At 40.9% G+C, this 144,179-nt stretch overlaps 2 protein-coding genes across 4 annotated transcripts in view; both read left to right on the forward strand.

Moving 5' to 3' along the window:
- The first annotated feature begins 4,655 nt into the window (after positions 1-4,655).
- On the forward strand, positions 4,656-114,361 carry LOC146984210 (copine-9-like). Of its 2 annotated transcripts, none has more exons than XM_085781154.1 (20): positions 4,656-5,048; positions 7,153-7,193; positions 40,091-40,137; positions 44,689-44,792; positions 46,871-46,910; positions 48,350-48,429; positions 79,841-79,904; positions 82,874-82,977; positions 84,659-84,763; positions 85,295-85,336; positions 85,608-85,683; positions 88,784-88,837; positions 89,086-89,147; positions 89,581-89,627; positions 93,309-93,490; positions 95,187-95,314; positions 99,067-99,169; positions 103,754-103,811; positions 105,481-105,554; positions 111,459-114,361. In XM_085781154.1, the coding sequence occupies exons 1-20, from the start codon at positions 4,969-4,971 to the stop codon at positions 111,639-111,641; spliced, it is 1,674 nt and encodes a 557-aa protein (XP_085637280.1). In that variant the 5' UTR covers positions 4,656-4,968; the 3' UTR covers positions 111,642-114,361. The 2 variants fall into 2 exon arrangements, with proteins under 2 accessions (XP_085637280.1, XP_085637281.1); XM_085781155.1 differs by having other exon boundaries at positions 48,353-48,429.
- A 17,407-nt stretch (positions 114,362-131,768) lies between these two features.
- Positions 131,769-144,179, forward strand: part of LOC146984211 (Krueppel-like factor 15) — a 14,165-nt gene continuing 1,754 nt past the window's right edge. Inside the window, exons 1-3 of one of the 2 annotated variants that reach the window (XM_085781158.1) lie at positions 131,769-131,851; positions 133,621-135,218; positions 142,957-144,179. The exon at positions 142,957-144,179 is cut by the window's right edge and continues 1,754 nt beyond it. In XM_085781158.1, coding sequence (XP_085637284.1) covers positions 133,687-135,218; positions 142,957-143,125 — 1,701 coding nt within the window. In that variant the 5' untranslated portion in view covers positions 131,769-131,851; positions 133,621-133,686 and the 3' untranslated portion in view covers positions 143,126-144,179. Of the gene's footprint in view, positions 131,852-133,606; positions 135,219-142,956 lie in introns of both variants that reach the window. The other variant, XM_085781156.1, reaches the window with a different exon arrangement.

The following is a 144,179-nucleotide window of genomic DNA, read 5'->3' on the forward strand; positions in this document are numbered from 1 at the left end:
GGTGGGTGGATACTGTTATAAGGAGAAGGCAGAAATATCAGAGGAGAATCAACACATAAGGAAAATATCTTTATTTACTGTTGACTGGAGAATGCAGGAGGCTCTTACTGTGTCAGGTACCTGCTTTGCTCTGCAGCGAAATGGAAAATAAACCGGATTTTGCCTTTTTGGTTAATTAGCTGCCACTCCACACACACGCACACACATGTACACTATATACACACACTCTATAAGCCTCTGTCCGCTTTGTCATCTGAACACACATCCTCTTATACTGTAGATCATCTACAGACAGGAGAGTGGAAATTGGGTAAATAACCACTTTTTCTTCTGTCTCTCACTCTACACTTTCATTTATTTCTTTTTCACCCCCCTGGCTCACATGTTTTTCCTCTTTCTTCTTTTCCCTCCATTTCTGACTCACTCCCAATTTCACTCGCTGGCCATGAAAAATTTCAATTTCTGCCTGATCAGCTGCAAAACTGAGTGGATCCACACACACATACACAGAGCAAGAGAGAGGAAAAGACATAGCTCGTAATAACATCTATTTGTCATTATTGGTGTGTGACAAGGCCAAAGGAGAACTGATCCAGTCACGCTCACTGTCCATTACCCCTGAACCAGCCCACAGATGGGTCTATTTCAGTCACATAATGATTCAACCTGTGTGTTTTACAGGAGATCAAGCTCCCCTGGTCTCTTCGGTGTTTTCCTCTCAAAGCTTTTTTCGTTGGACGTCTTCCATCACCCTTTAATCTCTGACTAAAACATTTAACATGACCTTTGTATTTTTTCTTTCTTTCTTTCTACCACTTTTCCTCCTGTCTTTGCCGCGTACGTACCCACTCCTCTTCCCTTTGTCTGATTCTCAGACCTTTTGTAGCTCAGTTCCAAAAAAACCCAAAATGCAGCACTTCAAAAACACAGCTATTTCTCACAGACTCTCAGAGATGTGATGCGGGTGATGAGGTCTCAGTGGGAGGCTTTACAGAATGTGTCATGATGCTCTCAGGAGAGACGATTTATAGAAAATTACTGAGTGGTCCTTCTTCCAGATTTAGAAGCGTAGATGTCTCATTAGAAGATGACAGCTTGTTTCTTTTGTTAAGCTAATTGACCATGGGTGTGCCAGCCCTGACTGTTTGATTACCTGCTCCACTGAATATGTGCAGTCCATGATGTAACTGTCCCTTTTCTTGTCAGAAGGTGAGCAGTAAGTATTTGAGCTGCCGCTTGAGTGTTAAAAAGCAAAGCTTAAATTAAAATATGATGGTGTTTTCCATTTACGGTTTCCTCACATCAACCTTTCAGCCACAGCCCATTTCGTTTTCATTCATACCCCTTCACCTATCCATACCCATATCCAAATATGCAAACTGGGACATCACTACTACACTATAATACTGTCATCATCTGCATCAGAATTTATTGATATCAGACAACCAGTAAGAAAGTTCAACTCATTCACTGCTGCTACACTCAAGTTAAATTTCACACATCATCTGCTGCATCAGACACGTTAAAGGTGGGAATGCCGTGTAAATTGGTAATACAATGTACAGTAACGCTAGCAAACGTAACAAACAGCATATTATCAATTTTTTTAAAGACTTATTTTATTATTATTATTATTTAATTTCTGTTGCTGACCACAAATTTCAGTCTCCTACGTATATGAAAGTCAGATGTGATCAATGACCCTGAACGACCTTTACTTTGAGATACATGAAAGGCATTCTCCTTCCTGTTATGGCCCAGAACATTGGCATCAGGCATAAATCATGAGGTGTAGAATTCCCAGATGTAACTCCTTTTACGGCTAACCTCCAACCTGACCCCTTCCCTACAAAAACCTACCCCACATTGACAACACATCCAACCAGATTCAAGGACATTTAAGTGTAGGACTAACAGCCAGTCAGTGTAACGCGTCATACGCTGAACATGTTTTCTGTGAATGAACCTCAGTCATCATGGTTTGGTAGAAGTTAGTGTGCAGCTCCAGAAACCAAACGACCTTTTGGTGAAACTGAAAGAAAATGTCACCAGAGTGCATGATGGACACAGAGCAGTCATACCAATCTGTCACCATTACAGAACAGTACCAGACTTTGGGAGGTTTCCTGGGGGGAATAAAAAATATAACATATTAGTTCATGGGGAGTCATTTCATTTATTTTTCCTCCAGCTTTCTTATCAATCATCCATCATTTTATGTACAAAAAAACTAAACTAAACAAAAAAAAGTAAGAAGAAATGCACCTGCAATTTCTAGGGGTTTGGGAGACTCTTTGATTGCTGATCTAACATGAGAAATATTTGGACTACCGATCAGTCATTTATTTCAATTCTATAGATTTCCTATAGCATTCAACATGGTTTTTGATGAATCATTTATATTTTAAATTAAAATTGGTTAGCCAAGTCAGTTTGTCAGCCGTATTTGGGAATAAGTGCAATATTATCTAATTCATGTCCAGCATCAATGTACAAATTTCCCGTATGCAATTCAGGAAGACCCCTCCCTAATCTAAACCCAGAGCTGTTAATGCCAATGCCAATCCCAGGTGACATGGCAGGGTACATACTGTTCAGAGTTACAATAGCTTCACAATAAAAAAACAAAAAGAAAACACATACTTCTTAAAATTAGTCATCCATAAAATCTGTATAGGGAGACTCGCTCACAATGCATTAATAGCAGTGGGCGTAGTAACACCTATATTGTTCTTCTCTAGTCCTACTCAAGGTGATTTACACCACAATCCACATTCTCACAAAGTCACACATTGATGATAAATCAGGGTGCAGTTTTAAGGGAGCCGGGAATCGAACCACTGACCTTCTGATAAGTGGAAAGACCTGCTCCAGCCACTGTCACCGTGCAAAACATAATATATAAATCATTTTTAAGTGATAGATGACTCATTATGAGTCTGATAATGAAATAAATTATGAATTCATGTTGCTTCAAGTTTTTTAAAATCTTTTTTCAAGTAATAATGGACACCACATGTGTCTTAGTCTTGGGCACTCCACATCAGCACTAAACTTCTTTCAGCAATTACAAGCAATTATACCATGCTGTTGTATTAAGTAGCAACACAATGTTTGCTTCTGACATAAACACAGAAACACATCAGTCAAAGTAAATGTTTTAAAAGTGGCGCAGCAGTTATACATTAATTAATAACATGGAGCAGCTGTGAATTAATGTTCCTGAACTGATGATCTTTTAATCACATGAAGTCCCTGGGTCTTTATCATTCGTTACTAGTAAATAAATGTACACATCTGCGCATGTGTAGATGCATTAAAGCAGTGACTCAAGCACATAGGTTAAGTTTACATCCTGCTCCCTTATTATAAAGTGTCACTGCATCTGCTTTTCATTTCATTACCAGTGAACTTTGAAGACACCATACAATTAACTTAAATATTCAGTGACACAGTCACAAATAAACCAGCTGATTGTTGCACAGTGTTTAAACAGATTAACCCTGTAGCAGCCTTTGGACCAGAAAGTGGATGCCCACTGACCCACACTATGTACTGTAATGTCAGTTTCATTATTTCTTCTCCAGGCAGCAGAAACCATACAGTGATGTAGACCTGAAATGATCAAATGATTAAAAATGGGTTGATTAACAGAAAAAAAACAAAAGGAAAAAAAAAATCCAGTATTTCATCCCTTCTCAAATGTACTTGCTGGTTGGGGTAGATACCCCCTCTCTATCAGGCGAGATCACCACTCTCTTTACAAAGGACTAGTCCGCATCAACCTCCCTCATCCCTCACCTTCAAGACATTATCCTTTTACCACACACTCTCAGGACAGGCTGGCATCATGTGTTCCTGCAGTAAATACCACATTTATAGGGCACTAAAAATAATCATAATCCACAATTTTCAGAGCAGACTGAACATACTGATACTGACAGGTCTATATTTTAAAAAATGGTCTTGGTGTGTGACTCTTTTACATTAGCTCTTACACTCTTTTTTAACTCGTCTTTACAGCTCTTATCATCTATCTGGTTGTGTCTCAATAAATGCACACTCTTATAAATGACTGTAATATGTATCTTGGATTTTAATATTTCGTTTTGCTATAGCTATTTTGTTTTATTTTATGGACTGGGGTTTCACTTTTGATCTCAATGCGACTTTTTGATTAAATGTTGTTGGCTATAAATAAAGGTAGGAAGGGTCAAATCGTGTGGACAGAACCTGGCGTGCCTGGGCAGCTGCCAACTATAGTAATCCAGCCCTGTCTTTAAAAGAAACATTGGGGTTAAAATACCCTATAAAAATACTTTAACAACTTTGATATAAAACACAAGAAACGTATTGTTGCCGCAGAATAGAAAATGTGAACAGGCCACGTTTTGAGCAAGGAGGGGAGAAAGGGTTTGAGGAGGTCCAGGTTATAAGTGAAATACAGGCTTCATCGTCGTTGCGCGTTCAAGCCTATAGTAAAATCCTCCATGCAGCACGTCGTTACCAGCCTAGGTAACAGGTGACTACATGTAAATGAATACATGACACACAGAGAGAGGCACAGGGAGAGGGAGCCCCGTGCTGTTGTCGGTGCCTCCGGTTGGCTGCGCTCTCCTCCTCTTCCTCCTCCTCCTCCTCCACCCCGGCGCCGGACAGACACGGGGAGCGCACCGTGAACGCATGAAGGATGGATGAACTTTAAATCTGCCTCACAACTTTCACCGCCTCTCACTCACTCACTCACTCTCTCCCTCTCTTTCTCTCTCTTCCTCTGTCTGTCCGCCTCTTTCTCTCAGTCTCTTTCCTCCGCTCTCCTGCTCCACAAGCGGAACAAACCAGGGGGGGCTTGGGGGGGCGCAGATCTCGACAATGGATTTACCGCTATCACGATCCCGCTGTGAATGATCCGACCTGTTCTTGTTTCTCTTCTTTCTTCGCGGAGGCTCACCGGCGTCTTGAGTCGAGATGATGGCATCAATCGGGGAATTCGACCCTCTCAACACCAGAGTCCCTGCAACTAAAATAGAAGTTACCGTGTCGTGCAGGTGAGGTCCAACTCTCCTTTCTATACATGGAGATCAGAAAAATCAGATGGAAAGTCTCTCATTTCACCTGCATCTCGTCAAATAGTGTGGATTTTAAATGTATATCTACCACGCAAGTCATTTCAATTAAATCTATCTATCTATCTATCTATCTATCTATCTATCTATCTATCTATCTATCTATCTATCTATCTATCTATCTATCTATCTATCTATCTATCTATCTATCTATCTGAGTGCAGTAGAGCCTTTAGTGTGTTTAAGTGCTTTCTCGCTCATGCATAACCTTTTACTTTCTGCTGCCCTCTACTCTCAGGTAAATGGTTAATCCCATCACCAATATGCATGAAAGCCACAAAAAAAAAGAAAAAAAAATCCTTCAGCCTCTGGTGCTTTCAGTCCCGCCAGTGGCCCAGTGGACCACCACTGATATTCATAGGCGTTCACAGGTGGACTGCTGGTGCTTATACGTGAAGGGTTCTACACAGAAATGCAGCCAGTAAAATGTGGCTTTGTTATTAAAACTGAATTTATAACACTGACATGGAGCTTACATACATGTAGCTGCCTTAGCTGAATGGTTGGCTGCTCTGCTCACCAGTAAAAATCCAGTCAGGTTTTTTCTGCAGACTGTCACTCTGCCTGCCTGGTCGTGCGCTGGCTGTCTTTCTAAACCACTCTTGAATAATGAATAAGTGTTGGTCCTGGATGGTCCCTCCTGAGATCAGACACTGGCTTGAAATGGCCAGACACCTGGGTTAGACAGCCACCCCTAAAACCTGGGACTGGGGTGTGGGGCGGGGAGTGGAGGAGAAGAAGATTTATGATCTTGTGCTTCCACTGTGAAATCACATTTCATACATCTTTAAGTTATTGATCAAGTCTACATCCTGTTTCTGCCTTGAATTAAGATCTTTGGTTACATCACAGCAGATACTGGTCATCATATGGACTCAGGGGACTAAAGGAAGGAGTTAGCCTGATTCTGTCAGCAGGTAACAAAATCCACCTACCCGCAGCTTCACAGCAGCAGGGATTAACATGTTTTTATCTGATTTAATTTGTGTGATAAAAAACTGAGTATGGCCAGTTTGGGTTTTATATGTGGGTCCAATAATTCACCCTCTGTAATGAGCTGTAGAGTTGTTGGTAAGCAGCCTATTATTGTATTTTTGTTTTTTGTTTTTACCTGTTGACAGAGCAAGGCTGTTTCTACTTATTCCAGTCTTTATGCTAAGGTAACGAGTTGCTGACTGGTTTGGACACATGATAAATCTCAAGATCTTATTTGTGGATCTCAGAAAACACTTGAAGCAACACTTGTCGTCTGATGTCCATCTCAGCTGACCACATGGTGGAGCTACAGCAGTCACATTCACATCATGACCAATAACTTTGAACTCTGTACCACAGAAACCAAATCATGTTGTCCTACAATCCCACTGGAGGTCCCCTCTCTTTCCTTGGTCCACCCATTTGAAATTTGGTTCAAAATAGTGATTGCTCAGTGAGGCTGAATGGCAAAATATCAGCTTACATTCTGATGTGTTGTTGTAATGAATCAACTAAGACATGAGAGTAAAAACAAACAAACAGACAAAACAACTCGTCTGCTGTAAGGTATCATAACCTAACATCTCAATAACCTCCACTTAAGTCATACATCCACATGTGTCTGTCTGTTCACTCACCTTGATAATATTCTTAGAGTTGTTTTATTGACCAAAGCCACATCCATAATACGACTAATACTAGTTACAGGAAGTGGTTCAATCAGAAACATCAAGGCTTGTTTATCTTCTTCCTCCTGAAGGTCATCTTCATCAGCCTTTGATCAGTAACCCACCGTCCACTGGGCTTAACTGCTGTTTGCATTTCGGGGCGGAGGTTGGCAGCACAATATTTTCGGATGGTTTCACACAATTATCTGGGGAGCAATTTAAATCTACCCATTAACTACTCTCGGGCTTAGCTGAGAGTTTTAGAAACACTCAGGAGAGCAAAGAACAAAATATAGAAATGTTAACAGAGGAATTTCGTGCCTCAGAATAATGAAAAGGGCTGAAAGAATCTATTCAGACCTGCACTTTGTCTGTCTCCACAGGAGTCTTCTGGATGTGGACACGTTCTCCAAGTCAGATCCTGGTATGTAGGAACTCTTTATTGTCTCTGAATAAGCACCCAAATGCTGGTAATAAAAGAAAATTGTCTATTTTGTAGCTCGATATTGCTTCAGGGAATAAATAATTTAACAGGCAATTTCATATTGAACTGTGAATGAACTGAAGATTTATTTATTGCATTTTATCCAAGGAAGATTCTCTGTTGTATTTTTTAAAATTCATTATAGCATTGGTTATTTATTTATACACCAGAATTAGTTGTGCTTCTTCACAGGAAAAATTAGACATAATGAGTGATGTTCTGTTCTCCGGTGGTACTGTTTTGAAAAAAAAAAAGGTCAGAGCTATCAGTGAGTGACAACACTGCTGATAAAATACAAGAAAGGCAAAGGACAATAAAGAACAAGGACAAGATTAAGGAGGGAGTGAAAAGTGAAGGTTGAAGAATGGTCAGGATGTAGGGTTGGCAGAAAAATCACAGGGGGAGGAATTAGGAGGATGAGGAGGATTGGCAGAGCGGGAGGACAATGGGTTAAAAAAAAAAAAAACCTGGTTCTGAACCTGCATGTGCCCGTTCTATCACTGGGATGAATCCCACAGCGTCCCATGGCCTTTCACCCCTCATGTACTGTCTCAGTGAAGACACAGGGATGCTTTTATCTTCTGGATGGAATCAAATTCCCCTTCTCAAACCTAATAATCAGTAATTGTATCATCTGAGAACTTTGCAACGCCAACAGTGTCAACAATTGAGGAATCTGTTATCCTTGCTTCCTGCTTATACCACAGTCAGGTGCTGATAAAATTACATAACAGAACATACAGTACGTTCAGTGACAAAGATATTGATTAAGATATATATCTTGGGCCCTATGGATTAAACAGGAAACAGAAAATACTATATTTCCCAAGGCTGAGGCAGGAGTTTGAGAATCCTGAACACCTTTCCCTGATTAGTTTCAGCATTTATAGGTCCAATATTTTACACTGTGTTTTATTTAAAGTGTTGATCCATAAGAAGATATATATGTTGTTTCAAAATACCAAAACTCATCTCAACCTAGTTTCTCTCAGGCCTCTCTCTGGAGCTGTAGTAACGACAGGTTGGTGTAAAAACCAAAAAAACAAAATAAAAAAAAACCACATCTGGTCTGTGTCTGCCAATCAGAAGAGAGAAAACTCTGAGCCTCTATTTTAATTGACCAACTGACCCAATAACAGTACAGCTTTTGTTAAATTAATGTTAACACTCAGAGAATCCAGATATTGCAAGTTTGGATGGTGGGTCCAGATGGGCAGGGCTTGGGGTATCTGAGAACAGTGACTTGTGACATCACAAAGTTACAGAATTCCTGTCAGTTGGTTTTGAGGCTCACCTTCTAAATACAGGTGTGCATTTTTCTGTGGACTGGGACTATAATGCTTACAGTATCAATATACCTGTAGGACATAGAGCTGCTTGATAATCAAGAAACACACAGAAACCCACCTTTATTACAGACCTTTATGGGAACATATTCAGCAAACAACAACAAAGCCCCTCCCGCTACACACTATTATTAAAACTGTCGGTTTCTCTCTCCTTCTCACTCTGTTATGTGAGACTTTTCCTCATCTCATTTTCCTCTCTTCTCTCCGCTGTAGCTCCCTCAAACCCACAGGCCACAGCTTCACTGTGGCTAATGTAGCCAAATTTCAAAGTCTCTTTCTTTCCTGTGCCGACCTTTGGTTGATATTAACTTTCAGTTCCATGCAAATATTAAAATGTGTTTGAAGTTTAATATGCTTGGTCTGTACGGACAAGCTATTTCTGGTATTTTATTGGTTATTTAGGCTACTTTGGTCGCCTGATGTTAAACAACAACAACCAGACAATCACAGTCAAAGTGTTCTGTAGGTGCAGGTTCAGTCATATTGTCAGTAAGATGCAGATGCACAGCTGGTGTAGAAAACATACAAAATTACTGAGAGCTTGGATAAATGGTAGATTAACATGTTTTTTTTGCCTAAAAGTGCACAAATCACAGATGTAATGGGTGGAAAATGTTCAGTATCTGGAGATGGATACCTCTCGGTTCGCTGTAAGTGCAGATTTAGTTATTAGTTCCAGTGATTTTGTCAGAACCTGGATTTAAAATGATGCAATGTACTGAAGGGGATGGATGTGTCTGCACAGACGCTGGAGAGTTTTGAGTGAGAGCAGCTCCCACTCTTACTGTGTGTTCATGGCTCTTAAAAGAATTGTGTCCGTCTGTCAGACGCGATAATCAATACTTTGCTGATCAGTTTGACGTGTGAGTGGAGTTTGGTGTGTGTGAGTGTCAGACTGATGGCTTCAGATGGAAAGAGCATAGCTGGATCTTTTTTTTTTATGATCCTGCAGATGATAAATAATATTTATAATGTTGTGTCTTGACAGTTTGTTATGAGTGAAGCCTTGCCTGTCTACACAGCAGTCAACAGATATTTGTTTCCACTGATGTAACAAATAGCACAGGATCTACTTTGACACAACAGTAGGGTTATAATCATACTGTATCATTATAATGCTTCCGCACCGGTTATGGCCAGGCCCCACCCAACCCACTTTCATGAACATAATATCTCAGTAACACTCAGATTTGGCACAAAATGTTAAAGGACAATTACGGGCCAGGGGCTGTAGTTTCCTAATATTTTAGGCCTAAAAGAAGGATTCTGAAGTTTTTCCTTTTAATTGCACCTGTTTTGTAGTAGTTCTGTCTCTGCATCGCCACGACAGCAATGAATGGGAGTAGACTGTTCTTACGCTTAAGCTGCTTACATCCCTCAAAACCACATTCCACAGACAGCATCAGATGGCTATTAAAACACACAGCGAGGGAATTGTTTACTTCAAGCAAGCGGACATGTTTGTAAACAGAGCTGTACAGTAATACGAAGTCTTGCGAAGTCTTGTGCGAACTTGCAAAGTCTTGCCTGAGAGTCAAGTTGACGGATAACTATGTTTACAGGCCGTCTGAAGCTCTCCGGTTTGTTTTATCAACAAAGGAATATCAACTCAGAGCCACACAACGTCTTTGTAACAGTAAGAGTAAGTCTGAATATTGTTTATTCTGGTTGTAAACATACTGAGTGTGTCAACTTGTTCACTAGACTTTGTATTACAGCTCCGTTGGCTTTCTTCAAGTAATGAGGTAATGGGAACAAACAGAACTAACAGAACTACCACAAAACAGGAGCAATTAAAAATAAAATCTTCAGAATCCTTCTTTTAGACCTAAAATATTATTATTTAACTTGGATTGCGTGTGTGAGCTCACAAAACACATTTTTTGCCTCTTGAATGTGACATCTCAAGACCACCTTCATCCATGTGTTTACATTAGGCAATAAACATTTAAATAAAGATGAACAAACATGAGTTTTGTGGACAACTTGTTCTGCCTAAACACCTCTGGCCAATATTCAACACGTTAACTCAGGAAAATGAGACTGTGACCATATCTCCCTAAAGTGCAGGCCTGAGGTGGTAATTCCAATTAATATGCCATATAAGGCTGACTGGTGTGTAGCTTCAGTTAGCATTGCCAATGCCGCTACCCTCCATTTTTCAGTGGAGTTTGCTATCTAATAGAGCCAGCACTAACAAAACCTGTATGAGCCCTTTAACAGTATTTTGATTGGTTGCTCTCAATTAATATTTACTACTACTACATCCATAATTATGATGTTGTGGCACTACAGTGTTTTCTGTGCACAGTCTGAATGTTTGTCTATAAATTTAGGTAATGACTGGAGAACCATCACTTTATTTATTTATTTTTGAAGGCTAAATTCTATGTAGATGGCCAAACATGCCTCCACTGGAATTAGTCTGGCTCTGATGAGGCAGTTAAAAGTGCTGGAAAGAGACAAAAATGTACAATCTTGAGAGTGACAGGACTATTGTTAGTCGGCGAGTGAACACGGTACAAAAGATGTTAGCGTTTATTTCATTTGATGCTGTAAAACATTAATCAAACTTAGGTGACTTTTACAAGGGACTGACACTGACATACTTTCCTCCAGCCACAGCTGTGTTTAATCCAGAATAAACAAGAAGCATTTTTATCGGCGCTGATGTTGACGCGCTGTCACCGAACAATCATCAGAGCAAAAACTGTGGCAGAGGGAAACACAAAGGAGATGTTGCAGTTGGGAACAAATCTGAGTGTGTTTGCGGCTGTGAGGAGACTACACAAAGAGGCATGTGAACATAATCACAGGGAGTCAATTGTCCCTGCACCTGATGAACCACAAGTTTTAGTAGTGCATCCCCGTTATGCCCTGATGACAGGAGAGCTTTCTACCTTTTACCATTTGCTTGTGGAGTCAAGAGCAGTGTGGCATATTTGGGAGCCACTAGGGCGCCGCTTTCTCACACAGATGTTATAATTAATCAGTCAGATAGACGGGCGGTAAATGAATTACACAAATCACAGCTGGAGAGCACAGCTGTCTAACTCCTTACCCAGGCTGGTCTTGAGGTCCTGGTGATAATGTCTGTGACTGGCTACAGATGTGCAGGGCAGCCTGAGGAGCCACCGGGCTCCAAGCAGTAGAGACGGGGAGAGGTGGTGCATGAGCTTCTTCCTCAGTCAGTCCAACACAAACAGATGTGATGAACAGTAGCATGTGCTGCCTGTTGCCGTGTGCACCACAGCTGGAAGATTTAATTAACAAAGAAGCTATTAGCAATTGTAAAGGAAGGAGCACAGACAGCAAGGAAAGGTAGAGATTTAAAAGATTTTTTTTTTCTTTCTTTCTTTTTTTTTTTTTTTTTTTTACCAAAGTACGAGTTGTGAGATTACAATGTGTCTACCTGGTCCACTGTAAAAAAAAAAAAAAAAAAAAAAAAAATATATATATATATATATATATATATTGTGTGGAAATTTGCTGACATTAGTATTCTCCTTATAATAAATAGTAACATAGTCTTTGAAGTAGTTGTAGTTAAACCTTGTAGTAATCATGTTGACTCCATCAGAGGAGACATCTGTGTCCTGACTACAATAAACCTGGGGCAAGAGGAAGGACATAGGGTGACCTACGTATAACCTTGTTTACTAACACATCCAGGTTGTAAATACCTACAGTATAGGTAAAACAATAACTGGGGGTGGCTACAACACTATTAGGGGTGGGCATCTGTTATGCCTAGGAAAGCTAAAAGTAATGAACCAGAGTTATAAATTGGGATATAAGAAGGGACTGCAATCTCTGTTCTGGGGGCACTACTCTGAACTGCTGTCTGCTGTGTAGTTTTGTGTTCTCTTCCCTTCTTTGACTCTCCACAGGCAGAACCAAATTTTCTACAACAATATGTTGTAAACGTTGTAAGAATATATGAATAGAAACAGAGGAACGTAGGAATAGAATTAGATGGAGATGGAAATTAATGCAAATAGCACAATGATGTGCATCAATCCCCCATACATACATGTAAATGTCCCTATATTCAGAGTGATGTTGGTGCATGTTACTTAAAAGGGGAATATTATCCCCAACGTCAGTCTCCAACCATGCATGGATAATCAGTATGGCTATGGGTGAATAGATGGATGGATGGATAGATGGATATGTCTTTAGGGTATACAAGTGGATCACATTGTAAATGTACATAAAAAACATAAGAATGTTTTGTTGCAAACATGGTTGTGATATGTTTAATTTAGAAATGCAAACTTATTAAAATAACATGCATAGTGATTCTGTATAATTTAATATGATTAATGTTATTAATATTCAATTGGAGGGTAAGGATAACTATTCATTTATCCAATTTGAAACATATCTACAGTATCTATGTTCTTAGACTTTGGGAACCCACTGACAGGCTTTTGGATGGATAAATATTTCAATAACATGTGCACAATGTAAGCATAAATAAAGACAAATTTGTTTGGGCAAGGCATATTTTCACTTTAAAATAGGTTTTATTACTTTTTCTTATATACATACAGGGCGTTTTTTATGTTATGGTGATTATGGAAATCCTATATTACATTTGCATATGGCACAGAATTTGCAAATTAGGTTGAGGTGAAACATTTGCATAAATCTGAATCTCAGGACTGAAACAGGAGGATGGTATTTGAACAATACATTTGGATGTGCAGTAGATGCTGTACGTTGGAAGAGTAATTTTCAAAGTAGGAGTAGAGCAATAAATTGATCTGGACCGTTTCAACCTGTCTCTGTCTGTTCCTATATTAAAGCTCCTTGGGGTCTTGACAGTCCTCCTTTTAAGCTTTGATCATTCTGAGGTTTCATGCACATATATAATGATATAAAGTGGGTCATTCTGTGAGCTGCTGCCACCTGACCTGTTGCCTTTAATAAATGTATAATAACAGGAACTGAGGTAGGTACTGAAGTATATCACATCCATTTGCTTCCATTTACAAGACCTTTTAGATACGTTTTTAATAAAAGGTAAAGTTCCCCTTTGGCACCAAAGCATCCAGGACTGCTGCTGTGCACCATGTCTCCAGAGCTGTCTGAGGTAGGCTATATTTATACTGTTATGAGATTTTACACCATAATTCTCAGAGTCTCTGTCACTCATAATACCTTTTTATGCCTGGCATATGTATACAGGTCATCTGTCCATCTGACTGACTGACTGTCTGTCTGTCTGTCTGACTGACCTTGAGGGAATGTCCTCAAATTTGGCAAAACAGGGTGAATTAATCAGATCTTGGTGGTCAAATATAAAGATTTCAGCTCATGCCAACCTCACAAAACAGTATTTTGGCCTTGTAAACTCTTTTTTGTGAATTGTTTTATATACTTTAAATAGGATTTTTTTTAAAAATGATTTTGGAAATGTTGGTCTCTTGACTAGTGATGATGATGTTATTGCAATTATAATCATTTTTGCAAGTTTTGTAATGGCATTGTCATATTGTGGCTTATTATCTTCTCTCACTTTGATCATTTTTGTCCTTGCAAAATGGGATTGTCAAGCAGACAGACTGACAGACATTAAAAATGACTCTAGTATTCCAACACTAAAACCTTTAATTCATATCTGCAATTTGCATGATAAAAGCGTGTTACCTGGTGTCCATTTATCAATCTAATATTTCCACTAAAACAAATTATGATACTATGCTGTAAAAATCCTGGTTTTCTGGTTAAAGGTCAAGGTGACCGTGCTTTCACAAAACATGTTTTTTTGGCCATAAATGATGAATTCATACTCTAATTATAACACAGTATAACTCAAATGCCAAAGAGGATAGAAATGATTTTATATCCAGATGGTCGAAGGTCAACTTACCCTCGACATAATAATATACAGAAACATTTATCCCCATTAATTAACAGTGTGGCTCCGGAAGGGGAGATTGTGACCATGTAACCTGCAACTTGGCTGGTTGGTCAAGATATATGACCATGAGGAGTAGTTCTGGATGTAATTAATGCCAGTGTGAGCATTCCTGGTGGTTTTTTATTATATTTTGTGAGGTATCATGCTGTGTTTTGTCTGAGATAGAAGAGTTTGGGCATGATTCAGTTGGCTTCTCCAGCATGAACCAGTTTTCAGTGCTGTCAGGAGCCCCTCCCCAGAAAGCAATCATTTCAGTGGCACTGTCACACATTGTCTTGGACAATGACAGGGAAATGCATCCCACTGGATATTATTTTGTAATGTGAAAGATGTTGATTGTTAAGTGGGAGGATAAAGTAATTGTCACCATGATGAGTTAGATGTTAACCCCCGTCCTCACGGTGTTATAGCAGTGTGTTGGAATCAGATCAGCCTTCAATCTCATGGATGTGCAGTATTACTCGAACCAATCTTCCTGGATAGTTGCAAACTGCCACTTATCTAACCATGTAGAGAAAAACCTGCCAATCAACTCAGCCTGGAACAGACTACTGTCACAGGAAGCCGAAATGACTGACAGCCTTAACAACCACTTATCTGACGATGCGTTCACTGCTGTCCAGGAAATTGCAGTGACTGAGCTGCAACAGCCCGTTGATCCCGAACACGCGAGCTGACATTTCTGACCGCCGCAATCATTGTAATGTAACTGTAACTGAACTATATCGCTTTCAATTGGTTAAAAAAAAAGGTTGAGAGCTGTTGTATCCACTTGCCAGAGTATTATTGGTACAAGTATTGGAATATACTTGTCCACAGGTGGACCCCTGATTTGTTCACTCTCACAGCTGCTCCCTGCGTTCAGCCTTGGAGACAGTCGAGTCTCAGCTGTTGTATATTTTCCAAATTTACATGGGACCGAATGCCATGGCAGCTACGTAACTGTGGTGTATGACTGGAAAAATGTATAGTAATTGACAGTGTGGGTGCCATGCAGGAGAGAGGAGATTGGCCGACTCATTTAGCCGAACGTTCCTTTTCCACTTCTTATGTAAATGATTTAATCAAATTAGACAAGCTTAATCAGGGCTACACGTATAGCAGGACTGCTCATTGTGTTTGTACTAAATATAGCAAGTCCAGAATACACTGAGAAGATACACAACATTATACACAATCAGGTCAGAAAGAGTTTGTTAGCTTCAGAGATGAAGGTGAGTTAATCACTCTACTATCATTCAGATTTAATAGGTATAGCAATCAGTAAGTGGGTCAGCGGCATCGCAGGCTCAAGAGGAAGCTGTGGTTTGGTTAACGAGGTGAAGGAGAGAAGGGAAGTGTAGGAATATGAAAGAAAAGATAAACTAAAAAGAAAAATGGCACACACATCAGAGGCTCTAGTGTGCACCATAACCAACGCAATTAAAACGCCTTAGTCACTATTTGAATGATTGTGGATGATATGATACGTTTTCATTATGTGATCACGTTCATTAACTATAGTCATTACTCCCTACTTACTGTCAATGGCATTATACTGTATGTAAAGGACTAAACCCATTGTGCATTTCATTAGGAAGACCTGTGCACCTGCTAAGACCTGCAGATACAGGTCAGGAGTTTCAGAGGGGGGTGACCTCAGTGAGCCGATTGTTGGCAGGCTAGTTTTTCTCAAAAAGGCTGCAGTTTTTTTTTTTTTTCACACAACAGTCTCAAGAGTATTTTTACTCTGAGTGGAGCCAAAGGATAAAAACATCCAGTGAGCAGCAGTGGTTCTGTGGATGGAAGCACCTTGTTGATGAGAAGTGTCTGAAGATGTTTGGGATTTAAGGCTCAAACGGCATGGGGTCATGGGGTTGTAATCAATTATTTAGCTTATTGGTTGGGAACACTGATCTGCGGGATACTTGCCATGGCTCTAAACAACGGAGGAAATTGTTACAGCATCTTGCCCCAACAAATTCAATATCAGAATAGAAAAATAGAAGCAAACAACTTTTTTTATCATGATAATATACTGAGTAGGGGAATAATGACATTTAGAGCAGTGATATTCATTGCTGTTACATAAATAAATCATCACGGAGCAGCACTGACAGAAAATATACTATGATTCATATGATTTATATAATAATAATAATCCTTTTTCACTGTTTTTCTTATGAAATCTGTTATTTTTGTGCCACCACTAGTGGATATGAAATCCAGACAATCACTGCTTAAAAGTACTGGTATCTTTATTTCTTTTAAAAGAGAGCGAGAGAGAGAGAAAAACTCATCTCAAGAGCTCAGTGGAAATGCCTCTCGAGCTCTGTTTTCCTGTGTTCTTTATCACAATTGCTCATATTTTTGAGGAGCAAAAGAAGTAGGGTAATTGCTAGACTGAGACCACTGAGACATGCCTGCCTCTGCTGCACTAGCTGCAATCATTTCACAATTCCCAGATGTGAACTATTTACTCATATACAATGTCAGACTACTTCTCTGCTGGGAATTCTGTTGTCACACAGCATCAGTTTTATGGTCTTTCTTTTTGGCATTAACACGGCGGATCTCTCTGGACATGATACCAGTCTATCACGTAGCTGATATAAAGAAACAAACAACCATTTAGTCCGACTGGCAGTTTTATTAATTCACTTGCATGTCTTTGGACTGGACTAATCATTATGCAACAGTTTAAATCATTGTGTGACACTTTTCTTTTCTTTTACTGCTCTTGTGTGTGTTTTCTGGCTGTGCACGTAGATGCTTTCTACTAATGCTCCTCTTCTGCTGTTTTTTATTTTTTTAAATGCCGCTTATTCTGGTGCTCTCTGTTGGCACACATCCCACTTTGAGTATACCCAATCATCACCGAGTAAACCTCAAGCCCCACCCAGGAGTTTTTCAGGCCCGCTTGGAGTACCTACTTCAAGGCAGGGACTTGTTTAGCCCCCGTCAAATTTCTGGGAGATTGTTCTTTGGGGGCAGTTCCTGCTATGGAGACACGTGCCAACAGCCCTGGGCCTGTGAAATTACCCCAAAGTTCCTACAGTGGAAATGTGAACTCACACAGAAAGGCCTCTTTAAGCCGGCAGCTTCTTGCTGAGATTAAACTTTGATAACCACTAGAGCGTTATATAATAGGAAATTGTTTTACTCAATGGAAACATGTGCATTCTGTGATTTCTAGTGCCAGTTTCCTGACAGTTGTTAGTATCTCAGTCTAATCCACCGTTCTGAGAAAAAAACAAAAAAACAGCTTTTTCACAAACTGGAAGCCTTCCCTGTTGTTCAGGATAGCACATGTCCCTGTGTTGTGTGTCACATCCCATCACAGACTTAAAATCACAGCTTCAACACACAAAAGCCCATTGTGTTGTGTGTACAGTAGTGTAGCGATATAACAGGCCTTTGTGGTGGTTTTTCCACATTTTTCAAGGCACTGGAGGTGCACCCAGCTTTAGCAATGAAGGTCATTGCTCATTGTGCCATTTTGCACAACTTCTGCTTTAGAGATAGAGATACACTTGAGCCTGTGGAAGAGCCACTTGGGCCAGATGATGGAGGTGGTGAGCATCAGCCAGACTTGCAGTGTGGGGAGGAGCTGTGTGGGCACATCGCTACGGCTCAGCACCAAACAACACTTCTCTTCATGACCATGACTGTTACTAAAGAGACACATTAAAGTTAGAACTCATTAGTACAACTTTTCTTTTCATAGTTTCACACAGCAGTGTTGAGTCATTAAAGTAAATAATTCAAATTACCAAGGCAACAACATCAACAACAACATCCAGTGTATTAATAAGATCAGACAGCAATCAAAGCACTAGATGTGATCAAAAAGCCAGTTAATACAGTACTGTATATGATCAGCCACCTGTCACTCAAAGCAACCATGTCCTCAACTGTGTATAGCTTTAACCCTTCAATTTTAACATGGTAAACTGACTTCACTTTTAGAGACAACCTCAAGTGGTCTTTTGAGGAACAACTTTTATCCCCAGAGGTTATCACACAGCTGTTAAGTGTGTGATGTGTCTGTGATGAAATTCACAATTTATGTTTATTATCGAAACATTTCATTAAAAACAAAAAAAACAAAAAAAATTTGCAATTTGCACTTGGCCATGTTCCAGTTTCAGTTATACCTGGATGAATATTTCTTTAGTCAAAAGTCAAATTGAAAATACATTCAGTAGTTTTCCTGTTTGTCTATTTCCTCTTGTTCTGTAGCACAAACCAGTGCAGTAGCAGCTGAATGACTAAAGGTTGACGAAAGGTTGTAATCAAACTGAGTCTTGTCTCAAAATGACCAAACTACCAACCTAATTGGAGATAGGAGATGGAGGCCAACCCTTAGGCTTGACAGCATGGGCTCTAGTTTCGTAGACCAGGCGCAATCCAGGCGTATAGCAGGAGTGCCGCACCAACGGGTGTATCCAGGTGCACTGTGCACACCCCGGCACAGGTACTCCTCCCATCCCTACTACCGGCGCAAGAGGGAAAGAGGGAGGGGAGAAGGTGTGAGTGGTATTACCACAGCCGACTCAGATTTACACCAATCAATTGAGCTCCTCTCCTCAACTTTAAATGCGGTGAGGCACACTGCAATTTTTGTCATTTTATATTTCGACATGGACAAGGGAGACAGCGACGCCAGACGGCCAAACATTACCCCCAAATTACACTGGATGCTGAACGGCTCCCAAACTGCTCCGCCACGGCGCATCAATTCAGCACAGAGCAGGTTGTGCGGGACAGGAAATCGGGTACAAAATAAAATACTAATTTTTGGCACAAAACTGTCACTGCGCCAAGCTGAACCTGTGACACCACACCCATCTCGGTGCACCTCGGTCTACCAAACTACCAAACTGACCATGCGCCCTGTTGCGCTGCACAAAACTTGCACTGCGCCACCATGTGCCACTGTAATGGATGTGCACTCACTCACCCATAAAAGACATGCTAACCCAACTGCCAAGCGGTTGTCAACCTCTTGGTGAAACGGTTTGCATTGTCGCCTGCCGTGCAGGAGACCAGGCTTCGAACCCCACCTAGGGCAGGCCGTGAGAAACACAACGCAGAGGGCCTGATATGACATCGGCTACACCACCATGTGCCACCTTGCACCGCACCATAAAACTAGAGCCCCATGGCTCATGGTCTTATGGTGTTGACTGTTGTTGAAGCTTCTTCTGAACCAGTCGTGAGTTCAGCTGCCTCGGGTGCCATCCAGTGTGAAATCACTGTCAGCAGCCCGGCAGGACGGCACAGTGCACTATAGGATTTTATAACTGTGCTGTGACTGGGACCGACACAGTAACTTTTTCTCTGACTGTTTTGGAATCTGTTGTTTCCACATCACAGATGATGAACAAAGATATTCAAATGTGTGCGTTAGTATTCAGCTCCGCTCTGGCGCGGTTTCTTTTCCTGTCGTCAGTCTCACTGTGATGCTGATGGAGATCATCTGCTTAATCAGTGACAAGAAGGCAGGTGTATATCATTAGGTCCTCTAATCACTTCATGAGTTGGCAGTGGCCATGGTTGTATGATGTTTTTTAATTCGGAATTAAAAATATTCTCCTTCGGGTTTACATGGAAATAGTAATTCCGAATTGAGGTTTACATGGAAAACACGTTCAATAGCCTTTATTTAATTCTGCTTAACGTCTGGGGGTCGGGAGGGGTTCAGATTGGACAGGGTGCTCACGTGTTTACATATTTACGTCTACCAGAAGAAAACAAACTCCATTCTCAGTGTGTGAGTGTGTGTGAAGTGAGCACAGCTGCAGCCGTGCGCCACTCCGCTGCTCCGAAACAAAGGCCTTGTACTGGCCGAAACGTTGTCAAATAAATTTCTTGCACTTGGAATTGAGTGTGCGGCATTTATCCTTTCTTCCTAAACTTAACAACAACAACTTAGTAGAAGCAGAAAGTTTATCCTCTTAACTGCCAGAATTGCCTTCCCCACCGGGGCAGCAGCGGTGGCGGCCATGGGCACCGGGGTCTGTGGAACGGTTTCATGAAGCCTGGTTGTGCCAACATGACTTACTCACGACACCGTGGCTATAACAAAGAAAAAAAACAACAAAAAAAACAACTACGTCGATCATCCTCCGGGCACAAGCCTACTCACAGACACTAAGTAATAGGGCGTTTGAGCCTAGTTTGTCCGCTTTCGCGTATACCGTATTCAAAGATGGCGTTATTCAAAGATGGCGTTGCAACATGACAGCCTCCGGTGGGTGTACCGCCACCTATGTATTTGTAAACAACTTATTCTAAGCTATGAGACAGCTTTCATTTGTATGCGGTTGTGATTAGACTTCAGTAAATACGTATGAAAGCAATATTAGATTTTTGCTAATAAAAAGCCAAGTAAGCTACATACTGTCCCTTTAAAGTGAAATTAATTTTTTATTAGGAATTAAGTTATTTTTATTCGGAATTAAAGCTCTCATGTAAACGTAGCCACGGAGGGAAGAAGATACATCTGTACTGTGATGAGTAATGTTCTGTGTTGTTCAGTTGGTGCACTCGTGAATGTGCAGATGGAGAAATCCAAAGGCTGTAACATAAACATCTTACAAAATGCTTTGTGTGTTACACACTTAGGCTATTTGTTCTCTCTCACACTTGGTTCATTGCTTGCTGTTGCTAGGTTCCACTTAGCTGAGGCTGAGGAGGTAAAAGGCCTGTCTTTAGTCTCTTTTTGTTATTTTTTTCAGTTTGTGTCAATTGTCCAGAGTTTCCAAAGGTTAATTACGCCTCCTTTCATTCATATTCTTGCTAGAGCACAGATCCCTGCCAACAGATCTGCTAGTTCAACACCCTCCACTTTTGTCTGCTGGTGTAATAAAACCAGCCATCTGAGCCTTAGAAATGTTATGAACATTTTTCATCATTTACTGTATCGACCAAAAAAAATAAAGAAAAGAGAATCCTGGACGATTTCCACGATTTCATATATTTATTCCAAAATTAATTTCTACATTCAGTGCAAGTTTTTGTGTATTCAGTTTCATTAAGATTTTCTTTTAATTAGCTTAGTTTGCACAAAGATTCCTTTTTACAGATCTGCCTCCTCATCATTGTCCAATTATTGCCCTCAAAGGAGCCATTTGCACATTTTGCCATCGCTAGTTATCATTAGCATTAGCATGTTCAGTGTGGAAGACATGTGAATTCAGCATCAAACCTCATCCCTTTTTTCATCAGGACCTCCCCTCACCAGAGACTGCCTTCATCAACTCCTGCTAACATTTCGCACATTCTGTGACGAACTGTAAACTGTTTTCTTGTCTGTAACAACATCTATTGCACGTCTGCCCGTCCTGGGTGAGGGATCCCTCCTCTGTTGCTCACCTTGAGGTTTCTCCGATTTTTCCCTGTTAAAAGGGTTTCCATGGAGTTTTTCCTCAGTCGATGTGAGGGTCTAAGGACAGAGGATGTTGTTACGATGCCATGTAAAGCCCTTTGAGACAAACTGTTTGTAAAAACGGGCTATACAAATAAAATTGCCTTGCCTTGCCTTGCCTCCAATAGTGGAAAGCAACACCAAAGTGACATTTCCTTCTTCTGAAGTTAACTAGCTAACACTTTCCGATAGCAACTCAATGTAGCCTTCAATCTGCCCTGAAGACATAGCCCTGCGTAGAGGGCCTATATATTTTTTTTACTTCAATCTTTATTGAAATTCATCATCAATGACAAACAAATAACATTGAATTGAACATGGGGTACAAACATTCGATTCAATAAGAGGATTTAAAGGCTTTGTGGAAAAAATAAATAAATAAAAGTGATGAATAAATAATTAAAAAAGTCACAATGCAAAAAAAACATACATAAGCATCCAGAGCATGGGGTACAAAACACTTATAGTCCAGGCAATTTAGCTCATTTTGGACCCCAAAATAGAACTAATTGTCACAGAAGGTTTTTCACCATACATAATTTCTATGAGGTGTCTAGAACAACATACTAAAAGTCCTAAGAAATCCTAGTTGGGGAAATGTGTTTAATTTGCATCATTATTTACTGTATAAAGTCTATGGTGCCGACAACAATACACCCCAATGGGGCTGTTTTTTTCCTTTACTCCTATCACAATGAAACTTTACACAATGAGAGTATCCATGAAATGTAACATTTTTTGTATTACAAGTTTCTTTGAAAATGAATTTTAATATGCAAATGAGCCTTACACTAATCAAATATGCCCAAAATACACCCGAATAGGCTTCTTTTTTTCCTTTACTCCTACCACAATGAAACTTTACACAATGAAAGTAGACATTAAAAGTAAAATTGTTTGTATTACAAGTTTTTTGGAAAAGGAATTTGAATATGCAAATGAGCAATACACTAATGGAATATGCCCAAAATACCTCCCGAATAGGCTTATTTTCTTCCTTTACTCCTACCACAACCACACTTATAAAACTTACTCACACAATAAAAGTATACATGAAAAGTAACATTTCTGTATTTCAAGTTTCTTGGAAAATTAATTTTAAATATGTAAATGAGCTCAACACTAATTGACTTATGGACAAGAAGCCATAAAGCCGCAAGCAGCAAAAACAGGGGCCAAATAACTTAGTTCTTAGTCCCGCTCATATGTTGTTGAACATAGTTCAGCATATTTAATATAACATCACACACAGTCGTTGAAATGACTTTGATGAATTCTGACTTTCTTCTGATGTTCTCTGCAAACTGGGAGGAAAGTCGTTAGGTAAGGCTTGTTCGCTAATAATAAAAAAAAGAATTTAGAAAGCAACTGGAGACAAGACTGTGCAATTAATTCTTAAGGTCAATATAGGTCTTTTAAGTGTGGCAAGTGACATGTGTGTATGCATAAGTCAAGTGTGGCAAGTGACAGCACTCAGTGCATAGGTTAACTTATTGAATGGACATGAATGTATTAGTTATTTGGCCCCTGTTGCAGCTTGTGGCTTTATGGCTTCTTGACCATAAGTCAATTAGTGTTGAGCTCATTTACATATTTAAAATTAATTTTCCAAGAAACTTGAAATACAGAAACGTTACTTTTCATGTATACTTTTATTGTGTGAAGTGTGGTTGTGGTAGGAGTAAAGGAAGAAAATAAGCCTATTCAGGTGTATTTTGGGCATATTCCATTAGTGTATTGCTCATTTGCATATTCAAATTCATTTTCCAAGAAACTTGTAATACAAAATATGTTACTTTTAACGTCTATTTTCATTGTGTAAAGTTTCATTGTGGTAGGAGTAAAGGAAAAAAAGAAGCCTATTCGGGTGTATTTTGGGCATATTTGATTAGTGTAAGGCTCATTTGCATATTCAAATTCATTTTCAAAGGAACTTGTAATACAAAAAATGTTACATTTCATGGATACTTTCATTGTGTAAAGTTTCATTGTGATAGGAGTAAAGGGAAAAAATAGCCCCATTGGGGTGTATTGTTGTCGGCACCATAGACTTTATACAGTAAATAATGATGCAGATTAAACATATTTCCCCAACTAGGATTTCTTAGGACTTTTAGTATGTTGTTCTAGACACCTCATAGAAATGATGTATGGTGAAAAACCTTCTGTGACAATTAGTCTGTCGTAAAACGCTATTTTGCCTGGACTATTACTTCACAGAGAGGATTTTAAGGTTTTGTAGAGAGTCACAGTCCGCATGGCTTTCTTGTTCGTCAGTCCTGTTAGTGTTTCAAAGTACATTCTCATTTCATTTTTAAATTGGTGGATGCGTAGAGGGCCTATTGTGATGATGGCCAAAGCTCTTGTGAAGTGTCAATCACCACCCCCTGCTCCCAGCAAGAAAGCATGTTCAACAGTGGAGGAAGTGCACAAATAGCAAGGTCACTTAGGGGAGAGTGGGGTAATTCGTGCCATGGGGCAAGTAGTTCCACCCCTGTTATCTAGAAAACCATAGAAGAAGTTGGTCATGTGACCACATATTTTTGAAGGGGCATCCATTTCACTCATCCTATCAAGAAGGGAGACACATGGCTTGAGAGGAAAGCACATTTATGTTCAAAAAACAAGTTTTTGCCCTCCAAAGTAAAATTTCTATGATCAAGGTTTTTTGATTGCCGTGTTTGAACAATTATAGATAACTTTGAAAGTTAGTGCTTTATTAAGCTACACCATGAGTCAATAGAGTTAGCATGATGCCAGCTCAAAACAGCTGGGGAATCCTTTTTTCTCAAATTGCTGGGCTTGGGGTAATTTGTGCCAAAGGGCCTGGGTTAAAGCAGATATCAGTGGAATGTTTTTGTTAATATAAGTCCTAAATAGTCCTATTTTCCGTCAGCAATCACTTACATGAAGTATTTCAGCCTAAACACGAGTCTCTCCGTCACTCTGCTCTGCTGTAACCCGAGGAGAAAATTTTCCTTGTGGGATACAAGTGTTATCCAATGAGGGGAGAGAACGGCATGAAGGGCTGTGTGTGCAGCCAAGGGATGCGCGTGAATGTGGTGACGTAGCACGAGGACCAATTGATGCCTGACAAGGGCGGGGGCTGCTAACTCATGGTGCGTTCAAGGAAACTCGTACTTTGTGTTTTTCCTTCCTGTGAAGTCATACCAGTTCGATCTGGTACGAGTTCACGGGTCGGAAGTTACGAGTGGCCGTTATAGGGAACTTTCACAGACAACAGGACGGTAAAAACACGAGCTACGGGTTACCTGGAACGCTACCAAGTCGTAGTTGTGACTTGAAGCTGTAACTTACGGTTTCAAAAGCCTGCCTTGAACACAGCATTAGCCGAAACGGCCGTGCCACTGATATCTGCTTTAAGTTGTGCCAGTGGCAGTGCTGTCTGTGTATAGGAGAAACATGGCAGTGGGCACGGGTTTGCTTGAAACTTAACATGTGTGATGAGGGACCGCCCCTGAACACACCTGCCCAGTCTGGTTGTGCTCGTAGCCTGGTGGATGAACAAAACATTGCGTTTCTTTGCACCACAGCCCCCAGCGTGCCTCAGGCCCCCGCGACTGCATGGGGACAAGCGAGGGGCCCGATCATCGCCGCTTCCGGCTTTAATTTTGTATTGAATGTCTTGCTTTTATATAGCATTATCATTTGTGAGATTAAAATGATCTGTTTTACTTCAATTATCAATAGCACAATTTACCCCAGTGTATTTTCTCTAATGGCACAACTTACCCCACACCGGGGGCAAGTTGTGCCACAAAACCACTTTTTTTTCTAAAGCTATATTTCTGAAACAGTTAATTTAAGATTCAAAGTGATTGTTCCTAGGGATGCACAACATCCTAAACTATATGTACATATTTTAGTTGGGGGCATTATTATAATCCCCTTGCTTTAAAGGCAATTTAAGTAAAAATTGGCACTACTTACCCCGCTCTCCCCTATGTCTGTTTGATGTAAGACTAATTATAATAGAGTAAATACAATCTCTTTAAAGGGATATTCCGGCGTAAGTTTAACCCATGGTCCAACGCACCATGACACCAAGTTAGACCCCCCCTCAAGAGATCAAGTTTGCTAACAGCTAGCTTCTCTAGTTGTAGCAATTTTAGCAATGACCACACCATAACAAACAGCGCAGTCTATTTATCCACGCGCAAACGATCAAAAAAGCCACTCATAGCCACAAATAATGCTCAGAACAGCACCAAACGTCATCAACAGTACAAACAGGGTCCCCGCACATAATACGAGGCATCAAACATCTGTTTGCTTTGCCTGGTTTCTATTGAAAAGAGACGAAAACAACTCACCTCCAGTAATATGTTATCCTTTCCGCGTCCAGTATAGCGTCCAGGCACTGACAAAACACGTCCGAGTCCGACTGGCAGCACAAACATAATTTCGGTTACTAAAAGGTAAAGGTAAAGGTACTTTATTTGTCACATATACAGCTAGTACAGTGAAATTCTTTCTCTGCATTTAACCCATCCCTGAGGAGCAGTGGGCCCGGGGACCAACTCCAGATTATGAGCCAGTGCCTTTGGTCAGGGGCGCTGACTGGAGGATCAGGCTAGCTGGCATGTTTTTAGTGGTGGGGGAAACCGGAGCACCCGGAGGAAACCCACGCAGACACAGGGAGAACATGCAAACTCCACACAGAAAGGACCTGGGCGGCCGGGGATTCGAACCCAGGACCTTCTTGCTGTGAGGCAACAGTGCTAACCACTGTGCCACCGTGCCGCCACTAGTACTACTACTACTAGCAGGCAGTGACCACACCACTGGCCCCCAGGCCCAGCACATAGACTCCACCGGCAGCTCTCCCTCTTTCACTTGTCTCCTCCATTTCCTTCAGCTCGTGTTCGGTAAATTCGGTCTCAAACTGATAGTGGCGCTCATCGAAATGAAACCAGTCACCATTGTTCTCAAACTGCATAAACTCAGCCGTGTTGTCCCGTCTGTGATGTCTGCTTCACTATGTTACAGGCAGTCTCTTCCGGCAACGTTGTCCTGATCTCGCGTGACGTCGTCGCGTCTAATCTCGCACTTGTTTACGTGATTCTCTCCCTCAAATATATAAAGTTAGAAATGCCCAATTCCGTTCATTTCCCTGTGAACACTCGATAATAACTTTTATAAACTGATAGGCAAGATAGATAGGAACTTTGGCTGCATTGTAATCACACATTTTCATCCTTGAGCTGCGGGACTCTAGCCTAGAAATCTAGACGCACCCTAGCGGCAGCAAATATATTTGCTCCGTAGGTGGGTCTAGAAACGAGCCATAGGAACTTTTTGAGTCTCGAACACCGTTTGTGTTCACCAATCACAGCGCTCTATCTGTTTAGAGAGTCGTTGGGCGGGCTTAAAGTGATGACGACATACATTTTAATTGGCTTGTCAGGCTAACGTCATCCTGTTCTTTGCTCTGATTAGTCGTAGCGCTACCCTATTGCGTGCAGAGGCAGTTTGAAAGACAGCCTTCATCCCGCCCCCTGGATTGAGCCGAGGTCTACTGGTCGTTGCCAGACTAGACATTTTAATGATATAGTCTGGCTTGTCAGGCTAGCGGGACTCTACTTCACTCGGTAATCGCCTCCACGCCAGCCGACTACCTGTAACCATGACTGTAACAAGCAGACATCACAGAAGGGACAACACGGCTGAGTTTATGGCGTTTGAGAATGACGACTGGTTTCATTTCGATGGGCGTCCCTATCAGTTTGAGACCGAGTTTACTCAAGACAAGCTGACGGAAATGGAGGAGAAAAGTGAAAGTGGGAGAGCTGCTGGTGGAGTCTATGTGCTGGACCTGGGGGAATCAAGTGGTCAGTGTGGTCACTGCCTGTCAGTGGCCGCTGAAACCGAATGTTTGTGCTGCCAGTCGGACTCGGACGTGTTTTGTCAGTGCCTGGACACGGAAAGTTGCTGCATAACGTATTACTGGAGGAGAGTGGGTGAGTTGTTTTCGTCTCTTTTCAATAGAAACCAAGCAAAGCTAATGGATGTTTGATGCCTCGTATTATGTCCTGAGACCCTGTTTGTACTGTTGATGAAGTATGGTGCTGTTCTGAGCATTATTTGTGGCTATGAGTGGCTTTTTGATCGTGGTTTGTGCGTGGATAAATAGACTGCACTGTTTGTTATGGTGCGGTCATTGCTAAAGTTGCTACAACTAGAGAAGCTAGCGGTTAGCAGACTTCATCTATCGAGGGGGGTCTAACTCGGTGTCACAGTGCGTTGGACATGGGGTTGAATTTACGCCAGAATATCCCTTTAAGATTTTTTAAAATCAATTTCTTATTTATGTATTTATTTATTCATTTATTCATTCATTCATTTCTTTATCTTTTATTAAAAAAAATAAATACAGTCTTTAAAGGCTGGATAAAACAATACTAAACCTTACCACCATTGTTAAGCAGAAACATCTGTTCCCAAAGTCAAGCCTGGAAGTTTCATGGTCGGAGAAGATTGTACAAAATAAAAATCTTGGATATGTGGAAGCTGAGAGAGAGAGAAACAGCTGCTGAGAAGTACAAGTGAAGCAAGATCGAGTCAAAAAGCCTGTGAGAGACTTTGAGGCTGTGATGATGAGAGTGCATATTATTATGTGAGGTTTTTTCAGGGATCAAAGCCAGTGATCAATGCCACATCTACAGTAGGCACAGGCGCCACAAGAGAGATAACAACACAGCCATGGAGCGTGGCAGCACATGACTGCACATTTGGGATACATACAAAAATAGAAAGAAAGAGCAAATTAGAAGCAGAGCTCAGAAGCTTCTGCTCTTCATTTGAGATGGTACTTTATGATGCTCAGATATTCACTCTCATTCCAGCACAATATTGAATCACATGTTTGGTTTGTTCCACCTGAGGTAGTCAGAGCCTCTGCCCCGATTCGATTTTCCTCAAGAATATAATATGGAAAAATTATGTAAATTATATATTTTTTCTCCTGTGAACAACCTTTGGCAACAGTTTTGAGCTAGAAGTTTGTGTGTCATGTGTTTGTGTGCCGCAGCCTTGTAAAAGAATGTACCAAAGATACCCAGGCAAGGCTCTTGAGGCACTTCTCCTTATCTAATTTATTGATGACTCAGAGTTTGTCCTTGAGGATGTTGTATCATGTTGCCTGGTCATTGGGTAAATTAAATTTGAGCTTCTGTTACTCCACCATCAAATTATCTGATGCCTCTGTGCATCTGCCCACACGTGGAGGATGTATAACTTTGCGATCAATGTGTGTTTCTGGCTTAAGTAAAGAAGCAGAACGCTGGATTGCAAGGTAGTGGTTGTGTTATTGATGTTTTTGATGGATAAGAATAAATAGAGGCACTGAGAGCAGAAGGCAAACGTATGAGAGACAACATATTTCCAGTTCAGTGCTCTTCCTCTCCACACGCTAGAAAGTCTCTCTTCACTGTTTCTGATTCTTTCGACTTTTACTTTTATGCCAGGATGCATTGCAGGTCTTTTTTTTTCCTTCACTGTTGACACTGAGACCTCTCTTTTTAGTTTGAATCCAGGGTGCTTTAAGGAGATCATGTGCTCCAGACATGCACTATTCAGGTTTATGGCCTCAAATCCCTTCTTTGTCTCAGACTTGTCTCGTTCTTGACCATCGGTCTCGCCTCTCACAAAATGGGATGTTTGCCGAGTCCAGTTCTTTAGTCTAGTCTCACACTCTCTCTCAACTCTTGCTGTCCAATCAGTTGTCAGTTTTTTCAGAAGAACATGAAGCTTAAATTACAAACATGATAATGTCAAAGGGTTTTCACACATTTAAAATGCCACAGAGATTCATCACTGACTCTGCAGCTCAGCTCCGTGGAGAATTAGAACATCCATCTCTTCATTGTTTTTGCTTTACTTCACAGAGCTTTAATGTTTTGTTTCACTGCTCTCATCAGGCAGTGGTGTCACTTCCACTGAGGACTGGAGGGACAATATACAATACTCACATCCTACTTTCCACATATCATCTTCACAATGTATGGACAGAGCATTTCAATCAGGACATGCATTTTAATTGTCAAGAAGGGGGGGAAAGTGTGGAATGTGAGACTATTTGGTGATTAGACCTTATCATAATGGTGTCATGTTGGACGTGTAGTGTAACATATTTACTTGAAGCATCCCAAGCCAGTTTCTAGGAGACTGTCCTGTAAAAAATGGCTGTACAGGTCATCTGTGCAGCAGCTTATCATCATCCATAATTACATTTTGTTTATTGCGACATCTAGTGGTAGGAACAAGAAGTCTGCAGACAGTGTATAAAGATAAAGTCCACATCATGAAGGGTTTGGGATGGCTGAATAGGTCATGGATGGCTTGGACATAGGTGAGTTGTTTTTTTGTCCAGGGGCCTTCACCAGATAAGAAAAAAATTACATGGTTAGAATTTTTTCTAAATCTAACGAGGAACTTCAGGAGCTGCACAATGAGAACACGAGGCAGCCAAAATATTACCTCAAATCTTAAACTTTCTAACTTTTAATGATCTAATGTCATCTACAAGCTGACCCGAGGGACGGGGGAAGCACAAAATGTGGCTCTCTACAAACAAGGAAACAAAAACGGGAGGAATTACTAAACTTCACTGGCAAAAACTGCCAAGAAACTTTTTACTGACGACGGGCCGTGGTGCACTACTACATGGAATCTGGCCTGGTGCGCTGGTGGAGGGGTCTTTCTGGAGGAGCTTGATGGAGGTGGAATGAGATGCAGGTGTGCAACCTGAAAGTGGGTCACCTCCAATCCCCAGACACACACCTCAACTGAAAGAAGAAAAAAAAGAGAGAAGAACAAACACAAGCCAACACAAAAACCAAATCTAACCAAAACCATGGCACAGTGAACTGTAAGTATATGCATTCTTATGGTATATGTAAAGGCTTTAATGGTACGTTTGTGGTCAGTCTTGACAGCCGTGTAGTCATCATGTCACTCAATAATCAAACCAATCAACCAATCACAGCTGATTTTTCACTGACATTTTTTTGAGTTATGTAATCCCTTTATGGAAAGTATTCCTGCCTGCTTTGTACCAATCTATGCTGTCAGTCAGTGTTTTGCAGTAGGTGTCACTTTTTACGTGATGGATTTATAATTTTTTTTTTTTAATTTTGAAACAAAGATCCTGTCAAAACGCGACGCTCTACATCACCGTCAGTCAGCTGGATACACATTCTGACCGTTTGCACAGTCTACCACATCCAGCCATGGCAGGGCTTTCACATATTCCAGGCATGTGTGACCTCGACCACACTGCCCTTGGAGAGATGCAAACGCCTCTCATGCATTTCCTGAGCGAGTCAAATTCCTCCCTATTTGAACTGCAGCAGCTATAAGAACAATTGAAATCCCTAAAGAGATTATGGAGGAGGAGGAAAAAATGGGAAAAGTTCTGTCATTTGGTCGGAGCGACAAACGCATCTGTATGATACATACTTTTAGCTCAAGATAAAAAATAATGGGATTCATGAGATATTTTCCCTCTCATTCCCAGCCATGAGTGCACAGTTCTTCTGTCTGTTTTTTTTTTCAATGCTGCTTTTCTGTCTTTGACCTTTTTGCTCTTTGAAAAAGTGTAATTTCCTGCACCAAAAGCTTCTCAGATTTGCTATTAATCTGATATGATTTTACTTCTGAAGTATGAGGGAAATCACCGATGACATTAGATCATTAAAAGTTATAAAGTTTAAGGCTGTAAAAATTTGAGGTAATCTTTCGGCTGCCTCGTGTTCTCATTGTGCAGCTCCTGAAGCTACACACAAGATTTATCTGGCTCTTTTATTTCTATCCACCACCATCTAAAGCGCTATCAGGCTCACATATGAAACATCCCACTTGTCTTATGTAACATCATTTGCCGGTGGAGTACTGACAGTTTTCAACCACATGCACGGGTGTTTCACTCCATTAAAATCTGTGGGTGAGATGGCCTCCCCCACTCCCACCAGTCCAGCGGGATTTAAAAGTAAATACAATTATGTCTGTGTTGAATCAATTATGATGATTCTTCGCAGCCTCTCATTGCAAAGTTAGTGAGTCACGTTTATCAAATTTCACACACTACAGTACGCGATACTTCCTGTGCATTCATTTTGTTGTGTGTGCTTGAGAATTGTGACTCACAGGCAGCAGGTAGGAGGTAATGTTTTGTTATGGCACAGCAGGTGTGGTTTTGAGAGTTTGTTCCTTGTCCTGTTCTAAAAATTTCATGTCTGCTGTGGTTTTATAATGACTCATGTGGAAGATACAAACTACACAGTATGATTAAGGCTGTTTTTATGTAATTAAAACTCATGGTATTTTTGGCATTTTGTTACTTTTATAAAACTATATATCCATGCAGCCAGGAGGGGGGTTATATTATATATCAGTTTGTATGTATTTATTATTACTATTTTTATATAATTATAGGAACAGAATTCCAAGTTTTACTTGTAAAGGCAGGTTATAATTCAACATAGATCCATTTGTGAAGGTGAATAAAGGCAAGGCCTGAGTCATAGCATCTAAATAAAGGTCACTGGTCTCTAATTACCTCAGAGGACTCCTAATGAGATCAGAGGTAAGAGATAAGAGTGAACAGCCCCTCTTGATTCAGACATTCCTGGTCATCCATCTCACACCCACTGCCTATAATCAAGTGAAAAAAAAAAAAAATCTGAAACACTTATCCGTTTAAGGTCAGAGGACGTTCACACATGCTGCAGTTACATTTGCATTTAGCTTTAGATTCCATTGAGCATGGGTCGACAAATGACTTTGATGCATGGAATAAAATCAGCTGCTGTAATGTTGTTTTGTTTGAGCTATGTTGAAGTCTGCTCAGCTTAGCATAATGTATCAGCTGGTTTTGAGTCAAATTCTGACCAGTAAGGTCTTGATGTTGTGAAGTGATACAATACCCAAATATAGTTAGCCTCTGATGTGAATGGGAAAGTGGTCGCAGGGTTTAGGCCTGCACAGTATAGCAATGGTGAGGTTACACTTGTATCTTCATCTTGTGTACTTCCATACTCACTAATTGCGTTGGTGATAGTTTGAATCTGTGCACATTGACAAGTATGCCAACATGCTATCCACTATACCCAGGTGGACGATGGGCCCTTTTTACCCTCAGTGGTCGGCATATTTGCCTACTTAGCAGATGGCGAGGGATCACCGACATAAATTCAAACTTGCAAATCCACAACCGAAGAAGGAGGACATACTGTATCACTGGTGCAGATGGCGACCTAAATTCCATGTTTTGTGACACAGGGGTCACGCAGAGAAGTAGAATGTTCATTTGTTCACTGCAATCTTCAATTATTCAATTTGCAATCATCATTTTGACAGTGTTTGTTTTGAGACCACGCTCACTGTTGAAGGCCACAAGCTCAAAAACCCAGTCCAACAATGTTCTAGTATACAGTATCTCTTCAGTGCTCTTTAGAAATCCACACACTAGGCCCGGGGAGTATACACTGTGTCCACAGTGTACTACATCTCACTGTAGTAACTGATGTCTTCCATATGAGACACTCCAACTGTGAAAAAAAAAAAGAACGGTGTCACTGAAAGCACAACATATGGCTCTCTTGGTGAACATTTGCAGTCGAGCAACAGCTTACAGCTACAAAGAGCTATTTTTCATGGGAATTGGTGCAGAGTAAAATATGGCTAGAAGGAGGGTCTCTATTGGACTTTGATTCATCAGGTTGCCAAAGGCGTGACTACAAATGAGTGGTCATGTTGTTCTGTTTCTGCTCTACGTGTAAATAAGAAATGACTTTTGCAAAGGCCAGATTAAAGATTAAAGATGATAATGTGTATGTGATTGCTTTATTTTCAGCATCTTGTAGCCATAATGGGGCATTTCTTGAGTGATAAAACTCCCCAGACTACAAATTGATTGTGAGAACTGCGATGGGATGCTCTTTGTGCTGCTTTTTTCTGTATCTTTGTAAATTAGGCTTGTGAGAAAGCTGGATTCTCCCAGAAAACCCCTGGTGCTGGGGTGTCTCTCTTTATTGGCTCCCAGCAGGGCAGCTTTCTCATAGCTGTTCCACTGAGGCTCAGGAATTGCTCTCCAAAGATTCTGCGCTCCCTTTCCTTTATCCCTCTCTTGGCAGCAGAACAACAGATTAGCAGGGATGTGGCCCAACCTGCCTCACCTAAATTGCTGTGTGAGAGGTGTATCTGTGAGGGATTTCTGACAGCAAAGCCCTTAAAACCTGGCCCTTCTTCTACAGTACACCTAAAATCTGCTGCTGCCTGACTGTGTTAGATCCAGATTTAGACTCCACACCTATTTTCCTAACGGTGGTCTACATGTCTCATCTCCTTCATTCCCTCCTCTCCCATGCCCCCCTTTCTTCATCTATTTCCCTTTGCTCTCTATTAGTCTTCCCCCACCACCCCTCCCTGTCCTCTTTAATGTTCCATCTTGTCCTACCTACGTCCTCCCTTTCCAGCTCATCCCCCACCCTTACACCCCACGTTCCCGCCACCCGTATACCTCTCTGTTTCACCTCACAGCGAGCAGCGGGTGCCCTCAGCCTTTAAGTAAGCCAGTGGCATCCTGTCTACGCCAGCCCACTCTCTGATTATATTTTCCTGCGGTGAATATCCAGGCGGAAGCAGCAGAAAAATCGCCAGTCTAAAAAAAAAAAGAAAAAAAACCCTTTACACAGGTGACGGTTGCTGTCAGCTCACGTGGCGCGAGCTGGATGAGTCCAAAATTACACTCTGCCATTTTCAATTACGCTCAACACTGATGGGACAGAAAATTTAAATACTGAATGGATTCAAATGTCATACGTGCTGGAAATTGCATGTTCTTTACATCTCTTGGCAATCTGTGGAAAAGATAAATTAGAAATGAAGTGATTTTTTACAGACAGTGATTTGCACTGTTCCACCTTCATTATCTTCGGTTAAAGTGGCCCATATTCATATATATTTTGGCAAATGTTAATGATCCAACAATTATTCTCTTCGCTGCTTCCATTCTGATGTTTATTTCACCAAAACTGCTACACCATGTTAAAGGTTGAATATTGTATAAAGTGAGTTTTCCATGTGTTTGATGGTACATCAGGTCTAGTTTAACTGTGAGAGTATTGGAATGTCAATTTACAGAGAAATGCACACAGCCTGTATCCAGAGACTGGGCCTTAAAATGAGCTGTCAGGATTTCTGTAACTTTGTGATGTCACAATGAAACAATCACCACTTACCCTATTTAATGATTTTGTGTTTATTTATGGGTTGTAGTCATTTATTGTTGTAGCTGTGTATGTCGACCATTGAGGATGATGTCCACCACCCAGAGTCAGAGGTCTGAAAGGAAGGATAAGCCGCTTTATAGCTTTGTCTCGGCATAGCTGCTGCTCAGGCAAAGCAAATTTCCCCCATAATGCTCTCATATATGCAACCATCACACCACCACAGGTACAGGTTCCTCCCATGCGGCTTGCCTCAGCATCGCCACCAGTCTCTCATGTAAAGTATCTCAGAAGTATGTCACTGACTGTACCTTCCTGATCACCCCCTCCCTAGTGGTCTAGGATTCTGCAGCCATGCACAGTCCCCTCACAGGCCTTGTAGCAAGGAATTTGCTTTGTGGGGTTGATCCGGTGTGCTCAGGCGCTCCTACATTGGACCTCAAAGATGTGCTTTTGTAACTGTGTATATGTCCACACAAAATCCAGTTGGAGAATTTAATCCAGATTTGACCATCTCTTCAGTTCTTTCCGATATTGACTGACAATTACCTGAGCCATTACAGGTAATTGCTACAGTAGCTTGTTTAGATGTTTTTTAGAACTGAAATATATTTTATCTTTATATTGGTTTATTTTCCTCTTAAATGTCACAGAGTGGCTTGCCAATTTGCTTCTTCCAATAAACTCATGATTTCCTGTAGTCTAAGTTACAAGTGCGTAAGTCGTATCTCCTTGTGTGCATGTCTGCCTGACAGGAAAAATAGATTTGTACATCACACAATCTTTTCAGCGTCCCTGGGCAACCAAAAGGCTGCTGGTGGTCGTTTGCTTTAGTGGCCAAAGATGATTGAAAGATTGTCCAATCCTGGGTTTTAGATTGCTTGATTTGCCTGATTGCAGTTACTGTAGTTTGACTTTTGCCAGGTTTGATCTGTACTGCCTGCAAGAAATGTATATATGTGCCAAATGCTCTGAAAGCCAGCACTGTGTAGTGCTAGTAATGATTGACTGAGTCATGTTTTCTCAAAGGGACTAACCTTAGTTGACTCACCTTGACTTGGTCGTTGCTGAGCTCTGATAAGTGCCCGTCTTTGACTTGTTTTGAACATGCTGAACTGAAGCCTGTACACCCAAGAATACAGAAGATGTTGCCTGGGGGCCTTCAGCTCAGACAGTAGACGAGTTTACCTGTTATCCTGTGGATGTTATTCCTGCAGACTTTGGTGAGAGTTTGGTTTATGAAGGTTATAATGAAGGATGACTTGTTTTACTTCAGTATACTTGTGCCCTGAAAGGTCTGGAGAACAGAGGGCAAAAAATCCCACAGTATCCATCACTTCATCATTAATAAAATGGGTTTGTACTGTCCGGTTTTTGATCATACCTATCTGACACTGAGACTTTGGGGGTTGCAAGAACATTTTTTGAAGTTATAATCTTAAAGCAGAAGTAAGTGATATATTTGTGTTAATATAAGTCTTAAATAGTTATATCTATATATCTATATACAGCAATCACTTACATAGAGTGTTTGGTCTGAAACACGGGTCTGTCAGTCCCTCTGCTCTGCTCTGAGCCGAGGAGAAAACATTTATCGTATCCTACAGTTTTTATCCAATGAGGAGAGAGAACGGCATGCAGGGCTGTGTGTGCAGCCAAGGGACGCCGTGAATGTGGCGACGTAGGGACGAGGACTGTTATGGTGCGTTCAAGGAAACTCGTAGACTCGTGTTTTTCCGACCTGTGAAGTTGTATCAGTTTGATCTGGTACGAGTTCACGGGTCGGAAGTTACGAGTGGTCGTTATAGTGACTTTCACAGGTAAAACAGGTCGGAAACACACGAGTGGGTTGCCTGGAACGCTACAAAGTCGTAAGTTGTGACTTGAAGCTGTAATTTACGATTTCAAAAGCCTGCCTCGAACGCAGCATTAGCGAAAACGACCGGATCGCTTACTTCTGCTTTAAAGGTTTGTGTGGGAATATCAGTACTGTAAGATTTAAGGGAGAAAAAAATATGATATGAAAACTGGTGAGATACCTGTTGCCAACCACATGGTCAAACCGCATAGGTTAATCATGTTCTTCGACACTAACCCAGAGAAGGTGACAGAGACAGAAGAAAAAGCAAAGGTAGCAAAAGGATGATCAACTGGTGAATTACTAAAATATCTAATTCATCTGTTTTATGCACATACATACAATATCTTGTGTTTGGTTTATGGACAAGAGGTGCATTTAATTTGGTGCACACAGGCGTTGTGTGTTTGGGTTTTTCTACAACATATACAGGAACCAATACAGTGGTACACAGGTGCATCTTCTTTTAATTGAGTTGCTGCACCTTAGAAATATCTATACACGCCGCTATGTACTAGAAGAGATATGTCTACACCACTGCAGCGTTGTCGTACTGTATACTCTGCTAAGCTGGTGACTTAATGTGATTTGTGCTCAATTCCCATGCATTCATGTTCAGAGTCACCTGGGTACCCATCCTGCAGCCACAGGAGTTGTAGTTGGGAGTCAGCTTTGGAGTGACAACAAATTTCCTTGTATTTGGTTGCTCCATGGCTGACCAGATGGGCCCTTTCCTTTCCCAGTCACTTTCCATAAAGCAGGCAATCAGTCAGGTTCATCGGACATGGCCGACTCTGATGTAACCTCGACGTAGATTAGTCTTAGCCCACTGTTAAAGCTGCTGCAATGTTACTCTGCAACCTTGGGGAGACAACAAGGTCTCAGATACAGAGATACTCCCTGTCTCTTCAACATCATTATTTCTGTTGTTGGGGCACAGAGAGCATTGGAGTATGACTTTGATACAAACACATTAAGTCCCTGTTGTGCATTTGCCATGTGCATTTCTGTAATTTAATTGGAATCTAATAATTTATTCACCAGCTGATTAACTTGTAGTACTCAGACTCACAAAACCCTCCTAAGCAGCATTGTACGCTTTCCATATGATTAACAGTGTGACAAAGGAAAAGATTGTTTTCTTTCAAAGACATAATGCCCAAAAGCTTCTCTCCTGCTGCCCTATCTCTGTTATCTTCGCTCTGTTAATTGCTCATTAGGAGGGAAAATGTGGTTTTAATCGTCTGCCAGTCCAGACAGTCTGAAGTTCATTAGAGCTAATGTCCAAACTTCATGGAGGCATGAGGGGATGATGGTGCCCATCTAGACATAAATAACAAAACTCGGTTAATTATTAATATATCCCATGAGAGCTTTTAAGAAGTGTTGTTTGTTTGCTTATCCATGCACACGTGCATGTTTGATCGCCATCATGACAACATGGTAACTTTTTTGGTTATAATTGAGCTACCTTTGCTCCACTGCATATTATGTAATTGTCTCTCTAAACACAACTTCTCCACAGAAGACAAATGTAATGTTTGGTGAACAAACCACAGTAGGACTTTGTAAACAGTATTTTCAGATCACTGAGGCTGTAGCAGCTTTGTAAAGCCTGTAATGCTCAGTGTCAAGAAAACCAAACTGATACATCTCGATAAAAGTTTATCTTAAGGAGCCATTGTAATGGAATTGTGTGCTTAATGAATAGCAAGAATTTATCAATTTTCACCAGTCATCAAACAAAGTTCATAATCTGGGGAACACCATTATCTGTACCAAATTTAATCCAGTGCTTCTGAGATTTATTTTGTTGGATATAAACATTTTGACCTGCTGATGGAGCTAGATGGAAAGTTACTGTAGGGGCTCACTACCATTCATCTCTGTAATAAACATTATGACAGTAAATCCAACAGTTGTCCAAACTTTTCAGCCTTCATGGAAAAAGTCGACCTGATTGCACTGAAAAGAAACATAAGACCTCCTGGGGCCATGGTAGTATAATATACTGTAGTGTGAGCCAGTCAATAGTCATTGAGATATTTGAGTGGTATTTATCGTTGAGGGCAGACTAACATTACAGGAGTCATGCTAGCCTGGTTGAAATTAAACAAAAAATACATAATTTGTAATGTGAAAGCAGCTACTTATACATTTAGCTATTTCCTAGATAAATTCATGTTCAGCATCCTGCTTACCCAGAGCTGAGTATAGTGATGGAAAGCAACACCAGTGTTCATTCTTGCCCTTATCACATATTTTCTTCTTGTTAAGTTAGCATGCTAACCAGCTAGCCATGGCATGCTATTCCTTTCCAAAAGCGACCAGGCTTGAATCTAGTCTTAAGAAGGAGCACTATACTCAAAGGACTTAGTATATCCTTTGTTTGTTTTCTTTTAAATATTACAACCATGGCTTAAAGCTGACTTGGTCATTGAGTGAAAGACAATGTTTTAATTTAAAATTGCATTTTTGTATAAATAGGAAGAAATTGTAGTCATATATTGAGCATTAGTAGGAAAATAGAAATATGTTCAAATTTGATTATTCATTATTATGTTGCTCAGTGAGTCTCTTCACTCCCAACACAGCAGAGTCATAATTACCATGGTTTCTAGACAGGCTTGTCACTTGAACATGAACATGTGTTGGGGATATAACTGACGCTGTGGTTGTTCTTGTTTTGTGGTCTTTATAATAATGCCATGTATATATACACACAGCAATTCCACTTCTTTGTAATTACAGACATTGATGGGGGAGAGCGAAAGTAGCTCTCTAACTGTGGAGTTGTTATGTTTATTATTAAGGAATTACTGCCTTTGCTTCCAGCTATACCACGTCTAATGAAAACAGATGTGGGTCACATTGATTTTCTTACCTGAATCTTTTAATATAAGTCAGTTGCTGCAGGAGCCAACATGTAAAAAACCAACAGTCCAATCACAAAAATGTAATAGCTTTTCCTCTTTTCTTTTTCTTCTCCTTTTCCACATGCTTCCCCTTCGGCTTCATCTCCATCTCTTCCCCTTTCCAGTGGTGGTCCTCTATTTGCAGGGTGTGGGAACCAAAGAGTGGAGGGAGGTGAGTTAAGACACTTTTGGTTCTCCAATATCCAATATTTCTGTTCGCCTGTCAGTGTATAGCACAAGTATATTTTCTTAAGAAGGCTATATAATAAGTATTAACTTCAAGATAAAGTCCAAGAGGTGAATTCACTGCAAACCCCTGAGAACGGTGTTGTAGAGAAATTGAAACTGTCAGCCTCCTCACTTGCCCACAGGAGTGTAACCGCTGTGAAACTGACTGAGGGAGGAGAAGAAAATACAACCATATAACCGACCCCATTAACAACAGAGGTTAAAGAATGAATAAATAAAAAGGGTGTAATTATATCAGGCTACTGAAGTTGGGCAAAGGGAATTCACATCATGTCTCGGTGCTGAGAGAAAAGGAGGGCAATTCCTTTTCAGTTTCGTTCTATCCACCATCTGCTCCACCTGACTTCTTGCTGTCTCACCCTCTGTCACTCCTTTTCAAGGCGGGGTCGTGCAGCCCTCTATTCATTACTGCCTCTCTGAATTTCTTCCCTTTTTTCCTTTCGAATGTCTCTCCAACACACGGACACATTTCCATGACATCTCTCAGCTCTATTTTCCTTCATCTGTCTATTTTCCTGTGGCGTCCTGTCTTCAGCCAGCGTACTTCCTCATTTGCAAATTCAAAGTCAACACTGATGTGTCAGTGCTACTGCTGATCCGCTCACTTCAAGATGCCTCACACCTTTTTCATGCCATGTGACGGGGCTTAATCAAAAACACGGCATGAATTGCGCGGCAATCAGCAGAGTAAACAAGTCGCTGCCAGCCGCACAAGTATTGACACCATGAGCAGATAATTGTGCATGAATGGTAACCTCACCAATCCCTTGTTTACTTTTGACAGGTGTTTTTCATTTTGACAATACTCAATTAGGGCTGTCACAAAATCAGGTTTTCACTACACAATTATCATGGGAAAAAGAAACCATGACAATGATATTATTGTGATATCTAACATCTACAAGTCAAGTATTTCAGTAATTTTTAATTTTGTGTCTTTTAGTCCTTATATTACAAATGAATCCCACTCAAATACATGTGGGATTGCCTGATTGCAGTTCTATCCATGGGCTGTTGTTCTTCTACATTTTAAATTGTATTGGTGAGGCTCATTCACATGTCAAATAGCTAAGGAGCCTCCACACAAATGTATGAGCATTAAATCAAAGACAAAGCACACCATGGTGCCTTCAAGGGACTACGTCTTCATCAACAACACCGAAAAGTCAGCCACAGCACGTAAATAAGCATGCTACCAGCAAAAATAGGCCACACTGGCGATTAAGCCCTCAACATCCATCACATACAGTGTATGTATGTGTATGTATACAGTATATATATATATATAGTTTCACACCTCAGTTACCATGTCCGTGAATTTGAATTTGGTTGCATGATATCACACTGAGAAATTAGAGTGATCAGGTTCTGGATGTGGGTGAATTTGGTTGGTTGGATGGATCCAAATCACATCGGAACTCATCTAGCATCACTGGAGTACAGGAAGTTGAAGAGAGTCAGTTTCCATGACTGTATTTGCTTACAAAACAGTTTACACAGATACTCTGAATGGATAGTAAAAAGGCAACAAAATGAACTGGTTAACACAACATCAATATTTTCTTCTTTAAATATCAGTGGATCACAACCCCTTAACAATTTATGAACAGTGATTTGTGTTAGTGTTATTTTGTCATATCACTGCATCCTGAACGTCCAGTGTGAGTGTGTCCCCAGCTGGTCTATATCCCACCCTCCGTTTTGGGACTGTTTTTTGTTTTGGTTTGTGTTATATTGCTGAAATGTCGTGCTTCCTTTCTGTCCATTTACTGCTGCAGATGCATCAGGCTGTGCACCAAATTGTTTTCTGATCACAAGTGGTTCCATCTCTCCTGGCCAATGGATCTGATCCTCCACTCACAGGCTCCAACAAATCATCTATGGTGGCCGATGGAAGACCACAGATGGACCACACAGGCTCAGAAACCAGAATAAACACATTGTAGCACCAGCATTTTCAAATGTGAAATTCAGTGGTGAAATCATTGCATTTTAATGGTACTGGCCATGATGAGTCTATTCACTGACAGAGGTGAAGTAAAAAGTTCAACACTAGAGCTTTCTGAATCACAAATCTGTGAAGCTGAGCAAACTTTAACCCCGCAAGGTCAGACCTCTGTGGCTTTTCCCCTCTTTAAGAATTCTGTTCAATGAAACCGTTTACAATCCCCAGAGAAAGGAAACAACCCAGTACAGAGAAAACAAAGACAGGGAACTATTGTATCTGACTAGTGTTAGTCCCAGGTGAATTGTCATTAGTAGAGCAACTACACACAGTAAATTCTACAAATAGTGTCATTAAATTTCACCCTGCCACTCTCTGATAGATCATTTCCAGGTTATGTTGTTGGCATTAAATGATATAGATATATATGATGTCTTAATTATCTTCAAACTGTGAGTAGTGAGTATAATCCTTTCTCTTCCTCCACCCCCTTTCTCCTCTCAAATCCAATTGGTTGAGGCAGACAGACGTCCACCCATAGCCCAGTTCTGTTGGTGGTTTCTTCCAGTTAAAAGGGAGTTTTTCCTCCCCCCCTGTTGCCAAGTGATTGATCTTTGTGGAAACTATTGAGGTTTCTCTCCGTGTTAAAGTAAGGTACCCTCTGTTTTCAACATGTGGGGTAGTTCAATAGACTTCCAATGTTCACTGCAGCATCAAGAAGTCCGAAATCCACTGCCCTTTGATATATAGGGGCTGACATTGCATATTGGTTTTGGAGTCACAGTGAATATTTCCTGTATTAAACCAAAATTACGCTCATAGTCCAACCAAAGTGCTATTGTTGCTTAAATTGAACCACAGACATGGTCTCTAGTGTGACAGTCTGCCTGCCACCCATCTCCTTTGATAACTGTAGTGCTTCATTCATTCAAGTTGCCACTGCCCATTGAAAACTGCCACAAAAAGGGGAAGTGAATCTGTTAGAAAAGGACGTCAATGGGTCCTAACACAAGTTGTGAGTGAGAACACATTGATGTGTAATCGAGTTCAAGTACGCTACACAATTATCAGCCCAAGACTCGTTTTGTTTTTTTCACTAGAGATTTCTGCATTTCTGTTTTGTCTGGGCATTTCTTACTGCTCTGAAGTGGACTGGGCTCAGTTAGAATAAGTGCTCTCACATACTTCTAATGTGCCAATCAGAATTCTGCAATATTTTCGATAAAATTGGGTACTTTTCTTATATTGCCATCAACTTCAGATGAATTATTCTGAATAAAACTGCTAGTAGAAGAACTTCTCTAATGCTTCACTTTCACCACAATAAATCTAAATAATCTATTTCCTGGGCAACAAGATCCTTCAAAATCTCATCAAAACCTCAACAAAACCTTGGATCAAGAAGACTTTGGAGTCATTCAGCTATTGTACTATAATCTGTATGAACTTCATTCCATCTCCCCAAACACATTTGAATGCAAGCCTTGTGTAAATCAACACACAGCTGTACACGTAACAGACAAAGGAAACAGCTCTAAACAAAAATCCTTCTTTTGTGCACCACAGGTTAAATGTTATTTTGGCCTTGGATGGGTTTATCTGTAAACCAATGTGTTTCAGGATCCTTAATAAATGCTCCCTTTCAAAGTGAAGTAAATCAAAGGTATATTGAGGTGCCTTTAACAGCCCCATTCCTTAGTCACTATATGGCTGATGCTGAAACCAATCATTGCCATTCCATATGGTCTACATACCCCCCTAGGACAACCAATTACACTTCCCCTGGTAACAAGGAAATTCCCCAACCTTCACCCACAAGGCCGCACCACCTATTAACCAATCATGCCTGATTGAGATTATAAGATTATAAAGCCTCCAAAAATACAAAACACTACAAGGACATATCATGGAATTTTCCCTGTGGGTCGATGGGGCAGGTAGGTTCTAGGGTCCCCAGTCTTGGTAATGGATAGGCTGGGGACGCAGCTGATGGCGTGGATTATGTGCACTGGGCACTAAAGACATGAGTCGAGGTATTGAGGCTGCGGAGAGGCAGTGCCAAGATCAATAGCTCATTACATGCTGCTGTCGGGCCAGGCCGTGGAGGCGAAGCTGGCAGTCCACTGGGGGGATTACTGGTGTGATTGTCAGGGAGATGGAGAGACGGCCCGGCCCAGGAGGGAGGCTGAGACTGGGTCTTTGTGGGCTCGCATTGGTGGAGTGCTGGCTCTAATGTTGCTCTAATGTGGGAGTCTGATTTCTCTGGGGACACAAGCTTTAGCACATAGCACAGTGAGGCTCAGTGTGATACCGTGTGGTGGTGGTTTGCCAAGGAGTTGTGTATTTATGGATTCTAATCCTGTGTGAAATGTTACGGTGGTAATAAGGGTTTCTACTGAATCTCATAAATTTGATTCACTTCTTTCTCTGGTGTGTTGTCTCAATGTTAACTTAATGACAAATATTGACTCGGCAATCAATGTTGCGATTACAACTGATTATCACTCTCTTATTTATCTATTTCTTTAGTTCGGCAGGACAGAGGTAATCGATAACACTCGGAATCCAGATTTCGTCAGGAAGTTTGTCCTGGATTTCTTCTTTGAGGAGAAACAAAATCTAAGATTTGATGTGTAAGTACCCAGACATACTGACTTTTTCTGAATAAATGTGAATTGATGTAATTCTCAAGCTGGATACACACTGCTTTGTGAATACTCAAATGTGGATTCAGAGCAACAACCCCAAGGTAGCAATGCCTTTGATTACATTTGAATAATTTCTCTCTCTGCAGGTTTTCGGTTTGGTGAAAAGCTAATTTCTATTCATTAGAATAAATGAACAAACCAGTCTTTGCTAAAATTAGATGTCCAATCATGACAGGGGGTGTTTTCTTCTTCTATTTCTACTTTTTATTTTATAAAGGCCTCTTACAATCACTTGTCCACTCCACTGGTTTGAACTAGTGTCTGTCCACTTGGCTGTTTTGTATGCTTCACTAACCTGTTATCCTTAATCAATAGCAGAAAACGATCCCTTGCACGCCTCTGTGGTTTTAATAAAGGCTAATAAATTTGCTTTTTTCCCTCAGTGGGGTCTGTAGACTGTTACCAGTAACTTTTTGTGAAGCAGCACAGATGCCTAGTAGTATATACATACATATGTAGTATGTAGAGTATGTCAAGCTAAAATGAAAAATGTCGGCACTCATCTTTAAATTTTGGTTCATTTAAGTCACTTAGTTTTTGTAAAATAAAATGAAATAAAATAGAATAGGAGAGATGATATTCTACTGACCATGTAGGCTATGTAAGGGATAATGCCCGACGAGGTGTCCATTATCAGAAATTAATCGGACGGTTGCTTCCGCGAAGTCCATTAATCTCTGATAATCGGACACCTCGAAGGGCATTATCCCGCTTATACCATGGTCACTTACGAGATAAATACATATTAAATCAATTACTTGTACTTTAATGTTGTTTTTTACCGTTAAAATCATACGTCTTTAAGCGGCTGAGCGGACTATTTAATAACTCTCGTCAGCGATAAAAAAAAAAAAAAAAAGAGGGGCTGTGACCGCAGCATGTTGCCTCTGCCACAGCCTGGTAGTTGATCAGTGAAGAGTGAGGTGACGGCTTAAATGTTACGTGACACAAAGTTTTTCAGACGGCCAGTGCACTTCTTACCGCTTGTGTGTTTACAGACTCCAGTGCCGTGATGCGCTGAAAAAAAGTTGTTTTGGTCCGAGTGTCCGTTGCCGTGGTTACCAACAAGCGTTTGAGCCAGCGCAGTAATATTTAGAACGTAATCAGGCAATTTGACCGGAACATCTTTATGAGTGTCCATTATCACTTTTTAATGGATACCCCACAGCCAATCAGAATCGAGGATTCACCCAGACCATGGTATAATGGTGCGTTCCAGGCAACCCGTAACTCGTATTTTTCCGACCTGTTCCTATGGTTACCCGTTAGAACGTACAGTCAAACTCGTAACTTCCCACCTGTGAACTCGTACTAGATCGATCTACTCCCAGTTCCCAGTTCGTAACTCGTAACTTGCCTGGAACGCTACAAACTCGTAACTGGTGACTTGAAGTTGTGACTTACGGGTTAAAAAGCCTGCCTGGAACGCACCATAATACACATTAGGCTACATTCTGTTGTCAAACTAACCTCTGGACAACCCTGATGTTTAAAACCTACATTTCATATTATGTTTGTTTAGGAAATATATTGCCTGATAAGTAGCTTTGGGTTGAAACATAACCACCAGCGAGCTTAGCCCTGGTTGCTGCATAGCATATAGGCTACCACAAATCCAGACTTGTGCAGATTTTTTCGACATGTCCCTCAAAGTCTGAATAATGTAGCTTCCCTGAGGCTAGCTAGCTAATAACAACATAGGTTTAAAGATAAGTTTTTACTTCACTACATCTCCAACCCTTGAGTCATGTATGCACAGACAAAACTAACACTGAATAAGTTAACAATCATGCACATCCCCTAAATCAAACATATTACAAATGTGTTGCTCAGTAAGGTGCTACTGCAAATCTGTATGCTTAATAAGAAAAGAGCGAAAAGTGAAATAATGCTGAAGTTATTGGATCTGTATGTTGTTTTTCAAAGCCACTTTCAAATGCCGTCTTGCAAGTTCTTGCATCTTGTGACCTATTACTTATTGATGTATTTATTTATTTATGCAGGTACAATGTCGACTCCAGAAGCTGTAATATTTCCAAACACGTAAGTACAATGTAGCAAGTCAGCTGACAACTTCCATCAGACCTTAAATCTGTCACATCCCAGTACTCAGCATTACTGACAGTGCGAAGGCTGATTGTAAAACATGATGATGATTCAGAAAATGTTTGTATTTTATTCTGAAATTTTGTCTTTTTTTATGTCTTTCTTCAAAAAAATAAATCACATGGGAGAACAGAAGGTGAGTGGTTCAAGTGCAGATTGTGTTGTCTTCATAAGTAGCCTATTATACATTCACTTATCTTTTACGTTTTCATTTTCCACAGATGAGTCTTGTGCGTTTTAGGTGTTTCATTCACTTTGATTTTATTGTACTTCTCTCCCCATTCTTTCATCTCATTTCATCAAGGACAAACACCAGCAGCTCCCTCCTGGAAAGCTTCTGCCATAGTGTTGTTCCTCATTTTGTCTTTATCGTTCGCTCAGGTAAACCAACTTTCAGAGCCCGACGACTTCAAAGCTAAAGCAGCTGTTGTTGTTTGAGACAGCACACTGCAGCAGTTCGTGTATGCCAGGACATGTACAGGGGCTACACACAAACCCAGTTTTGTTGGACTCACACCTACACCTGCATACACCCACCCACACACACACATAGAGGAAACATGAGCAGGTAGTGCTCTGCCATCGATGTTGTGCGAGAGTTGTATTGTGTCGTGTCATCTCTTTGCTTTTTTATGTTACCGTATGTTTTTTTCTGTGATGTGTGGGCTGGTTGGAAAGTCCAAAGTCTGTTGTTCAATGAAAAGGTTGAGTGAAGGAAACAAACAAACAAAAACAAGAACAGCACTTTCTTTCCTACTATAAGGACATGTGCTTTATGCACAGCATGGCCCTTTAAATAATAATCAATCAACCAACAAGCATTTAAATAATATGGCCCAGGCCCACCAGGACTTCCTGGGCTTGACCTAATTGGGTTAATACAAAAGGTGAAATTAAACCCTAACTTTAATGTTTAATTTAAACTGACACTTCAATAATGTGAGATTAAACTTTAATGGAGTTTTAATAACTTTAATACCTCTCTTACAATCCCTATTGATTTCATAGTCTGTCATAATTGCTATTGAGCTCTGGTGTTAACCCTGTTTAATAACAGGAGGACCAGAAATGTAAAAAGTGATGTTTATATATTTTAATGAGCTGGTTCCCTTGTGCTAACTTATCAACTGTTGTGGAAAAGTTTAAAATCTAACTCTCAAATAAATGGGAATCTGCCAGCACTAAGGACACTGTGGTGTCTCAGAGATGTGAGAAATTAAGAATGGCACCGCGCCTGCATCACACAGAGCATTATTATTGAATCTGCAGGTTATATTTGTGGTTCTTTTCTGTTTCTTAGAGCCTGATTTGAAACCAGGCCTCGCTCCTGGCCCTGTCATGCAATTAATTCTCTCTTTTCGATCCTTTGTTCCCCTAAGGACTTCCTGGGCCAGACCTTCTGTACCCTTGGAGAAATCATCGGCTCCACAGGAGGAAGACTGGAGAGGACCCTCTCGTAAGTCCGTCGGCATCCTGTTCTCTTGTATAGGGAAGACATTACTGCAGCTTTTTGTTCTGGTTTTGAATCACATTCATAATAAGAAATATGCACATAAATAATTTCTGCAGTTGAGCGAAATGAAATGAGTCTTCCTCCATCTCTTGTTCCATATTTATTGATGGCTGGTGTGTGAAGCAACACTGTATGCGCTATCTCACTAATGCAGCGTGTATAGACTCACTCGGTTTAAATAGCCTCATCTATTATATGGTTTGATCACAGTCTGAGAGGCCAGATCAGGCTCTTGCATCACTGCATACCGAGCTCTTGTTGCTAAAGAAGTAGCTATTGAGTTTTTATTATTCTGGACAAAAAGAGACTGAAGACTGTGTCAGTATTCTGCAGCAAGTGACAGACTTATACAACTCATACTGCTCATATTTCCTTTTTTGTGATATTAAAATAGTTGAAATTGATGCTTTCCCCGTTATAATAAAAGGGAAAATAGTGAATTCTTTGTAAGTACAAACCATCTGTTTTTATTGCATCTTTGCAGTGTTGGATAACACGCTACATTCTGATGGGGGGGAAAGGAATGCTGGGAGACGGGGAGAGATGATAAGTCAGAGGGGTCACAAGACAGATTTGAACTCATTTTATTGCAAGGACAGAGTATGGCCATTTCACTGTGGAGCTCATCATGCGGGGTGCCGGGAGACAATTCTTCCATTTTCAAGTGATCACAGTAGCGCTGATTGTGGAACAGCATCTGAATCAGGAGCTGTGTACTGTGCAGCTGAACAAGGGAAACTTGAAGCTTTTTTTTCTTCTTTAGTCTGTGCCTCTGTTAGTGTAGCAAATGCAATCTGGTTACTTATTTTTGGAGGGAACAACTTCATCAAAAAAATTTCTTGGAGAAGAATTACAACAATAATGTTCCCTGATGACGTAATATTGATCGAGGATTTCAATTAACAGGGACAATGTCCAGTGGAAGGAATCAGATTTTGCGTTTGAGCTGTTTCTCATCGACAGGCACGAGTGGGCTACTCGTCTGTTTGTCTTGACAGCTTCAGCTGTAACTCTGCCCTCCTCTGAAGTGTCCCAGGTGGTGGTGAAATGTGCGGCGTCAGGTGGTCAGCACCACTTTGACACTCGTGGAAAGCGCTAAAGCTGAATCTGTAACCAAACAGCAAAGCCAGTCTGAGCTAGGAATACTGCAGGTCACGCAGTATGTGAGACAGACCTTTCCCCAACTGAGAATAAGGATTGTGCTGTCTTCTAGGGCTGCAGCTAGTGATTACTGTCATGATCATATTTTTACAGGTTATTTTCTGGATTTTTGTTTGTTTATATGACAGAAAATGTTCATCAGCTTCTAAAAATCCAAAGTGAGTGTTTTTCGTGTTCTTTGAACCAACAGTCCAAAACTCAAAAGCGCTCAGCTTGAATGAACAGATAGAAAATAGGGAACTGCACACATTATGGCAGCTGGTAGAAGCAAATGTTTGGTATTCTTGCCTGAAAAGTGTCTGAAAGTGATGAATCAGTCATCACAATAATGTTTCGAGCAATTTTGTCCCCTGTTCTCCTCAAGACAAATCAAAATTAAATTTGCATTTTAGAGTGGATTTGCAGCCCTACAAATAATATGGCATCTACATTGATACCAGTTCACACCGAAGCAGTCTTTTGCCCCCTGGTTGCGTGCGCACTTAGGGCCGGATTTACTAAAGGTTTGCGTGTATTAAAACGTGTGCAAATGTGATTGCACGCGCAAACACATGTGGAACCTGATCTACTAACCGGACGTACCGAGGATCGCGTCCCTCACACGGGCAGAAAAGCACGTGCGATCCATTTAGCGTGTTTGCCTTGATGAATATGTAAATATGGGCGTTTCAGCCAGAACGTGCAAAATACTGGGAGGAGTAGATGCAAATAAATTTATTTAGCGTGTGCAATGTGATTTACCAAACCAGGAAGAGATTGCGGTGGCTGTTTTTGCGTCTTTATTTACCACGTCTGAAAACCATGTACTAACTGATACAACTTCGCCAAAACTTATGCGTTTATTGATTTGATACCTGTCAGAGCCCCATGATCTTACATCTCTGCATTTCCTCACGTCTGGGTAATTTTGTAACAGTTTTTCAGCCGTGTTAAAAGTCTTTTACGCGCCGTTACGCACGGGGCACGTCTGTCCTGCAGTGCGCTCCTCTCCTCTCCCCTCCTCTCCAGTACCTGGCTGCTCAGCTCCGTCTCTCAGTCCCGGTCCCGGACTGGGACACGTCACCGCTGCCTTCACCCGTCTTTGATCCCTCTGGTCAGTGGTCAGAGTGTTTAGATCCGTGTGTCCCACCTGAGCTCTCTATTAATCCACTCGATCATGGGCGGCACACACATATTATAGGTGTGTGATTGTCGCTGCAGCTCCTGCCTGTTCATCAGTATATGACGAGTTGGGCCCTGTAGCGATTTTTGTTTATTTATCTAAACAGAGCGCGAGAGAGATGAACACACGTGCTGCTGTCACTGTATGCATCGGATCAAATGTCATTCTGTCCCTTCATCCGTCCAGCTCTCTGTCCACTCTCTCCATGGCGGAAACGATTACGACGCGCAAAACCCTCATTTACATATTGCGGTTTGCACGTGTTTTCATTTAGCGGGTTACTCTTAGTAGATCACCTGTTTTGCGTGCACTACCCAAACACGCAATATTATAGCGGGAGCAAACAATATAGCGCCCGCTATCTGGGATCTTAGTAAATCCGGCCCTTAGTATTGTTTGTACACAAGAAACCCATCTATACGAGGAGAAGATCAAATCTTGAATTTCACAGTCACAAATGAATCAACAAATCATTTAACAAGTCTCAAAGTGGCTGTACTGTAGATAGTGAAAGGTTACTACTGCTGCCTCCATTGGTTTCAGTGTAGGCCTAAAAATCTGCTGCCGACTTATGCAGCAGCAGGAGAAAGCAGGGAGCTGCTGTTCTCCTGCCATCAGAGTTCATGTTCTGTGTGGCCATGACACGGGAACTACAGAGGGGGAACGATACAGAGGCTGACGTGAAAGGTAGTGTGTGCAACATCGGCTTCAAAGTATAATTATGCAGCAGCCCTGTGATGTACAGGCTGGTGAGATCGGGTGTAGCTGAGTTGTGTCACAGCGCCGTTTCACCCTGCTGCCACTGATTCAAAATAGACAACACTGATGTTAGCAGGCAGCCGCTCACTGAGGGCTTCAGACATGCTAGCTGCCTTTTGAGGCTATATATTTCTACACAGCTGTGATTTCAGCTAAATGCCAACACAGTGCTAACATGCCCACAATGACAAAGAGGCCAGTGAGTATTTTCTGACTGTTTACGGTCAAATAACCATTTAGTCCAATTTTGTTTTGTTTTTTCAATATACTACATTGACTGATTCATAATGGGATTCATTCTGCTGTGGTGATTTGAAGTTGTGTTGATGAGATACATCTTTGCAATTGCAAAGGTTCCCTGAAATAAAATGAAAAAACAAATATATGTTCCAATGAGTTGCGGTGTGCAATCTAATACTGGAAATGTTGATGCCTCCGATTTTGAATTTGGGTATATGCTTTTATCTTCTCAGAAAAAAAGAAACACTTGTTATTCAATGCGTTCAACTTCAAAAGACACAATTGAACATAGGGTATCACTTTTTTGTGTCTCCTGGTAGCACATATATTGTGTTGTAGGACTGGATTTGCAGCACATTTTTAAACTTGCATGCGTTTCAGTAATGTTGACTGTTTTCAGTGTAGTGAGTCCCCAGCACCCACTGGTGGTGATTTGAGTGGGTCCCTAATAAAAGTTTTATTTCTTGAGAAATTGTAGTGTTAAACTCCTGTTTGATGTTGCTAGGATGTGATATGGTTATAAATAATAGATAGAGTCACAAAGCAAAACCATGCATAACAAAATATAAAGCACAGTGCTAAATTCTATTGAATTGAATTGGCTTTATTGGCATGAAGATGATTCTATCACATATTAAATGCACATGTCACATACTGATGTTGATACAGTATACTGAGTCCCACTTGGGCAAATACTTACTGATCTGCAAGTTTCTCCTCTGGGTTACCATGTGGAAGTTTGGCAACTTTCTGACAGTTTTCCCATAGATGAAGTCTCTTACTAGTTTCTTACTGGACCTGTATTTTGTGCTTTAATGTTCACCATCTTAACTGCTAACATTTGCTAATTACCGCTACACAGAAAGAAGAGCTGCGGTTGGTGGAGATGCTATTAGTTTTTAGTCATTAACCACGGTACTGAATGAATGAATTTTCACATTCAATCTCACGGTGGTCGTAAAGCTAAAGCTGAAAGAGCAATATTATCAGGGTGCACCAGGAGGCCAGAAATTGTAAATTGAGCAATCTTTTGAGCATTTTTGAGCAAATTCATTTTTAGATATTTTCAAATGAGAAGTGAAAGCAGACCTGCCAGAAGTCGGAGGATGAACCCGCCCTCCCCCAAGCTCACAAATTAACTTTTAAACCCAAGTCTTTAGCAGTTTATATTCTATTCATACATCCCATATTGTAGATGCCTTAAGTTTTCCAGATTGCTCATTTGCACTCCCAAATGTTTCGGCTTTGCTCATGGAGATTTAGCTCAGCCCACAGCAACAGCTCTGCCTACAGACAAATAGTTTAGTAATTAAAACACCAGCCTGTCAGTAGAAAGTCTGTCATATAGTTTTTTTCTTTTTTTTCTCTGGAATGGTGGTACAGTTATATAAAATACTGCAACTGACTTCAGCTGAGTCGATAGGGGTCAGTCTATGGCTGTCCCCTGCCAGTGCCACTATTGACATGTTTTAGAAAGCTTACACTATCATGCTCTAGACCAAACAATCAGCCGGCTATGACCTGCTTTCAAGCCAAATGCCACATAACTGTGTGAGCGAGGGACAAAGAAGAAAATGGAAAGTGAGAGAGGAGAGGGAGACATGTTATGGCATCATATGAATGCAAAGTGAATTTAATGCCATTGCCTGAAAACATACAACATGAAATTCCAAAATGGCCATTAAATCTGAGACATCCAAGACCTAATTTATGCACAGCACAGTTTGCAGGGTCAAAAGAATACATACCTGACACACACAAATGTTGGCAACATAAGAGATTAATAGTTTTATGTTCACTATTTTTTTTAATTAAATTGACTTTTAAAGGCAGGGACAATTACTCACACTCATCACAAACCTGCCATAGGTTCCATGTGATTAATCATCTTTTCTTTTTATCCGTTAATGAAATTCTCCTTGAGGAGAGAAATGAGAAAAGTGACATATGTGAAAGGTTACATACAATAAGACCCCTGTCAGAAGGATTTTTATAATGATTCATTCTGTGATTAATGGGGAACAATGGAGCTTAAAAGATACTGACACGGGGGATTCTGTCTGATAACAGTCTGATCTCGCTATCAAATGATGCGATTATTGTGAAAAACCACTTGCAGTGTGTTGGATTTTAAAGTCACTACATGGGGCAATACTTAAATTGTATAGACTGCGTACAGAGTTTACAGAGTATTTAAGACATTTCAACAGGTTTTAAGCTTAGATTCAACAATTTAAATGTAGGGTTGGAGATTATGGAAAAACGGTTCTAGCAGACCACAGAAAATACACAAGTCAAAAGTCTCAGCCTCTTTCCTCAGACTTCTCTCTGAAGCCACGCTTCACCTTTCCACGGACAACGTACTGTAGGTAAAGACACCCAACGCGCACTGCCAGAGCTACATTGCCAGGGAGAGAGGGAGAGAAAAAAAAAAGTGTTTCTGAACATGATTACCAATCATAACTTTAAATGGCTTTGCTAGAAAAAAACCTTAAAGTTCTTATTCCGTAAGATTTTAGTATCATCTTTCTTTTTAAAACAGGTTGAGGTTCTATCATTATACTGTTAAGGTATCAAAGTCTCAATCCACATCGAAATGTACTCACTATCTGATGCTTAGGCTGTTTGTGGTTGGCTGAACTCGTCAGTTTGCAGTGCACTTGGCATCCTTTTGGCACGTAATTGTCACTGCGCCAAGCTGAATCTGTCGACACCTCCCCCTACCGCACCGCCACACCCATCTCATCGCACATCAGTCTACTAAATTGCCAAACTGACTGTGCACAGTGTTGCGCTGCACAAAATTAGCACTGCGCCGGGTTCGCCACCCTGCGCCTTGTACAAAATTGGAGCCCTGAGTCTTAAATGAGTCACCACAACTTCTGTAACTTTGTAATGTTACAACACAGAGGGCTTTGTCCTACTCCCAAAGCCCAACATCCGACCTTACAGATCTTCAGTTTTTGGAGTGTTTGCCTGAAATCCACTCTTTATTTATTCAATCAGAAAACAGTCAGCCAATCAGAGGAGAGACTCAGAGCCTCCTCTCTTCTGATTGGCACATCTGATTGTTGCCAGCGCTACAAAGAAAAAGCCTGTGACTCTAAAATCAACTGTTTCACCCTTCCAGTCTTTTGCGTCATTAGTGGGCTCTTCTCATGTTCGTGTTTGTATTTAGTGTTTGCTAGTGATGCCACAAGGAGAGAGTAAAGTGGCAGTGCTCTGCCACAGTCATATTATGACCAATTAAAAAACCATTAAGCTAAATCTGAACTACATGAAGTACTCTTCGTTATTACATTCAAGTATTTGCCATCACATACTGAAGTTGGAAAGCTAGAAGTTGACATTTTCTTGGCGCACCAGGCTCCATGATGAAACCAACAATGTACACTTGTCAAGTATCATTTAAGACCTTTTACTCATCACTGGGAGCCGCAGCAAAGACAGGAGCATGAGTCATTAAAGGTGCCCTGTGGTCTTTCTGTTGACATTCATGCTGTCTTCCTGAGAATTCATTATATGTAACTGAAGCTTTACAAACATATTCAACCAATTCCTTTCCTCACAAAACACTTGAAAAGAATGTTTTTGGAGAAAACCTGAAATTGGTGTCAAACTTGAATGTTGTTTATTTGCTTGCAGTCTTCTGGTGTTTCTCATGCATCCCTGTGCTCGTTGACGACTGGCAGGAATGTGTAATGCGCATCATTGTACATGTGCATTACAACAAGACCAGTGGGTATTCACGTGTGCCAACATTGCTCCATCTTGGAGAATACTGTATGCCAGAACCTCTAACTTTCCCACTCTGATGCAGTCTGGATTCAACTTGTTGGACAAAGCTAAACAGTGAGAAAACTGACTCACTGTTAAAATGTATAATGTGTCACAACAGTAAAGCAATATCAATAAGTATAGCATTGACTTTAAAGCAGAAGTAAGCGGAATGTTTGTGTTAATATAAGTCTTAAATAGTTATATCTTCCGACAGCAATCACCTTTATCCAATGAGGAGAGAGAACGGCATAAAGGGGCGGTCCTCTCTGTGTGTGCAGCCAAGGGATGCGCGTGAATGTGGTGACGTAGGGACGAGGGCGGGGACTGCTAACTCCATCGGCTGACAAGAAGTTAGCCAAAACAACCAGATCGCTTACTTCTGCTTTAAGGTAGTAGTAGGTAGAAGCATCAGTTTTATTCAGTCATCACACATGATATAATAATGTAAAAATAGGCTTAACAGTGTAAACAGTACAAAATTAATGATGCAGAGCAAAATGCTTATATCCCAGTCTACATTATTATCAATTTTAGCTTCCCAATTTTGTTGTTCCCTTTTAAAACTAAAAGAAAATTACACTTAAAAAACAAAACAAAAACAAAGTATATTAACCTTGTCCTGTATTTTAAGAAAAATAAATCATTCACATTTACCCCTCAAATATTTTAGAACAGGCTACTGAATATGTAAGATGTGAACCCAACAATTCACAATTACCAATTCTAAAGTTCTTTTGGCATTCATTTTAGTTAGTACTTGTCAATTTATGCAATTAGGAGGCATTAAGTAACATTAGCATTCATTTATAGTTGGCATTCTATCCATCTAACAAACCTGATCAGTATTCACCCTTGTTGTAGCGCTGCTTTGGTTTTCACCAGCAAATATTATTTGATAAATTCCTGCTTGACACAGGGACTGAACCAAAACAGTTACGTTTTTGCTGCCTGAACCAATGAGCATAAAGGTGCTAAAACACTGGACAGAGCTGAGGGCGACTACGGATTGAGCTGAGTCTATGAATTTATCACTTCAAGCAAAGTCTTTGAAATGATTGACTCTTAGGTCATCAATGCAGCTTTAAAATATATATATTAATATAATATATGCCTGCATAGAAAGAGAGAAATCTCTATGCACAAAGGAGCATTTTGTTCTGTGCTGTCCTGTGCTGAAGTATACAATAGCAGATGGCAAGATTTCCCATAATCCCAACAATAACTTCTGATCTCAATTATTCACCACCAAGCATCCACAAGTCCTAAAATACCTGCGACAAAAATACCTGGTGGCCTTGATTCCCTTAAAACACAAATGTTTTGATATGTATCCGTCACATTTATTCCCTTATGAGCCTTCTGAACACCTCGTGTCTATGGCTTTGTCACAAAAATACCTACACCCTCCCACCCCGCTTCCCTCTCCACCACAAGCTGAGCAGTTTAGCTCTTGATGGCCTGAGAGATTTAGCCAGAAGTAAAATGAAAGGAAGTAAAAGGAGCAGTTATAGTAGAAGTGCTTTGGTAAAAAGGAAGAGAAGAAAACAATAAGAGACTAACATAACAGCACACAATCGCTATTCCTCCCATATGGTCAGTGTCTCTGATGGCTGCCTGCAGGGAATAGACAGCTGTCTGGAGTAAAGCCCAGGGGGTGAAACAAAGGAGGATGAAAGGAGAAGGGGTGGTAGACGGGGAGATGGAAAGTGAAAGGGAGGTATGTGAAGGGTGACAGACAACTCAGCAGACCAGAGAGGGAGAGAGAGAGAGAGAGAGGGAGAGGAAGAGAGAGAGGACAGAGAAGGGGGAAAGGGAATGTGATTCATTGAAAGGAGAAAAAAAGCTAAATATATGAAGGAGAAGAGAAGAGATGGAGAAAAGAGAGATGCAGGGAAGGGAATTTTCTTAGACACACAGCAAGGCACAGAGAGAGTCCTCTATATGTGCTGTCATTTAGAAAGCTGCACTTGTGGGAAACTGTAGAAAATAGTGAGACTAGGCAACACACACACAAATGCACACACACAAAAGAATCTTGGATAAAGACAACATAGACCTTCTACATAAAAAAACAACTTCTAAGTCTACATGGTGTATTGATTTTTTTTTTGCTGTCATCAAATGCAAACACACACACTCATACACACACACAGATGAGAACCTATATGGTTCTGGTAGCCTCCTCGTGTTGGTGGGTGTACGTTTTTATAGGTCAACAGTTTTAGAAACGGGCTCCATGCTGCGTGGCGAACTAAGCACTCCTTTCCACTTACCTGTGTGTTGCCATGGTAGCCGAGGGGGGCTATTAGCCGAGGCGGTACAAGTATAACAATGATCCAAAAAGCACCCTTTTGAAAAAATAAATGGGGAGCTCAGCAGGATGTTTAATATGGACACCCATACAGTACGACCACATTGCTGAGGTATTTTTAAACTGGGTTTGATTTTTGTCTAGAGACACATAATTGTTGATGCACACACATGTGGTTTATAACGTATTAATTCAAATACACAGTATACAAGTATGAGTTGAAACTTTGAAGCTATAACCGTATCATCATCACTTATACTTGACAAGCATGCAGAAAACAGACAAATCGCCCAATTGTGAGTGTAATGTGAAAAAATGAGGCCGATCTATTAACATTCCCACATGCTTCCAGTCGCCCAGATGCAGATTGATGAGGTGTATAGTGGACTAAATAAGCCATTCCCAGGGATGGTTGTGTTGGTGCATTTGTGTCGACAACCCAGCCTGTGTCATGAAATTACACCTGTCTGGGTTTGGCTGTGAGACACTGTAGTAGTCTGTCGGTTCAGTGTGTCGGAGGGCAGGGTGTGTAATTGGGGGCAGTTAGTGGGACACCCTCTGCTCTGTGGCTGATGTCATACGGAGCAAGAGCCAATACAGACGTGTACCACAAACTTTTGGCAAAGAGAAATAAATAAATTGTGAGGCAGCCAAAATAAGAAATGTTCTGCTCTGTGAGAGTTAGCAAACAGCGGCAGTTTCTGAGCTGCTGCAGGTGGAGGAGGCAGATGCAGAAAGTGTCTAACTCTGCTCAAACACAATATAATACAAACAGACAGGCAGAAACACATTGCCAGGAAGTGTCATGCTGAATTTAGCCATAACTGAAGCCCCAGATTATTTTAGGTTGATATTATTGAAGAATTGTTAATTTCTTTCTGTAAAAGAATCATCCAGTGTTATCTAATGTCTACGGTACAATGATCTATACTACTGTCAACTGCCAGAAACTTTTTCATATCCTGGTCATATCTCTTGGTTTGTGTGGCTGTGGTGGAATATATTGCAAAAAAATGACAGTACTGTTTTGAATTAGTATTTTTAGCAGTGCTGGCAGTACAGCTTTAGGGATGGTAGTGTCAGTAGGTTAGACTATGTCCAGACTACACAAGTATTGGATTGATTGCCATGAGGTATGTTGCCTTAATGGTGCTGAGAGGATAAACTTTAATGGACTTTGGTGATCCCATGACTTTTCCTATTCACCTTTTCTAGGCATACCACCTTTACCTGCTTCCAGCTCAAACATGATGATGTCATGATTTCTGCCAATCAAAAGTTCTACACACAGGTTACCAGACAGGGTAGAAATATTAACTATCCAGTGAAATATTGCAAAATCTAAGGGATATTTTTCATAGTCCCCAGCGGATAGTCCTCGGATTTTCGCTTTAGTACTATTTTGCAGTAGAACTTTGTCATGGAGTGGAGTGTGGTATTACAAAACTAATTCACATTTTCACATTTGCTGTGTGGCACAGCACAAACCAGTGCCAGTTGGTGAATTACACTTTTAACAGATCCTGTAGATACTGTAGTACAGCACATGTATTTTTTATCAGTAAATGCCAAAAAATGTAGCTGTGTATTGTTCTTTTAGCATGGACATACCCTCCATATTGTTTCAATATTGTCACAATAGCAAATTGTTGTAGCAGTGTCGACACAGACAGACTGAGTATTTTTGGTTTCCAGGCTAATTGGATCAATGCACATTTTGTTTTGTGGTATGGTCAGTGTGCCACACTTCCACAGAGACTTCAACACAGCTTCTTGTATCTGCACTGCAATTCTTTAGGACACAAACTAACTGAATTAAGTCAGTAAGTTATGAAGTTACGCTAAGCCGTTCTTCACCGTCACAGTCTGTCATTAAACTTCACTGCTGCAGTTGATGCCTGCAGCAATTGAGCAGCGTCTCTCCCCTCACTTTTTTATAAAGGGGTGACATGATCTCAGAAATGAAGTTGCTAGTCTTCATCCTGAATGAGTCACAATAACGAGGACAGTATGCCTCAAACTAAGTGATTGTGGTACTGTCAAAGTGTCTAATCCTCTTCAACCACATCGTACCCTCACAAGTAATTGGCCATTCAGGAATGGCTAAATGGCACGGACATGGTCGGACAGCAGATCATAAGAATGAGTTTGCTGTGACTTTCAGCCAAAATCACGGGAGGTCAGGATGTTACTTCCTTAGTGAAACTAATGCTGTCCTTGGCTGTAGCTTTCCTTGCTGTCCCAGCTGTCCATGAGTATCATAAGCAGGAGAGGTGACAGGGGACTCCACCCTGTCAAAGTAGTAGATAAAGAAGTGAAGTAGCTTATTCCCAGAACCCTTAATTATCTGTGAGAGGCAAAAAAGCGGGTCCACTGGAGGAAGCTTGTATTGTGAAGCCTGGTACTCTTGTTACAAACTGACATAACATGATGTGAAGTGAATTATCTAGATTGGTTCATTAGCAAGCTGGAGTTCAATCTTTAAGAGAAACTTAACATCAAATTCACTATTTTGACTGAGTGCCCATGCAGTCACTTTGTTACCCTGTCTAGACACCATGGCTACATACTGTCTTACAATAGTTATGTTCCTGTTGTGGAAATAAAATACGTGAAAAATGTATGATGTATCCTGTGACATCCATAAATAAAACATACTTTACAAATACAGCAATCAGTACAGCAAAAGTAACATAAATAATAGTAGTAGAAATACCACCTTTAGTATTTGAGGTTATAGTATTTGTGGCAAATGAACCCCTCTCTGTACCATTTATTCATGTCTCCTACTCTTTCTTTATATATATATATTTTTTAATTTTTTGATTTTTGTTTGTTTGATTTTTTTAGTTTCTGCCTTTACTTGATGAAAGGACAGTTGAGACATACAGCAAAGTCCTGGGAAATAAAGTAAGGACTTGATCAGGGCAATTTGCTCCGACAATATGCACCCATAGACTGTAGGTAAAGATGGGTGCAGGCCAATGATGTCACCACAGGTTTCTAAAGAGCCGGGATTTCAGCACGCTGAACCATCTGTCACTCAAAGTGACGTTAAATGAGTGAGTTATATAAACCTGCACCTCCTGTACACTTGTCATGAAGGAATTAATTTGCTCTCATTCCAACTTCAAGCAGCCATTTCAAGAAGAGTAGTTTTTCTTACCTCTGTGTTGGCTTCACTTTTCAGCCATCAGTTGTCACTTACCATTTGAGTATTGCATCACCTATATTTTGATACTTGACATGGTGGACAATGCACCATTGGGTTTGGCTGCTGCTCCTATTTTTGTCTGGTTTCAAATAAAAACTGAAAACCACTAGATTTTTGATGACAAAATTATTGTGCAGTCGTATCCAAGGGGGAGGTGGTCCTGTTGGAAACACACAGAGCTGAAGTTAGAGAACATTCCCAGATTTATCTCTCATTACTTCAATGAGCTGTTGTTGGTGACATTTACCAACATGGATGTTCACAGCCAACTTGATAGAGTATAGAGCATTTGTTCGGTGAGGTCTGCTCTGTCAAGCACGCACTGCAGCGGCAGGTGGATGTAAGCAAACATTTCCCTGCTATCACACTGGAGATTTTTGCCCAGTGTGTGGATTTGAGTGTTCCACTGACCTGGCTCGGCGCGATGGTCCGAGCCACTGGCTTGGACAGGAAAGCACGGTGGGCAGCACCGGAGGGAGCGTCAGGCTTGGGAGAGGGTGAGGGCTGTGGTGGGGGCCTCTGAATGATGGATGTCTTGCCATGAACATCTTTGCCAGGCTTTCCAGGGTCCTGGATGCATGTCGTACATGTTCCAGATAACGAGACTGCATTGCCCCCCAACAGAAACTAGTAACCAGGTTGGAAATAATTGCTCACATTTACTCTCATTACTGAAACAAAGTTGTTATTTTTGCGCATTTTTATTGAGTCTGTAACAATTTTTAAAAAATCACCCTTTAAAGGTATTTTTAAAGTCTGCAGTTGATACATTTAAAATTGAAATCCTTAAGGAATAAAACAGAGGTCACATGATGGATTATGATTAACTGTGTGAGAACACAACAAATGAAAAGGGTCAAATCAGCAGCTGCAGCAGAGAAGAAGCTGCTGATTTGATGCACCACCCGGCGACCACAGCAAGTGTCCCAAATCAAACATACCTGTCATGTTGTGTGACCAGCAGGCGCATGCTGGTTCTGGATTAATGCTAAATGCTAAAATACCAGTGGATCCTTTCAGTTGTGACTTGTACATTTATGGCTACCATTAAAGGAAGCACAATCTCTCTGCTGCTTCCCATCACCTCTGTTGTGACTGCAGCTCATTCAGCTCAGTTTGAAAACTTGGAGGAGGCATTGAGGCAGAGGCTGAGTAGACCGCTTTATTCTGCACTGACGGTTCAGACAGGTGAGTGCAAGGAAAGATGACTGATTGCTGTACAGTCACTGTACAGAGAGGAGCATCACCAATGGCTGTGTTGCTTAGCAACGTAGCATTTTGTTTGTGTTTGTCAGCTGCAGCCAGCCAGTTTCTCTTGTTTATTCTGATGTTTTATTCTTCAGTTAATTCAAGTGGTAGAAGTGGCAGATGTGATCTACAGTATGTGGTGTAACATTACCAAAAGAAGTATATGGGCGACTGCTGTTGTGTCTTTTCTTATTTTTCCCCAGTTATTGTAATGACAGAAGGCAGCACCGCACTACATCCAAAGTAATTATTCAGTTGCATCAACAACTCTACAGTAAAATTTAAATTAAAAATGGGAATTGTAATAGAGGATTTATTACTGCGATGCACTTAATAAACCACTAATGGAGTGTGTATTTTCAAATATCAGTTGTTTGCAAAGGCTGAAAAGTGTTCGTCTTGAATCAATTAGTTGCTCTCACCTTTAAAAACACATGTATGGGCCTGTGTGCCTTTATACATGATACCTGATAACCTATAGATGCCCTTTAATTAACTGGTATAAAGTTGTTAGAGTGTAAATTAAATTTCTAGTCCACCCTGCCAGTGACATTTTGCTTATTTTTGTTTTCAACCATCATACATACTGAAACTTTATCTTTGTATCTTAGAGGAAAACTTGGTCTTACTGTTGTCAAAAGACTGTCAATATACTGTAGTAGATGTAGTTTATTTCAAGTATCTGACAAGTATCTTGGTGAAGTGTACGATCCAGGGACCTCTGGAAGGGGCATTTGTCCGGCACTATTAGGAGTTGCACATGGCTGGTGTTATTGGGTCAAACGCTGCACCTGCTGTGGGGGTAATGAGGAAATGATGCCTGCTGGTGCTATGGGCGCTCATAGTCTCACAAAATGGTCATTGTCATGGGCCTGTGTCTGGGCCAGAGATCAGGGGATAAAGCTTGGCACATAGCCGTAGAAAACCTTCTGGAGAATGTGATGGATTCCAAAAGACATTTTTCAGTAGAGTGAGAGTTTGACTTGACTGGGATATCAGTGGATGTGGCTCAAAAAGTCTGACTTATGAATTAATGTGGTTGGGCCTGGTGCTGACTGCTGTACTGCAAAGTTAACTCACAATTACAAAGGAATCCATTACCCTAAATGTGTCTACACCCTCAGAACATGGATGAATATCTAAACAAGTTTGCATTCATTAATCCCTTTACTCCAAACAATACTTCACATAACATTATGGCTGCAACACCGACACTTCATTCGGGTGTACAGTATGGTCTTTATGTTGCAGCAAAACAGATCGCACACCATTGGCAGTAATATGTTGAACATGTACAAGGAAACTCACACATGAAAACATCTAAGCCTATCAAGGATAAGTCCTAACAGAGATTTGTGTTAATGCTCAGGGCCTGACTGAGAATCGTGCTGAGGTATAGACCCAGACAAGAGCTCCATGTGCTTGAGTATATGAAGTAAGATCATTAATGCAATAAATATAAGTAAGCTATATACCGTATGTGGCTAAGAAGCTGCAAAGTAATGATGCAATTGATTTTTGAAGAGATGAACTGCAAAATATTTATTCCATGCAGTTATAGAGTGAGCAATAAAACACCCTTGGTCAATAGTGTCTAAAATGAACTGTCTCAAATGGGCAATACTGAGAGTAACGATTAAACGGTGTGTCACATACCGAGCTAATAAACAAAGTGTCGGATAACAAAGCAGGTGGCTCAGATCATATGTCATCTCTGAGGATGGCTCATTTTTTATATATTTGTTTGACTGGCTTTATGATTCCTGGCTTGTCACCAGACTCTGTGCTGTCTGTTCAGTTAGTACCAGTCATTAAGGATAAAGCTGGTAAAGAAAGCTGCCTAGGTAATTACAGACCGGCAGCTTTAACTAGAATACTGCCAAACACCACAGAAAACATACTGCTGGATTAAGTGAGTGATTAAGAGTTCATTGACTCCACAGACAACCAGTTTGGTTTTAATATGCTATATGTGCCACTTACTTATATGCCATAAAGGAAATTGTAAACACATAGTGATACAAATCTATCAGTTCTAATGTGTTGTTTGGTGCTTAAAAAGCCTTTGATGGTGTTAATGTTAAATTGAGTCAAACAGGGGTACCCAAGAACATCGAGATAACTCTGTTTTACTGCTATGCCCACCAGACCATGCAAGTAAATGGGGCCAAAGTGTCTCAGCCCCGTTTGGGTTTAGAAATGGTGAAAAGCAAGAAGAAAAAAGAAGAAGAAAAGCTTACAGAGACTTCAAGTAGCTCATGAATATGCCATGAGGATATTACTGAAGATAAATAGGTTGGTAGTGCAATTTAAATATTTGGGGCTCCAGGAGTTGCAATACCTTACACACCGCTCTAATTAATCTCTAGTGTAAATGTATTTGCTAAATTAACTCCTGATGAAAATGAAGTCGTCCTTCACTTATTCTCCCTAGAATATCGAATAGTTACTTACAGAAAGATAAAGTTCCAATCTGAACTATTAAACTCATGTTAAGTCTTTCTTTTCCCTCCCTCATTTTGTACATCACGCACACACACACACGCACACAACCAAAACACATCAGTGTCACTGCTGTATCCCCTGTGGTCTGTGTCCTACAGAACTGTCACCTGCCATCTGGTGTGGTGGTTCAGGTCCTGTCTGGCCTGCGCTGCTTTGACACACACAAAGACAAAACACTTTGCCGCTGCCGTTCTTCTTCTGTGGAGAATGATGCCACGCTGAAAATCAAATATGTGACATTTAATCTCAGCTCTGCTGCAAGTATGATGAAAAAGTCTAGTTATTAACTTCCCTTTGTGAAATCACTGAACTTTCACTGCACCCTTATGACTACAGTCTCAGTAAAAAACCAACCTGAACCAGTGATCCTGGCTGCATGAGTAAATGTGTCACCAAAACGTATACAAAAGGAAATTCTTTGTTTTCATCAGTTCCAATATCCCAATGAGAAATAAATCCACTTCACAGCAGATGAATCAAACGCAAATTTACGATGGCGCATCCTCCAACTGGCAAGAATTAGTTGTTACTTTATCTTGTAAAACAAAGATATGTTGGCTCTGTTTGTGCAAGCAGAAATTAGCTTTGAGTTAATTTCATGCTTGCCAGCTCTGAGCGCCTTGGCAAATAATGTGACAATGTTGTTCTGTTACAGTCACAGATATAGACAACACCTCTAATCTGTGACAAACACCACTTGTTGAGACAACAAAGGGTTTACAGTGAGACTACACAGTTTTGTGGATAAGATCATCACTGAATGATGCAACACTGTTCTCATTGATTTCAAATATTTATCCTCTTTTTATGTTTTAGACTTGAACTTTATTGTCATTCAGAATGTGTTCATTATGCAGTGTACAAACAATTAATTTTTGTTTCAGTGGCTCCAGTGCAGTGCACTTGACCACTGAAATGTAATCGGTTCCCCCTTTCATGGCATAGATGTTATGAACTACTCTAACAATGACTTAATGTTACTGTCGTGGGGGGCAACCACCATTCCGACATCCCACCAGTCCGACATAGGCCTCTAATTGTCTAAATGGCAACACTTAATTTTCTGTCAAACGTCCCATCAGTCCGACAATTTTTGCCTCCTATGGTCATAATGATGGCATTTGGTGGTTCCAGTAGGAAAGTCTGAAGAAACAAAAATAGTCAGTTTTTGGACTAATTTTTCTGATGTTGTTTAGTCTGACAACTTTTTTCCTGAATCTGACAACTTTTTTCTTTTTTGTTTCTCGAGATCCCTCAAACTTTCCTCGAGATCCCGAGAAACTGTCTGTCTGTCTGTCTGTCTGTCTGTCTGTCTGTCTGTCTGTGATCATAGCAGATGAACAAATATCAGATCTATGGACATTTCTCACTGCTTAAGTGCCGTTAGAGACATGTTTACAGTTCATACACGATATCCATTATTGTGACAGCTGTGGCCTGATGTGAGACGGAGCTCAGCTCTGGGTCCGGCCAGATGTTACAGGTGAGCCTGTAGACAACGCTGGCCATGGCAACACGTTTGCTGTTGCAGGCTACTGTACACAAAGCTACGCTGCATGACACACAACGTCCTTCTCTCATCATACCACAACCACAGGTAGAGAGAGCAATGTGTGTGTGTGTCTACACCTGCTCTTTGGTCACTGGGAGACAGAGAGACAGATGCACCGAAACAGTCAGACAAAGTGAGAAACCTCGATGACCGGAGCCCTCCTTTTAACTAAACAAAAACATTGTTTTTGCGGCCCTCACATGAAGAATTCATCACTATGGCCTTGATATGTTAGAACTTATTAGTGGAAAGTCCATTTTAAGGAGAAGATTTCTGTGCCTCCACACCAGCAGCAGTCTGTTCTGAAGTGAAGGCTGTACCTGTGTAGCTGTGACTACTCCATTCTTGTACACATCCTTAAAGGGATGTAAAATTTGGTCTAAACATTACTGTGGACTTAAGGGTGAACTGATTTAGATTTTGTGGTCAAAGGTACTGAGGACTTAGAAAACCTCGAGATCTTGCGAAACTTTTGCGAGATCTCGAGAAAAGTTGGCGGGCTCTCGAGAAAAGTTTGCGGCATCTCGAGAAACTTTTGCGAGATGTTGAGAAAAGTTTGCGGGATCTGGAGAAAAGTTTGCAGAATCTCGAGAAACTTTTGCGGGATCTCGAGAAAAGTTTGCAGGATCTCAAGAGACTTTTGCGAGATCTCGGGAAAAGTTTGCAAGATTTTGAGAAACTTTTGCGGGATCTCGAGAAACTTCATCCTTTTTTTTTCACCCATATTTTTTTTCCCATATCCCCCAAGAGGCTCCTTAGACAACTTATTTTCTGAATCTGACAACTTTTTTTCTGATTCTGTTTAGTCTGACAACCTTTTAAGGTCTGATGCTGAAGCCTGGAAAATGTACACCGTAAAGGTAGTCCCTTGAGGAATTCCTGAGATGTTGCATTCACAAAACCAAAACTGATTTTTTTAAGTCCTCAGTGCCCTTGACCTTTGACCTTTGACCACAAAATCTAATCAGTTCACCCAGTCCACAGTAAAGTTTAGGCCAAATTTTAGGACATCCCTTTAAGGATATTGTGTACAAGTAGTCACAGCTACATAGGTAGCCTACAGCCTTCACTTCAGAACAGACTGCTGCTGGTGTGGAGGCACAGAAATATTCTCCTTAACACTAGAACCGCCAACATTCCATGTACTCCTAGAACCGCCAAGAGGTCATTTTGACCTCCATTCATTCTAATGCAAAAATGGTAAATGGACTGCATTTATATAGCCATATATATTATATAAGCAGCCAGACACACAACTCAAAACACTTTATAGTAATGCTTCACATTCATATACATACACATACTTTACAAAAAATAACAATAGTCGTTGCTAGGCAACCAATATAGACGACTCTTTATTTTTCGAACAGTGTGTGTATATAAAGATTTTCAAAATTGTTACAAATTTCTGAATTCATGTCCATTTCTCATGAGAGCAAGGGACTGTCATTGTTATGTTCAATGTTTATGAGTAATGTTAATTTGTTATCTGTTTGACACCTGTTTTAACTGTTTGACAACTTTCTAATATCTGAACTCGTGTTGTGTTGTGGGATGAGGTCAAAATGACTAACTAAATAACTAACTATCTAACTGACTAACTGACAAACTGAGTGACTAAATGGACATTCTTTAGCCCAGATTGCAATGATTGGAAAATCAGTTTTATATTTTTTTATATACACACACTGTTCGAAAAATAGAAAAATAAAGAGTCGTCTATATTGGTTGCCTAGCAACGACTATTGTTATTTTTGGTAAAGTATGTGTATGTATATGAATGTGAAGCATTACCATAAAGTGTTTTGAACTGTGTGTCTGGCTGGCTTTATAATATATATGGCTATATAAATGCAGTACATTTAGCATTTTTGCATTAGAATGAATGGAGGTCAAAATGACCTCTTGGCGGTTCTAGGTAAAATCACTCTTTTTTTCGTTCTCTTTTATACTAGAATTGTGAAAACGCATGAGATGATGTAGAACACACTTTTAGGGAAAGTCACCGACTGGGAGACCTAGCACCGCTCCAAATATGGCAAGTCAAATCCAACATGGCGCGGTTCAAACCCCCGTAGTAGCGGCACAAAACAGACTCCCCCAAACCAATGGGCGACGTCACGGGTGCTACGTCCATTCTTTTTACAGTCTATGGGCCATAGTGATGAATTCTTCATGTGAGGGCTGCAAAAATAATGTTTTTGTTTACCTTAGTTAGAAGGAGGGCTCGGGTCATCGGGGTGCTGCAGGTGAAATTATGACCTGTGCCTTAGCAGATATCCATAGTGGTATGTAAAAGGTAACAGGTGTCACATAAGGAGACATTACCTTCCCTTAGCTTTTCTGTCACAGCTTGAGGGGATGGAGCAGTGAGTGGTGGGAGGTTTTCGTGGATGCAGACTGACATCTTTTATGGACACACCTGGCAACTTGTCATTAATGTGTGGCAGACATAGATTAGTTTGCTTTTTAGGTGAAATTCCTATCGTACATATTAGCAGTAATAGATTTAAGAAGTTAAGTAGTGAAACCAGATTTGTGATGCAAGATAACTTGGTGTAAACCTAGGTGACAGGATACATTTATGGTTAATAATTAAGTTGTGTTGAGTGTTGCGGGAATTGCAGCACATTCAAAAATAATACAGTGATGAGGATGTAACATTCACACTGACAGGGAGTGTATAATTTATGAATGAGTAGCCATGGAAAAAGAGGACAACAACCAGACAGAATATGTTATTTAGGAGCAACTAAACAAACTCAAACGTGGGTCAAATAGACAAATAAATCTATTGGAGAAGTTCAAGTTTGTGTCTGTGCAATAAAGATTTGTTTGGAGGCCATGTGGTTCACCCATGCTGCCATAATTCCTAAAATATGTAGTATTTTCGGGGCGGGGGAGGGGGGCAGTGTCAGTCCATCCATTTTACAGTTCAGTTTTCTGCTAATCTCACTACTGAAATCTACTATTACTGAAACCTTTTATTCTCCCCTCTCTCTGTTTTTTTTGTTTTTTGTTTTTACAAATTGGCCACCAATATTTGCATTTCTTATTCACATTCATTTGATTGAAATGTTACAAAAATTGATTGATACATCACTTTACAAACTCAGAATTTTTTTGACCTCAATTGGACTGTATATAAACAAATAGAAAGATGATATTCCACCACCATAGAATAAAATGCGTAAGAAATGAGCAGCTAGGGGATGACCACAGGAAGACTGACGTGGGCCAAGTCACAGTGTTAATAAGCATTCTTAAGAAACAGTACTAGTACTAATAAAATAGAAAAAGTAGCTATCAATAGTAACAGTATAGTGCAGTACTGTGCATGTCCCTAGGTCAACTGAGTGAATCAGAAAGTGCATAATATACTGCACCCTGTAGGTGGGCTTCTGTGTAGGAATATGGTAGATCAGCAGTTGAAAAAAAAGGAGTGCCAAAAGAAAATGAGTCACTTGAGTCAGAGGTAGCAGGAACAGCAAGGCAGCAATCTTGCCAATGGCAGTATGAGGATACGTCTCATTGCAGTTGTATGGTATGTCTGATTTCACCTGGTAATGCAGCTGGTAGACTGACCATCAGAATACAAGAGATTAACTATACATGAGAGTAATGTGCATTGTTGAAGCTAAACTTTATTCACCATGGAAACCCGATACAACATCCTGCACCATACAGAACAGTATAAATACCATGTATATATTTTATGTACATAAATATACAGTAAATACCTGTACATCCCTTTATGACACTGAAATGTGCATCATAGTGTTTTAATCCTCTCGCTGACGGGCTCTCATTACAATTTCTCTGTCTTGTTATACAAATCCTCAATATTCCCTCTCACTGTTAAGCAGATTTACATACATCCATGTTCATGCTCCACTTTAATCCAATAATACCACCCATCTGATCAACTTGCATGTTGACGATTAAATACCTGTCAAACCTAATGAGATGTCAGTAGGAAAACACTGAGCCGGCTGTTTTTAATCTTGACACAATCTGAAGCAAATCTCTCGTCCACTATTGTTTTTTCTCAATTAAAGGAAATGCATAAAGGCCATGCACCCACCTGGACTCAGTGCAGTGAACCTCACCCTGCCATCAGTCAGTGCTGCCTGCTACCAAATTGTAACACCAAGAAACACCAACACGTTATCCTTGTCCTAACCACTTCAGATAATTGATTATAAATTCTGATTAATTTCAAAGCATTAAATGGCCTCGCTCCAATATACACAGTCATTGATTTACTGCCTCGTTTTGTGGCTGTGTCGCTCTAACCCAGTGTCTATAGGGCTCTGCTGTTATTCCAAAGACATCTTAAACCATTTAAGATGATTTAAGATTTAAGATTTAAGCCTGTTGAAAGCAGACAGACTTCATGTTTAAAGGGATATTTCAACATTTTGGCAAATTGTCATAATCCTTAATAGTCTTAGGGGTAGGTTTATTACCTTTACCTTTTGTTTCAGTTGTTCTTGGCTTTGTAAAACTCTTTATAATTTTGATTACAACATTCTCAGTGATCACATGTACTTTGTTTTAATGCAGCTGACTTTACTGTAAGGTTTAATCATACCTAAATACAGCCTGTTCATCAGGAGTCTTACCCCAAATGATTACATGATTATTTTGTACTTCAATAAGATCAGAATAAAACTACAACTCCTGTATCCTGGCCTTTAAGATAAGAAATCAAAGAGAAAATCACAGGAGAAGGAAAGACTGTCACTGCCACTAACGTTACATACCTGCTGTGGCCAGTGAATAGCAGACTTAGTTTGAGTTGCTAGACATGCAAATGTCTTCTATAAAGTCTGTCTGTAGAGGTCGTAGTCGTATATAGACATATAGACATGTTAACAAAGTCAAAACTTGATTTTCATGTGAGAAAGTCTAAAGGATGCACTTTTGTTAAAGATGTACTGTTCAAGACTAGCGTCTTATTTTGGGCCCTATGTGAATCTTTGTAAGGGAAAGTATTATTCAAAGAAGGTTTATTGAGCAAACCTGAAGAATTACAGGCAAAACATGTTTTCACTCTAAATTAAAGTGACAGTCAAGTCATTTTAGTGCACAATGGGTAATTTTGATTTTTCACTTGAGATGTTCAATGTGTTCTTACAACCAGCCAGCACCTGATCACTAATACTGATTCTGCTTAGGGAGTTTTTGTTCAGAGTTTACCATCATTATGTTGACAAATGTGACCATTCATCAATTTCGTATAATTTCACTAAAACAGAGATTGTACATCAAATTACAACCACAAAAAACTAATACAAGCGTATCTGATTTCAGCTATAACAGCAATAGAATAATTGGTGTCTGAAGTGCAGCGTCAGTGTGAAGAGGTGGACGATATAAGACTATATAGTGTTTTTTGTTGTTGTTTTAGCAGACTCACTGCACATAGAGGAGGACGATACCTGCATCAAACAAAATGAGAAAATAATCTCTGACTGCAGTGAACTGATCGGTGAAAACACACCGGTATTGTTTGGTCAGAATGAAAAATGTGCACACTGAGCCATCCGTGTTAGGTTATCCACACAACACAGCCAAAAAAAAGAAAAAAAAGAGAGAGAAATAAAAAAAAAAATAGAAACACCCCTCTACACCCATGCATGGCACCCTGACCTTTTTTAAATGACAGCTATGACCTCAAGGTTAACCAGTCTTCTGTCATGAGACTGTAGTTCATGTCACTTCATTAATAGCACATGGCAGCTCATGAAATAGCTCACAGCTGCTTCACTGTGATGCTATTTTGTGCAGGTACTGTGGAAGGTATAAACTGTGTGTTTTTTTGTTTTTGTTTTTTGTTTTTTTTCTTACCACTAGAGCTCTAACACAACAGGATAAAAACTTGTGATATAAAGCAGAGGAACAGTCATTAATATTCCGTAGTCAGTGAGGCAGCTGAGGCTCGGACAGATACTCCACAGAGTCCAGGCAGCTCTTGTTTCCAGTGGGCTAGCCGGCGGGTGTGCGGTTGGACACACTGTGTAGATAAATTCATAAATAATTCTCTCCCTGTAGCTGCCTGCTACAGCTGGCGGGCAGCGTGAGCGAGAGAATCCATCGGCTTCGAGACAACGTCACAGGAAGGCTGTGGACGTTTGAGAGACGAGGCGAGAGTGGCGAACACGTATACCCTCATTGGGTTTTGCTTTATTTTCATCATTCTTTCTTCCCACCCCCTCTGCCTCTTTCCTCTGTGTGCCGAAATCAATTTTCCTTACATGGTCACTTTGTTTTCCCTTTCCTCTCATCTTCTGTCAGTTGTCTTGCTCCTTGTTCTCCTTCTTCTTTAATATCAAAGCTAAATAAATCTGTGTCACTGCTCCTTTGATAGGGCTGTTCTTCTTCATTCTGCTTTATCGTGACACTGAACTGGGACACGGCTGAAATATTCAGGATCAGTGGACGGTGGCTTTGCCTCCTGGCTTCGCCTCAGGCCTCCTGTTTCCAAACAGCTGAATTTAGGCGCCACTGCAGCGCGACGGGACAGATGAAAACTATAACACAAAAAATCACGCCCTAGAAGAGCACGTAAATGGCAGCTATAAAAGAGAATAATTACTGATGATGAAAATTGCAAGGGCTTAGGCATTTTTCATTCTACTTTCACACCCAAAACATTATTCAAATGGAGCTGAACTGAATTTCAAATGAAAATCAGGATGGCAACCTCAGCCCTGTTTTTATTATGACTTAATGTGAGCTGCAGGCATAAGCTCATAACAAATATTTATGTTTCACAGAAATGTGTGGATGGTTCACATATGTGTGTGTGTGTGTGTGTGTTTAAGAGGGAATATAATGCAAATGTGTGTGTGTGTTTAAGAGGGAATAGAATTTTTAAAAAAGGGAGTCTCGATATCAAGGTTCAAACACATTGTGACCGTGCCACACAGTGGTGCTGTAGCTGTCACTGGTGCTGTCAAGTGGGGAAGCATTGGATGTCTCTCTGTATATTTTTCAAAAGTACAAATGGTTCTAGTTTTTCTTCTTTGAGCTTCACACAGTTTAACTTCAGACACCGGACCAGCTGAATGAAACCAAGACTGATGTGAAAGCAAGAGAGTTCAGTGACATAAACTAAGAGCTCATGACACAGGAGTACTTCACTGAGAGGGGAAAAAAAGCAGAAAAATACAAAACATGTTACTGCTTTTAATCTATCTGCGGAAATAAACTGTATCCTAGCGACTGTCCTCATGAAATTGCAGAACTGGTTGTTCGACTGTTGAGGCGGGTCATCTGAGAATTAGGTAATACACTGGATATGGTGCGTTTGATTACCACAGACTGCATATCAATAAAATGCCAATACCGAGATAAATATGTAATTACATGTATAAAACAAGACAAAAGAGTGAATTAAAACTTTGTGAAAGACTCAGAAATAAATAACACCGTCCTTAAATAGCTGACCATCTATTTAAGAATTACCTTAAAATGAAGTTGAGAATCCACTTAAAAGTTTTCCAATCCAGTCCAACTTCACGTACGCAAAAGTACACCAAAGGACTGTACAAAAATAGAATAAAATTAAATCATCAAAGCTTTTTTTTTTCAACATTTCATACATTTTTTCAGTGATGTTCAGGACTATGATGGCCGCTTCGAAAACTTATAATGAAGTGGAGCATGGTGTGTTGACATATTTTGAACAGCTTCAATAATTCAGAACATAAACATGTATTGGTCTGTGAGCTGCTAAATTAGTTGTGTAAAGTCTAAAAACTGTAGCAATTAAAATAGAAATCCTGCATCAATGTAATAATTCTCATTGATTTATTGGTTTTAGGTCCTGATGGTGTCTGGGTCTGGATCCAGAAATGACCTCAACTGTCACGTCATTGCCCATGGATATTTTACTGCAGGATCAGTTATTTTGGAAAACAAATAATGTTGTTAGTGAATATTTTTCTGATACATTCAGTATCAACATATTTGCAACTTGCCAAATATGTAAATTAACCTTTTTTCATTATGTTAATAGAAAACTTAATCTGCTCACAATTAAACCGATTTGCTGTTACAGTGTAGTTGATGTCTCCTTTGCCACATGAGCCTAAAATAGAATATTTACTCCTCCATATTTAATAGTTGAAAATGGTGATGCTCCTTTTTCTTTTCTGAACTCACTTTTACATATTGTGGCCAACACAAACAACAATCTGAACTGTCCGCAACACTTTTTCTTCCAGAATGTCTTATCCAGATGTTGACTCTTGTGGTTATGTTGTATATACGTTTTTCTTTTCTGTGCATCATATCATCACAGTAGAGCGGTGCACCACTACCACCACCACTCCTGTGTCAGCTGCAGCTTGTTTGCAGTCATGTAGGGGTCATTGCCTTGGTCTTCCAGATCTTCCTCATTTCCTGTCAACTGCCATTCCTTAATGATATTTTGGACAGTGGAGGCTTTCAAGCTTGAAGCACTTTGATGTCTTTTTATAGCCTCCCCTGCTTGGCATCAATTAGCTTCATTTTAGGTCCCCAGTCAGTTGCACCGAGGAGCCTGTGGTTGTTGGTTGTTACCACAAGCTTTGACGAGTCAGAGAATTTATCACGAGCTGACAAGTCATCTTCACCTGCCTCGCAAGTCCTAATGAGTCAAATAAGGCCTAACAAGTTAATTAAGACCTAACCAGTTAATTAAGGCCTGGGGGTTTGGCAGGGCACCCAAATTGCTGCTAATTTACATTTGCAAATATGGTAAGTTGATGAAATAAAAGGTAACAGTGCATTTGAACATTTGAAGAAAATGTTCATGCCATCAACACACTGCTGCATACAATAATATACATATATGGAAATATATCTCATGTATGCAAACAGAGTGGAATGTAGTTGACTCATCTGGCAATTTTACACGAATTAAAATGAAAACATCAACAATTTAGTGACGTGTTCTGCTCTGTTTTTATCAGATCTCATAAGAAGCTACCACACCAGAGTATTGTAGTAGTAAGTGTTTTGCTTGTGTTACCTCGGAGATGTCCTCAGTGAAGGAATACAGACTGTAACATTTATTTGGTTAATTATGCAGTTGATTATTTTGTTGCTGTATTGTAGTTATAAAACTATTAGTTATAAAATCACCATAACATCTGATCTGACCCAGGGTAAATAACCACTACAACAATCACAAGTTGATAAATATATTGTAATTATTTTATTATAGAGGGACTTCTACTCTGTGGGTGATTCTACAAATTAAATTGTAAATTTCTGAAATCAAATCTCTGTTTACTACTGAGTCCTTCTGACATGGTCTGTGTGGGTGCTGGTCTATCTCCAGGTAGGTTTTATTAGACCAGTCTGAGTTAATAATTCCAGGATGATTCTTATTGCCAGTCCGCCCCTGCATGCAAACTGTACAAATGTGTGAAATACAAGACGGCTGTTGAAAGTTAATTTTCTCTTTGTAAAGAAATATGTGGATGCGCTGATGGAGGTGAAGTTGTAACTGTTTCTCTTTGTAATTATCAGTCACAATCACTAGTCTTAGATCACTAGTCTCTCATCTCATCGTCCCAGAGTGCTTAGATCTCAGATGTCAGAGCACATGAAAGTACCACGTGTGTCAAACACACTTGTTGTGATTGTTTGTTCTCGCCTCACTGTGGCAACAATTGGTGTCTAAGACCTGATGCAACTCTGGGCTCAGCCGCGGCTCAGCTCAGGCCAAGATGTGAAGGTTCTACATAATGGAATATGTTTTTTGATGGAGTAAGTTATACAGTATTGTCATTTCAGTCCATCGTTTTGAAAACCATCCAAGTTTAAAACAGTGTTGGCTGTTGTTGTGTTGTTGGAAATTAAGTCAGGCCACAAGCTAGTTTTCTTCCCAGTATACACCCTGTTCCATGAGCCAAATCTGGCTCCAATGCGTGATGCTATTTTACCATCTGCACTTCCAACACTGGCATGCAAACAGAAAATCTTCCAGCTGTCAGTCAGTACGTGAGGACAACAGGTAGACTGTGCCAGATGTGAAAGTAAATGGTCCAGACACTGGACGAGGACCAAGGCATTATGTTGGGTCAGAAGTTCAGTTTGCTATCTGGGACCTTCCTTATTATCCCGTTTCCTTTTCCTCTCTCTCCACAACTTGTGCTCCAGTAAAGTCTCACAGTCAAGCTTGGCGTGTTGTCTCTGACAGTCAAAGTTTTGTGATGGTTCTTTCATTGCTGTTCGTCCTTGCAATTTTAAATGCGAATGAAACAAAAGACAAGAAAAAGAAAACCTTAAAAGTGGGGTGGTGTTTAGCTCAGTTGGTAGAGCAGCCGCCCCATGTGTTGAGGCTACAGTCCTCACTGCAGGCAACCCCGATTTGAATCCCGCATCCAGCACCCCTTTCCTGCGTGTCACCCCCCCCCCCCCCTCCGCCCCTGCCTCCCCATTTCCTGTCTGTCTCTCAACTGTGCTTTCCATTAAAGGCGAAAAGCCCCAAAAATATACTTAAAAAAAAGAAAACACCTTGAAAGCTTTAACCTTGAAAACATAGGTAAGAGACTGAGCGTTGATGAAAGAGATGCAGATTGTGTACACTTGGTTCTCTCTTGTTTTTGAGTGTGAGTCATTCCTCTCAATTAAAACATTTAATTTTATGCAAAAGCAATTGTGACAGTGGTGGTCCTGTCACTATGCCTCCAATTGATCATGTGCCCTGGCTACTTGGCCAAGGGCAAGGGGATGTCCCTTTGGGTGACGGGCAAGTGCGCATTATTCTTACCCGGGAGGTGTGGGTTCAATCCCCGCCCGGGCCCTCTTCACCTTGCCGCACAATATTCACAACTATTTACCAAAACTCAGGATTTAATTATATTGTAAGCAGTTATTCTAAAGTAGGATATAAAAGTATTTAAGCATAAAATAAAAATTCAGAACAACTTCTACTTTTAAATGGATCTGAACTTTAACACAATTCTTTATTAGATCACCAAGGGTTTTGCCCTAGAGTATATTTTACTCAGTGAAGCCCTTGTTATTGATTAAAACAGGACTTTTCATTAAATTTTCAAAAGAAATAAAACTTGTGCACCCCAACGCTGTGGAGGTTTTATGAGCAAGTCCCATTGAGTTTGTATCTCATGCATGAGAGCACACATACACACACACACACACACAAGCTTGCAAGTGACACAAATGCAATCCTGCTGGAGATTTTATGCAATAATTCTTTTCGCTGCTGACATTTTGACTTGTCATAGCAGCAAGAGCCCTACTCATCCATGACAGTGTGACAGTAAGTGCTTTTAAAACCATCACTTTTTATGCACATTTTCAATTTGCACATAGAATAATAAATAAATGTATGCTCTAGAAATTCCCTGGTTTACATTCGGCTAAGCTGTGTCTTCTTCTGCCGTGATTTAATGGCAGGGGACTGAATTAAATAATCTTCTCACATTCACAGTAGTGGATAGAAACAATTGTGTTTTGCCAATTTTCTAAACATTATTTTTATTTATATAATTTATATACATATTTATATGTAGCCTACTCTGTGCTGTTTGCAAGTTTTGCTATCGCATCATAGCAATGATGCTAATGTTAGCATCAACAAGTTTAAAGCAGAAGTAAGCGATCCGGTCGTTTTGGCTAACTTCGTTAGTTAGCAGCCCCCGCCCTCGTCGTGGATCTATTGGTCCTCGTCCCTACGTCACCACATTCAGGCGCATCCCTTGGCTGCACACACAGCCCTTCATGCCGTTCTCTCTCCTCATTGGATAAAACTTGTAGGATACAAGGAAGTATAGGCCTACAAGAAGTTTTCTCCTCGGCTTACAGCAGAGCAGAGTGACTGACAGACACAACACAATATATTCCACTTACTTCTGCTTTAAGGGTCATTGTGAATTCACTATCATGCTCATCCCTTTACTGACTTTAAAGCTCTACTATGTAGCATTTACAGTAACTACTGGTACTCATAACCGGTACCAGCACTGTTGCCGTCGTTGTTGCCATCACTGGTACTGGTGCCATTGTTGGTAGCGGTGCCGCTGCCATTTCCGTTGCCAGTACCAGTTCCAAGCTCTGGAGGGGAGACTGGCTGGCCGTGCGACCCAGCACAGGGAGACTTGGCTGCGGTGTACCAGGACAACGGTGGCGCTGTGTTCCTACCCGCCCAGGAAAGTTACATAGTGCAGTTTCAGCCGGACCGACCCTGCTCAGGCTGCAGCGGTGGCATGATTCATCCAATTAGCAATTCTTCTACCATTTTTGAGTTTATAAACATTATTATAAGGTCGAGAAACTAGTTGTTTTAAGCTGATTTCTTATTTGGTGGAACACACTGTCACCGTTAACTCTTTTCTGCTAGAGGACTTAACAAGCTAACAAGTTGGCCTGCCATGTTTATGTTAGCTATAGTCCCTTAATGTGCCCTAAAGACAGGGCACTGCTCAGTGTGTTATTACATTGTGTCTTGGAGCTGCTTTCCTCTTTCCCTCATTTTGGCCCTGGACCGTATTTGGAAGCACTTAGATTGTTGGATCATAATTTATCTGGTAATTAGCTTTCGGTCAAAATGTCTCTGCTGGGGAATAATGTGGTGTTTAGGTTGCGTTCAGATTTATTTAGTTGCCTTTGCTGGCAGCGGACACAATTCCCAGCCCTTCAACACTTGAACACTTTTATCACATGAGGGAGATCTACTTCCCACAACACTTCAATGTTTACAACAACTCACTGGCTGCCCACAAGGCCTCTGCCCTTGAAGGCGACTAGGGGCAGTGACACAACATGTTCAGCAACAATCTGCACCCTTTTCTTATAATATCTTGATCATTACAGTCAAAGATTTAAAGCTGCATGGGGTAACTGTGAGAGTTAATTAACTGTAGACAGTAGACAGTGTCCCAATATTGTCACCAGTAGACTTTAAATTGTTCTAGTAAAGCTCCTCGTGGTTTCTCAGGGTAATGCTGCCAACAGAAATGACTATGGTGAAACACAAATTGATCAGATAACTTCCTTTACAGGTGTTAGTGTAGGAGAGGAGATGTGTAACAGTCATTAAAACCGTAGCAGTTGAAAAAGCATACATTGAAAGAACTTTCAAAACACTTCAAGAGCAACGGTAAGTTAAAAGCCCTGAGGTGTAGGTGCCTGATTCAGACAGATGTGATTTTCTTTTTGATAGAATATTTAAAAAGATGGAAAATGGATTTTTCAATAATGGGCAAGCACTTCAGGAAGCGAGCGAGGGACTTTTTCTCTTAAATATGACAATCGGTGTGCTGCACTGTCACTTATGACAATAACAGCTCATAGCTATGAACGACATCTGCTCAGCAATTGTATAATTCATGTCAAGATACAATTACCCTCCATCTCAATCTTTCTCTCTCTCTCTCTCTCTCTCTATCACGCTCTCAGTGGGATCCCAGGGAAGAAGTGTGGAGTCATTATCTTAACTGCAGAGGAGCTCAGTAACTGCAGGGTCAGTACGCATGGAGACATACACACACACACACACACACACACGGACAAAAAAACAAACATGCACAGGCGTTGCTGGAAAATTATCATAATGACTGCATTTTTTATCTGCCCTGATTCTGTTGTTGTAACACCTTGCAACTGTCTCCTCCCTGACACACAAACACACTTAAAGGCATGCACATACACGTAACACGGATACACAAAATTCAGTTATGGAACAATCTATCAGAGTAGATCATGAAATGTAACAAACGTGCAAAAGTTTAAACCTGTAAATCACTCCATCTGGTCCTACCCCCCAACCTCAAGTTTTATTTGTTTGTGTGTTGTGTATGTATAAGTGTTCAGCACAGATGGATACTGATGTTGTGTTACCAAGACCTCTCCACAGTTGTCTAAACGTGTTTAAAATTAACTGTCAAAATGGTTTCCTGCTATGAAGTGAATGATATTTCTCCTGCAATTTTCCATTCCCCTGACATAATGATATATTAATACCAACTAGGCAGCCAGATACTAACATAATTTCATCAATGCGTGTGTGTGTGTGTGTGTGTGTGTGTCTGCCTGCCTGCCTGCGTGTGTGCGTGCGTGTGCGTGTGTGTGCGTGTGCGTGTGTGTGGCAGCTCCAGAGACCATTATGTTAACAGGCTTATCTTGGTTGTGTTTACCATCGTTACTCTGGGAGGTTTTGCTCCCGACAAGATCCAAATGTTCTTCAGAAATGTTGATATGTGTCTGTGAGTGTGTCTGTGTGAATGTATGGTGTGTGTGTATACAGGCTGACAACCTCTATCTGTCACTGACAAGCTTAGCTTCGCATGATGCCTTGCCACTCGAGGCAATAACCGAAGGCCTCATTATCTATCTATCTATCTATCTATCTATCTATCTATCTATCTATCTATCTATCTATCTATCTATCTATCTATCTATCTATCTATCTATCTATCTATCTATCTATCTATCTATCTATCTACCCTCTCTTGTCTTGTCATAAGCATCTCAACACAGAAAGAGGAATAGCACAGCTCCTCATTAACTGTTGTAACCATCCATACATATGTATGAAACCATTTCCCCCTGCCTATTCTGACTACATTACAGACAACCCATAGTAAAATCAGTTTCTCTCGATAATAAAGTGTGTAATTTAAATGAAACACAAGGGGCTCTAGTTTCGTCGACCAGGTGAAGTCTGTGATCAGCGCAGCTTCGCCACGCCAACGGGGTGGGGCCCAGGTCCATTTCGCAAGATTGGTGGGCCGCGCAGTCAGACTTAGACCGGCGCAATCCCTCCCCTCGTCCCTCCCACCGGCGCAAACGGCAAAGAGGGAGGAGAGAGGGCGGGAGGGAGACAGGAGGAGGAGAGAAAGGCGTGGAGTGGGTTTGACACAGCCGAGTCAGATCTTCACCAATCAAAGGAGCTCCTCTCCTCACCTTTAACTGCGCGGCGGGTGATGCGCGCTGCAAGTTTGTCATTTTATACTTGGACATGGACGGAGGAGACAGCGACGCCAGAGGCCGAACCTCTCCCAGGAGGAAACAGCTGTTTTGGTCCGGAGGTCCGAGCTCAGAGTGACCAATAATGAGTTTACTAATATACTTAACCAGGTTTGATCTGATACACTGAGAACCCCTATACGCAATCTAAGAAACAACAACTAATAAACTAATAAAGAAACTCACATTTATTCAAACTCTGTGTATAAGATGAGAGGTGTAGGCTACACTAATCACAACATAAACAGCCATGTAAAGGACACGCTCTCTCTCTCTCCCTCTCTCTCTCTCCCTCTCTCTCTCTCTTTCTCTCTCTGTCCTCCTCTCTCTCTCTCTCTGTCCGTCTCTTTTTTTCTCTTTTTTTTCTGTGATAGAGATGCTGAGTATACTGTAGTAGGCTATATACTGACTATCTGATACCGAGGCTGTTGTGGTGGGCTAAGAGAGATGATGATTTGTGTTTTGTTTTTCATTACGGCTGCGTGATGTGGTCGCTCTCCGCTCATTAATTAATAAGTAAATAAATAAATACAGCGATCATCACAAGGGCAGAGTGGTATCTCGACACGGCAGCGACATGCAGTCATCCACCCTCAGTCCTGCTTTTGGGACATCCACAGCTGCTTTTCAGTGCCAGTTCGTCCCTGCTGTGTTAATTCAGGTGGAGTTTCCATTACGCGTGCCACAGCCTTTGATCTCTGCTTTGATCTGACGTCAGATGTGACGGGACAATCTATATAGATATAAATTCACGTGTTGATTCCGTTAGTTGCATTAAATAGTGGTTATTGTGGATATTTATTGCATTGAAATGTGTCTGGAACTGTGGAAACCAGCCTGTGAGGTCTTGGTGACGTGTGTGCACTGCAGGTCAGTCAGCCAAACTTCCACTGCACCTGCTGCGCTCCGCCCTGCGCTGAGAGTAGACCTGGTTGGAGGTGGCGAGCTTTCAGCGCAACCTCGGCGGGACATTTTCGGACGAAACTTCCACTGCACCAAGCTGAATCTGTGACGCCTCCCCCTGCTGCGCGGCCACGCCTATCTCAGCGCAGCGCGATCTGCCAATCTTCCAATCTGACTTTGCGCTAGGCTGCGCTGGTCGAAACTTGCATTAGACCGGCTGCGCTACCTTGCGCCACCTGCGCTGCGCCAGCAAACTAGGGCCCAAGATCGCAATCACTGTAATCTATTTGTGCATTTGTTATTGAGCCGTTCTGTTTGGGATTGTTAAACACATTTGCATCACCATTTTTCATTCAGTTTTTACACAGCCAATTACTTTGCATTCACAGGGAGTCGTGTCTCGTAACTCTTGCACCCAAACCCCCAACCCCCCCAAAAAAGGTGCACTTCGTCACCAAGAAATGAATTCCTGAGGAAAAAAGATGTTGCTGACTTAAAAATTAAATTGCATCAAATGATATTATTGATGTTCACTAACTAAGCTGCTTGTCTTTCTCTCAGGATATTGCTACTATGCAGTTATGTGCCAACAAGTTGGATAAGAAAGACTTTTTTGGCAAGTCCGACCCTTTCTTGGTTTTCTACCGCAGCAACGAGGATGGAACGTAAGTTTGAACATTCATGATGGACTTTAACTCAGCTGTTTTCATCAGATAAGAGCTGTTGTTATTTTGCCTCCTTATTGGTATTGAAGCCTGTTGAAAGGCTCATCTCGAAATTGCCAAACAAAAGCCTGCCATATTTTTGACAAGAGTTTCCACTCAAGACATTTGGAACCAACCTTCAGTTGTTTCCAAAACATCCTGTTTAAAGAAAAAAAGCATGCAATATGGTCAAGTAGATGATCCCAACTCCATTTTACAGTAATTCAAAAACCCCAACTACATTTTAGTCTGAGTGGGCATAACGGGAGATCTTTGGAAGGAATTATGTAGAGACACATTGTTGCTGCCTGATAAGGTCTAACTGGTCACAAAAAACAGTAGTGAATGTAGCAAATTGCACTACTGCACTATTTTTAATGCTACAAACACATTCTGCTCCATGTTCATAGTATTTCCAGCAACTAAGCAAGTGCATGAAAGACTGTCTGCTTCCAGGTTGGGTATGCCCAGATTATGTAAACAAAGTTTTCAGCTGTGTTAGTATGGACAGGGATCATTATGGAGCTAAAATGCTTCTTTGGTTGGAGATTGTTGTAGTACAAGGACATAGAACTGGACTTACGTTTATGTTGTTTAAAGGTCAAAACTCAAAAAGGAAACTGCAGAAAACTGTAAACGGGATACCACCACAGCAACCCTTTTCTTTTTTTTTCTTTTTTTCAAAAATGGCAATCAAGCAATTTTTTTGATTCAGGTTTATGTTATAATTTAGTTTTGTGTATTTTATAGGAAGTCGAATTGTTACATAGCCTATAGGATGGGCAGGATGGTAGCACAAATCAACCTACAGTAGCAATTTCTGTTTAGCCAGTAGCTTAGCATTGCACTCTTAACCATGACCTATAGCTAATCATAATCTGTATAAATAGATGTTGTGCTTGCCTTTTCGGCCATTGTGGTAATTGTCAAAGAGAACATCCTGGCAAATAATCTAGTTCAAAAGTAGTTTGACAGTCCAACAGTGTAATATATCCCTGTAGGCTTTATGTCCTTCATTGCTGAACACAAGAAGTGCATTAGTTTATTACATAATTGATAACTGATAGTGGCACTGTCACTGTGAGGTAGAGCACTGAACCCTCAGTTCATCCACCAGTGCTGCACAGTAGAAAGCAACTGCAGCAGATGTCTTCTCAGTTCCCATGAAAGAGAAATGAGACACCTCTGAAAATCAGAAGCATATACTGTGTAACCTCTATGTGGGAGAGGAGAGGTTTATAAAAGTGTGTAATGAGCACTTCGAAGATGAAAGCTAAATATATCCGCCCAGGTAATATAAGATGCCATGTCTGGTTCTTATCTCACTTGTTTTCCTATATAATTCAGCTCTCTCTTTTTTTGAATCAAGTGACATTTGAGGCTTATCTCAATCTTTTAAGATATTACTTTTTTCTCGGCTCTACCTTGGGGAAATGTTTGTAGTAATAAAACTCCATCTGCAATCCTGTCATGTCCCCCAGATATACTTATGCACATCTAAAAACACACAGCATTTTGTAGATTTGCAGAGGAAGTTGGGAATAGGATGATACTGTACTGTAGGTACATTCTGAGCGATATGAGTGTACTCTCTCTCTCTTTTTTGTGGACCTTAACCTTAAAACTGTTATTTTGCCGGCAGGTTCACCATCTGCCACAAGACAGAGGTGATCAAGAACACACTGAACCCAGTGTGGCAGCCCTTCACCATCCCCGTTAGAGCTCTTTGCAACGGAGACTATGACAGGTCAGAAAACATTTTGCATAAGTGTATTATGTATTCAAATGGGGAGTGAATGAAATGTCATCCAGAGGGATTTAATTTTTTCCTCGACACTGAAGAAACCTGTGGGTGAAACATTGTGCGGATTTTGATAGGCCACCTGATTTTTATTGCTGTTTACATAAGCTGCATAAACTGCTCTGCCCGGGAAAAGCATCTCCCTGATTAGATGAAATAGGGGAACACTTAAGAACCAATAAGGCGCAGGTAGGCTCTTTATACCAATGACATCACCTGTTGCTGGGGCGGTCAGAATAATGCCAGCAGTCGGTCATGATGTCCCAGGGACCAGCACTGGTGTTATTGAGACCGACTCAGTTTTTACACAGCGATGTGTTATACATTCAAAGTCAGGCTCAACTGTGCTACTCCTAATATGATGGTGAGAAGAGGTTTTATGTAATTAAATTGAACTTCAAGTTCTCATTTTATTGAGAGCAGATGATCGAATGAAGAGCTGATGTTCAGAAATAAGATATTCTCTGTCTATTTCAGGACTGTGAAGGTAGACGTCTATGATTGGGATCGAGATGGAAGGTAACATTCTTACCTCATTGCTCACAAAGATGTCTCCCCTCTGTCAGGAGGGAATTAAATGGCTTGTGTATATTCTTGTGGGTGAGGATTTGAAGAGTTTGACAAACTGCACTTCAAAGGGAGAGTGATCCGGCAGATCGAGCAGGAGATTGACAGGCATAAAGAGGAAGAAGGAGATATGAAGAGAGACAAAGATATGACAATTTATCTTAGATTTTGAAAATATCCATGTTCATGCTCCTCTTTCTGTGTGGGTGTTGTTTGTCTGCAGCCATGACTTCATTGGTGAGTTCACCACCAGCTACAGAGAGCTGTCTCGGGGGCAGAACCAATTCAATGTCTACGAGGTGAGAAACGACATGGGGGTGGTTTGTTGTTTCTTACCGCTTTCATCACCTTGTAACTCCAATTCAGGTGATTTTGATATTTTGACTTCTATTGTTTGGCTCTCCAAAGCCTGGGGAAACTCTACAACCCTCACAAAGGCTTATACAACCTCTGCTAAACTGAAAGATTAAAGTAGATATAATAGCTGATAAACTTAGGTGTAGCTTGGTAGCTGGTTTCAAGGTAACCTAACTAGCTTGAAAGTTGCCATTCAGCAGAAACATAATCGAGTAGGGGTGTAACGATACACGAATATCACGGTTGGATACATAGCCTACCTTGCTTTTGAGGTCACGGTTTGGTTCATTTTCAGTACAGTATGGGAACAAAATGCAAAACAAAAATTTGCTTGTTTATTATAAAACTTTTGTAAACCAACAATTTAGGCTACACGTTTTAGTCAAATGTAATTATTGTAACATTATACAAAATATTGAAGAATAAAATAAAAAACAAACATTTGCCAAGAATGTTTTCATTGATCAAGAATGAAAGTCGGAGGTTCAAAGACGATCAGATACCGTCGTAGTTCCGAAATGGCAATTTGGCGGCGTTACCACACACATGTAAAACAAAACACATTCACACACAATCACATGCGGCCTACATGTAGCCTACCACGTTTACATGATGTTTTGTTTTCGATGTCCCCCGAACCGTGAGCTATTGTTCTGTGTTTTTCCTCTCTTTAACCGTCTCATTTGCTGGTGCACCCGCTGTTTCTCTCCGCGCTCGCTCACTCACTCACTCACTCTCGATGCGCATATAAATGTTATAAAACAAAATAAAAAGGAAAAAAAACACTTTTAAGGCCTATTTATTTTTGCCGTGGTCCGACCGCATCGGGTCCAGGGTCAACACGGTCGGACCTGGTCGGGTCTCTGCTCTTTTGCTCAAACTCGGAGCCAGACCCGGTCCACTAGGAGACCAGAGTCTGTTTGAGAACGGTAGTTGTCAGGTGCGGAGGTACGGGGGGGGGGGGGTAGTATAACCCCACCGCAAACTATCCCCCGGGGCGCTCTTCGAACCGGACGTGGGCAGCTAGTTAAGGGTTGTTCCCTCATCAAACACGTGAAGCTTCGAGCAAATCGGACAATGTACGATGGAGTTATGGCAAGTTTACGGTTCATCCACCAGGGGGCAGTAACGGGATGTGTGCCGTTGCGTTCAGGGTCGTTACCTCATCACACATGTGAAGTTTCGAGCAAATCGGACAATGTCGATGTAAAATATGGCATTTCCTGTGTCCACAAGGGGGCGACTTGAGCGAGCTTGCGTATGATCAAATGGAGGTCACGTACATAAATTCTGAAGCAGTTCGGACGAAGTACGTGGGAGATAGAGCAGCTCGTGTATGCATGGCGAGGCCTCAGAAATGGCGGCAGCCACAGTGGCCACGCGACCGACCGACCTGCAGAGCACAAGCTGTAATCAGGGTGAGGATGATGTGTAGCGGGCGAAACCCCTAGGAGGGTAAACGTGGTAGGCTACATGTAGGCCGCATGTGCCTCCTCAGAATGCTCCAAAGAAGAAAAATAGCCCACACTTCCTCTTTTTAGCTGCCTTCCTGTTACAGTGAAACGCCTTCCTGTTACACTGAAACGCCTTCCTGTTACACTGAAATCTTGAGAGCATTTCAGTTGTGTGTGTGAAAGCGTTTCAGTTGTGTGTGTGAGAGCACAACATTTCAGTTGTGTGTATGAGAGCACAACATTTCAGTTGTGTGTATGAGAGCACAACATTTCAGTTGTGTGTATGAGAGCACAACATTTCAGTTGTGTGTGTGAAAGCGTTTCAGTTGTGTGTGTGAAAGCGTTTCAGTTGTGTGTGTGGAAGCATTTCAGTTGTATGTATGAGAGCATAACATTTCAGTTGTGTGTATAAAAGCATTTCAGTTGTGTGTGTGAGAACACAACATTTCAGTTGTGTGTGTGAAAGCGTTTCAGTTGTGTGTGTGAAAGTGTTTCAGTTGTGTGTGTGGAAGCATTTCAGTTGTATGTATGAGAGCACAACATTTCAGTTGTGTGTATAAAAGCATTTCAGGTTGTTTCTGAATTATGTCCCTGACGGCCCCTCATAGTTACGCCTGGTTCACACCGGACGCCGAAGCACCGAGAATAGCCGCGGAACAGAGCCCGCTTCCTTTCGGCGCCCTTGTTAACCGATAGTGTAGTTCAGACCAGACGCGAAGTGCCGCGATCCTCCGCGGCCGGCTCAGGCCATGCTGCGATCGTTTTGGCGTCTGGTCTATTTTGTGCGCGAGCCGCGAGCGATCGCTTCAATTCTGACAGGAAGCCACACAAAGAAACACGAGACAATCCGGTCAATTTTCAAAATAAAAGCAATTTTCAAAATAAAATACAGAGATTGACAAATACCAGAGTCCAAAGTGTGTACGTTTGTGTTTATTAATCTAAACAGAGCGCGAGAGAGGAACACACACACACCTACACACACACACACAGCTGAGGGGCGGAAGCGCTTGTCGACCAGTGCAGAGAAATTGGCGTCTGGTGTGAGCAGGAGGGCCGTGGCTCACGCGCGATTTTCGTGGCGCGCCGCTTCGGCGGCCGGTGTGAACCGGGTGTTATTCCCATGACCCGCCGGGCAGCGTCCGCAAAACCGAAAGTAGGAAATGCTGGGCGAGCAGACCACTAAATAATAATAACAAAATAACGATAGAGATAAACCATATATCGAAAATGGAGCCATTAACAAGTGTGGGTAACGTAGATTCATCCACATTAATAGGAGACTTTTTTATAACCAAATACAAACTCCTCATTGTCCCTTAAATTATATTTTGGGGGCTTTGTTGAGAGACAGACATGAAATGGGAGGCAGAGGTGGGGGGGGGGGGGCCAGGGGACTATAGCACATGGGGGGCGCAGGTGCTACACTGAGCTACCCCGACCCTTGAAGTGTTAACTCCGCTCGACGCGGGATTCGAACCAGGGCCATTGAATTATTCATGTTCATTATTAATCATCATTCCAGGCTGTGAAGTGGTTTTACAAGTACCCTCTCCATCATTAACTTACTTTTTCATCACTCTGGCAGGTTTTAAATCCCAAGAAGAAAGGCAAAAAGAAGAAATACATCAATTCTGGAACTGTAAGTACGCCCACCTCTCTTATATCTGTCTATATATCTATATGTGTGTGTGTGTGTGTGTGTGTGTGTGTGTGTGTGTGTGAATATATAGTTAATATCACCTCTTACATCTGCTTCTCTCTCACTTCCAATCTTTCACTGCGTGGCCACCTGTTTGTCATTTTACCTTGCTGTCTACCTGGACCCGGTCCCTCTCCCATCCTCCCCCTCTGTGTGTGTGTGTGTGTGTGTGTGTGTGTGTTTATCAGGTAACTCTCCTGTCCTTCAAAGTGGAGTCTGAGTATACCTTTGTGGATTTCATCCGAGGAGGGTGAGTGGAATAATAATTAGCCTGCTCTCGCAGTGAGTGTCAATGGCAACCATTGTTGTTTGTGTCTTTGTGGGTGAGTGAGTGTGTGTGCGTGTGTGTGTTTGTGTTTAGTTGAAGATACTAGCCTGACTTTCAATAAAGCTCTGTTACAAGCATCACGTTAAATTCATATCGTGTCCTTTTTGGAGGAGCTGGAATTGGTAAATCTCACATGAAAATTTACCTAATTTATTCAGTTCACTTTTAATTATCAGTTCCATTTGTTTTACCTAATTAGACGTTCAAGATGGTGAAGGGAATATCATCCAAGCATATTAATTAGCCGGTAAACCAGTAGACTGATTGTTTTGCAGTGATGGTGTGCATGAGTGTGTATGAAGTATATGATGCTCTTTGTTGTTTTCCCCTTTGATTCCCACTTTAATTGCAACAGAACCCAGCTGAACTTCACAGTGGCCATAGACTTCACGGCATCCAATGGTAAGTTCCTGTCTGGTGTGTTTTGGAATACAAAATACTTGTAAGTATTTTTATTAATTGTGATGAGCATGTGTAGTAGGCGGTAACAGTGTCTTCCAGCAATTGCATCAAAACATCTATAGAACAGATATGATTCCCCCATCCTTTCAAACCAACGTCAAACAGACCTCACAGAATGCAGAACACCCAAATGTACTGACAGTGATGACTCAGTGAAACATAATCAAATGTGAGGACAGGACAGTTTTTTCATAGGTGTATGGAAACATCATTGAGGAGGTAAACTATCATGAGATCACTTACTAAGTATAGAATTTAAATCATTGTTAACATTATGACGTGAGAAAAGATAATTAAGGTAAAACTGTGATCTTGCAATGTGATTATTTATTGAAAATTATTAAAGGTAATTGATTATTTCAAGAAATGACCTTGGTGGCTTACCAGAAGGAGCACATAACACCACTAAGGCTAATCCTTCCTTCTCCCCAACGCTACTGTCACTCTTTCCTATCGAATGGAAGTGAAAAGTGAAAAAATGCTTTCTTGCAGGTTGTCCCAACAACTTCAATGTTGTCAGTTTCACAAAAAGGATTATCAGCTCAGCTATCATCCGATCTCCTAACCTTAGGTCAAAGGCTTAGCACTGCCGCCCTTCAGGAGAAACTAAGATCAGCCTCTTGGATTCATGACCTCCACCTTTCAGTTACTACAAAAATTTCCTGATCACAACTGCTGCTCCTTTTTGAGAAAAAGACACCATTGAGGTTATTGCCGGGCTCTCCAAACACGTCAAACTAGTATGAGGTCTCGTGGTTGACTGAAAGTGGCTTCAAGAATAGTTTGAATTGCAAGAACCAGATTTAGCATTTTAGTTGACTTAGTTGTACTTTATGCAACAATGCCATAAAACTGTCCTGGCAGTGGGGGCAGCCATGGAGATTACATTTTGGCTGATCTCAAAGAGTACCTGTCTTGAGAGGTCTGTATTATGTTCATTGGGCCACTCAGGCTCTTTGGTTACAAAGGCCATTTCTGCTGACATGCAAGTTCATAATGACTAGTTGATATTTGCTTCAACCCTCACCAACATTAATGAACGTTGGGTAGTGACCAAAAGATTGATATGGATACTTGAAGCTGAAATGAGTATCATCTGAAGGGTAGCTGGACTCAGTCTCTCTGATGGGTTCAGAAGGTCTGACTGGATTTGCTGCTCCTTTTTATGAAATGGACGCCATTGAGGCTGTTGGGGCACCCTCCACTGATGGCTTTCCAAGCACATCCAACTGGTAGGAGGCCTTGTGGTTGAGCCAACATGGCTTTTAGAATAGATCTGAAATCCTTTGCACAAATCAGTCATCTGGTATGGTGGAAAATGGTCATCGCCGTGCTTGCTCGTTCCAAAATCTGACAACACATCACGTTTTTGTTCTGACTTTCGCAAAGTGAATGCTGGACGAAGCCTGACTCATTTCCGTTGCCAAGGGTAGATGACTGCATCGACCAAGTGAGCTCTGAGAAATTTGTCTGCAAGTTCAGTCTTCTAATAGGCTACTGGCAAGTCCCTCTGTCCCCCCGAGCGCGTGAGATTGCCACGTTTATTACACCATCAGGTCATCACTATGATGCTTTTTGGGCTGTGTAATGCGCCAGCCATGTTCCAGCGTTTTATGAACCACATTGTTGCTGACATACAAGGCTGCGCAGTTTGTTTGTGTGGTGGTGTATTCAGACACTTGGGAGAGTCACATGTAACGCCTCCGAGAGCTGTTCACTCGTTTGGCAGAGACAGTGCTCACAGTGAACCTCGCAAAATCTGAGTTTGCGAGGGCGACCGTATCTTTAATTAATTCGTTGTTGGGCAGGGCCAGGTGCAACCCGGCAGGGCCAGGTGCAACCCGTCAGTGCCAAAGTCCAGGCTGTTGAGCAGTATTCTGTTCCGACAACCAATAAAGAGTTAATGCGCTTTCTCGACCTCGTTGCTTATTACCGGGTCCCTCTCCTATTTATTCCCTTCAGCCTCTTAATCTGCTTCCTCGGTGCACCGGTTGCTGAGGCTGGAGCTGGGCACAGAAGAGGCTGGGCTGGTAATAGTGGGCCAATGTTACCACCCTATTTTGTTTAGGATAAGTAAGTGACAGCCCTTGTTGTGCTAATAATGTCCCGCTGACCTGCCTATGTTATGTTTTTCTTTCCCCCATAGGCTGTAACTGGCCGTGGTAGGCGTATGCATTATTAATGAGGCACCAGGACCCGGTGTCTCTCTGGTTATAAAAGCCCAACCTTCTCCCTATAGTGCTCACTCTCCACCTGAGTTGTGCATGCAGCCGGTGTGGTGGGGCAGCCTGGCGTTTCACTCCTCAATCATATTATTTATTTGCGTTAATGCATCCCACACTCTCACACCTCACTACATTTCACACACAACCAACACAGGCACTATCACCACTGACTGTGCTAATACTCACACACCCCACTGTTTTCCTGATGTTTTGGTTTGATTAATTTCAGTTGGAAAATAGATTAGCCCCTTTTGTTGAGCCTTGAACTAAGTCTTTCATCTCATGCTTCAGCCATTGAGCCAGGCCGTAAAACCTAGCAGAGAATGGTTTTGATCCATCAACCTCTGGGTTATGGGCCCAGCACGCTTCTGCTGTGCCACTCTGTTGTTGTGCATATTATGATAAAACCTGCATGTTAGTGAAGGCCATGGAGATGACCTTTTGGCTGACCTCACAGAGTCCTTGGCTTGAGAGGATTGTACTTTGTCCATTAGGCAACATGGGCTCTTTGGTCACAAGGCCTTTTCTGCTGACACACAATAGGTTCCTCTACAAAGTAACAACACGATCGGTGACTATTTGCCCCAATCCTCACAAACTGTCATGAACTTTGGTTAGTAACCAAAATATTGATATTACCATACATTTGCACATGTGATGGCTGGCAGACCACTCTCTTGAATAGATGGTTTCATTTTAGCTTTTATTTTCACATGGTGGAAAGAACAGACAGCCTTGTGAGTGGCACAAGGTGTGGTGAATGTGTTTGGTATTTTCCTGGCCACACCTGTGGTATGGTTGCAGGCTAGATGCGATTTGAAGAATACATTACCTACCAGTAGGTGTGTTGAGAGCAAGCATGTATCGTGGCTAATCAAATCATCCCCCTTCCTTTCATCCCCTTTAAAAGCAGGGCACTCTTTCCATAATGGAGGAGAGTCAAGACAAGCTTAAGCCAAGGGGATGGGGCAGTAACACTGTTCTTTTCATGTGTGCATCTGCCAATAATCAATTAATTGCAAGTCATTTACTTGATTGCATGAACTGATAACTCTCCCAAAATAATCCTGTTATAATCCTGTTAACAAGATTATTTGATTTACAAAAAAGTATTCTGTTTCCTCTCCTGTTTCTATCAGATTTTGCAGCCATAATTCTTCACACAGTTTGTTGCATCCATAGCCTCTCTCTGTGTAATTAAAATGTAAATGCCCAGGAGATAAAACACACAGTATTTTCTTGGCATCAGCCATCCCCTGTTTTCACTGGTGATATAGTGTTCCTTCTATTTCATACATGAAAACCAGAAAGAGAAGATGAGGGACACATTATCAGTGACTTCATTGTGTTACATGTGTGTGTGTGTGTGTGTGTGTGTGTGTGTGTGTCCTCTAAGGTAACCCATCCCAGCCCACCTCACTCCACTATATGAGTCCCTACCAGATGAATGCATATGCCATGGCCCTGAAAGCAGTGGGTGAGATTATCCAGGACTATGACAGCGACAAGCTCTTTCCTGCCTATGGCTTTGGAGCTAAACTGCCCCCCGACGGCAAAATCTCTCATGCATTTCCATTGGTAAGACACACCCACACATACACACACAGACAGACACATACACAAACTTATGAATTCACATATACAAGACACACATACACCGTTCAATCATAGCAGGGTGTGGTTTGGACCAGGAGTTGTCGCTGCGACAACAGCTGGTCGCGCAAGTTGAGAAGTTGGCTCATCTGTCTGCCAGCAGGACTCCCCCAGCAGCACGTCCCACTCATCCTACTTGCATCTTCCTCAGGGAAGAGGGCAACCAGTCAGAAAACGCTGGATGCTAAACTGGAGTGAAGCCAAGCCTGTGCTTATGTTATCAAAATCATGATTGATCTGGTATAGATGTTAGATTAAAAAGCCTTTAACAACAAAACAAATAGGGGGTAAATAGTGATAATTTGGCAAGTTAAAAGTGGGCAGTCTAGTCGAGTGTATTACCAGCAGTGATATGCTGCTTTGGATTGGCCACAAAAACATGAAACAAAAACAGCCACCTGAATACACAGAAAAAAAAAGAATAAGAGTCGAAGTGTTTGCTCTATGTTGAATATTTCTGCCTGTTTTTTTGTATTTGAACTACAGATTATGAATCATTGAACTGTATGCCTACACACAAGGACAGCTACATCATGCACCCAATTACTGCGTTGAGCAGTTGTTTGAATTAAGTAAATAAAACTGTTGAAAAAACATTAGTTCAAATGGAAATGGTTGTTTGATGCCAAGATGAAGTGGTGAAGAAGATACAGCATAAACTTGTGTACAGTATACAGTATATGTATATAGTTTAAATTGTTATTAGCTATGTATTGTTGGGAATTTAGAAAAGGTTGAAATTCACATTTACATCACTCAGCTTCTGTGCTGGTGCTGCTGCTTCTTTAAACCGACAGCGTGCTGATCTCAAGGAAATACACTGACTATAGGCAACTTTAAGTAAAAACAACAGCCAGTTCCTACATGAGAAATTATTTGCTTTGCATTTCAGTATTTTTGAAACCAGCAACGCTTTCCTTCTTTTGAAAGTATAGGGGTAATGAGCTTTGAAGAATTTATGCATCATTGTATTATGGGAATCCAGTGTAAGACACAGTGTTTTGAGGCTTGTCTCATTATAGGGACTAAATGTAAGAGTATCTATGCCTCTGCTGCTGCCTAGCTTTATGAAAGTGTAGCATTATACAAACAGAGTGTTCCTTAAAAACTTTATTTACCCTTGGACTTTATTTATATCATAGATTAATTGAGTCTAAAATGCCTCAAGTACACTAACTGACCTACGCTGAACATCTATGAATTTCCTAATGTACTGTGTTGGCCTGAACTTGCCACTAGTTTGAGGGAGCTATTTATTTATTTATTGCTCTCCAAAGGCCTCAAACACAGGCAAGAGAAGTTAAAATGTACCCAGAACATGTCATTAGAAATTCAGGGACTTTTATTTTGGTTTGAGGTCTTAAACTACTAGATCCGATTAAATCTTATCACAGCTAACAGCAACATATTTATATTGGGAGAACAATGGAGAAATGGGCCAGCATGTGCCCTTTCATTATTTGTTTTAACTGTGAAAAAAAAAAAAAAAAACATGTCAAGAACTATGTCATTTTATATGCCAGTGACTCAGGTGTTAATGAGCCTATTTATTGTACTGCTTGTACTATGTGTGAATGAACCCTGTGTGTTTCATGTTAGTGTGCTGTGTTGTATGTTGCAGAGTTCTGACAGTGAGAATCCAAACTGCGTAGGAATAGAGGGCGTTCTCGAGGCCTATTTCCAGAGCCTGAGGACAGTGCAGCTCTATGGACCCACTAACTTTGCACCGGTTATCAACAAAGTGGCAAAGTAAGTTTTAGACTTTATATATAATCTAGGGTATAGTTACACCTTTTAGATGAAGCTAGGTAAAATTATACTATTTTCTGTTCTTTATCCAAACCCAGAGTTTTTTTAAAATATTTTTTTTATGTATTTATATCAAAACCTATAGAGAAAATGACTAATGAGATTTTTTTTTTTTTTTCACCACATAGATTATTTGTTGGGGGCAAATCAGCATGTGCATTTTCTGTCTCTCTCAAATGTACTATCCGTTAAAGGCATAAAATGCCCAAAAATATACTTGAAAAAACAAAACAAAGGATACAGATGACACTGGTAACACAAAATCTGGTTGATGTGTTTTTTTTTAAAAATGAAAAACAAAACAAAACATAAAAACTTTGGTTTTACCATCAACTTCAATATGCAAAACTGCTAAACTACAACACACTTGAGTGTCTTTGAGTTCAGTCACAGGCTTGCAGCCTATCCATAGTAACACACTTCAAGATGCACTTTTTAGATAGAACAAGAAAAACATCCATGATGACTGTCACTGACTGTGTGGACACATCTGTCTGTCCCTGATGAAAACAGCTTGATTTTCAGCTGCTGTTGCATTCAGCTCGTGTCCATAAGTCCATAATGATCTTCTGGAAAAACTCAAAGGTGCACTTGAGGTTTTGTTATGTTGAGTTTGAGCTCTGGACCCAAATGCAGATTACCAGACATGGGTGTGAGTCAAACAACCAGTTTATTGGGACAGAGGGCAAAATGGAGGTAAGATGGAGTGGCAGGAGGCAGGCAGTCCTGGGAGCAGAGAGGAAGGGGACGTGGATGGTCTGGGTAAAGCGCAGTGTAGAAGCATCCTGAAGGCCTCTGATGAAACTCACGATAGAAGTCAACCAGTAACTGAGAATCCAGAATGAGCTAGCGAGAAATCCAGCAGCGCTCCTCTGGACCGTACCCCTCCCAGTCCAATAGAAGCCACGCCCCCAACACAGCACATCCAAAATCTTGCGCACCGTAAAGGCTGGATGGCTGTCAATGTCCAGGGTGGGAGGAGGGAGTTCGGCAGGAAGGTTAAGAGCACTGGAAGAAACAGGCTTCAAAAGAGACACATGGAAAGTACAGTAAGATGAATGTCATCTATAGTTAGGATGACCGTGTTACCTCTAGATGGTTGTAGACCAGTGATGAAGTCCACCCCTATGTGTGACCAAGGGCGGCTGGGGAGGATGAAATAAACCAGCTGGTGGACGATGAGAAGCCTTTCCCCGGGCACAGACAGACCCTAGCGTTCAGTGTCATGCCTGGCCACCAGAAACGTTGATAGAGGAACTGAAGAGTCCACTGAAACCGACGATGGCAGGATGAGTGGTGAGGCGTGCCCCCATTGCAACACTTGGGAGCGAGCGGCCTCAGGGACATAGAGGCAATCAGCCAGGCCGCCACCAGAATCTGGCTGAGTGTGCTCAGCTGCTTTTACCACAGACTGGATCTCCCATAGTGCTGAAATAAGAGGGGGGTAGAATGGGCACTGACTCAGACACAACTGCCCGGGACAAATCCGGAGGAGTTGGTGGAGGAGGCTGGGGAGTACCGGAGGCAGGTACGGCAGCGTAGAGACAGTATGAGTGACAGTGGACACTCCAACTGGTAATGGAAGAGGGTTGCCAATTTATATGGGGGTTATGAATCCTTAACCATGGGAGGCCCAGCACAACTGGAGAAATAAGAGATGGAAGAACACACAGCTGGATCTTTTCATGGTGGTTACCAGAAATCACAAGGAACACAGACACAGTGCGGTGTTTCACTATAGCTATCAGCCTGCCATCTAGAGCATTAGCATTCAGTGGTTCAGCAAGAGGCTTGAGGGAGATTTGCAATTGATTAACGAGTTCAACATCAATGAAATTGTTATCTGCTCCAGAATCCACGAGAGCTTGAAAAGGAAGTGTACTGTAACCCCAGAACAGGTAAGAGAGGCAGACATACTTACTCAAGGAGGAGAGCTGGGCTGAGAGGTAGTTTGGCTCATCAGGGCACTCTCCCTCACTTGTGAGACGGCTCTTTTGGTGTCCCATCTGGCCACAGTAGAGGCAGAACTTGGCAGGAGGGGGAGGGAGACTTGCAGTCGCTCGGGCCCTGCCTGGCATTCATCTCCTGCAGGGAACCCATGATGTTAAAACTCTGGCATTAGATTCTGTCGACTGACAATACACTAAACAGCAGGTGAAGGACACTCACACACCTACATGCTGGAACTCTTCCTAACTCATCTGGCATTGTATCAAGTTGTAGCTGATATCTGATATTTTCTCATCAAACCCCATGTTGGAGAAGGATATAAACACCGGTAGAAAAGCTGGGTGACATTAATTTTTCTCATGCAATGTTTTTTGCTACTTGTTATTTTTGAAGGGTCTCTCTGTTGTTCTACGTTGTAGATTTGGGTGGCAAACAACTCTGGTTGAGGCAGCATCATAGAACAAAGGGGTTTCTGTGTTTAAGTCCTCTGATGGGGTTGTGTTCGAGGGGACCTACAGTATATAGTCACTTAGGATGGAGGGCTTTTGCTGAATCTGATTTTCACAGATAAGGATAACACAGATAACTGAATGATGACATCTTTGTTCATGAACATCATCAGCCATAAATATTCTGGATATTTTAGTGGAGGAAACTCAAGTATTCTAATTTGAAAAGAATATGAATACTATCATATATTAATTAGTTTTACATCCTTGCAGAAGTGTGTGTCTCATTCATGTGAAATCAAATGATAGACTGTAAATATTTCTGCTGTGAAGTTTTAAGTTTTAACATAGAAGTCTATAGGGTATGACAGTGTCTATTACAATGTGCAATACTTGCATGTAAACTGAATTTCTATGGTATCCAGGTAACTGTAGTATTGGGTAACAGCTGAAAAATACACAGTAAGAAAATTTCCATGGAAAAAAAAAATATTGTAGTCACACATTATGAGGAAATGTAACTATCTGAGGTAGTCGATTGGGGTTTCTGGATTTCAAACTTCCACAAGCGCAATACAGAGCAGGACATAGCAGCTGATGCTAACCTCTGTTTATCTGTAAAATAAGGGCTTATGGGTTATGGTTAAGTGCTGCAGAGAAAACTGGTTAGGTTTAGTGGATCTTTAACTGTGACCTGCAATCTCACAAAATATTGTCATTAGCGCTGATTTTCTCCTTGGCTGTGCAATTTTTTTTTTTGGCTTTGCAATACCACTAGGTTTCTGATTTCCACGGTAAACATAGTAAGCCATGCAGTTACAGCTCACATTAAAAGCAAAGAAACACAGAACATCAAAATGTACTCCATCGCTTGTGTTCTGTTAAGGTGAACAAAATCTCAAAAAAATCCTTTTTTTCTGAGGTTCTTACACAGTATGTGAAGGAAGCCTGAGCCTGTCAGAAAAAAAAGAAAAGAAAAGTTGTGATTGGCAGTCACTGTTCAAGAGATGGGTTTGGCAAAGAATCAATAATGCAGAGAGAGATTATCAGGAAACTTCAGGTTTAAATAATGCATGTTTTTCTGTCAGTTTAAAACCAGCCTTTTACTACAGTTAGTCATGAGCCAGACAAGACAGAATTTAGTTTGAAACCGACAGGCAGGTGTGCTTTGTGTTTTCCTTTGTAATCTGCTACTCAGGTGTAAAGGTACAGCCCCTAACCCAGGTGTCAATGTGTGTGTGTGTGTCTGTGTGTGTGTGCGCGTGTGCATGCGTGTGTGGCCACGTCCTCCAGCTGTGCAGCAGAGATTACAGATGGCTCTCAGTACTTTGTCCTGTTGATGATCACAGATGGGGTGATATCTGACATGGTCCAGACCAAAGAGGCTGTGGTCAATGTGAGTAAACACACACACACACACACCTACACCCACCTAAAAACTTTAAAAGCCTTAGTTACAGCGTAGGGACTCACTTTTGTCCCCAAAAGGAAGACAAGTCCCCATAATCTGTCAACAATTTTAGGTCCCCACAACATCAGCAATGCCTGTATTTTACACACACACACACACACACACACATCCTTGTAAAGCTATCTTTGTGAGAACACTCCATTGACATAATGTATTCCCTAGCCCCTTACCCTAACCTTAACCATCCAAAACAAATGCCTAACCTTAAGCATTACTCTTAACCTAATTATAACCGTAAGTCTTAACCCAAGTTTTAACCCTCAAACAGCCCTTGGAAAAAGTGAGGACCATCCAAAATGTCCTCACTTCACAAAAATGTCCTCACTCTGTTGGTTAAAAACTCTTTCCGGTCCTCACAACGTAGTAAGTACAGGAACACACACACACACACACACACACACACACACAGACGCTTATGTAAAAAAAAATGCACACAGGGACTGATGGATAGCAGTGCTTTTCCTGCAGTGACTGATGTGTGTTCCAGCATCCTCTTTTCTTTTGTCAGTCATGTCTCAAGAGTAATACCTTGTTTGATTTTTGAATACAAACAGCTTGGTTCGTCCCAGCAATCACCATCCTGTGATCAATAATACCTAGGAAAAGAGAAAAAACAACAAACACTACAATCACATTTTCTTCTCAAGATTCAAGTCGAGGGGAAGAAGATACGCCTTTTGTTTGATTGGGTCTGATATCAATTTCTGAGGAGGTCAATAAAGTAGTTGTTGTCTGTCAAATTAATGTTTGAGAGGTCTGGGGCCGTATTCACAAAGAATCTTAAGGTTAAAAGTAGCTCCTAAGGGCCGAATTTAGGAGCAACTCCTAAAAAAAGTGGGCGTGTCAGTCTTAAATTTAGGACTCCTAGTTTTTTAAAATAAGAGTAATTCACAAAGTATTTTATGCCTAAAAGTAGCTCCTAAGTCTGGGAGAGCTTAGAAGTCCTCGTGGGGACTCCTAACTCAGTAAGACCTATTCACAAAGAATCGCAAATGGCTGCAGCCAGGCAAATGTATGGAGGACTGCAAATTGCTGCAGAGGCGGGTGCTGGAGCACCTGCCCCTTTGCCCTTTGATGCCCAACGTGCCTTTTTGTCGGTGTTTTTTTTTTTTTTTTTTTTTTTTGGGGTCATCTAGGCCTACAACATTTTCGCTATAAAACGGGAGTAGTGACGGTGACGAACTGTCCAATATCGGCGTCACAACGGTCGGACCGAGGTAACTGCGACTGCTACGATGCAGTCGTGCTGATGTGAGCCAAAAATATTTTTAAAAGGTTGGTGGGTGAGCTAGACACACACATCTGTTAGTAGTAGGGCTGGGTAAAAATATCGATTCAGCAATGCATTGCAATTCTTTTCTCTGCAATTCAATATCGATTCAGCAATCTTCTGAATCGATTCAAGCCCCTGGCCAGTGGGGGGCGCTGCGAGCAACACCCTCGTGTGATTCGCGCTGTACGGACGGGGGCCGCACTAGACCAAACCATAACAATATGGGAGTGAGTAGCAGCAGCAGCGGGGATCGATCGTCGGGGGAGGGACGCGCCGTGCCGTATTAACTTTCGCTTTCAACACGCGCTGCTGTTATGCATGCGTGCTTCTCTGTGGTGTGTATGTGTGTGAGAGGATGCGGCCATCGTCCGACGGGGGGGGGGGGGCGGCGGCGGTGGCGAATATCGCTACTTTTTTTTTTTTTTAAGACGTTAGTTTAGGCGGCAGCTCTTTGTTGTGAAGGCGGCCGCCTTAACAGGAAAGCGCTGCGGGAAACCCTGAACTTATCTGACAGCTGCTCTCACTTCTTCCTCTGCTCCTCCTCACTCAGTCACCTACACACAGACAGGACTCTGTCTTCCTCACACTCACCCCAGCCCCTCACTTTCTCATCCCACCTGCCCGTACCATACACATTGACAGTCAGTCAGAAATCACAGAACTTAAACATCATAACAAGAACAGCAGTCAACTATTATTAATAATATTGTTTTGTATTGTTTTATTACTCAAAATGTTATGAGTTATTTTCCAAGAGGAAAGTATCACATAGCCTAATTTAAATGTAGCTGCACTGTAGTTCAGTGTTAAAGCAGTGTCATATTTTGTTAGGCTATGAGTTATACTATGGCTGTTCATAAGGCATGAAACTAAACAAATAATTATTAAAAAAAAAAAAATCTGGTACTCTTATTTGTGTATTTCTGCTTGATACTGAATCGATATCGAAGCATTTCAATCAATATCGAATCGATATCGAATCGAATCGTGACCTAATGAATCGAAATCGAATCGAATCGTGAGATTCTCAACAATACCCAGCCCTAGTTAGTAGTAATAGCTCATGTGATAAGGCTGCTCCCCCAGTAAACCAAACTTATTGTTAGTCTGGGTTCAAATCCTGCTATAGGCCACAAATGTGGGTAATGCATTTTCTTTTCTCATCATTATGATCACCATATAGGGCTGTCAACGAATGTGAAAAATAATATTAAAATGTGGGAAGAAAAAAAACCAGCGGCTGCTTTGCGAGTGGACGCACTGACCCTCATTGCATTTGCACAGCGTCACACTGCAGAAAGTGAGACGCGACAAAAACTGTAGCAGAAAGATGCAGATGGCAGAGAGAAAGACAGAAAGTTCAGAGCCCAACTGAGCAGCAGAGACAGTGGTTTGGACTCGAAGCAATCTAAAAAGCCCCGTCGGACCTGACGGCAAAAAAAAAAAAAAAAAAAAAAAGTGGAGCGGAGCGGCCGGCGGCGAGGAGGAGGAGGAGGGAGGGAGGGAGGGAGAGGGGAGGGGAGGGGGGGGGGGGGGGGGGGGGGGGGCGCCGCCGGCACTCAACAACCAATCACCGTGTTGAGCGCCTCGAATTCGTGCACGAGAATTGACGTAATCCATAGCAACGGGGCGTCACCAGGGGCGTGACTCTTAGTTTGCTCTTAGAGATTTATCCTTAGTAAGAGTAGGTCTCAGCGGCTTTGTGAATAGCTTTTAAGAAAAAACTCCTACGTAAAAACTTTTAGTGCGAGTTAGGAGCACTCCTAGTGGTAAGATAAAAGGCTTTGTGAATACGGCCCCTGATCCAATAAGAATGGTGATTTGTCAGACACAGCAGTGTATGTAGGAGAAGTGATTTGTTATTCGCTCCTTTTAATAACTTTATGTGTACAGTATAAAATATACTCAGATGAAGTCTAAGATATTTTCTTTAAACCCTTTTAATAATACTATTCATCTTTGCTGAGTTATCTGAAGGAGAACAAGTTGTAGATTAGAGTATGTTTATAGTAAAGGCAATGATCTCCCAACAACCTTCAGCTTTAGGCCTAGACTACTAGATCAAGATAATAATCTCATCTGTAGGATTGAAATACTTAAGTGTAAGACAATACTCCCTACTACTAATACCCTAGACTGATAGATCAGGTTATTTGACGTGAGGTTGTTCATTTACGGCTAGTATATTACCTATTATGAAACTGCCACTTTGGACAAGAGTCCTAGCACAGAGGCTGAGTGATCGGCTGCTGTCTTTAGGGTCCACAGAGAAAGTGTGTCAGCCACTTTAAAGGTCCTATATTTTACATTTTAAGAGACAAAAACCATCTGAATGTAGTTGTATATCTACTCTGTCATGGCTCTCTCTGGAGATCTAGCAATAAGTTGATGAGCCAGTCAGAAGAGAGGAGGCTCTTACACCCGCACTGCCCACGGAAGCTGAGTGTGTGCACTGCGCGCGCCTCCTCGGGCGCTTGGCTGGTCGCACTGGGCACGTACTTCTCCTCTCCGTGCCCGTCAGACTTTGACTTCACTGCGTGAGATGTGCGACCAGGCAGACCGGTTAACATGTGTGCCTATCTGAAACTGCCTCCGCTCCAGGGCGCTGCGCTTCAGTTCTGCGTGTAGTGCGACCAGGCCGTTAGCCTCTACTCCTAATTGGCTGAGTGTGTGATCAGTCATCAAGTAAAATATAGCAGATTTCAAATAAACACTCAGAGAAACCAAATCCAGCACACTCCAGGTGGGGGGGGCATGGTGCATCGCTGGGAGAGAGAGACAATGTGAGATGCCTGTTTTGTTGTGACATCACAAAGTTACAGAAGTCCTGACAGCTCATTTGGGGGCACAGGCATAGTTCATTTTTCTGTGGACTGAGCTCTTTAATACAGTATAAATACAAAACCCAAATCTGATTTTTAATTGAAAACAATATGTGACCTTTTAAAATAGCCACGATCAGTTAAAGTGTCCACTTAATTTTGAATATTTTCATAATTTCTTCTCAGTCAAACAGTCCTCTCTTTTGAATCTACTGAAGAAAATAACTTACACTGACAATGTAAAGTACTTCACACAATCAAAAGTATCAAAATAAGCCACCGCACACTGACATAACTTCACTGAAATAAGTGAACAACGGGTTTTGCATCTGGCTACTTCATGTTCACTCAACAGGATATAACCCGAATGATCACTTTTTGAATTCATTGTCTCTGTTGTTGTGTCCTTTACAGGCAGCATCACTGCCAATGTCCATAATCATCGTAGGTGTTGGACCGGCTGAGTTTGATGGTGAGTGCACACAATGGCATCGGAGAGGGGGGTCACACAACAAGTGACAGGAAATGACTTTATTTACATAAGACAAAACCTCCTCATTCATTCAACCACACTCACCTGGGTGACTGCCAAGGAATTCAGTTACATACAGTAATAACACTTCACAGTGGTGCTAAGAACTTGGAAACTGAATCATCAGATTTCTTCACATTATAGTTAGTTGGCATTCATAGATGGAAAACAGGCTTTAATGAAAAGAGAGCTGGAGAGAGAATGATATAAGTCTTCTTTCACCTTGAAATCTACCTTTCAGTGAGACATGCAGCTGGGCAGAATGATTGCTGACAAGAAGTGTGCACTGAATAAATTTGAAATGTAAACTATTTTGATTAAATCCAATAACCTTCACACTGCACAGACATAAATATGTGATGATGTATATGAAAGGCAGCATTAGACATTACCCTTGACTTTTAGTGGACTAGATGGGAGTCAACAGGAAACCACTGTAGCAGCTGTATCGTAACTGGTTGGTCATACGCACCAAGCTGCTGTTCCTCCTTCCTGGGAGAGTCGCCTGACAAAGTCAATGGGGTCAAATTGTGACGGCATCTTACAGCCTGCAGATCAATGAATTACTTTTCAGTGCTGACCAGTTGTGTGTGTGAGGAGTGCATTGTTGCTCAGCAGAGTGTCATTGTGTTTGATGGTCTTGGCCTAATAGCACCTGGCAGCTATGTGTGTATACATTTCATTGTGTCCACTAATTATGATTTGTTGGTCTGCTCCTTCTCTGAAATTTGTAACATTTTAAAGGCACTCATTTAAATATTTGGAAATTCAAAATTTCAACCCTGGACCATTATTGGAGGGTGTTAGAAGAGTTTTTTAATTTTGTTTTTCCTTTCTTAATTTTCATGTTTAATGGTTCCTCATTCTTCAAAGATAATAATTTTTCCAAAACATGATTATATTGAAAATATTTAAAAACACACACACAAAACAAGTTAGAGTATTTATTAGCATAAAAGTGTGTTAAAAAAATATGCAAAAATACTTAAGTAAAAAAAACAAAACATTTAGTACTTTGTTTAAACTTAAATTACTTTAATAAGTAACTGAATGTGGTCACAATTGCCTGATAAGGGGTTAAAGCTCCCACTCACACTATCAGTCCAATATTGTATGGTTTTCTCGATCTGTTTGCTATTTTGACCTCACACTGTGCTCAGCCACTTATTCATGGGCAGTGACACACATCCATGCTGTTTTGTGACTTTACTAGACTGGCTGCAGATGCAGAATTTATGTTGGTGCTACTTATGAAAACCTCTCAGAATGAAATTTCCATCAGAGTGCAGTTTAGGTGCAAGCACCTCCTCCTATATTTGGCCTTAGTTGAAATAGCTGTCTAAAAGCTGCTCCTGTAGCTGCACAGAATTGTTTTCATTTTCTGACCTATAGTGTAATTGAGTGTCGCTTTTGCCTGAGGAATGACATTTTTGGTGCATAAGGCACTGGAACCATTCTTCACTGAATACCTGCTCTCGCTCCCATGCTGTGCTCCACTTCAGCAATTACGTTATGAAAATACAAAAGAACATCCTGTACCTTCTTTATATTCTCCCTAGGTGGTTCCAGTATTGAGTCATACTCTCTCTGTCACTGTTTTTCCTTTTAGCTATGGAGGAGCTGGATGGAGATGAGGTGAGAGTATCCTCCAGAGGACGTCTTGCTGAGAGAGACATTGTTCAGGTACTCATCATGATTCTTTTTAACTTCCCAGGTTAGATTTGAGCACGTTTCTGTCAGCAGCAACAGCATGGGGGACCTCACCCCAGGGGAGGTTGACTTACTTTGATAACACACACTCATAACCCATACTGTGCATCTGCCTCATACAACAAACATACAGTAGAATACCTGTCCATTGTGGGCCACTCATCCAGCAGTCATCCAACACAAAATTAGCCACTTTACAAGGGTTCATTTTGACCCATTTAATCCCAGATTTTAATAATTCACCATATCTGCATTGTTTTTTATAAACTGAAACATGTTTTGGGATTGTTGTTTTGGATTGTCGATTGTGTAAATGTTTGTGTAGAATTAACTTTTCATTAAGTCCTTCAACGGTCACATTTTATACACCGCAATTATATTGTCATTAGAAACTGATCCAATTCTGTATTTAATATTAACCTAACAATACGTTGAGACTATTACACCACATTACTCACTAACAAGAAATTAAAGAGGAGATCGTAACACACTATTTCTACAAGACAGATAATCTAATTCAAAATCTAAAATCAAATACTGTAACGACATATCAAAATGTAATATAATCAATATGGGCCTATGGCAGCTTCATCAAACATTGAAGAGCTGTTGTAAAATAAATGTCATATTATATTAAAGGTACTACATAACTTTACCTTTATTTACTTTCTTACCAGGGTGATTTTTTTGCACATTAGTAACAGTTATTGGAACATAAATGAAAGTCAAAGCACATTAGTTCACACCTGGACGCTCCTTCACCTGTCCTTCATAGCCTGGATGTTGTCCAGATTTTGATAGTGATACTTACCCTGTACCCATATGTCACTGCTGTGGAAACTGCCAGGACACTGCATCTTTATTCCCCACTGTTAGACAAAGAGAGGAATGTTGGGCAGAAGCTCCTACTGAATTATTTTAGCCGAAACGAATATGCATCATCAAGCCTTTGCTCTGCGATGAAAGTGTCAAAGCTCCAGTATTGCCACTGGCAGGTTTACTCTGAACATAGAGTTAATGGCTACTATAAGTGTGGCAGAGTTACAGCAGAGATGATCTCTCCCACAGTTTAGACTCTGATCTTTTTAAGTGGATACTAATGGTGTGTTAGGAGCTCCTCGTTGGTTTCTAATTAGTGCGTGGTTTGTTGTAATTGTGTGCAAGTGTCCTTTCTTTTGGATCCAATGCAGTATTACGAGCAGGTTCCTATTGCAGCATAAATGGGTGTTAGGTGTCTCATTAGTGAATAACACTGTTTGCTTCCTGTCAAATTAAGAACACAGCCTATTATTTGTTGTTTTTATCTAATTTGATACAAAGTGCAGCTTGTTACATCTCATTAATGTACTGTAAAATACAATGTTTTTCAGATCTGTCTCTTCTGTAATTAAGCTTTAGTTAATTTTTGGCTGCAGTGAAAAGAAACAAAAATAAGTCAGATTTTTATCAACCTCCTTCCAAAGAGATTTTAATGGCATCACGCTACATCTGGAAGCAACAGTCCTGTTTCATGCAAATTATTGCATGCAGGAGGATCCTTGTTGAGTAAAAGTAGGTCACTTTCAGAGTTTTTAAGAAATGATCTATTTGGTAGTTGTTCTTGTGTGAGCAGACTCCATCGTTTTGTTCAACAAATGGGAACTCTAACAGCGGAATGATCCCTAATGATGAACTGCCAAAGTAACAATTAAGAGCAGGAGGACAATAAGTTGGACACTGTTGTAGTGAGGACAGATGGCTTCATGGATGAAGCTGCAACAATTAATTGGTCAACAGGAAAGGAAAAAGAACGAAGCCAAAAAAAAAAAACAATAAATTGATTACAGTACATCATTCTAGGCTCTGAAAAATTGTGAAATGTAAGATTGTATCTACTAAAATATCTCTATATCAATAATGATAATGACTTTATTAATATTGCACAAACTACAAACACTGAGACAACAACATAACAACAGAAAGCTTGAGAATAGACAAACAGGATCCCATTAGCCATCACTTTAACAGTGGTGTTTCATGTTTCAAATGACACCACTAATGATGCTGAATGAATCAAAACAGGCCACAAATAAGATAAGAGAAGAAAAACAATAGGAGGGAAGCAGCATTATCAACCGTTAGTGAAAAAATTGTGTGAAAGTGCTCTTTGGACAGAAAAGGAGGAAATCACAAAAATGGATGAAAAAGGTGAATCCATGGCACACTTCCAAGTTTAACATTTTTAATCAAAATGCTTGTTCATAATAGAACAGATGGAATCAGCCAACATGTTTCTGCCACACACGGCCCTCATGAGGGCATAACATTGAATGAACATCACACCAAATATAACACAGGTAGACAGTAAGTCAAATGACAATCAGCCGGTGAGGACTTCCAAATTAACCAATCTCCACCAGAGGTCAGTTCAAACATCAGAGCATTAAAAACATGCATATCCTGTCAAACATAGCTTAAACCAAATATATACACAAAACATCTACAGAAAATAAACCATGTCAATAGTGTCATTCAGACCAGAAAATACCATAGCCTGGAGTTTATGGATCCAGCGGCTCTTTGGTGGAGTGTTCACTGTCTATCTCCTCTTAGAGGTTAAAGGTACATGATCTATACTGATATCAGTAAAAGAGACATAATATGAGTATGTTTCATCATAGCACAATATCCTGGTCTGACAGCATATTTCAGGCTGCAACCATAAAAACCTGCTGATCACTGTGAATCATAACAACTGAGAATAGAACCAGTAAAAAAAAGAAAAACAATACAGTGACAACATAAAAACAAAAATAGGGCACTGATTCTACTTTATCTACTCCAGCAGTCTGTTCCAAACCCATGGGCTTCTGATGGCAAAAGCAAAGTTACCTTTAAATTTAAGCAGGCCAGGAAGGTCCGACCCGGGCTGGTATTAACATTTGTTTCCTATTTCCCATGCCGTTTTGTAAAAAGGGATCAGTAAAATCTTTAATCAAGCAAGCCAGTGAAGGGAAACCAGGGTGTGGCTTTCTCGGCTAGCTGGAGGACCACATACTCATATCAAGGTGAACTTAACGGTGTCAGCAACTGTGGTCATGAAATTATTTACACAAAAAATATTTGTTATTATGTGTGCAAAAGTATGTGCTAAGAAAGTCTTATAGATTTAAAAAAAAGAATAAAAAGAAACTTTAAACAGCCACTGTTTAAAATAATGCTGAATAAATCAAAAATAATTCCTGTTCATCACTGGTTGTTTTTCCATTATCAGTTTTCATTCAGCAGTGAGTGGCTTCTTCTTCTAACAGTTTAGCAGTGAGTTTTATTAAAAATGAGGAGTAGCCCCATCACAAACTGATAAAACCAGTTCTGGCAACAGTAAACAGTAATTTTAGAAAAACCATTTGTAGATATGAGAACACAAATCGGAGGCAAATAGTGTGGCCTCTGATAACAATGAACTATTGAATTTTTGTGTAGCAGTGCAGCAGAGTGGCAGGTCAGATGGCAGCATTAGGAACAATGATAAATGAGCTCTTCTAATGATAAATGTATAGTATGCAGACGTTAAGAGGAAGCATGTAAATATTGAAGATATGGAGGAAGGTAATACTAAGAATGTGACCATGTTTCCTTATATAATTAATGTAACAGACTCTAGTTTAAACATTAATAGCACATAATGTAGCTTAAAGTAGAGGTAATTATCAATTAATACCTATATATGTATTAAGGATTTTACCTAATTGCTTTATCTTGCTATTGACAGTGAACAGAGAAATGAACTCTTCTGTAACACAACATTAAATAGTGCTTATGCAAGCGACCTCACACCAGTTAAACAGCTGGATAATTCATACTTCCTCTCTTAAGCTGTATTGATATTGCTATCATGTTGTCATAGTCCTGTCTCTCTAACAGCAGTAATCACATTTGCATGCACGCAGTAATCCTTTGATTGCCTTTAACCTTATTACGACAATAATTTAATCAGGATGTTTACACCTCTAGCAGGAAAAAAAAAGTTCAAATCACTTTGTATTTTCATTCCCAGTTGTTGCTATTGATTGAGTATGATAACTGCCATCACCGCAGCAATGCTGATCGTTTCCTTACACGTCTTACACCTCAGTTCCTCATCTTAATAAGCATCAGAGTCAGGGATAGTGAGATTCATAAAATGTCCAACTCAGTAAACATATGGCTGTCAGCTGATTAACTTACTGGCTACAGCAGCACAAGGTTAAGAACACAGATGAATGCACTTTTGATTGCATCTATTTAAGTGCACTTTTAGAAATTTGAAAAAAATATAATTTTATTAAACACTTTTGTATAGAGTTCATTTTAAACATAATGTATAAAGGAAACTGAAAATCTGTTTCCATTTGTTCTGGTATACTTGTATAAAAGCCTTTGTGCTTAGAGGAAGTTGCACAAAGTCTGACATGTCTGACATTTGAGTCAATATCATGTGGAGCTGAAGATTGCAAGTGAGAAAAGAGAATACATCTGGGGGTGTCAAGTTAGAATGAAGCTAGCTAACCAGATCTCTGTGCCCTCTCCGTGAGCAACTTTAGCAGCTCCATTATACGTTCGCCACTATTAGCATAACACACCTGCATTTCTAAATGAGTTGTTGATGGTCAAGTTGCTCTCTGGACAAGGTGTCTGGTTTGGGGGAAAGAAAATACACGGGAAATAAAAATAAACTGTATGTCTGCTGCATCGACTTAGATCCTTTTTTAAACTAAACCAGAATGTGTTTTTGGAGAGCAACGTTCAATCGATGGAGGACTCTTATATCAGTTTTTTTAGCAAAAATGTTTAACCTTCCTCTAGTGTTAGGGTTGCCACTGACCTGTTTTTCGGTTTTTAATGCATAAAAGTACCACATAAATTTGTAAGGCAAGGCTTTTTGACTTTGTCAGGAACCTATATTTAAATAAAATGGAACTAACAAGTATTTTTTTCACAAAATGTGTGTTGTTAGGGTCCGACCCTAACACAAGAGATGGTACTGTAGCAGAAACCTTCCTGTAAACTGAATATCTAAATGTCAAATGCAACAAGTCATTTGAATGTCAACTCTGGCCCTGATTGACATTTTTCAGTTAACAGATGAAAATAACTCATAGATCTGAAAGGTAAATAAAATTATTATCTGTTGCAACCCCAAAATGTATTATTTATTATCAGTCACTCTGAAACTAAGAAAACGTTGGAGGATCTGTTCAATTAAAATGTGCAGTGATCTGCACACGGGGGGAGGGGAGGGGGCAGTTGAAAAACATGTGCTAAAGTTCCCTCTTAGGAGCCAAAACGCATGCTAAAGTGTCCTCTTCAGTGACGAGGACGCGCTGTATGTGCCCTTTTTTTTTTCTTTTCGCCCGTGCCCTTCAAAAAGTCTGTGCACCCCACTGGTCATATGTCATCAAATATCCAAATTGCCCATATTGTTATTAATATTAATATAGTCGGAGAGGTGAGGAACAGGAAACAAAATGAACAAGAACCAAACAATATGATATTTCACCTCCTATCACCCCAATAACAGTAGAATCAGCTCTCCCCAGATTACTAGTGCGTGGGCGAAACATTGAATATCCAACAACAGCAACAACGCAAGAGTCTAACTGTAAGCACTGTGGGACATTATGCAGTCAGCAGCAGAAATCATTGTCTAATAAAATACCAAATTTATGAGAGGATTCACTTTGAGAGGAGGGGGGTGAATGTCACTTTGGTTATTAATTAAGTTTTAAAATCCCTCTCTGATACAGTCTCGGGGAGATATGACAACACTTCATCCTCAGTTTATTGCCTCCTACAAGACATATTCTACATTTCAATTTAGAGCTGAAAACCTGAACAGTCGTTTCCTTCTGCTTCCAGTTTGTTCCATTCAGAGACTACATCGACAGATCTGGCAACCAGGTCCTCAGCATGGCCCGGCTGGCTAAAGACGTCCTCGCTGAGATCCCCGACCAGCTGCTGTCCTTTATGAAAACCAGAGGAGTTGAACCACGACCGGCTCTTTCCACCTCTCCATTACCGGGGCTACACCGGCATATCTGACCCCCCCCCAACACTGCCACGGCCACTCATCTCTGACTCTCTCTCTCTCTCCCTCTCTATTTCTCCCCCTCTCCCCCTCAACACTCTGCTTATCTACTCTTACAATTGTTTGTCACTTAAAAGCAGCAGAAGGATCGACCTGTGACTTGCCCTCTTCCTCTCTTATCACCCATGAAGCTAAACAGCCACATCAGAGCGACACAGCGGGCGCTCATCCCTGACTCACCTGCTGTTGTTCCTCATCTTTTCCTCTCTAACTCAACCCGTTATTTAGCATCACTTCCCATTTGCCGAGTGAAAGACCAGTGAGACTGAACCATGACCGTCCCTTCCCTCCTCACTGATTCGCATTCAGAGTCTGACTTTTTGAATTAGTCTGTTAATTCCACTCACAAGACACTCTTTTTTTTTCTTTTTGCACAGATAGGTTTTTAAACGTGTCCTTGTCCTCAGCAGTGTTGACTCCTCTCTGATTTGGCACGAGTCCCAGAAGTGTAAGAAAACAGAAATGTAATTGAAGCTTGCCCCGAAATGAAAGCAGGGTCCTTGATAAGCAATATACACCAGCTTGATTAGGTGCTTTCAGGGGGCATCTTTGGCGACAGTTTGACTGTAATTCATCAGAGTAATTGGTCACTATTATTGTGATACTGTGCTATCATCATTATCATTGAGCTGTGCCAAATCTCCCGAGCAATTACTTTAATCCAAACAGCTGAGATAGAGAGGAGGAATCAGGGAGACTCTCATGTGGACGTCATACAGAGGGTAGCAGACAAGTGTTGGCAGGTCTGGTGTGGGGGTTCCAGTCACATGTTCATTATTACCAGACACACACACACACACACATACACACACACCTCTGTCTGCCATGCCGCACCCACCCTCTCTTTGCCCAGCGTGGGCTGAGGCTGGGTGCAGTTCCCCCCCGCTGTTAGAGAAATGCCAGTCTCTCCGGCTGCCCTGCAGAGAGGTGGAGGAGGAGGAAGGAAAGAGGAGACAGGGAGGAGGTGGGAATAAACAAAAGAGAGATGGGGGTGTAAACGAATGAGGGAGAGAGAGAGAAAGAGAACAAATTAAAGGCTGAGGCTAAAGGAGTGAGTGTGGATCCAGCCAGGAGAGAGACGACAGCCCCAGCGCTGTTCGGTTTAGTTTTAATAGTCTTTGTGTGAATCTCAATGAAGGATAAATGCACATTCTCCAAAAAGCAATATACCTGACTTCCAGTGTAACGTTTGCCCTATGCATGTCCCTCCCTCTCCCTCTCCCCTGCCATGACTTGACATTTTATTGCCAGGCAGACTGAGGCCGTGTACAAAGTGGACAAAGTCTGCCACCTAGTGTTGACGTTTTGTAGAGCTGGGTATATTAATTATGCATGACTGCTGTACATTCCTATACTAGCTCACACAGTGCAGATGCATGAACCTAAATGCAGCTGACCTTACTATCAAAATACAGCACAGTGAGTCCAGGTGTCCCCACAGTTCAAATAACAGAGAGAAACCATGTGGATGGTAAGGAACTACAGACATCTATGTTATCCTATGATGTGAAATGTGTCACTTTTTAAAGATGTTCTGTTAATGTCAGTGTGATGATGGTGGCTTAGAGGGGTGTTTAATGTGACGTGTAAGTATATTCTTTTTTTTTTTCTAAATAAACTTGTGCGATAATAAGTTTAATTGTCAAGATTTTGCATGTCGGGGAAATCAGTGTGTGTACAATGTTCAAGTTGGTGTTGTCATTGCAACTGATCGTCCAGAAAAAAAGAGAGAGATAGAAATACTGTATATCTCAAAGTAATATGCACCTCTCTTGTGTCACTGTACATGCTCATCTGTCGATTTCAGAGCTAACGCGTGGGCAGTGTCTTGCGGAAACCTGGTTTCTTCATTAACCGAAGCTTGTGAATTTCCCCCCATTGAGAGACATGTATTTTTGATATTTTGCAACGACGTGGCCTCTTCTCACGGTCACATAATCCAGACATGTGAGGTCTCTGCAAGACACACCAACCTGTAGTGTGATTTTTGTACAAGAGCATTTTTGTCTCTCTTATCTTTGTCCAATGGCTTTATGAACACGTCTGTATTCAGCGTAGTGTTTAAAACATGAAGATGGTTAAGGTTAGATTGTATATATAGTACAGTACATGATGGAATATGTTTCCCACTCGTTTGCTTACAGTAGAGCTAAAAAAAAGTCTTTTAAAGTTGTGTCTCTAATAATAAATCTATATTGTATGTTGACGTTTTTATGAATGTCCATATAAGAACAATGTAGAAGTTTGAACTAGAAACCCTTAACTGTTTTGACGAATATATCCCCGTATTTTGATATGAGGTTTGACTAAGTTCGTGTTTACTCATATCTCCTGAGGTTGATGAAGCGCATTACAATATTACCAAACATAAAGCGACACAATCTGGTCATTCTATGTTGTGTTGTTTGTTCGCAGACAGGTGATTTAAGGTAGCAAGTCGATGCTATTACGGTATTCCTGGAGATGATTCATTCTCTGTCGCAACACTGCACTGAGCAGCCTCCCATCAAAATGGCTCGTAACGGCTTGATTCAGTAAACAGATTAAGGCACTTTAATACACAGAGCTATACATAACAGTGACGTGTAACTGATTTCTTTGCTATATCGCCTGTATCTATTTCCCTATTGTGTTAAAAATAAATATACTACCTGACATAGAGTTGCGAGATAAATCTGCATTTCTGAAATTGTATGCGTGCAAAACATAGATTGCTTCCATATGATTTATTTGGTGATTTTATCAGGAAATATCCAGCACATTTAACCCAACTTTTATGTTTAATGTGAATATAAAGCAGAGAAATATTGATGTCCAAGTTAAAAGGTTATTGGTATGAATGGGGTTTTACCATCTGCTGCATCTCTAGCTGTGTGCGTGGTCCTCTGTTCTCATTAGTGGCCATCAAGCTCTAAAGCTGCTTCATTTACTGACATTATGTCATGGATGAATGAGTGAGTGGCCAGGTAATCAGAGGGTGAAGGACGGGTAAATAAACAGTAAATAGACATTATACAGATGTAGACATTTAAAGGGATAGTTCACCCAAAATTGAAATTTTACTCATTATCTACTCACCCTCACGAACCAGGGTCCGTCCTCTTCCCGGTTCGTCCAAATTTGACAAACTGGGAAGAGGAGCTTCCGCTACAAAACAAGCTTAAAATATAGACTTAACAATTTCGCATTTCGGGGCTTCAATACAAGACGGGCATTACATACGAGCAGCATGGAGGTATTTGGATGTTTTTTGGTGTGTCTTTTTGTTATGAAGACAATTGGTATCCATTTGCAACCATTATATGGACACGCACTGCTGCGCCGAGACCCCCTGAAATATCAATTTTGGGTGAACTATCCCTTTAATTGCACAATCACTGGCATTAATCTGCTGGTTTAATAGTCTTGAGAATAGAAGGTGGAGGTGCCCCTGTGATGTCGGCCAGTGAGGCCTGACTGGGAGGTGGCATTCCAGTTCATCCCAAAGTGGTAGAGGTCAACACACTCGCACCAGCCAAAAATAAACACTGGTATTTTTGCAAGTTAGGCCTACATATAAACTGTGGCACACTACAATCTGACACTCATAGAGCTTTCATCTACTTCACCTTCACCTTCTATACGTTTTCACACTAACACCATAAAGGTGTTACAATCTCACGTGAGTACAGTGTGACAAAGTTTAGCTTTCATGAACCTCAGCCCTTCCTGTACACACCAAACTGCTGCTGACATGTAACAGAAGGGAGTGGAAGCTTCACAGCTCATCAGATTTGCTCATGTACCAAAGTCAAGTAGTAGACTCAGTGCTTGTTAGTCTGTTCCCTCGCTTGTTAGTCTATGAATATCACTCCTGATCCCTGCTGCCCAGAAACTTAAAAGAGCTATTTGTAAGATTTGCTACCGCTGCCATTTGGGAACAGTTCTTATTAATTCATGGACTCATCAAGAACAGTCCTCACCTTTTAGTTTCGATAACACTACATATTATGGCCCGCGTCTTAGTGCGTATACCTACCATTTACTTCTTGCCTACTTTACACCAACTTCCAGAGAAATACAGTGTAACTCCCGCTCACTTCCTGCACCTATTTTCCCCGTGTCTTACAGTATAACTACCTCCCATTCACTTACGTCCTACTTTGCCTGGACTTCCGGTGTAACTCCCGGTCATTTCCCACCTATCTTCTTCAGTCTTACAGCATAACTTGCAGTCACTTACTGTGTAATTCACAGAATTTAAGGTGTAACTTCCGAATCATCTTAATTATGTTGAATGAAACACAGCACAATAATGATTTTGCTCTTTGCTCATGGCAGTTGCAAGTTTTTTTGTAAGTGTCAGCAGGCAAGCTTCACCCATATTCTGGGGATTTTCTGTTTTGTCTTATAGCTTAAAGCAGAAGTAAGTGATATATTTGTGTTAATATAAGTCTTAAATAGTTATATCTTCCGACAGCAATCACTTACATAGAGTGTTTGGACCGAAACACGGGTCTGTCAGTCACTCTGCTCTGCTCTGAGCCGAAGAGAAAACATTTATCGTATCCTACAGTTTTTATCCAATGAGGAGAGAGAACGGCATGCAGGGCTGTGTGTGCAGCCAAGGGACGCCGTGAATGTGGTGACGTAGGGACGAGGACTGTTATGGTGCGTTCAAGGCAACTCGTAACTCCTGTTTTTCCGACCTGTGAAGTCGTACCAGTTTGATCTGGTACGAGTTCACGGGTCAGAAGTTACGAGTGGCCGTTATAGTGACTTTCACAGGTAAAACAGGTCGGAAAAACACGAGTGGGTTGCCTGGAACGCTACAAAATCATAAGTTGTGACTTGAAGCTGTAATTTACGATTTCAAAAGCCTGCCTGGAACGCAGCATTAGCGAAAACGACCGGATCGCTTACTTCTGCTTTAATTGGCTAATTGTATGATTTGGAATAAAAATATGTTGAAAAATGGGTTCATATTATGGAAATTGGCTCATAACAGGCTGGCTGGTATACAACACAAACTTACCTCTCTAAAATGCACATCTATGGAAGAGTTGTATTGTCATCCCAGGATGAAACACAAATGGGTGAAGCTCACCTACTGACACTTACAAAAGAATGAGTGTCACAACTGTCATGAGCAAAGAGCAAAATCATTTGTTTTATTGTGCTGTATTTCATTCAACATACTTAAAATGATTTGGAAGTTACACCTTCAATTTTGCGAATTAAAAAGTAAGTGGCCGCAAGTTATGCTGTAAGACTGAAGAAAGTAGGTGGGAAATGACCAGGAGTTACACTGGTAGTCCAGGCAAAGTAGGACGTAAGTGAACGGGATTCATCCAGTCTGCTCTGAGGGGTTAGAACTGCTTGAAGGGCATATTGTATTTTATTGTAATGCTAACCTATTTCTTGTAGGGCAGACCGGGGATGGTTGGGGATGGTTGTAAGTAACTGCATCACTTTCACCATTAAGGGATAACATTAGAGTTACTGTGATCAATATCATGTGTACCCACTCACTCCCTGACATTGCATGTGAATTTGCATGGCTGTGTGAATAAGTGTGTAGGTTTTACAGCCAAAAAACACTTTTTTAGGTCAGAAACTAATATTTTGGACCAAGCCTAAATTTTGACTAGTATTGATACTGTTGAAGTTTGAATTAGGTAACTTGAATAAGATGAAAGAGCAGGTTCTTAGGTAAAATATTAATCATTTCATCAATGTTTATTTTAAACCACCATGGTGGTACAGCTAGTCAAACAATGGCTGACAGGTGTGGGGATGGTTGTTACACCTTTGACCTTTGTTGTTTTATTACTGTAAGTGTCATGAAGTGTCACCATCTTTCCTGGAATTGTATGATCTGCTTCTGACCTCCTGATGAAGGTTTCCATTCATATATGTTCAGCATTCATTGGTATTATCAGAATATGTTCTTAAAGACAGCTTTCTAATGTTAGGATCCACACCACTGCACTGTTCTTCATTACCATCAGTGATGAGTTATTTTTGTTCATACTGAACCATATGAAGATGCTTTAGTGTTGGAACATGCACAATAAACTTACATAGATGCATGTTTTTTTGGTTTGGTCTCAGTTTTTAGTTTTTAATCTCACTGTCACAATTTACCCCAGGTTGTGTTAAAACCTACCCTGGTAGTGGGGTAGGTTGTAGCAGTGGCAGAGAAGTTTAGGGCATTGCTATTTGTAGAGGACAAATGAGGGTACTCTGTGTCAAAATTTCAGAGCCCTATCATGAACACTCTGCAAGTTATGGGAGCTGAGACAAAAAGTGTTACAACCATCCCCGGTCTCCCCTACCTGTTGTTTTGAATTTAGCTTGAAATACTTTGATTTTCTCTATATTTATTTATTTATCTTATTACTACTACCGTCTTAATCCAGCATGAGTTCATTTGAGTTATGTTGATGTTCTGTAAGAAAGCACAACACAATTATCACAGTAAAAACGCTCAGTCATTTCATAATTTACCTGCTTTATGTCATCAGGTGAAATTATCAAATATAACACTGTTGTGGCAGTGTTCAATGCTGGAAATAGTACTTAACCAGTATTTCCTGACGCAAAGTAACACACACACACCACCTAGCAACCAGTCCTACCACTTCAGATTTTTGAGAAAATAAACAATTTTACTTTACATGGGAGCATTGTCATGTTGGAACAGGAAAGGGTTTTGCCCAATCTGGTGCCACAAAGTTAGAAGCACACCCCACAGACCTGTTTCACAGCTGCCGTTTTGGCTTGTCATGGCAGGAAAGGCACAGGTGTATTTGATAGAAATTAAAAATGACTGCATTCCATTTACGTTAGCTAGTTCCAGGCTCCTGGGTTCGTGCATGCCGACTCGCTTGCTCACTTAATGGAACTGAGCCACAAAATTTCTTTCTCCTGTGCTTTTCCTGCTATGACAAGCCAAAATGTCTGCTGTGAACATAGTTTATTAATAGTATGATAAATATTGTATGGTGTGGGGATTTGGACAGAAGTGACTACATGCAATTACTGCTAAACTTGTGCAGACCCACTCTGCTCCTTCGTTCATGCCTTGATGCTAAAGCACCTGCTGCTAATTGTGGCTAATCTTAGCATCAGCAAAGCAGCTGTGAAAACTATGACAGAATATTTGTAATGCTGACTGCTACTGTCCAGAGTCACTACCATTTTTTTCCTGCAATGCATTGAAGCTTCTGCTTAGGATTACCAGTCTCTGTTGGCCACAATTAGCTGTTTGCCTTACTGACGCAAACAATATTCAGATTCTTTATTTTGGCCACTTCCAGGCAGTGGAAACCAAATAAAATATCTCTCTAGATGGTTAATGATCAACTCTGTTCACCAGTGAATCTCCTATACAATGTGTTTGTGTCACCTTCCTCAGTGAAAACAGCTACCTGTGTCTGGAGACGCGGTGAGAGTGGCGAAAGTAGGCTAATCTAAAAAAAAACTAGGGCTGGGACTTTAACGCGTTAATTACGATTAATTAATTACACAAAAATGAACGCGTTAAAAAAAATTAATGCATTTTAATCGCACTTACTAAAAAAAAATTTATTTATTTATATTTTTTTTTCACGTGTGTCTACGTGCAGTGCGCCCGTACGCGAGAGAGGCGGCAGTTTGAGAGGCTGACTGGCAGAGATGAGAGCTGGTGAAACGCTAGCATGGTTATTTAAAACACCATCTCTGATCTCTGCCACAGACACGGGCGCACGCTAAATGCGCTATATAGCGCTAATTGCTCAGCTGCAGTGCTATATCTATGACTGTCACAGGTACATCTCATCTCATTATGATAGGACTTCACCCTCAGAGCTGTCTGTCTTCAGACTGTCCTGACCTGTCCCTGAACATCACACAGGGACAACATGGAGCTGCCTGTGTGATTGGTTACTGAGTTTTATTAATGTTTACATCAGGCTGAGTTCAACAAATCAGTTTATGCTACTGTGATTTAAGTAGCCTAGTTAAATACTACAGTAATCATCATAGTGTATTGGAAGGAAATACCATTTAATCTGTAATATCGATTGATGAATTAATCGATAATTTGCATCCCTAGTCTGTTGGTCTTGGTTAAGTACCACCTTGAATGCTTAAGCTTATGTATTCAGTCATTCAATGGTATACTAAAATCAATGTGAAAAAAAAAAATGCTTCTCACTGTTCTCAGGTCAAATATTTATATGCGATTAATTGCGATTAATTAATTACAAAGCCTCTAATTAATTTGATTAATTTTTTTAATCGAGTCCCGGCCCTAAAAAAAACTAAAACACTGAGGCTATGATAGTGAAGTGCCCCACAGAGCGCAGGTGATAAATGTGTCACTGAGAAGCCACACCTTTCGCACAGTCATTTGATCCATAAATGCAAATACATGGATTAAAGGAGCTTTAAAGAGTCAACTGAAGTCAAGTCCAAGAGCTTAACAGTCTGTACAAAATTACAACATCCTCTGTACTTAGACCTTGTCCAAATCGGACCAAAAAAAAAGAAAAAGAAAAGAAAGAAGCCTTTAACAGGAAGAAACCTCACCCAGAGCAGCAGAAGAGGGATCCATTTTAGAACTAACAGACATACAGCAGATGTTGTGTTAACAGAATACAGGAACAAAGTAGATCTGTCTTCATTAGAGATGTTGTATTGTTGTACTGTTGTATTTCAATAAATTTGAATACAACATTGGATACAGCTTGTTGTCTCACATTATTGTGACAAAAAGTGACAAAAACAAAAGACAATTTTCAAGTCATTGTAAATTCCATCAAAATCATCATGCCAGGCTGGAGGACAAGAGAACCAGGTAAGCAGCTCTGTGAGTTAAATGCTTACTTTACCATGCTAACTTAAAATGATTCACACTTAAATCCAGTAACACAGATGTAACATCCAAGTTACAGCTTAACTAAACTATGTGACCTGATGACAGAACTAGATAAAGAGATCAACAGATTTCAATTGCAATTCATTGCCTGAGGATCTCAAATAATTTAGAAGAATGAGTGTCTGGCTAATATGATTACTTATAATGCAAGAAGTAAGATGAAAGAAATAACAGGTGGAATGAAACATACTGTTCTCTCAGCCAATAAATCCCTGCATAAGCATTCACTGAACAGTTTTTTTTATTACTTTGTCAGTATGCTGTTATGTAGACATTCGCAAAGTGGAGAAAAAGTGACTAACTAAAGAGATCACAGCAGTTACACAGAGGAACAGTCAGTGCTGGACATGGGGTGACAGCCTATTAAACATAATGACATAAAGAGCCCTAGGAGTAACCCTGGACGCAAACATGTGACGATAGGAGGTGTTTTGAAGGAAGCAGGAGCGGAGGACAGACAGGAGGAGTCAGAGCAGCTGAGAATCAGCTCAGGAAGTGAAGGACTAGGCTGTAGAACGTGACTGCCGGGTATCTGTCAAACACTGATTACCTTTCATGCACCAAAGATTATTGCATTTCCATTTAGCCACTAGCACCTCGCTCTGTAACAGCTCTGGATAACAACAACAAGCAGATGCTGATGTCATTACAACATGCTTTTTTTTTTTTTAAACTTTCGTTCGAAACAATTTTTTATGAGTATGTGGAAAGAAAGAAGGAACAACATCTGGCAAAAACGTGTGTTTTTTTTAAAGGGACTTGAACAAACCCGGTTTTGTGGGACTTTGGGTAATAGGTCAGAGAGGCTTAGCTCAGGGAAACTTTGGGCAAACATAAATGAAGCCTTCAAGCTTGAGAAGGAGGAAGAAAAAGGAGGCACTCTTGAAGTTTGCAGCTCGCTGCTTGAGGGCTACTAGAGTTGGATGGACTACTGTAAAATTGTGTGTAATGCTTTTCAAGAAAATTGCTTTAACTACTCATCTCACACAAAGGCCACTGAGGGTTTTTGAAAAGTGGTTTCCTCAAACATTTACTGGAAATCTAAGTGAAGCTCAGTGAAGCTATACACGGTCAGTTACGAGAGCATAGAATAAGTGTGTGTAATTCAAAATGACACATTACACTGTACACACTGCAAATTATTGCTGAGTAAATAATCAAGGAAACATTGTCGTGTCAAAATTTAAAAGACTCAATAAAAGTACCAGTAGTATTACCAATAACAACAACGTAGCCTTTCTGTTTTTCCACTTACCTCACCACCGAGCTGCTTTATAAAACAGCTTTTTGTTGTGCTGTCAAAGCTAAAAGGTGCCGTGGATGGAGTTATAAACTAAAGAGAAACATGTCGGCACAGTCGTACGCTGTGTTAATCCATATCTCCTGAGAAGCTGAGAGTCAAAGCTTCTCAATAATAATGTGTTATGTTGGGAAATTCAATTGTTCACTTTTCTTACCCAGAATTAAATGAAGACATTGAAAGCACTCAAAAGGAAAGAAGAGAATACAAAGTCTGTCAGTCAGCAGCAGCACTCACTTAGCTTAGCATCAGCACTGAAGGCTGGACGGAAAACTGCCAGCACCACTGCATTTTACTAATTAATCACATCTCAGTGCAACAAACCTGTATTGATGATTGTAAGCTAAAGGTGGCATTTGTGAGTTGTCTCTGTCCCCAAGGAGCAGGTGGCAGTGGATGTCATTTGACAAGACCGGAGACAGGAGGTTTACTGTGTATGATAAAGGTGGTGCTATGACTTCAGGAAGCTACAGCGAGTTGCTTTTGGACACTGAGAATATTGGCTCATTCAAATTTAAAGGCAGGCAAAGCCGGCGAGAAAGCAATCAACAGAGTGGTACATAATGTTATATAGCGTTACTATGTGCATATTTGTGTTATCTGTCATAAACAGTTACAGCATTTGTGTTGCCATGCCGCACAGACAAGTGCTGGGATACCAGGGCGGCAGCGCTGATCTTGCAAAGTTTGGTTTTCAACCCAGAGACTCTAGGTGGAAGCCTCCATTCTCCCTATAACAAGTCACATGTCATTTATTAAACCATCACACTTACTCCAAGCTAAAAATGTACCATAGTAAAGTTAAAAATCCTGCATAAAATTTTTATTTTTTTCCTCTTTAAGATCCCCAAGTTTGGGGAAAAAAGAAAAAAAAATCTTAAGAGATTGTATTTTTTCTTTTTCTATCAAAGGAAACACATTCAGTCTGCAAACTCAACTTTTCCATTGGATGTAAAAATTAAAGGTACAGTATGTAAGAAATCTAAAGCAACTGGCCGTAAAATCCTCCTATGTCACAGAGACTCAGGAATAATGTTCATATAACATGATGAACTCACCAACAACAATAGTACAGCCAGAGTATTCGCATTAAAAATCTTTTTTTGCAGACTGCAAATCATGTTTATGTTTTGAATTTACGTGTTTACATGTTGCGCCACCTAGCCCTCTCTCCCAGTCACAGCGGCGTCAGTGGCATTTCAGCCTCCGGTCTGGTCCACTGAGCTGCTGCTACGGCTGGGAGAAAAAATGAGATCGCTGTGTTTTGAATTTGACTGCAGTAACCCTTTTTGGCCACATTCTTACATATGGCACCTTTAAGAAACCATTTTTTAAAAATCTTATCCCAGAATAACACTGCATCCAGATTTTGAAGAGACTTTCCCACATATTCCATCGATTTAGCAGACAGAAACAAGCACGTCGCACTGAATTTCCCTCGGTAAATTAAATTTAATAGAGGCTGATTGGTTCATTGTAAAAAAAAAAAAGTATTTATTGATCTATAGGTGGTGATTTCTGTACATACAGAGCCCTGAGGCAACAGCTAATTTAATCCATTCAAGTAACAAAAAGAGAGGAGTCTGGGAAGAAATACTCACAATCCCCTGCAAAACAAGATATGTAGGCTATGATATGTTAGTGAGCTTTGGATAATATGCTGGTAGAGTTTTGTTAACTTCACACAGAGCCAGACAAGCAGTTCCCAGCTGCTCCCAGTCTTTTTGCTAAGCTTAGATAACCAGCTGCTGATTTCAACTTTAAGTGATATAGATGTTAACAGTGTTCTTGTCTACAAAAGCAGTAAGTACATTTCCCAGTACATACAGTAATCATCTCCATTTTGTTTTAAAGACAAACATTATAGATTATATAACACTGGAACAGACACATTTTGTGGCATGCCACAAATCCAGCTCCCACTTCACCGTTTTGCTAAAAATATATTCTATTTTATACTGTACCAACTCGGTGTAATGTGAGCTGGTATTTTGGATCATCCACTAAATGGACAGTATGTTCTGCCACAACAATTATGTTAACAGCATACTTGGATGACTTTGCTTCTTACATTTTGTATTTTCCCCCATTTCAGTCATTTAAATCCACTCAAAACTGATTATCTTCACTGCAGTCCAAAAGTGTTTGTTTCCTCCTCATCAGTGTCTTCTGACATCACTGGGATCTGTGAATAGGCAAAGACATAACTTAAACCCATTAAGTCACGAGCTGGCCTCCGTGGTGTACATACTGATGCAAAACATTTTTAGATCAGAACAGACAAAGGAGGAAGGGGATATTTAATACCCCTGCTTTAGAGTTTGAATAAAAGCAAAGCTTTGTTCTCTGTGTCTGTAAACGGTTTGGATTAGGACTCCAGACCCAGGACTTGGAGGCATGATGAGGCTCTGAGGAGCAATAGCCATGACAGCAGTGCTTAACACAGGAGCCTCTGTCCTTGAAATGAACAAAAAAAAAAAAAACAGTATCTGGGAAAACAATGCTGGTGGATTCATTCTTACATTTTGTACATCGCAGCAGGGAAGGGTCAGGCCGAGGTGCAGTCTTTGTGATTTTCATTGTATATTAATTATACGACGTACTGTATGGGCAACATTTGCCTCTCTGTATAATCCAGTCAGGATATACTGGAGTAAATGAAGAAGGGATAAAACTAATTTGAGAAAATTAAGTTATTTGATATTGCACAAATCCTTGGGTAAATGTTCCATTGCGTTTATCTATACAAATAAAAAAATATATTTCTAAAAATATTAAGAACCTGAAATCTAGTAACAGGTCTGTCAGCCATTAGAAGACTGTAGGCTGTTTTTGGAGTGAGAATACAAATGCAGCAGATTTCAGGTAAACACTCACAGAAAGAAAATCCTGCAAGGTGAGATGGATGGATCCCGGTGGGTGCGGCCTGGTGAGTGCTTTGTTCTGACATCACAAAGTTACAGACATCCTGATGGCTGCAGTTATTAAATACAGGCTGTGTGCTTTTCTTAGATCTACATTTATAAGACCTTAGCATGCAGAATGAATCCTCAGCTCATTGTATTTTTATGTTTACACTGCATCTTGTTTACACTGGCACTCGTGCATTGTTTGCTGCCACTCATGCATTGTTTGCTGCCCCCCAGTGGTCTTCCTTTCATGTTTGTTGGCAGGAACAAAGTGAAGATTCACCAATTGGATCGTTTTTGTGAACAGACTCAGGAGCCAAGCCCCCGTTTCAGTTTCTGTGATTTTTTTTTTCTTATTTAACCTTTAGAAAGTAAGTAAACAAGTGAAGTTTCTGCTTTAATGATGCAATTAATATGAACTTTTTATCTTGGACCTGTTTAATTGACACCGATGTGCTGCCTAAACTATTTGTTTGCCACATATAACAACAGATAGTTTAGTTTGTATATAGATCGGATCTGCTTTCTTCAGGTGATAGAGCATGGACTGAGAAAGGCAGTCAAATGAAAGGAAAACAAGGCCATCTTTTATGCACCTGATCCTCTTGGCCACCAGCCAGTAGAAGGCATTAGTAAAGACAACAAAGCAGGGACATTAATCTCACAGCAGGCATTATGTGGATTTTGCATATTTTGGTGCCATCGGTGATGTTTGGATCTGAGTAATCTGCCACTCCTCCACATTAGCATCAGGTATTTATCAAACACCCACTGACAGAGAGAGATGGAACTGCTCCATTTGTTCCTTTAAAGGTCCCATATTGTATGCTTATATCTGTGCAGTTCATGTTGCCTATTGAACTCCTCTGTAATGTTGTTGACAAAAAAAAAATGTTTGTTTGATTTTCACCTGCTTTTCTGAGTGATTCTTTGTGTCCACGTGATCAGATTCTGCTGCAAGGTAAATAACTGCCTACAATATTCAGCTAATCACAAAGGACTGTAGTCTCAGTAAGATGCCAAATGTTTTTCCTCATATACATGTTCCGCTATAATGGTATTGCTCACCCGACTCTGCACTGATCAGCAAACTAAAGTCAAATCACCACTACCTCACTATTCCTCACCCACCAGCTCTGCTAGTTCACTGTTAGCCATTAGCCTGCACACTGCAGCAAAAACACGATACTTATGCCTTAAGCTGTCATGACCACCCAAATAGCCACATGCTTCGTCTTTGATACAAACCCTAACAAAACTTTCTGTCCTTAATTTGAATTTTTTTTCTATTTACCAGCCCTACCAAGAAGAAACATTCAATGTCAACCTGCATTGATTCACTACGTCAACTGCCCTATGGGATAGATAAAGTAATCTCAACTCAACTCAACTCAACTCAAGGTACTTCAGTGGAGGAATCACAAATGTTGTTCAGGTTACCACCTAACGTTGACTACCAGACGCAGATATGCAGGACTAACAGACCAAGAGATTCATTTGTCTCTGCAGTGGTCAGGCTTTTAAATGACCTGTTTTTTTAAATGAACTGTTGAGATTGGATGTGTTTGTTGTTTTGTTATACATGTTTGTTTTTTATGTTTTTCACTTAAAATTGAACCCTTGTCTCTTTCACACTGGCCCTGGCCCAGACCCATCTCGCGACTCTCCAATAACATCTCAATGTAACCTCCAATATGCCCTTCACATGTAGTGCTGCTGAGAGGGTGTACTATAACTTCTTGTCTTGTAAACACAAAAAGTTCCTGTCAAGTGACAATCACAGGAACCATGTTTCACCTACCGAAGGCTGCTTCAGGACTACACAGACACATGCAGCGTTTACCATATGGGATCATTAGATAATAAACTCACACAAACAAAAAACACTGGAGGATTCAATTGAAGTCAATCATTAACCCCTTAAAACAATCTTTACTTAATGATGATGAAGTAAGATTGAAGAAAGATGACAAAATTTAAACATCAGGGTCTCAGTAAATTTCTCACATAAACAAGTTTGTGTAGCTGCATGTAGGCCGGTTTGTTGACAACAGAATGAGCTGAAGACCTTGAAAGGCAGGTGATGAACTCTGACCTGTTGGTGTTTTTATAGGTTAAGCAAATGAAAGGAGAAGAAGAGCAAACAAGTGCAGGATATATGGATTGCGGGTAATTTAGGTCATCCTCTCCTCTGTCTTCTTCTTCTCTCTCTGTCTTTTCTTCTATTTTAAACTTAGACTCAACGGCTGCAATGACAAAATCAGTTAAAAAGATTAAACCGCCCCTTGAATAAATATGGTGCAGAGTGAAGTGACCCCTGTTACGTATCATGTGCGTCATTGTGTCTAAAGTCATGGTTCATTAACCTGTCTAACTCTGCAACCTTGAAACATAACTGCACTCACTTCTGATCAAAGTGTCATGTTTTGCGTCAGTCTACATCCAGTGCCATGTCACCCCCACAGCCACAAACTACTGTAACATTCATTCATCATTATGTACATATGTATTTACCATTCTCAGTAAAATAATGATTTAAAAAAAGTACAGCTTGTCTGACAATATATTTTTTGGCTAAAACTAAAATGTAAGAAAACCTTGCTAATTCCACCCACAATGTCAAGCAAATATAATTAATTATCATTATTTATTTTCTATAGATTCTTCTGTCTCAGTCAGAGACAAAGTGCTCAATAAACTCATGGTTAAAGATAATTGATTGCACAATAAGAAGCCTATGTCACAAAACAAAGATTGTTGTTTCAAATATTACTTTTTTTAAGTGGGAAATGTGCCATTGTTATCATTTAAGAGTTTACATGAGCTGTGAGAATGCAAAGCTTGACAGGGTTCATTTAGGTTATGGTGTCCACCTCTGCAGGTATTGGTGGACCTTAGTTTGGAAGAGACCCCAGGACAGAAGACTCCAGTGGGATCTGGAGGACGTGTTTGTGAAGAATGACGTCTGGTTAACGTCTCTCAGCCTTCTGCCACAGTGATTCAGACCTGGACAGACACAGAGAAAATTGATGGATATTCCTTGGCATTTCTTCACTGTAACCGAGGCTCAGATTTAAGGTTATAACACAAAGAGTCGTTGTCAGTGTGCAAAAGTACATGAGTGTGGAAAGTAAGAGTCTATAAAGGTTATTTGCTGCGCTGTTCACTGTAGCTCTGTATGAATGGTTCTATAGCCTTGAATATGAGTCAGTATGTGTAGGCAAAAGGCAAAGACACTTAATCCATTAAACAGGATGAGACCTGCCAGTGTAACTAAAAGCCAGCTAAGCTGTCTAAGAAGTGCATTAGACATAGGAGGGGTGTTTGTGTTGGTGGCAGTGGTAACGATTGGTTCAGAGGGTGGGGGGTTGAGGTTTTCACAGCTTTATTAAGAACTCATTGCATAACTCTCAGAGAGATATTTTTTGTTCCCAACAACAATCTGCATTTTTACAAATATTTCACGTTGGTACTGTGAACGTCCCAGGGGAGTGTCTGAAAATAAATCCAATTGTCTGTGTATGTGTGTACTTGAGAAAAACAGAAACTTTAGGCAAAGGGTGAAGTGTCCTGTAATAGATTTACTCCCCCACAAAAACAGTCTTCTTGGGAAAAAAAAAACAAGCATTTAAGATCTCTGGAGAAAAATGAATCATGACACTTTGCTGGCTGGTTTTTCCACTTTGGTGACAACGGTCTGATGATATCTCAGTCATAACATGAAAAACACTGAATCAGGTTTATTGGTGTTTATACTGCATGTGTTAGCGTATCATGACAGGGGCTGGGATATAATCAGCTCTGACACTCCAGTGTAAATTCAGCCACAGACTAACTCCAATCACCCAGTGAACTGCTGCAGCTTCCTGTTTACATGACAGGTTTTAAAGCTGTGGGGGTCTGTGTCAGCTGGTGAGGATAAAGCTGGTTAGGGCTCAAACACTCTGGCAAGATAACAACAGTTTTAAAAGAACGCTGCTTTATCTAAAATCTGCGGTCAACGATGAAAACACAAACACGCAACCACCACTATCGACAAAATCACACACAGTTACAATTGTATTTACAAATTTCCTTTTATTTTTGCTGCTTTGGGAGTAATGACCCATATCTTCTTTATAGCTCTTCATGGTGAGAATGGCAGCTTTGTTGAGGGTATTGTCTGTGATCGTTACAAACTAGAAAAATGCACTCAAGAAGCACATATTTTCCCAATTTCACTTTTGGCAAGTTGCAAACATTGCCAGGGGAAATAAATCAATTTGATCCATTAAGTCCATCTGGGGCTTACATAATATGCATATGTGTAGGTGTTTGTGTGTTTGAATAGAGCAGCCGAAACCAATTAGTTTGCGGGGCAGAGAAAAGAACCTCTGTGGTCTTGTGTTAGTGAGTAATCACTACAAGCCCTGCATTTCCTCAATACAACATCAAATTACACTTAAAAATATGTCTTGGGACCTAAAAGTGATCACACAGATAAACTGTAGGAAAGCCCACCATAACAAGATATCAGGACTTCCTAATATATTTAACAGGCCAGCTATTGATATGAGGAAAGATGTAATCTGTGTGGGAACACAGAGACGTGTTGACTGGACACAGGGAACAGCAGCAAGTCTTGCTTCTGTTTCAGGACTTAGGAGCAACCTGACAGGACCTCTGTCTGATTTCAGGTCAGTATCAACTGAGATTTTGGTAAATTGGCCGTGGTCCATTACATTTGGGAGGAAAGTAAAAACATTTAGAAAACAGCCACAGTTATCTCTGACAGAAGTATTTATGACCTGTGGGAGGAATCAAACAAGCAGGTCTTTTCTTTTTTTCCATGGCGGACATTTTGACTTGTCATAGCGGAAAAAATACAGGTGTTACTTACAAAATTAATCAATGGCTCTGTTCTTTTCAAGTGTCCCAGGAAGCCATGACAGTGAGCCAGCATTACCAAGACCCTGAGACTGACGCAGCTAAATGGAATTCAGCCATCATTCATTTTATTATTTACATGTGTTTTTCCTTCAGCAAAAAAGGCCTGGTCAGAGTCATAGTAATACAAACAACTTTAACAATAGTGTACTGTGTAGTCTTAGTATTAGTAGCAGTAATAATAGCAGCACTATTACTTGTAATGGTATGATTGCATTTGCATGTCAGATGTATCAGCCGGTTTATCAACAGCAACAATAGCATCAGTACTAGCAGTGTTGGTGGTCTAGTGGTGGTTGCATTGAGCAGTTGCATAAATGTATGACATATATGTTCACATAGACATTTGGCTGTAAGATATGTTTCTAACATATGAAATAGCCATACTTAATTTGTAAATGTTATTATATTGTTATGTAGAAAACACAATAGAGTAGATGTTTTATGTAAAAGTTGTGTTGTCTTTGTGTTAACATTAACCTATACATTCAAGAAAGGTCATGACCATGATCTTATTGTGTAAAGTGTCTTGAGATTATTAATAATTGGCACATTGAATTGAATTTATTTATGCAAGTTTATCAAACAAACTTTTTTTTTTACATACGTATTTAAAACTGGTCTCTGACTTTTAAAACTCACAGTAAATGGTATCAATATGTGTTGACAGGCTTTGGGCTTAATAAATGTTTGTGTGATATACTGTAACTCTCCAGTGTAATATTATGTATGGGCTAAACATATATGAGATTTTTTGAATGTCTATATATATATATATTTTTTTTTTACATAGGCTACTGTATGTTTAGATTTGATATACAGTAGGCCTACAACCTCAGTATATGCAAATACATTACATTTGTGTATGGAAATGTATCTTACAAGTGCAGTAATAATAACAGTCGTGACAACAGGAATTTCTGTATTAGTGGAATCGACATTAGTAGCAGTGTAATAGTAATTGTATCACTGGCAACATTCGTAGTAACAGTAGCAGTAGTATCTTTATACAGGCAGAACACACCTCCTCAGTGTGTCACTGTGCATCCACAGCATAATAGCCAGTGACTGTGTGCTATATAAAAGTACACACACTGAAACACTCCTGATGTTTACGAGCAGGCTGAAAGTGGATCATTTATCCAAACATACTGAAAGGTAATCTAACGTACGCAGGCAAATCAAATTAGGCTGGAGCCAGTAAAAGTTACTCTGGCCCAGCGGAGGTGTTTATATGAGGTGTGCTCAGCTGGAGTGAAAGCAAAACTTCTATTACTGATGTTATTAGGCAGCATGTAAACACACTCACTTACCTACTCAATGGCTCCCTCAGTCACTCAGTCACTTATTCAGACATGGTCATGTGTATCAGGCAAAAAAGCGCAGTGTGCTTATAGGGATCAGAGAGGACTGTTATGAACTAGCATGTTGATAACTTGTCCTCCTATTTCTTTTCTCAGGACTCCATATTAATTTCACACACACTTTAAAAAAAAATCTGCTGTAGTATGGAGTGCCTATATGAAAAACTAAAGGAAGGTAATGGCATTTTAAGCTCAGGTGTAAGTAGTACTCAAACACATACAGTACACACTTTCTCTCTCTCTCACACACACACACACACACACACACACACACACACACACACACACACACACACACACACACACACTAGCACATGTACACACACTAACACATGTACACACACGCAAGCACACTCACTCACTCACTCCCTCTTTCCATTGACGCTGGACCCTGAGGCCGGCCTCCCTTCATCGAGGGCCAATTGCGGCGTGCCGAGCAGGCGAGCCTTCAAGAGCCGACCCCCTAATTTTACTGGTTTTAACATACACAGCTCCGTTCATGTGACGCTTAAGCGAACCACCAGTCCTCTGGAGAGAGAGAGAGAGAGAGAGAGAGAGAGAGAGAGAGGGAGTCTGTGTGTGTGTGTTATAGAGAGAGAGAGTGAGAGAGAGAGGAGGTATACAGCTATGCAAAGACTGTGTAGTGGGGTTATATTGCCATTACGCGCTATTACGCACTGACAGCTACTTTCAGGAGAGGAGCTCTCAGCGCACAGGAGCGGAATTTTGGATTCCTTCCATTTATAGGTAAGTGCATGAAGTGGGGACGCTGGTGTGATTTCATAGTGGAGCCATAAGAAAGCATGGCTCTGTTTAAGTGAGTGGAGAGAAATGTGATATCTATACATACGCGATTGCGACACTATATGCCCCATGCATGCGGCTGCGTCCCTCTCACTCTCAGTAAAAGAAAGCCAGAGCCTATAAAATCCGCCATGTGTTCAGCAGTGTTGATATCTATATCATACAGGAGTCACTGTGACTTGACTTTGCGTCGCAGCCCGCAGGCTCGAACATGCCACAAATCCCGAGTTAAGCTCCATAACTGGTTATTCATGCAGCGTGGTGAAGGGCAGGAGCGCATCTCACTGTCAAAACCTCTCTGATGTTTGACGGCGGCAGGGTTACTCTAGGGCAAGTGACTTAAGACTTGACCAAGCCGAAGTGTTCCCCAAAACTCTATCCACAAACTTTTTTTCTGTTTGTTTTTCATAGGGTAGCTCTGGATGTCATATGTTGTTATCACATAAAAGAGACGAATTTTGGCGATGGACGGTAATTACATAACAACACTGAAGAGAGGACACAACAGAGATTTAATGAACAAGTGTTCTGACTCAAAATCAGAAGAACACAAAAAAAAAAAGAAATAAAATAACAACAGAAATTTCCATGATTAAATCTGGAGTCTGTCAGGACCTCTGGACTTCACCTCAGTGAGAAAAGCGCTGCTTCTCAGCTTTACAGAAGAGGGCGCACAATCATTTTGTTTTCAGTATTTGTGATTTTATTATTTATTTGTGTGTGTTCATGCAATGCACGTGCCGCCTTTTAAGGTTTTAAAATGGATTGTATTTGTCATGTTCAATCACTTAAAGCCACTCACTGCATTTAAAGCCATTTTATTATATGAAGCATTTTTATAATCCGTGCCAGTGTAGTTGTGGTGCATTGTCTGCTCGGCTGTTAGATGGATAAAAATAAACACTAAATCCTTCACTCATCATCCCACTGAAATCTGCTGATCCTCCACTGACTGACTGTGGTGACTTTGCCCTCTGCTCCTCTGCAGGAAGTTTTCAGTTTGTGTATTTCCTCTCATCTGTGTGTATCAACAACGTACAGGTCGTACTAATGTTTAATGTTGTTAGAGCAACTGGAGGGATATTGGTGAAAAACAACATGTAAATGACAGCATAACCACGTGGCTTTCATGTTAGAGGTGGTGAGAAATGGGAACCCCTGATTCCACATGGTCAGCTTGAAGACTGAGCTAGCAGCTGCAGCGTCTACACACACACACACACACACACACACACACACGCACACGCACAGTCTTCAAATTCCACTTCCTTCACACGTGGTTGACTTTCCTTTTGAAGTGCCATCAGCTGCAGAGTTTTTTTTTTTTGTTTTTTTTTTGCAAAAGCAGCAGGTAGTGCAAACGGACCTATGATGATAAAAAAGAAAACACTCAGTCTGCTGGTTGACTTATTTTCATATAAACATGTAGGAGTGTTTGTTGAAATATTAACCTCCCAGTTGAAGTCAGACTGTGTTAATGTGTTGCCATGCAGGATTTCTGCAACTGAAGATTTTGGTGTTGGATCAGTAATTACATAACTCCACTGGAGTACAAGAACCTGTGAAATCTGACTTTATGAATACCGGTAATTCATTTTTAATTAAAATATGTCTTTTGTACAAAAAATAGCCTCATTTTGCCTGACATGTGTCCCAATGTGAAGATAAATGTCTTTCATTCTAATGAATGTTAATTATTTTCCGTTGGCAGAAAGAAGAGAGAAGTTTTGATTGACATTCAAGCTTGATCTTCAGAGCAGACCAGAGTCAGCTGCCTCCATCCGCACAGGAATGGTGGATCACTTGCCGCTTGGTGAGGAGACCTTCCTGTATTACACCGGCTCCCCGGGGTCTGACTACAACTGCCTCTGTCGCCACGCCAATGGTGGCGTGTCGCCAGGCATCATGGTAACCGACGCATGCATCTACCACCACCAGCCCTACCAAGGGGTGGCAATCTCCACCTCCCCTCGCCTCTCCGAGGACGACCTCAGTGAGTCTTCCAGCCCTCGGTCCTCCCTCTGCTCCAGCCCCGAGTCCTCATCGCCAACCTCGCAGCACGTTTTCAGCTCCAGCTATGAAAGCAGGAGCAGCAGGAGCAGTGGCAGCTGCAGCTCCTCATCAGGAGGAGAGAGTCAGGACAGCCTGCTGGACCTCCTGCTCTCACAGACCACGCTTAGCACTTCATTAAGCTCTAATGCCAGCAGCAGCAGCAGCAGCTCCCTCTCCTCTCCTCCTTCTTCCTCTCTATGCCTCTCTTCCCCAACCTTCTCATCGTCCTCGTCTCTGGCTGCCCCACTTTTACCCATGGGTCTGGCCTGGGAGTCCAAGAGGGAGCAGCGGCTGAATCTCCTCCAGCAGCAGGCCAAAGAGGACTGTTATGAGTTCCCCGTCTTCCTTGATGACCTTCAGGACCCGGCGGCTCTCCTCTTTCAGCCCACGCTGGAGGAGATAGAGGAGTTCCTGGAGGAGAACATGGTGGTGGCCATGGAGAAAGAAGAGGAGGGGAGCGATGAGGAGATGTCACCAACATCAGAGGACACAGAGGCCGAAGGCTCAAGGACATTAGCAGGAGAACTTGTATCAGTGTCACACAACTCAGATCAGACTGTTCCTGTGGCTCATTCTCCCCTCTCCAGCTACACAGAGACCAAATATTCACCATGTGCATCGGACATGGACAGCTCGCCATCAGTAGTGGATGCTGGTTGCGTAACTAGTCCCTCTAGTAGTCGAGTTGATGGGATTAAAGAGGAGGACGGCGAATCATCGCCTGCCTCATCAGAAGGTACCGGCGTCACCCCCGGTGTTCCTGTCATCCTACAGATCCAGCCCATTCAGATCAAACAAGAACCGAACCCCAGTGCCATATCAGACGCCGCCACCCAGCAAACCCAACCCCAGAATAGCCCATCCCACCCAGCACAGGCCCCGTCGGATATCAAAATTGCCCAGCTCCTGGTCAACATCCAGGGGCAGACCTTTGCCTTGGTGCCTCAGCTGCTTTCCCCAGCAAACATTAATGGCGCAAATAAAATGGGAAATGCCGCTTCGTCGAAATTTGTCAGGATTGCGCCGGTGCCCATTGCCGCCAAACCCACCGGGCTCGGGGAAGGTGGGTTGGGCGGAGGTTCGGCTGCAGGGGTCCTAAGTGGAGGTCAAAGGTACCAGAAGAACGCAGTGGCAGACCTTATTAAAATGCACAAGTGCTCTTTTCCCGGCTGTAATAAGATGTACACCAAGAGCAGCCACCTTAAAGCCCACCTGAGAAGGCATACGGGGGAGAAGCCCTTCGCCTGCACATGGCCCGGCTGTGGATGGAGGTGAGCAGAACAAATGATCCATATAGGTAACGAGTCAAAAGAGAGATTGGTCATTATCTTGAGAGGTGAAGATATATCAGAGCTAAATTAGACAGTTCCTGACTTTGCAGCATAGATCAGATCAAAGGGATGTCAGGGGAGCATGAGGATGAGCGGATGGAGATGAAAAGATAGAGTGATGCAGTTACAGCTAATGTACCTGCAGAGTGAACTGATCTATGTAATTTATCTGCACCACAGAGATCACAGAGTAACCGGTGTTATCAACTTCCAAGATGTTTGTTGTGTATTAACTGTGCTTTTTATTGTGGGGCTGTTACAGATAAGAAGAGATTTTGTAAAAAAAAAAAAAAATCTTCAGCCATCAGGTGCAAAAACACTAAACTGTTCAGCTGTCTTGTTTTATTCCATTCACGGTGGAATATTTTGATCCTTTTCACAGAGACAGCAAATGCTTTGACATCTTTAACCTCCGTCATCACCTGTGTTTGTTTAAAAGGACCAAGATATTGTTTTACAGTGGGAAGATTTTATGAGGCAGAAATACTTGTTAAATATACGGCAAGACGATCCAGGATGCTCTGTTTGGATAGTTTATGGATGGGAGGGAATGGCCCATATTCATGGAAGTTGTGTTCAAGTCTATTCAGGATGGTTACAGTCTGTTCTCTCCTTCAGGCTGGCAGTGTGCCCCATTATCTGTGTGTTTTTGTACCATGGTGGAGTTCTAGATTAGATAGAGCGCCTTTTGAAGTCGCATTCAGACTTTGTCCCCTGTTAGTTATTCCACTTGTTTGCTCACTGTCTGCAACCACTTCACATACACACATTTGTGCAGCAGGGATACACTGGATCAACACTGGCACGATCAAGTCCAACGTTTCTTCAAATCAGTCGAGCAACATAATATCATACGATTCATTTTCATCATACATTTGATCTTTGGTTGCCAACTAATGAGGTTTTTTCCTCCTTTTATCTTTGCTTTCATCAAAGTAATAAAATCCCCATTTTAACTTTGTCTATCCAAAGTACAACTGTCACCTTTTGACCTGTTGGTCAATGGATTCCTCTTCTATACACTTATTGCCTCTAGTGTCTTTAGTGTGTGTGTGTGCACTTGGACTGAAAGCAGGTAAAGTTCGAGCAAACACAGTGGTTAAGGTTTAATTATGCTAAGGACTGAGTTTAAGGGCAAAGCTACAATCAGGTTTAGTGGAGTCACCTGAAAACACCTGCAGCCATTTCAAATCTTTAGGATCTGACACAATGCCCTTCAGGGCTCATATCCATGTTACATAACATCAAGTTTCTAGGCAGAAAAAAAAGAAGTTAAAATATAATTATTAAACAGCTTGTTCTTTTTTTTAGACTGACTAAAGGTAAATACATTTTTTTTAAGCATAAGATCTGTTAGTTGTACATTTTTCCCTAAGTGTGTAAAATTGCATCAAGCTAGCTGGTGCATGTAAAGGAATAGTTTTGGGGCATTCGGGGAAATACATGTTTTCACCGCCTTGCAATAAATCAGATGATGAGTTTAAATCACTCTCATACTTTAACCAGGAGGTTGTCCTGTCTCCAGGATGCCACCTGCTGCTCATACTGTTCCGTACACAAACTGTATAAACCACAACCTGCTGTTTTCACTTTTCAGTTTTTGCCCTGATTAAATACATCAGATGTATGGTGTCTATTAGTGAACTTCAGAGCTGCTGCTGGGCAGATTTGTTACTGGAACCAGCCATGCTAGCTGTTACCCTCTGTCTTTACGCTAAGCTAAGCTATTTGGCTCCAGGCTCTTGGCTCCGTTGTCACTCCGCAGACATGTGAGTGGCATCGATCCTCTTATATAACTCAGCATGACGGCAAATGAGGGCATTTAAGTGTTAAGTTGCCTTTGCAAGGCAACTTCAAACACGTGAACTTCCAAATTACACAGAGATGAACTGTAAGGAAAGAAAAAAAGCAATCGTGCAACGTGACAAAGCAGAAAAGTGATGCAATATGCAAATACTCTGCTGAATCGTTGCCATTTATAGTGCAAACACTCTAATCATGTGTCGACTAATATGTCGTCATCAGAGTCCTGTAATAGGAGTACACTCAGTGAAGATGCAGTTTATTTTGGTAGCGTTACTTTGTTATTCTGGCCTGACATGTGTATATACCTGTAATGTCCATTATTAGACAATGCGTCATGTCGGGATGCCTGAATTAAGATAGAAATTGTTTGAGTTCTTACTTAATCCACTGACTAATTCAGATCTTGTATTTTTACTACATCCTTGTATGAGTCATTGCACAGCAGCTCCTGTTTGTGCAACACAAGTATTGCAGTTTGTGTCCAGTCATACTGAGTTCTCCAGATTCAAAACGAGCTCTGTACCTTTATGTACCTTAGTGAATCTAACAGCTCTTGGGAAAGTATAAATCAGATATGTGCGTCTTCTTTCAGTCAGTTTTCTTTTGAACCCCCCGGCACTCCTGCTGTCAGTTCAAAACCAACTGAGAGATATTTGCTTTTATGTAATGATGGTTGTTGAAAGGATTGCATTGGTATTTTTATGATCTGCAGACACTGAGGATCGTGCCTTTTCCTTTTTTTTTTCAACTGACCTTAAAATACAATACTCCTGGTTGTCCCAGAGCTGCACTTGCATCCTCTTTACATGACAGCAGCAGTACGCTGTATTATACAGTCACCCTCTCCTTGCTGTGCTCCCTCTGGGCCAGGAAATGGAGGTGAGTGGTTGAGTCAGGCACCCCTGACCCTCTGTAACCTTCAGATCCACGTGTTGGCTGCTCTGAACTGGACTGGAATGTATTTCATTGGCTGGACTTCTACTTTATAACTGGATGAAGGTTATATTTCATCCCTTGCCAAACAGTTTTTCTTTTTTTTTTGCAGAGCTTTGTTACACTTTCATCTCCTTCTCTCTCTCTGATTGTGTACTGTGATTATGCTCAGATTATGTACAGATCTGGATGCACAGTCAAAGTCACATGTAAATACTTATAGAAACACATGCAGGACAACCCCCCCTCCACTCCCCACACCCACCCACCCACCCACACACACACACACATAGGCGTGCATGTATTTTCAGCTCAGACCTGCATGGAGATGTGTGCTGGACAGCTGGGATCAAACCCAAACAGTTTACTGTAAAAACACGGTGGTGATGTGTTTACTTGACGTCTGTCATCGGGGCAGCGGCTTGTTGTACTTGTCAGCTGATACGTTCACTGTTACAACGCTTGTTTTGTTGTACTGACGAATGGGTGGTGACGAAGCTGTCACAGTTTGTTGTAGCTTTAGATTCTGACACAGAGCTGAACAGAGAGGCAAAGGGAGAGGAAAAGTGAGTGGTTACGCATCGAACAATAATGATGTGTTATTGATCCTCCTGGGAAATATCTATCTTCCCATTTTCTGACCTCTACAGGGGGGTCAGCGAAGTTGGAGGCAACCTCTGTGGAGCTGGAAAGGATCTGGTGTCCTGCTAATAAACAAAAAAGGGGAACTGAATCTGGCTCCTCTGGTTTAAGGAGAAAAATCTTATGGAAAATTTTATGGTTGCTTGTAAATAGCTTTGCATGTACAAGGCCACAAACTTCTGCCACTGATTAGTGCAGTCATGCATTAATGTGATTTTTTCTTTGAATGTACGCGCAGCTGAAATCGAGCCACTTGTACACACAGCGACAGGAGTCACAAAGGGCTTAAAGCCGACTAGGAGGAGGAAAAAAAAGAATCTGTTACTGTAAATTTCCAGGTGTGTAACCAACCTGATCGCCCCACCTTACAGCCTGTTTTCACTACGCTCTGTTGACAGCAGAGCAGAGTTTAGGGACAAGCTTGAACACAACCTGTGTATGTGTTTCCCACAGCGCCCACACTAATATGTATACTATGTGTCGTGCTACAGCCACACAAAACTGCCCTCAGGACTTAAGGCACAAAACCCACAGTCCTCGTGAAAATAAAAACACACACTGACTCAAGTGATCAACACAAGTGCCCTCTACACTTGGAGCTATGAACTTAGTGACCTCACCCACCAGGCCTGGAACATATAGAGTGGTGAAACCTTACAGCTGCAGCAGGAGAGGGCATCGGTGTGTGGGGAGACAGCTGGCTGTGAGGGGGAACTGGCACTTGATAGATCTGATGCAGAAATTGTGGATTTGAAGAACAATCAGGCTGTCTATTTGTGTAAGTCCCGTTGAAAGCTCCTCCCCGGTGCAGTATGTTATAGTTGGTCTTGGGCCCAGTGTGAGTCAGAAGAATAGCTGTACATGCTTTGTATCATGCCCCGGCATGAAGTTGATATAGCACAGCTTTAGGGTGTAATTACAGCGAGGAACAAATGAACTGTTACATAAAGCAGAACATAAAGACACTGATGTGGTTTCAGATTTTTAGTTTTAATAAGGACATGGCTGTTGGTGATGTAGATTATGAAACCATGCTAATCCTTTTAATTTAAAGAAAAGAAAACACCACTTCAAACAACCTTAAAGTATTTACTGATATTAAAGCTGCACTAATCAAGATTTTAATATTAACATTGGATCATATGATTATGTCTAATGTAATAAAGAGGGTCGGTTCACATGAAAATCACGTGACTACAGCTAAAGCATTATTTCATAGCAATCCAAGGCTCAATCAGTCATCTATTGTAGAACCACAATACCACGGCTTCCTCAACAGAATATTGCTTTTATGCAGCAACAATGGCCATGACGTACAGTTCATCTATTTGCTTGCAGAAAAAGGTTAAGTTGCGTCACAGGATCAACAAGTTACTGTTTCATTCATTTAAATGATTGGAAGCTGTACAAAGACACGGCCTTCGTTAATGTGTTTTCATAGGAGCAACATAGCAACTTTGAAGCAGCAACTTTTATAAGTTCCTCAGCAGTGTGACCGATGGTCTGGACCGTCAGCTCACAAGTGTTGTCAGTTGCCATTTTTCTTTTGAGGTTGACACCACAAAGCAGCTCCTGATAATAATATTGATAATAGGACTAATTGTATTATGTGTAGCAGCAGGTGTTGATCCGGGCCAGTTGGGGGTCAAGGATCACAGATTCAGATTCTGCAGCTCCAGAGGTAGAAACACTTGCAGATAGTGAGGAGGAGATGAAACGACAGGAGAGATGGGGTATGTGCACAATGGAGAGAGAGAGGCAGAGTAGGCCTCAGTGCACCATGGGAAGTCCCCCGGCCATATAGGCCTATAACATAACTAAGGGGTGGTTCAGGCAAGCCTGAGCCAGCCCTTTCTTCGAATGCTGTCAAAGACAAGACTTCAGGGCAACTGACGAGGGCATCTGGTTCCTCTGATGATTCCACAGCATCGGCCTGTCTGTACTCTCGGTTTTGGTTGAAGCTGAGCTCACGGCTCCTATATGCACCTCTGCATTCACCATGTGCTGCAACCAACTCCACTGGAGCCAAACAAGCCATAACAGAACCAGCTCTGTATCTGACTGTGTCTGAGGAGGTGGTGGCTTTGGATCATGAGCTGTTTCTGATTTCTTTTTCTTTTCATCGAAGCTGTTTTTAGTTTCATCAGACCAGAGAATTGTTCCAGCGCTGTACCGTTTTAATTATGTTTGCATATCTGTGACCTGCAGCCTGGTCTTTCTTGCTTTGCGAGACTTGTGTGTTGCATCTTGTAGAGTGAATCTTCTGTGTTTGTGTCTTCTCTTGATCATTGACGAGGTAACATACAGTATACGCCTACAGCATTCTCAACATCCTGTGCAGCATTCTCAACATGCTGTGCACTCATAAGGGGCTTTTCTTACACATGCAAATTATTTTTTTGTTGATCTGCGGGACTCATATTCCACAGTTAACCTGCCCGTTTTCCATTTTCTAGTTTTCTTGCTTCACTCAACTGCTAAGCCAAGTCTTGGCATTTTGTTGTGTCTATTATTTTATTTCATGATGCATGTGCTGAAGCTCAGAGACTGTGTAACTGAATAGCTCCACTGCATTCACTTGAGTTAATGATGACTCTTGAAACAGCAACATGGCTTTACACTGTAAAACATGCAGGACATTTTTGGATAATGATTATGTGATATGTTGCATAATTATTTGCGGTTTGGCCAATTACAACATCCAAATTGCAGGAGCTGCATTATTATGATGTATCACAACATTGTTAGGCATTGCTGTGTTGTCACAGAGAAGCCCTGGACAACAAACCAGAATCTCTAGATGTAAAAGGACCATGTTTGTTTGGCACAAGACCCAACAAAAACTACATTGTCGGCAAGAAGAAAGCAAAAATGACCTTTCACACTAAAGTATAATCATGATATGATGGGTATGATATGTTAATATGTTAATAGTTTTTACATTTAGACCACTTTTAAAGCTTTAAACTAGCTCCTCTGGAGACTGGAAACTTAAGTCATGACATCAAGTAGCATAGGAGCAGACTTTCCAGCGAAACCTCTCTGGAGAGCTGGAAAAAAAAAAAGATTCAGACTTGCTGCGTGTCTTTTTGAACACAACTGAAGTCATGGTTGTTTCTTCTCAGGATAATGAAAACAGTGTGAACCACAGTGAATTCAGTCTCTGCCCACTCTGTGCTCTTACAGCACAAGTCTCTGGGAGCGGCCTGACATGTTGTCTTTGTGCTGGCTGTGGTTACAAAGTGGCTCAGACAGAAGCAGCTTCGTGTTGAATAAAGAACACTTCACACTGAGAAAGTGGACAGAGGCGTGCTTTACATAACAGGGCGCACTAGTTATCTCCAAGTTCAAAGAACAGCCGAAGGAGTTGAATGAAGGAGCACATTAAATCGGATATAGCTTGAATCAGGATGTAGCAGTCACAAGAATCAGTTATTCTCAGACATAGTTATGTTCAGTCTATTTAACCATTAGCAGAGTGAATGCTCACAGTAGAGATGCAGATTTTAAAGATCTGTTATTGTGTTTGTTTTGAAGTTCAGCTCAGCTATAAAAAAAAATGTGTTATCTTCTTTTATTACCAGGCTGTTAAAATGATGAATAGCATGTTGTGTAATCCTCGTCTTAGAGAGGAAATGGTTTGACATAACTGTGAGTGACGTCTTTACATCTCTGTGAATTATCACCTCCATGCCTTCAACCTGCTGCTGGAACCAAAGCCGTGTTACAGATTAATTCCATTTTAACAGCTTAACTAAAATATACACAAAAAAAAGTTGTGCACACATGCAACAACAGGCACCACTGTATCATCCACTTAACCCTTCACTATCGCGATATCCAAGCTGGACAAAGCTCCATAGAGACCAGAGCAGAGCGGGACAAGAATAGACCGGGCTGGGATTTGCGGTGCTCATGTGTTGAGCTAAATATGGGAGGGCTCTTTGACTTCACAGAGAAGACACAGGGCAAAACACACACATAGCGTCACACCTCTCAGATTACCCTCACATAAAACCACATGACATTATTGTATGCTGTTTGGCAGCTTGAAGCATGACTACATTATTTTTTTTTTCTATTTTATTTTAATATAGGAAGAACTGCATTCAAATAGACTAATCAATACACACATTTCCTTTGTAAGATGTCAGTTTTTTACCATTGACCCTTGTGATTAGATAATTAAACATGAAAAAGTAGACATAAAGTTTGTCTAATACAGTATATTGTTAGGAAGATGCTCGATATCTGTTATAATTTAAAAACATTTAATCAATCACGTCCCTCTCCACAGGTTTTCCCGGTCTGACGAGCTTTCCCGACACCGCCGCTCCCACTCTGGAGTGAAACCATACCAGTGCATCGTGTGCGAGAAGAAGTTTGCCCGCAGTGATCACCTGTCGAAACACCTCAAAGTCCACCGCTTTCCACGAAGCAGCAGGACAGGACGCTCTGCAAACTGACCCCCCTGACCCACTCTGACGGACTGACGCTAAGCAGGGAAGAGGGGGGGTGGGGTGTAGGGGGGGAGAAGGGCTGTTTGTGTGTGTGGGACGAAAGACAGAAGAGGAGGAGGAGGGTTAAAATCCAAACACCTTTTAAAGGTCTGTGCAGGACTCTTTATGCTCGTGTGTGTTTATGTTCAAATATGTACGCGTGACGTACATTCATGGTACTGTGATAATTTATTGGGTGGCGAGGAAAAGACTGTAAAAACTACAGTAAACTAAAACAGAAAACTGTTACTTGACATAACACCCTCACAGGTGGAATAAGCTTCTTGTATATTACAACATTTATTTGTCTCAAATCTTTTAGCTAATCTAATTTGAAGAAAGATTTTTCTATTCAGAGTATTTTTTACACTCTGAGGTGTGCGCTCGTGAATAATGTGTGAGTCAAAAGCCTTATATCAACAAATGTTATAACATCAGGGGGGTGTGCTACTATTTGAAAAACCCCAGTTTTCTTTACCCTACCTGAGCCAAATGCTAGCAAAATTTGAAAAAAAATTAAAAATCATCATTTAATGGCTTGAATTTAATGTGTTGGTAACTGGACATTGTGTTAGGAAGCATTGGGATTTCACTCTTTCTCGATTGACAGCAGAGTAAATGATGCATTAACATTCCTTCAACTCTGAATCAGTCTCTTTGTTGCCTTTGGGTCTCGTTACAGGAAAAAAACACAGTTGTAACCTCAGACAAGAGAACACAACTCTGTTGAATTACTGCTTGCCAACAACTATCATTACAGTATTTAATTTGCACTGGTGCACATGAAAGGTCTGGTTTCTGCCCATATTTGACTATATTGTCTAAGCTGGATCGTGGTCTGACTTCACTCACGTTCTGATGCCTTTTTGTCTCATGATGACTTTATTAGACTTTATATTTGGCATTTTTATTGCCTTTTTGGATCAAACCAGACAATATCCAGTGATTATAAGCAAACAAATCATTATCAATCATGTTCTCTACTTTTGTCTTGTTATGTGATGCCATATCATGTATTACT

The sequence above is a fragment of the Trachurus japonicus genome, chromosome 7, assembly GCF_045865225.1.
Source record: "Trachurus japonicus isolate A0001 chromosome 7, Traja_1.0".
NCBI classification, from domain to species: domain Eukaryota; kingdom Metazoa; phylum Chordata; class Actinopteri; order Carangiformes; family Carangidae; genus Trachurus; species Trachurus japonicus.

Coding starts and splice junctions, on each gene's coding strand:
- LOC146984210 (XM_085781154.1), top strand. CDS start 4,969: ATGATGGCATCAATCGGGGAATTCGACCCTCTCAACACCAGAGTCCCT. Junction 95,315..99,066: donor GTTATCAACAAAGTGGCAAA/GTAAGTTTTAGA, acceptor CACGTCCTCCAG/CTGTGCAGCAGAGATTACAG. Junction 105,555..111,458: donor CTGAGAGAGACATTGTTCAG/GTACTCATCATG, acceptor TTCTGCTTCCAG/TTTGTTCCATTCAGAGACTA.